At 50.7% G+C, this 141,561-nt stretch overlaps 1 protein-coding gene, 2 long non-coding RNA genes and 1 pseudogene across 12 annotated transcripts; 3 read left to right on the top strand and 1 right to left on the bottom strand.

Annotated features, from left to right (window-relative positions):
• The first annotated feature begins 5,632 nt into the window (after positions 1–5,632).
• LOC138846687 (uncharacterized) lies at positions 5,633–23,234 on the top strand. Its single transcript, XR_011384218.1, has 2 exons — positions 5,633–5,850; positions 22,983–23,234. It is a non-coding gene; the product is annotated as an uncharacterized lncRNA (long non-coding RNA).
• A 33,837-nt stretch (positions 23,235–57,071) lies between these two features.
• LOC138846685 (RNA-binding protein PNO1 pseudogene) lies at positions 57,072–58,056 on the top strand (annotated as a pseudogene).
• A 911-nt stretch (positions 58,057–58,967) lies between these two features.
• On the top strand, positions 58,968–141,202 carry SIAH1 (siah E3 ubiquitin protein ligase 1). 8 transcript variants are annotated; one of them, XM_070063166.1, is made up of 4 exons: positions 110,464–110,580; positions 125,613–125,734; positions 129,607–129,707; positions 139,271–141,202. In XM_070063166.1, exons 3-4 carry the CDS (start codon positions 129,611–129,613, stop codon positions 140,119–140,121), a joined length of 948 nt encoding a protein of 315 aa, XP_069919267.1. In that variant the 5' UTR covers positions 110,464–110,580; positions 125,613–125,734; positions 129,607–129,610; the 3' UTR covers positions 140,122–141,202. The 8 variants fall into 8 exon arrangements, with proteins under 8 accessions (XP_008273285.1, XP_051689849.1, XP_069919264.1 ...); XM_070063163.1 differs by lacking the exon at positions 129,607–129,707 and having other exon boundaries at positions 110,458–110,580; XM_008275063.4 differs by lacking the exons at positions 110,464–110,580; positions 125,613–125,734; positions 129,607–129,707 and adding an exon at positions 58,968–59,850.
• On the bottom strand, positions 84,099–96,909 carry LOC108178969 (uncharacterized). Of its 3 annotated transcripts, XR_011384216.1 has the most exons (5): positions 96,751–96,909; positions 90,241–90,596; positions 89,915–90,144; positions 86,588–86,700; positions 84,099–85,741 (listed from the first exon to the last, which is right to left on the bottom strand). It is a non-coding gene; the product is annotated as an uncharacterized lncRNA (long non-coding RNA). The 3 variants fall into 3 exon arrangements; XR_001795774.3 differs by lacking the exon at positions 96,751–96,909 and having other exon boundaries at positions 90,241–90,716; XR_007914681.2 differs by lacking the exons at positions 84,099–85,741; positions 86,588–86,700; positions 96,751–96,909 and adding an exon at positions 86,708–89,135 and having other exon boundaries at positions 90,241–90,714.
• Positions 141,203–141,561: the final 359 nt, after the last annotated feature.

Here is a 141,561-nt window from a genome sequence, read left to right as displayed (position 1 = left end):
GGACCTGCTGGAAGCCAGTCCTACGCGCTTAGCAAGGACTTGCAGATTGGATGGAGAAGGTTCCCCTAGGGTGTACAAAGATCCCAAAGACTTGCGCACACAGAACTAAGGTGTTAGAGCCCAACAATCCCTGACTCTTCCAGACTTTGCGGAGGGAGCCTACCCCCAGCATTCCATTTCAGCACACTGCCTCTCCCTAGTTGGGCAGAGACCGGCCCTCCAGCCCTCTGCACTTGGAGGTGGACCTGCCTGCACATTTTAGGTAAAATAGGCATAGTAGAACTTCCCCCTGCATGAGTGACGCCAGAAGTGAGCGTGTTCATATCTGTGACACAACCCCATTCAGTGGCTGCTACCGTGGCCTTGCCTAGAAGCCCCATGGACACTCAAAACTGCCACCGCCCTGACGTTTCACCCCCATCTCCACCAGCCGAGCATGGACGTGTCATCTTCAGGGTCTGAGTTGCGCCCTCTGGCCCAGCGGCCACCAGGGAGTGTGGACAGGGACGAGGGCCCTTAGGTGAGCATCTTCACCTTTCTCAGCCCACAGCATGAGCATGTGTGTCACGGGGAGTCCAGCAGTGACCTGGGGACAGTGTTGTTCCTTTAACAAGCCCGGCGCCTATGGCATCCCCAGAGCTAGCCAGAGGGCAGTGGCAGAGCTGCTGCCTGTCCCAAGCCACAAGGGATCTGCTCAGCGGCTGGCGCTGAGCCCTCGCCGCGCTGTGCCAGCCGTAGCTTTGTCTTGTTTCCTGTGCACAGCAATGCTTCCAGGTGGAGCTGTTTTCTCCCCTTGGCAGAGACACTAGGAGTGCGCAGTTCTCACAGCTGACACATCCAGGGTTCAGGATCTGGATTCCAGCAGGCCACCCCTTCCACCTCCCCGAGAGCCAGTGCTTTTAGAGGAGACGCAGCCGCCAGACTGGCGCCTAGGGTGCCCCCCCCCCCATCTCCCGGCCCACACTTGGGCTGGTGAGGGACTGGGTCAAGGCTGGGAGGCTGCAGGGCACGTGGAGCCCTTGGGAGGAAACTGCACCCACCTTCCTGTGGAGGGCGGTACCCAGCCCTGCGCCCCTGGGAGGGCGCCAAGAGCCGAGTCCGCAGAGGCTGCCCAGGCAGTAGCCCTGTCAGCCAGCAGGGAGCCCGCGCCTGGGTCCTGCTTAGAGGTCACAGATTGCTAGAGCGGCCTGTTGTCACCCTGGGTGGTTTGTGAAAATTGAGAGCAGCCTTATGTCAGCTCAGGTGCCAGGGCTGGGGGCGTCTGCTGGGGAAACGGGCTGGGGTTTGCCCAGGAACAGGGCAGAAGTCCCCAGGGTCGCTGCTGGGCCACCAGCCCAGGGGGCTTGGGGCTTTCTGAATCAGCCCTCTGCCACCACCTCCGGCTTCCTGGCTCGAGCACGAAGAGTCACAGGACTCCAAACCACAGCCTACAGACTCGGGGGCTTTCCTTACCTCCCCATCCCCCCTCCTCACCTCCACTCCCCACCTTCTGGGAGCCCTGCGTAGCCCCACTGCCTGAAACCCAGTCTGGGGTCAGGCCTGGCGACTGGGGGAGGAGGCCTCCCCCGAGAAGAATGCGCCTGTCTGCCCGCCTGTCTGGCTCCTGGATCAGTCTAAGATTTCAGCCTCCAGAAAAGGCAGCAGGAAGCAGAGGGCCTCCTGCAGCCGGTCCCCGGGAGCTGTGGACGCTGCTGCTTTGCACACGCGCCTTCCCCAGCTGGAGCGTCTCACCCCTCACCGGCCCCTTGCGCCACCCTGCTGAAAAGCCCTGGGCACCCTCACTTCCTCTGTTGTGTGGCTGGGGAACCCGAGGCTGAGCTGGTGGGGGCGGGGCTGAGCCCTGAACACCCACATCCTCTCTGGATGCTTCTGCCTTCCCAGCCTCTCTTCCAACTGCTCTCCTTAGGCAGCTACCGTGTGCAGGGGACCATGCTGGCCGGTGAGAGCAAACAGCCGTTTTCTGGATGGACCAGGGGCTGGGGGGGGGGGGGCAGGCTGACCGCTGCTCTGCCACCTCTGGCTATGCGGCCTCAGTGCCCCCATGTGCCTTCCGGTCCCAGCCGCACATCTGAATCCTTGTCGATCCCCAGGTGATCCCAGCTGGTGTTGCGGCGGGGATGAAACCCCAGATGGGCCCGTGTCCCGCCGGTAGGAAGCCTCTGTGAGTGTGAAAGGCCCACCACTCCCCTCAGAACGCACGTGAGCCCCAGCAAGGGTCCCACCAAGCCTCGTGTGGCCATGGCTGGTTTTCAGATCCAAGTCTGCAGAAGCTGCAGGCAGAGAGCACTGGGCCTTCCAAGGACCCCCGCCAGCCCCCCTGTTTGCTCATTGCCGGCCTTGGCTGTGCCGCACCCAGCTGTGCATCCACTGAGTGTGCGCCAGTGCCTCTTGCACACAGCCCACAGAGCCCTGTCACTGCTCTGGCACTCACGGGCCTGGGAGCCTAGTGGTGTCAGGACATAGGTGACGAGAAGGGCAGGAGAGGCCTAGCGAGTGGAGAACCCCTACTTCAGCGCACACAGGCCCGGCCAGCTGGGCGTTCCACACCCAGCAGACAAGACGGATCCAGATCTGGTTCTCACTTCTGTTCTTCTCACTGGCACCCCAGGAGATGCGGCCCCTTTTCCCTCTGGTTCTTCCCCATTGTGTGGTACCTCCCTTACCCCTCCTGCCCAGGAACACCGGGGACCCGCCAGAGCTCCCTGCACCTGCAGGGCCACCGTGGGAGTGCCTGCTGCTGCAGTCCCCCTGGGCTGTCTGGACCCGGTCCTGGGATCCAGCCTATTTGCCATCAGCGGGTTTGTTAAAATGTAGATCCCAGCCTAAAAGCACCCCTTGGGGCTGGGCATTCTCACATCACAGTCACGTGGGCTGGGCCCGGGGCGTGACCAAGCCTCTCCACAGTCGTGTTCCACGCGGAAGATCCAGGCCCCATCCGTGTGCTCTCCGTGTTCCTCGCAGGGCCCTGCAGGCCCAGCCCCAGCTGCCCACCATCTTCTCGCCTGACTCTGTCCCAGCAGCAGCTGTGCAGGGCAGGCAGGAACGGGTGTGGCTCCTTACAGAAGAGGAAGCCGACGCAGAGCCATTCTGTGATCCACGGAGACCACGCCTGAGTTCAGGTCTCTGCTTCCGGGAGCAGCGCCCTCCCCGTCCTGGGTAGCTCAGAGAAATGTTGGCTGCCGGCCACTCACTCGCGGGTGTCAGCAAAGCTCCATGGTAGGGGACATGGGCCACGTGAGAAAAGCAGGACCTGGCCAGGCAGGGAGCTCAGGGGGTCTCAGGGCAGGCCAGGTGGGCTGCCTATGGCCACAGCGTTCCTGTCCCCCGTCCCCACTGGTACTCTCCCTCCCCACTAGCAAGAAAATGTACCTGTTCCCCCTTGAGCAGAAAGGCGAGTTAGGGTTTTTCTAGGGGCAAAGACTGGTTCCTAACCAGTCCTCGGAGTGTAACCTCTACCCAAAACAGCCCCTCACTGCCGAACCTCATGTCCCCACCTGCGCACTTGGCCACCCCTGCCTTTGTCGTTTTCGGTCGGTGCCTGGTGAGCCCAGTCGCAGGTGGGCAGCCTTGGGCTGGTTCTTGTCTCCTTCTGCCAGCTTCCCTGAAGACCGGGAGAAGAGCACCCAGCTTGAAAGTATGGCACTGGCTGAGGGTCCCCAGCATCCGGACACACGGCAGGACATTGTCCGCCCCAGAGCCCGCCTCGTGCCCTTCAGGCCCCACTCCCAGCCAGGCAACCACAGCCCTGACTTCCAACGGGATCTGCAAAGAGGAAGAGAGAGCTCAAAAAGGCAGGGTGCCGGGTTCTGCGCTGTTCAGGGCCGCGCTCCCGAGGGCTGGAGTTGGGCACTGCCCCCAGGGAGTGAGTCCCAGCGAGTGCAGCTACAGAACCCCCACCCCCTCCCCCCGGGCACAGCTTGCCCAGCACAAGAGCACTTGTTCTCTTTAAGAACTGGACGGGACGTTCAGGGCCCTGTGCCCAGAAGATGGACCAGGGAAATGGCGCACAAATAAGGCCATTCATTGATTTTAAGTGAGGACAGGGGGAAGGCATGCGGGGCAGCTGGCCCCTTGGCAGTGCCCTCGGCGCCGCCCTGTGCCCCGACCCATCCTCTGCGCTCCTCCAGCCACACGGGAAACTGACGCCCAGGCCCCCAGGCTGCAGCTTTCTGCAGCCTCCTAGTCAGTCTCCTCTCAGGTCAAGCACACCTCTGTTCTGCTGTGGACACCCCTGCGCTCATCGCCTCCCTTCCCCAGGTGCTGGTGTCCCAGTGGGATACATGCCGGAGCCCCCACACTGCTCCTGCCCTGGATGGCATGAGGCCGACGGAAGTGGAAGCACTGTGGTTTGGGAAAGAGAGTTCTCCAATCATGGGCTCCACGCCTCCCCTTCCAGGAAGTCTCCCAGGAAAGCACCCCTGTGAGAGTACCTCCGCCTCCAGCACCTTGACCTGTCCCTTTGTCCACTCAGCAGCCATTTCTTGAGCTGCTTGTCTGTACAGGCAACAGGGAGACACAGTCCTGATGAGCCCGAGGCGGCTTCTGAGTCCTCGTGGATCTATGTTCACGGTCAGGGACCCTCAGGCGTCTCCCGTCACCCTGCTGGGGCCAGTGTGTATCAGGTCACAGGCAGAGGCTGTCCCACGCACCATGAAAACACTGGGGGTTGCAAACACAGAGACCCTTCTGGCCTGGGTGAAGCCAGAAGCAAGGAGCTGGGACTGAACCCAGTACTCCGATGTGGGGCACGGGGGTCTAACTGCCAGGCTCAATGCCAGCCACCATATCTTGTTTGGAGCAGGGGTTACCCGTTGGTGCAGCTGTCAAAACTGAATGGCTGAGATCTGTGTGTGGATGACGCTCTCTTTTTTTTAAGACACCACTGGGAAACTCGCATCCCATATCAGAGCGCCCAGGTTTGAGTCTCAGCTCCATGTCTTGTCTTTTCTTTCTTTTTTAAGACTTATATATTTATTTGAAAGTCAGAGTTACACCGAGAGAGAGGAGAGGCAGAGAGAGAGAGAGAGAGGTCTTCCATCCACTGGTTCACTCCCCAATTGGCCACAATGGCCAGAGCTGTGCTGATCTGAAGCCAGGAGCCTCCTCCGGGTCTCCCATGTGGGTGCAGGGGCCTAAGGACTTGGGCCATCTTCTACTGCTTTCCCAGGCCACAGCAGAGAGCTGGATGGGAAGTGGAGCAGCTGGGACTAGAACCAGCACCCATATGGGATGCCAGCACTGCAGGTGGCGGCTTTATCGGATGCTTTCATTTTAAAAACTAATAACAAAGGACAGGAAAGCAGCCAGGGCCCTGAGGGCTCCCAGGGAAGCTGAGTCCTGGTTTCTAGCCAGGGCCTTTCCCAGGCTCCTAGGCCCTTGTTTGCCTCAGTGGATGTCAGCATCTTCCAGGCCAGAGAGGTGAGGGTCCTATTTGTCCCTTTGTCAAGGCTACCAGAGGGTGTGGGTGGCGAGGGGAGGACAGGAGGAGGTGCTGGCAGGTCCACCGGCTGCCGCCTGGGAGAGGGGCCCGTTCGTTCTTTGCACCTCTACTGAGCACCAGACACTGCAGTAGGCACAAAAGACAGCCTGGAGCTCGGAGGAGACAGGGACATTGAACAGCTGATCACACCAGCAGGTCTCCTCCTCCGGAGAAGCACAGAGCGCCCCAACAACACAAGCCGGGAGTCCTCACGGCACTTCCAGGAAAGCCGCCCGGAGACCCTGAACAAGAAGGCGACAGCCAAGTCAGGAGTGGGAGTGAGAGCATCCGGCCTGGAAGTCTGTGGAGCAAGAATCTGACCCGGGAACCCAAACCCTGTGCCTGAGAGGGCTGGGCACGCCGAGCCACAGGTGAGGAGGCTGCGTGCAGGGCGCCAGCCTCATGGAGGGGGAGGCTCAGGTGCGCTGAGCGCCTGGTGCACCTGGGGTGTTGCCTGTGGCTCTGCAGGGATGCAGGCCCACTTGTCAAAGGAAACCTACAGGGGCCGGTGCTGTGGTTAAGCCGCTGCTATGGTGCCAGTGTTCCATATGGGCACCAGTTTGAGTCCCAGCTGCTCCTCTTCCGATCCAGCTCTCTGCTACGGCCTGGGAAAGCAGTAGAAGATGGCCCAAGTTCTTGGGCCCCTGTACCCATGTGGGAGACCTGGAAGAAGCTCCCGGCTCCTGGCTCCTGGCTTCAGATGGGCCTAGCTCTGGCTGTTGCAGCCATCTGGGGAGTGAATCAGCGATGGAAGACCTCTCTCTCTCTCTCACCCCCCACCTCCCACCCTCCACCTCTCCTTCTCTGTAACTCTGACTTTCAAATAAATAAGTAAAAATAAATAAATCTTTCAAAAAAGGAAACTTAGAAATCTAGGATTTAAAAAACATATATGCAAACCAGTTTTTTTTTTTTTTTTGACAGGCAGAGGGGACAGTGAGAGAGAGAGACAGAAAGAAAGGTCTTCCTTTTGCCATTGGTTCACCCTCCAATGGCCGCCGCGGCCGGCACACTGCAGCCGGCGCACCGCGCTGATCCGATGGCAGGAGCTGGGTAGTTATCCTGGTCTCCCATGGGATGCAGGGCCCAAGCACTTGGGCCATCCTCCACTGCCTTCCCGGGCCACAGCAGAGAGCTGGCCTGGAAGGGGAGCAACCGGGACAGAATCCGGTGCCCCGACCGGAACTAGAACCCGGTGTGCCGGCGCTGCCAGGCGGAGGATTAGCCTAGTGAGCCGCGGCGCCGGCCCAGTTTTTCAATATTGACTCACTTCTGTAGATTCAAAACAATTCCAGCAGATTTTCTGTGAAAAGTTGCAAAACCATTTCTAAAATGCACAGCAAAGGACCAAGAGTGGCCCAGAACAATCCTGCAAAAGAACCCCCAAGCCGGAGGACGCACACCACCCAGCTCCCAGCCGTAGCGCTGGGGGGAGCTGTGCTGAGCCACACACTGCTGGTGGCAGACGGATGGACAGGGACTACTGAACAGAGTAAACCCGCAGATGGGAGTCCTCTGTCCCTGGAGGCCGCCTGCAGGAGGAGCACTTGGGAGAGGGCGTGAAAGGCTGCAAAGTCCCAGGCCGCAGGCCAGTGCGTGGGGACAGAGCTCCAGCCTCCAGCCCGTGTGCTAGAATTGCGTCCCAGTGAGTGGGAAGAGACCCAAGGCTCATGGCCCAGGAGGACCACCCTGCTCTGAGGGCTGCCACTGCTCCCTCCCCCACCGCCCTGGGGCACCAGCTCACTCACCGTCACCTGCTGGGGGATGGGGGCACCGGCCCCAGCAGAGCTAGTGCGGCATTTCTGCTTTGAGCTCACTGAGCTCCTGCCCCAGCCTAGCCTCACCCGTCATTCACTCATGAGTTTATGGCTCATGTTTTGGACACGGGATGGCGGTGTGCTCTGTGCTGGGGACAACGCACTGGGCGCAGCTTCTGTCCAAGGCGGGGAGCGAGGCGTTACTCAGATAAAACAAAGGGACACACATGATGACAATGAATGAATGCAGAGGAGCCGGGGCGGGGTGGGGGGGGCCCAGAGAGCAGGTGACAAGGGGAGGCTGGGGGCAGGTCCAGTGTAACTGCAGCCGCCTGGCGAGTGAGCCCCAAAAGCTGGGGCTTGAACACCGATAATCACTTATGAGAGGACTTCAAGAAGTTCATGGAAAACCTATATTGTGCAAAAACTATGCATGGGTTTCACAAAATTTTTGCACCAAAATAAACATCTCCATATGTGTGTGTGTGTGTATTAGTTGAGCATTTAAAAATTTTTTACATATTTATTTTCATCTACTTGAAAGGCAGAGAAAGAGAGATTGATCTTCCTTCCACTGGTTCACTCCCCAAATGCCCAAAAAAGCCAGAGCTGGACCAAGCCAAAGCCAGGAGCCAGGAATTCCATCAAGATCTCCCACAGGGGTGACAGGGGCCCAAGCTCTTGAGCCAGTAACTGCTGCCTCTCAGTGGGCACCAGCAGGGAGCTGGAAAGAAAGCTGAGCAGCTGGGACTTGAACCAGCACCGTAACCCACCATACCACAGAACCACCCCCTCTTCTTTTCTTTTAATTCCATTTGTCCATGAGCTGTTTTCATAACCCTTGCATTCTCTCTTACGGCTTCTCTGGGCTCCCTGATTGTGGACTTGGCTGGGTGCTGAGAGCATGTGAACACTCATTCATGCCCATGTGGGTCGTGCTGGGGATACTGGGAGCTGGAGGAGGCTAGGTTGTGGGAAGGAGTCCCCCCCTCCCCTGCCCCGCAGAGGGAACGGTGCATGGGACAGCCCTGAGGCTGGAAGGAGTCGGGCACAGGTGTGCACAGGGCAGCCCTGTGCTCCTGGGTTGAGGGTGTGCTTTGTAAGCTGCGGGTCCCGTTTTGAGCCTCGGGCCACGGTGAAGCCACAAAGTGACTTGATCCACAGCTGTTCTGAGAAGCCGTGCGAGGGATGGGTCGAATGTGACAAGAGCGGCCCACTGAGGATGGAGGCATCTGTCCTACTTGGGTCTGAGGCCCCACGTCCCTGGGAGCAGAAGAGAGAGGACTGACTCAACCGTGGGCAGGAGGAAGGCGGTGGGAGAAGGCTGGGTGGGACTGGCACGGAGGCGCCAGGCAGGGGGAGAGGACCCTCCGGAAGGGGGCGCTGTCTGGGCGAGCCAAGGCCTGGCCCTGAGAACCCGTTTGGCCTGCTGAGGGACCCTGCTAGCAATAGGCACCAGTTCTCAGGGAGAAGGGGACGCTATGCTTCTTGGCACTGCTAAATCACCTTGCTTGCTCTTTCTAAATCCAGTTAAATCTGCTTGGACACTCCATTTACCAAGGAGGCAGAGACCCATCAGGCCGTGCGTCCTGGCCTTTCCACCTGCCGGGGACTGTGTGGAGGTTCCAGAATTTTGCTACCTGGGCCCTAACAAGCCAAGGCCCCTATTAGCAGATGGCCCCCTGCTGGGGCCCCACGTCCAGGGGGAGAGACCTCTTTGAAGACAGCAGTCTCGGGGCCCAGTCAGCCACCTGTGTGACGTGGAGGCTGCCAAAGACAGAACATTCCCACATCAAGGCACCTGCAGGCGCGAGGCTGAGGGTTCCCAGGGCTGCCACTTAAGGAAAAATGTCCTGGGGTCGGGCCCACGCCAAGCCCCACCCCGAGGCCAGCTGCTCTCCAGTGGATCACGCCCCTCCTCTGCCTGAAGCCCTTCAAAGCCAGGCAGAACCAGGAGCCAGGGACTCAGCCTGGGTCTCCCACGGGGGTGACAGAGACCATCGTATTGAGCCATCCCCTGCTGCCTCCCAGGGCATGCATTAGCGGGAAGCTGGGTCTACGGGAGAAACCCGGGCTTGAACCGGGCTCTCTGATACGGGAAGTGGGTGTCCCCAAGATGACGTAACTGCTGCTCCAGACCCCTAATCTTCACTTTTGAAAGACAATGTCACAGCATACAGAGTTCTCTGTTGGCGAGGTTTTTTTCCCACTCAATTTCCTTGTAAGTTTCCTCGGAAGAATTCAAATGCAGTTCTTACCTTTGCTTGTCTAGAGCTAAAGTGCTTTATCCTCTGGCTTCTTTCAAGGTTTTTTTTTTTTTTCTGCATATTTAAATCTCTGAAGTTTGCATACGATATGATTAGGGGGCTTAGGCCAGGAGCTTTTGAGGCGGGTGACAAAGACAGACACACACACACACCCACACACACCCCACACACACGGGGTGGGCGTGGGGGGTTGGGGGAGAGCCATCCATCTGCTATTCCACTTCGCAGAGGCCCATGATAGTCAGGGCTGGGCCAGGTCACAGCTGTCTCCCGGCGTGAGCATTGGCAGGAAGCTGGAATCTAGAGTAAAGCCGACTCGAACCCAGCTACTCCAGCCTGGGACACCTGGGCCGCTTAACCACTAGGCCAAATACCTTCCCCAGGGAGTTATGTTTCTCATAGCCCTGCACTTGGCACAAGGTAGCACATAGTAGGTGCTCAATAAATATTTAATGAGCAAGCGGATGAGTGATGAGAGGTGAGTGGCGTCTGTCGCCCAGCACAGGGGATTTAAAGTGTTGAGGAGCCCCTTCCACGTACGTGGTGGTGGCAACAGGAAGGCTCTGTCTTAGGAGGATGAACCCACAGGGGTTCCAAGGGACGGAGTTAGTGACACAGTTTTGCAGCTGGAGACCTCACTGCCCGACGGATTACACACAGGCATACAGACACGTTCCCCAGGCTGCAGTTCACGTCAAAGGCAGGCAGGGAGCCGGCGCCGCAGCTCACTAGGCTAATCCTCTGCCTGCAGCGCCGGCACCCCGGGTTCTAGTCCCGGTCGGGGCGCCGGATTCTGTCCCGGTTGCCCCTCTTCCAGTCCAGCTCTCTGCTGTGGCCTGGGAAGGCAGTGGAGGATGGCCCAAGTGCTTGGGCCCTGCACCTGCATGGGAGACCAGGAGGAAGCACCTTGCTGCTGGCTTCGGATCGGCGCAGCGCGTCGGCTGCAACGCACCAGCAGTAGCAGCACCTTGGTGGGTGAACCAACGGAACAAGGAAGACCTTTCTGTCTCTCTCTCACTGTCTAACTCTGCCTGTCGAAAGAAAGAAAAAGAAAGAAAAAGAAAGAAAGGAAGGAAGGAAGGAAGGAAGGAAGCAAGCAAGCAAGCAGGGAGGCAGCGGGCAGGTCCGGGATGGAAGGAGAAGGAGAGCTTGCTGGGACCAAACACCCGGAGAGCAGCCAGCATTCCCAGTAGCTCCTGACTCAGGCATAGCCTCTGGGCAGCGACAGCCAGGCCACCCCACCTGCCCCCACCGCCAGCAGGCGCAGCTGAGACAGCCCCCAACCCCAGCGCTGTCAGGAGCTCAGGATCCTGGGCAGCGGCCGGCAGGAGCACGTGGGGCCCTGAGGGTGGGGGCGCAGAGAGAATGCAGGTGCTAGCGGGGCAGGCTGACATCAGGGGCAGTCGGAGCCCTCAGCGAGAACGCAGGCCAGGCCCTGGGTGCAGCCTCGCGTGGGAACTAGAAGGGGCTGCTGGCTCTTGGAAGCCTCGGCCCCTTGTGCTTGCTGTGAGAACCCAGAAGTTCAGCGTGGAAGGGACTCACGGGCTCCGAGTACAGCTGGGAAGATGACCCTGGATTAGGGTGGTGGGGGAGGGGACGGCCATGTCTAGTGGGCACTAGGAATTTAGCAGCTGATCTGCACCGGGGGCCAACCTCCAAGGGCTGCAGGCATCCACTGACTGCCTTCAGCAAGTCGCTGTAACCACTCCAAGCCTCGCTGTGCTCATCTATAAAATGGGAATAATAACACTGAGCTCAGGGGGCTGCTGCGAGGGGTCACTAAACGCTTCTTGAGGGCTGCAGCAGCCACTGTGGCAGGTACTCTCTGCTTCTTGCAAGCAGACCCCTGAGTTTTAGCTGGGACCACAGCCCCTGGAAGAGGTGATAGTCCCCACTCCCTGAGTGCATAGCGCTGGGATCTGGCAGTGTAAGCGAGTTTGCAGTATGCAAACTCCTTCCTTAAGAAGGGAACTGCCGTCTTCATTTCCTCCTCCTCCTCCTCCTCCTCCTCCTCCTCCTCCTCCTCCTCGCTGGCTGGAATGCGGAAGCAATGGCTTGAGCAGCCCTCACAGACCGCTGAGGCTGGGGCTGGCAGAGCGGTGAGCCTGGGTCCCCAGCCATCAGCTGCAGCATCACCACCTGAGGATCATAGGGTCAGAGCTGGACTCCTGACCTCTCGACTTTGTTTATAGGAGACAAAAATGATTGTGCACTTCTTTTTTTATAAAGAATTTTTCATTTATTTATTTGAAAGGCAGAGAGAGACAGACATCTTCCCTCCCCTGGTCTGTTCTCTACATGCCCACAACAGGCAGGCGGGAGCCAGAGACCAGGAACTGCATCCAGGTCCCCCTTGTGGGCGACAGGGACCCAACCGTCACCTTGAGCCATGACCTGCTGCCTCCCAGGGTGCCCAGCAGCAGGAAGCTGGAATTGGAAGCAGAGCTACGAGTTGCAGCCAGACAGTCCGATAGGGGGTGCAGGTGTCCCAAGCGGGGACTTCCCTGCTCTGCTAAATGCCCACCCCCTCTTTTATTTCTTCAAGTTCTTTGATGTTTCTGTCCGTCACTGCTACTCCAAATCCTAGCTGAAAAATGCAGAGAAAACTTTAAAAAGTATTTATTTTGAAAGCCACAGTTACAGAGATAATGAGGCACGGAGTGATCTTCCATCTGCTGGTTCACTTCCCAGATGGCCGCCAACAGCCAGGACTGGGTCAGGCTGAAACCAGGAGTCGAGAGCTTCATGATTTGGGTGCAGGGACCCAAGCACTTGGACCATCTTCTGCTGATCGGAGCAGCGGGGACATGAACCAGAGTCCAGGTGTCCGGTAGCTGCACCACGGCACCGGCCCAAGAGAAAACTTTTGAATGGAGCCCCTTTCCTCACAAAGCTTCCGGTCTAGAGGAGGTGAGTGACGGTCACGGTCTGCAGAACGGGCAGACCAGGCAGGGACTTCACCTTGTCAGCTGGTCTGACAGGTTCCCAGGAAGCCACCCTTGACCTAGAGCCGGAAGAGTGAGAGGATTTGTCCGGGGGAGGGGAGGAAGGAGTTCCCCATGGCAAAAGGGAGGACAACACAGAGGAACATCGGAAGGAAGCCAGGGAGGCTGTGGGCAGAGATGGCGCAGCCTGCAGTGAGGCCAGGAGAGGCCTTGCTCCTCCAAGCAACATTGACAGTAACGCTCCTGAAGCCCCAAGCACGACAGGCACTCTTTCTGTGGTTGCAGGACACCAGCGTGTCCCCAACAGCCCGGCTTCGCTGAAAGTTGCAGGAAGTAGGCAGCGTTGGAGAGAACTTGGAGCACGTGGGTCTCCGCCGTGCACCAGGAAAGAGGTGCGGCACCTACGACCCAGGCCATGCGCACCCTAGGGGCCCATGCGGCCGGCCCGGGGTGAGAGCATGACCACTCCCAGCCAGTGCCACCGGGAGCAGTGAGACGGCACGCGGGCGTCCTGACGGTGCGGCTAGGTCCCGGCACCGGCTCCGTGCGTGTGTTGGGGTTGTATAAACTCACTGTGCTGTGCACACTCGATGCATGCCTCAACCCGGCTGTTGGCCTTGGAGAAAAATGGTTACCTAGACTGCAGGGGCAGGGGCGGGGGTGGCGCTCGGGAGGCAGGAGGACTTGGGGACAGAGCAGAGGGAGGAGCCGGTGAGAAGCAGCAGACCCCTCCTCCTGCGCATGCCCCCGCGGCCTGGCTCCTCACCACTGGGTGAGAAGGAGGCTGCAGGCCAGGGCTCCTCCAAGGCCCCCCACTGCAGGGCAGAGGCTGCCGCAGAGGAGGAGGCAGAGCCTAGCCCAAAGCCCAAAAATGTGGGGAAAACTCTGCTCTTCCCTAGAGCAGGCCAAGGGTTCAAGACTGGTTTGCCAGGCCCCGGCACTGTGGCATAGCAGGTAAAGCTGCCGCCTGCAGTGCTGGCATCCCATATGGGCCCCGGTTCAAGTCCTGGCTGCTCCACTTCCATCCAGCTCTCTGCTATGGCCTGGGAAAGCAAGTCCTTGGGCCCCTGCACCCACATGGGAGACGCAGAAGAAACTCCTGGCTCCTGGCTTCAGATCAGCTCAGCTCCAGCCTTTGCGGCCATCTGGGGAGTGAACCAGTGGATGGAAGACCTCTCTCTCTCTCTACCTCTCTCTGTAACTCTTCAAATAAATAAAATAAATATTTTAAAAATATGTAGTTTATTTTTAAAGCCTGTTTAATCATTCTTATTTATTTGCAAGGCAGTGACAGAGCAAGAGATCTCCCATCCGTTGATGGTTCACTCTCTAAATGCCTGCAATGGCCGGGACTGAGCCTGGCCAAATCCAGGAGCCAAGAACTCCAACTGGTCTCCCATGGGAGCCGGACCAGAAGTAGAGCTGGGACTCGAACCCAGGCATTCGGATATGGGACATGGGCTGCCCACGCAGCAGCTTAACCCCTGCACCATGAGGCCCCGTAAACCATTTTTAGAATAGATTTAGAGTTGCAGAAAGTTGCAAGGATGGTGCAGAGGATCCCCATGTACCTCCTGCTCACAAGAAGCTCCCTGGCGTGACCCTGCCAGCTGCTGTGGCCCACATGCCACACTAAGAAGCCAGAATCGCTGTGTTGTTGCCAACTGAAGCCCACGCTGGGCTCAGACACCCTCGCTGTTCCCGAACGCCCCTTTTCTGTTCCAGGCTCCATCCGGGACACCGCAGGACCTTTGGTGGTCACGGGGCCTCGGGCCCCTCTGGGCTGTGGCAGTTTCTCGGTTTCTCTGGTCACAAGCTTGCTGGTTTCGAGATGCGGTCAGGCACAGTGTGCATTGTCCCTCCGCGGAGTCTGCCCCTGTGTTTCTGAGCTGGGCTCTCAGGGGCTTCCCCTACAGAGGGGGTTTTGTGGGGCTCCCCCACCGGGCCTCCAGGCCTCCTGGCTGGGCGCCCAGGCCAGCAGAGATGCAGCCAGACTGGGAGTCCAAGGGCAGCGTTCCCCTCAGACTTTTCTCCTAGATGACTCAAGGTCATGGCCTTCAGCTGATTAATGATGATGACTTGCATGTGTGCAGACCTCATAAGGGACCAGTATTAAATAGCAAAACTAACCACTGCTCCAATGCCGAGCATCGAGGAAAGCACTGTTGCTCATAGCCCTGAGCTATGAGGGACCTATATCGTGCCCATTTCACAGACGAGAAACAGGCTCACTGAGTCCAGGCGACTTGCTCAGTCATACAGCCAAGCAGTGAGAAAACAGAGACTTCAACCCAAACCTGTTCTGACTCAGTTCTGTGCTTCCTCTCATACACACCCACCCACTGGCCTCATTCATACGGGTGAAAAAGTGGGCTGTCCAAGGAGAGGGGCCTCGGCTCTCAGTGTATGATCCAATAGACCCTGAAGCAAGGCCCAGGGTCGGCCTAGGACCCAGGGCCACGTGTGGGGCCCTCTGTGCCACCAGCAGAGCTGGGAGGCATTCCGTGGGGAGGCCCGAGGGGGCTCCCCCAGGGCTGCTTCTATGCACCCAGCAGGAGGACAGGGACCCTGGATGGCCTTGGCACTCTGGGCCGCCACTGTGTCCTCTGTGTAGCCCCAGGTGGGCACAGAGCGGGCGCTCACGGGCACTGGGGAAGGAGTGAAGCGCCACGCCCTTGCGTTGCTCTTGGAGACGGGGACGCCCACTTCCCTCTCCCAGAGCCTTCTCCTCTGCTTTGGGACAGCCCTGCCTCCTAACACACAGGTTCCCCTCACATGGAGTTCAGCCCCCGACACACACGAAACAGGTGCACTTTCAAAAACATTTCTGTCTGTTTCTTAAAAGATGCATGGATGTATTTATTAATTTGAAGGGCAGAGTAGCAGAGAGAGGGAGAAACACACACACACAGAGGTCTTTTATCTGCTGGTTCACTCCCCCAAATGGCTGCAACAGCCAAAGGCTGGGCCAGGCTGAAGTCAAGAGCCAGGAGCTTCATCTGGATCTCTCACATGGGTGCAGGGACCCAAGCACTTGGCTCATCTTCCGCTGCTTTCCCAGGCCATAGCAGGGAGCTGGATTGGAAGTGGAGCAGACGGGACTCTCAAACAGGTGCTCCAACATGAGATGCCAGCATTGCAACCCACTACACCACCATACCGGCCCCTAGAAACTTCTCTTGTAAAGCTCAACTGGATGCCCGCACACACGCCAAGCAGTCTCAGCTTCCTCTCCAGCCTCAGGGGTAGAGTCAAGGCCAGGGTCAGCCCCCCTGCCTGACCATAGACCGATTCCTACCCTCACTGCTGTCCTCCAGCCCCTACTCCCAAATTCCTAGGTTGAGGTCCTAAGCCCCAGCACCCAGAATGTGGTCCTGTCAGGACTCAAGGTCACTGCAGGTGTCACTAGGTCAGTATCACCAGTTTCCCTACCACAGGGGACCATCTGGACCCAGAGACAGATGCTCATAGAGGGAGGAGGCTGCTAAGACCCAGGGAGAAGACGGCCGGCCACCAGGAAGCCGGGAAGCCCAGGACACAGGCCTGGAGCGAGTCCATCCCTCCCAGCCCCCTGCTGGGAGACCACCCTGCTGGTGCTTGGAGCTCAGCCTCCCAGCCTCCCACTGTGGGACTAGAACTTCTTGTGGTTTAGCCCGCCCAGCCCTGGGCCCTGGTTATGGCTGCTCTGGCCATGTGTACTCTGTCCCTCATTCACTCGAGTACTGGCTGAGCCCCTTACTGTGCTGGGGACAACCTGGTGAAGATAGAAGGGGTGGAGTCCTTGCCTCCACAGGGCTGTCAAGCGGAGATGAGTATGGCGTAACCTATCTCTCTGGGTGATCAAAGCTCGGCTCAGAGGCAGGCATTCACCATAGAGGTTAAGATGCCGCTTGGGACATCTCTAGAGTTTAAGTCCCAGCTCTGCTTCTGAGTCCAGCTTCCTGCCACTGTGCACCATGGAGGCTCTAGGGCTTGGGTCCCTGCTACCACATTGGATTCCAGTCTCCAGATTAAGCTCCTGGTTCCAGGTTTTGGTTTGGCCCAGTCCTGGCTGTTGCAAGTATTTGGGGAGTGAATTTGGGGAGTGAAGCAGCAGGTGGAAGATCACTGTTTGTCTGTCAGTCCCCAATAAGTAAATAAATAGATAAGTTTGACCCAAACATAGTTCTTCCACACATCGTGAACTGCAACCTAGTTTGATGTGTAACCAAGCAACTGAGTCTCAGCCAATCACAGCAATGCAACTTGCAGCCAATCAGAGGCTGAAAGCTGCCAAAACATGGCCATATAAGGCAAATGCCAATGGTAGCCAATCAGGTGGTTTCTGAAGGTCACTTTCTTTTTCTGGCGAGAAATAGGACTCACTCAGGGGCATGGCGGGGCATTTGGAACCTTCTGTGGTCTGAAACGGTGCCCGGTTCTGGAATCTTTTCTTGCTCAAGCAAACTTTGGGAAATGGAACTGCGGGTTTCTTTTACCAGGGCTTGCGTTTTAGCGAGGAAGAAAGGCAGGCGGGTAACTGCACCTGCAGTCTGCTCTGTGAAGGAAATCAAACAAGGGCTCCCTGGCTCCCGCTCAGTCCTTTCTCCCCGCCAGCCTTTTCCATCGTCAGGCCCCTCCTATCCTGAGAGTGCCTCTATTCACCTCTGCTGCGGTGCCAGCCTGGTCCCCGTGGAGGGAAATCTTTCAAAGACAATGCCTGGCCCCTGTCTGCCCCCCGCCCCTGGCCTCTGTGCTCTGTAACCTCTGAGATGGGTCACTTTGTCACCCTCCTGGATGCACCCTCTCCTCTCTGCACTCCACCACAGTGCCTTCTTCCTCTGCTACTCTCCTCGGCCGACTTCTCTTCGTGCTCCTTTGTATATATGCTTTTTTTTTTCCTTTGGCCTTTGAAAAAATTCCAGGTTGCAGAAAAGTTGTCAGAATAGTACAATAGAGACCTGTGCTGTGGCATAGTAGGTTAAGCATCTGCTTGTGCTGCAGGCATCGCTATGAGCCCAGGTTCGCATCCTGGCTGCTCCACTTGCAATCCCGCTCTCTGCTATGGCCTGAGAAAGCAGTGGAAGATAGCCCAAGTCCTTGGGTCCCTGCACCCACTGGAAGAAGCTTCTGGCTTCTGGCTTCGTATCAGCTCAGCTCTGGTTGTTGCGGCCATCTGGGGAGTGAACCAGCAGAGTGGAAGACCTCTCTCTCTCTCTCTCTCTCTCTCTCTCTCTCCATATCTCTATCTCTATCTCTATCTCTCTGCTTCTCCTCTCTCTGTGTAACTCTGACTTTCAAATAAATAAAATAACAAAAACATAGTACAATGAATACTCTCTACACTGTCTAAATTCTCTACTTGTTGACTTGATGTATACACACTAATTATTTGCAGAACCATCAGAGAGAAAGGGCCATTATCACCCTAAAATACTTTGATTGTCTTCCCTGAGAACAGGATATTCTCTTATATAACTACAGATTATTTTTCAAAAGATTTATTTATTTGAAAGGCAGACTGACAGAGAGAGGATCTTCCATCCACTGGTTTACTCCCCAAATGCTTACAACAGCCCAAGCCGGGACCAGGCTGAAGCCAAGAACCCAAAACTCCATCCAGATCTGCCACACGGAAGGCAGGGGCCCAAGAACTTGAATCATCATCTGCTGCTTCCTGCGAGTTGTTAACAGGAAGTGGGATCGGAAGCAGAGCAGCCAGGACTCAAACCAGCAGTGTGATATGGGTGCAGGAGTCCCAAGCAGTGCCTTAACCTGCTGCGCCACGCTGCCTGCCCCATAACTGCAATCGAAGTAGCAGTTAAGAAAGCTTCATATTGACACACTACTATCTCAAATACGGTCCATATTCAACTTTCATCCACTGCCCTAATTACGCCTTTTGCATCACTCTTGCTTTCTGATCTGAGAGGCAGTCTGGGACCATGCACTGTATGGAGCCGTAAGGTCTGCTCCACCCACAGCCACAGCCCCGATGTCTGTCCGCCTGCAGCCAGAACATCTCCCAGGCTTCAGTCATCACCTCTGTGCAGCTGCGACTCCCCCTCCCCTCGGCTCCTGCGGCTGTCATTCCCGGTGCTGCTTTGGCCCAACTCTCGCTCCGTCTCATGTTGCAATGGCTAGCCACCCCACCCGACCCAGCCAGCTCCCCCACGGCCGAGCTCCTGGCTCATCTGTTTCCCTATGCCAGGCCTGGTGCTTGGGGAGTACACCTTGGAAGAGTGAAGGAAGCACACGCTTGTCCAGGGACAGCAGCACCCAGGGGCTCTGTAGGGGCTGCTCTGCGTAACACAGTCTACCTTGCAGGGCTACTGTCAGGCTCTCCCAGGTGCTGTCTTGTATATGTCATGCATTTATTTTCATTTACTTGAAAAGAAAGAGAGAGAGAGAGAGATCTTCCAACTGCTGATTCACTCCCCAAATGCCAGCAACAGGAACTCAATCCAGGTCTCCCACATGGGTGGCAGGGACCTGAGGACCTCAGCCATCACCTGCTACCTCCCAGGAGGTGCATTAGCAAGGAGCTGGAATCAGAAGCAGAGGCAGGACTCAAACCAGGTCACTCTGACTTGGGGTGCTCTTGTCCTTTTTTGCTGCACCCCACGCCTGCCCCTAGCTATTGTCTTTGGAAGGAAGGTTGCCCAAAGCCAGGAGACAATGGACCATCCATCCATCTTCACTCCTGCGCTGCCCTGGCCCCCCAGCCCCATGCAGCCCGACCCTCCCGAGTCTGATGGAGAGAGAGCACCTCGGGGGAAGGACCACGGGCATCCCAGCTGTCTGGAGCCAGCTCTGGGGATGGAGGCTGGGATTCAAGTCCCTGTGAAGGAGACCCAGCCCATCATCTCGTCCAGGCATTTCCCGAACCTGAGAAGCTGTCCGTAACTTAGGCCAGCTAGGGGATACCCGCTTCGCTGTCTACAGGAGAGACCACCTGGGACGTCCCCAGCCTCGGGCCCCTCCAAAGCCTCTGCCCAGGCTCGGAGGTCTGAGGCTTCCCATGCCCCTGCAGTGGAAGGCCCGGCTGCCGGAGGAACAGGCCTGTCAATATCAGATTCCTCAGCAACATCTGGATCCGATTTAGCCGTGAACACTGAAAGCCGGGCTGGCCACCATCCAGCACCCGGCAGGGGGGCCTCAGCCTGCCACCCCCCTTTTCCACGGTGATAGGGTTGCAAGGGCTCAGCCCGGCCCACCAAGCCCCCTTCTTCCCTCCAAGCATGCTGGGGAAGACCAGGTGACCAGCACCCCTTGGCAACCCAGCCTCCATCTCCTGCAGACCTGTCTCCGTGCCTGCCTCTCGGGTTTTGCAAAAATACTCATGCGGTTGCCACCCTGAACATGGCGGGGGGGAGGAGGGGGGAGGGCTGGAGGGTGGAGGCTCCTTGCCTGCATAGGTTTTGGGTTTCAGGGGTAATCTCTCTCTCCACCTAGGGCAGAGAGACACTCAGCAATGGCCCCATGCCCCCCGTACACAGGTGTGCACGTGCACCATGCCACTCTCTGCAGCGGACTTCCCGGCGTGCTTTGCACTGGGAAATTCCAAGCTCTCATAGCAGCCAGAGCATCCCCTGAGCCTTTTGTGGTCCAGGGAGGGGGCAGGGATTTGGCAAAGCTCAAACAGAAGGCCGTTGTCCAACCCCAGTGCACTTCACAGAGAATAAATAGTATGTGTTAATGGTCGTAGTGACATCACATTTATTGGGTGCTTGCTTTACTTATTTATTTTTAAAATTCCATTTCGTTCTTTTTCATTTATTTGTTTTATGTGAGAGGCAGAAAGAGAGAGAGAGAGAGAGAGAGAGAGAGAGAGAGAGAGAGAGAGAGAGAGAAGGGATTTGCTGGTTCACTCTCCAAATGCCCACAATGGCGAGGGCTGGATGGATCTACAGCCAAAGCTTGGAGCTGGAACTCAGTCCAATTCTCCCACATGGGTGGCAGGAGCCCAGTTACCTGAGCCGTCACCACTGCACCCCATTAGCAGGAAGCTGGAGGCAGGAATCAAACCCAGGCACCCAATGTGGGACACGAGCATCTTGACCACCAGGCTAAACGCCTGCCCTGGGTGCCTACTTTACACCAGATTCCCAGATGGATATTTGCAGTATAATCGCTCTCTCAAGTTTATCCTCCAAGCAGCTAGTGGCTGGCTTAAGTGCTTCGCCCAAAGCCACACTCTTAGGAAGTGGGGAAGCTGGGGCCAGGCCCAGGCGGCTACTGGGAGTCACAGGCGGTCCCCAACGTGCAGGGCTGACTCCTGCCACACTGCCCTGGAGCAGTGTCAACAGTGCAGGGAAGCTCTAGCTTAAAAGCCATGCTCAGCCACCACAGGGGAACCGCAGGAGGGGAGGACCCCAGCCAGGGGCGCTGGGCCTATAAGGAGGAAGGGGAGTCGGGGAGGCACATTTTCCAGCCTCAGAGGTTCTGGCTGGAGGCCGGGGCCTCATGGGAGAGATCTCTGAGCATCCTTTGCTGTTCTCTGGCTGTGCCACACTGGGGCAGGAGTGTGACAACCAGAGCAGCTCCCGACAGCAAGGGGGGGGGGGTGCACATTGATGGTTTCTTTCTGGGAACCATTTGGTCATTCATATCAAGAATGTTTCAAGTGTGGGGCCGGCACTGTGGCATAGCAGGTTAAGCCTCCACCTGCAATGCTGGTATCCTATATGGATGCCGGTTCAAGCCCTGGCTGCTGCACTTCCAAACCAGCTCCCTGCTAATGCGCCTGGGAAAGCAGAGGAAGATGACCCAAGTGCTTGGGCTCATGCACGCATGTAGGTGACCCGCAGGAAGCTCCTGGCTCATGGCCTGGCCCAGCCAGCTCCAGCCATTGCAGCCATTTGGGAAGTGAACTAGCAGGTGGAAGACCTTTCTGTCTTCTCTCTCTCTCTCTCTCTCTCTCTCTCTCTCTTCCTCTATTTGTTTCTCCTCCTCCTCCTCCTCTCACTCTCAAATAAATAAGAAATAAGTCTTTAAAAAAAAAGCTTTTCAAATGTGTTTACTTTATGATCCAGGTATATTGTGCAACTGCTGGCTGAGCTGAGAGCACTGTATACACTAAGTACTTAATACATGCACAAAAACATCAAGTTACAAAATGGCATGCAGAAATGGATCCTGAAGACACATTTGCTGAGGGACTGAGACGCTTGCATGCTGTGCTGCTCATCCTCGTTTACTCTTCTTGCTTTTGGTTTTGTTTTATAAGGACACAAGTCCATTGCTTGCACCTGGCTACATTCCTGATCTCCCGCCCCAACATCAGTCCACGTGTTTCAGGCAGAGTGGGCTTCGACTTGGGCATGGCCTATCATGAGCCTCCCACGTGGCCGCAGTGATTGGTACACTGATGAGCACATGATTCAGACCAGCCAATAGGATTCAGTTCTGAGACTTTGGCTTGGAATTATCGGGAAAGAGCGATTCCCTTTCACAGAGAGTATGGAGCTAGCAGGAGCCGAGCCCGGTGCTGCCGGCAGCCATCCTGCCACTCCAGTCCCAGATGCCACGTGCTCCCTTCCTCGCTGCAGAGGTCAGGGCTGAAATACTGCTGACTGGCAGCCACGGCCCATCATTGCTCCGTGGTGTCACGTGGGCCTGCCAGCCGCCATGTGGCCATGCTGTTGGGAAGCCCTGTCTGGAGTCACAGTGAGAGCCAATCGGAAGCTTCCCACCCTGCCTTGCTTGCTGTGTGGTTTGATAAAAATAACAACCAGGCCGGAACTAAGAATCCAAAAAGAATTGGCAGGGTGGGGTGGCAGGGAGGAAGGCTTAGCTGAAGCCAGGAGCCTGAAACGCAGTCCAAGTATCCCACAAACTCCCACCCCGTCCAGGCTCACTCTCGGCCATCAAAGATCCATCCCAGGGCCGCGCTCGTAGAACATGCAAAGACAGTGTGTCCCTGTCTTCCCTGAGCTGTCGTATGTTGTAGGAGCTGAGATTGTGGGCTCAGTAAGCATCCGTTAGCTAACAGTCTGGGGTCAAAGGCCTTTCCTAGTCATTTGCAGGGGGAAGGTGCCTCCCCCAGGAAAACAAACTACCCAGTGGGGAGCGTCGGCTTCCACCCTGAGAACCGCAGAGCGCTGTGTGCGCTCGTCCCGCTGCTCTGGAACTCAGCTCTGGACTGCTGTGGCCGGCCACAGCTGCTCACCAGGCTCCTGTCTGCGTCCTGCTGGAAGGCTCTTACGGGGACCGAGAGGTTGCTGGTGAGCTATGACGGGCCTCCCTTGTTCAAGGTTAGGAGAAACACTGTGCGCGTCCTGGGTCCGAAGAATCAGGAAGGTGTCATTGTAGCTAAGAGTGTGCTTCTCCTTTTCCCCAGTTACTGCGGAGCTGCTTTTTAGTCTCTGACACGGCTTTGGCAGACACTGGCAGGAAAAGTCGGGGATTTAAATAGGCAACCTGCCTGGAAACAGGGAGGAAAGGGCCTTCCCTTCCAGAGCTGCTGGCTTATCCGAGGCTGCAAAGACTTATTTTCTCCTTTATTTGTTTTGAAAGATAACATAAACTTTTTTTTTTTTTTTTTTTTTTTTAGAAAATCAAGGGATACAAAACATCGAATGTTGAAAAGCAATTATTTCCTGCCCTGCCCACATCTTGCTCCTGCAATGCAGGAAGAAGCAGTGACTTTCAGTTTCGTCTTTGGGTGGATCCTGCCATCTCTAAGTGCAGCTGCTGTTGTTATTGTTACTGAGATGTAATTCACATGCCATGAAGTTCATCCTTTCCAAGAATGTGATTCAATGGGTTCTGGGTATATGCATAAAGTAGCACAATCACCACCACCATCTAAGTCCAGGACAATTTTTTAAAAGATTTATTTATTTATTTGAGAGACAGAGACAGAGCGAAGCCTTCCATCTGCTGGTTTATCTCCCAATTGGCTGCAACAGCCAGAGCTAGGCCAATCCGAAGCCACGAGCTTGGAGCTTCTTCCAGGTCTCCCGTGTAGGTGCAGGGGTCCAAGGACTTGGGCCATCTTCTATTGCTTTTCCAGGCCATAGCAGAGAGCTGGATCTGAAGTGGAGCAGCTGGGACTCGAACCAGTGCCCATATGGGATGCCGGCACTGCAGGCAGTGGCTTTACCTGCTATGCAAGAGTGCCGGCCCCTCCAGAATCTTCATTTGGGTCTCCCATGTGGGCACAGGGGCCCAAGCACTTGGAACATCTTCCGCTGCTTTCCCAGGTGTGTTAGCAAGGGAGCTGGGTCGAACTGGAGCAGCAGGGACTCCAACCAGCACTCGTATGGGATGCACCCATAATGCACACCAGTGTCTCAGGCAGTGACTTAACCCGCTATGCCACAATGCTGGCCCCTCCAGGACACTTTTCTGACCCCAGAGGGAAAGCCCATGTCATGAGCTGCCACGCCACATCATCCTCCCCCTACCCCTGGCAACTGCTAATCAACATTACATTCCTATGGCTCTGCCTGTTATGGGCGTTCCACATCAACAGAATTGCAGTAGAATGTGACCTGTGGCTGACTTCCTCCACCTGGTGTAAGGATGTCAAGGTTTATCCAATCTGTAATACACATCGGAGAGTGAGTCCTTTTTGCGGTTGAACAATGCTTCCTGTACAGATGTGGCCGTACCAAAGTTGGCTTATCCGCTCTCCAGCGGATGGCCGCTGGGGGTGCTCTTGCCATCGGCTGCTGGCATCATTCGTACCGGTGCCGGTGTGCACATGTGCTTTCAGTTCTCTGGGGCATGTAGAACTGCTTTTGCTTTGTGTCCTCAGACCTCCTGTTATGAGAAGATTGTTTAACTTCTTTAGCTCTCTCCTCCTCTGACACCAACACAGTAGCTATCTTTATTTTCACTCTTTATTACATTTGTAGTAGTTGCAATTGCTTTGCATCCAGATAGTAGAAATCTGCTAAACACATGAGAAGAGTTTTTCACTTCCTAAGTCCAGTTTGTTGTTAGTATGAGAGGCTAGAAACTGCCAACAGGGAGCCAATCTTGCTTTTTTTTTTTAAGATTTATTTTATTTATTTGAAAAACAAAGTTACAGAGAGAGGCAGAGCCAGAGAGAGTGAGAGAGGTCTTCCATCCGCTGGTTCACTCCCCAAATGACTGCAACGGCCAGAGCTGAGCTGATCTGAAGCCAGGAACCAGGAGCTTCTTCTAGGTCTCCCACATGAGTGCAGGGGCTCAAGGACATGCGCCATCTTCTACTGCTTTCCCAGGCCATAGCAGAGAGCTAGATCAGAAGTGGAGTAGCTGGGACTTGAACCGGCGCCCATACGGGATGCTGGCACTACAGACCAGGGGTTTAACCTGCTGTGCCACAGAACCAGTCCCAGGAGCCAGCCTCTCTATCTTTGCAAAGTAGCTTTTATATTTCTGTTTGACTTCTTTTAATCAATTATAAGATGGCTGTTGCAGCTCCAGGCATCACATCTGTAAGCCAGAGAAAAAGAAGACACGAAAGAAGCAGGAGCTATGTCTCTTGCCTTGCATAAAGAAATTATAAGCTTTTCTCTCAGACCTCCTACCATTAACCCCGCACCCCAGCAAACTTTTACTTATATCACATTGGCCACAGCTAACTCAACACAGCCACACATAGTTGCAAGGGAAGCTGGTGGAACATATGAGGAACAGGGCTGACATAATTGGCTTAGATCAGTGGTTCTCAATCCTGTCTATATACTAGAATCTACAATTGTAGGGATATTTTTAAATACACTGATCTGTACATTGGTATTATCCTAAGTTAGTGATTCTCAAACATGAGCAATTTGACAGTTTCTGGGTACATTTTTGTGTGTTGTTTTAAAATTGTATTTATTATTTATTTATTTTTTGACAGGCAGAGTTAGACAGTGAGAGAGAGAGAGACAGAGAGAAAGGTCTTCCTTCCGTTGGTTCACCCCCCAAGTGGCTGCTACAGCCAGCGTGCTGCGCCGATCCGAAGCCAGGAGCCAGGTGCTTCTCCTGGTCTCCCATGTGGGCAGGGCCCAAGCACTTGGGCCATCCTCCACTGCCCTCCCGGGCCAAGCAGAGAGCTGGACTGGAAGAGGAGCAACCGGCGCCCCAACCGGGACTAGAACCCGGTGTGCCAGCGCCGCAGGGGGAGGATTAGCCTAGTGAGCCGCGGCGCCGACCTAAAATTGTATTTATTTGAAAGGCAGAGGGAAACAGACAGAGAAAGACCTGTCATCGGCTGATTCACTCTCCCAGTGCCTGCAGTGACCAGGCTGAAGCTCAGTCCAGGTCTCCTACATGGGGGGTGGGGAGCCAACTGCTTGAGCCATCACTTGCTGCCTCCAAGGGTCTGTGTCAGCACGAAGCTGGGATCCAAAGTGGAACCAGGACTCACACCCAAGCACCCTGATATGCAATGCAAGCATCCCAAGTGGTGGTTTTTTTTTTTTAAAGATTTATTTATTTATTTGAAAGTCAGAGTTACACACAGAACGAGGCAGTGAGAGGAGAGAGGAGAGAGAGGAGAGAGAGAGAGAGAGAGGTCTTCCATCCTCTGGTTCACTCCTCAATTGGCCTCAACAGCTGGAGCTACACCAATCCGAAGCCAGGAGCCAGGAGTTTCCTCTGAGTCTCCCACGCGGGTGCAGGGGCCAGAGGACTTGAGCCATCTTCTACTTCTTTCCCAGGGCATAGCAGAGAGCTGGATCGGAAGTGGAGCAGCTGGGACTTGAACTGGCGGCCATCTGGGATGCCAGCACTGCAGGCGGAGGCCCCATCCAGTACACCACAGTGCCGCCCCCACCCCCAGTAGTGTTTTAACTGCTGTGTCCAACTCCCATCTCCGGGCATGTTTTTGATCATCATAGTTGGAGAACGGGTTGCTGTGGATAGAGGACAAGATGCAGCTAAAAATCCTACAATACAGAATGCCCCTCCCCCCAACAAAGAGTTATCATGCCTAAAATGTCAGTGGCGTCAAGCCTGTAAGATCTTTCCCAGGGCCAATTAACTTAGAGGCTCCTCAAGGCAGTTTCAGCTGCAGGGATTGATAATCGTGAACGATCCATTGTGTGTGGCTGGGCACAGGGACGCCCTGAGCTAACCTGGGATTCTGTAACAAGAAGCAGAAGGTGAACAGATGCTGGTTAGGCAATGTGTCTGCTCCAGTCATGTTTAGTCAGACACTGATTCTTTGACTTCGAATTCCATTAACCGTGCAGCATGCTTTTGTTCTTCCTTATGAGATGAGAAGTTTGGCTTCCTCACTCACTTTGTGCCCTTCTCTTCCCTCTCCTTTTCAACTTCTACAGTTTGAACTTTCCCTTTCCAATTCATTTAGTTCATAGCGTTTAATTTCTGAGCTGTAATCAAAATTATATCTGTATCTTATCTAACTAGATTCTGAAAGCTGAAATTTAATAAATAGGATTTCAATTATGACTATAAAATATTGATCACTGCAGAGCTGTGTTTTTAAATTACATTTCTTGCTTTATTAGCCCTTTGTCTTTCCTGGAGTTTGTAGTTTCATTTTTTTTTCCCCTTGCAGTATTAGACTTAGACCATTTTAAAGGATGATTTGTAGGCCGGCGCCGCGGCTCACTAGGCTAATCCTCCGCCTAGCGGTGCCGGCACACCGGGTTCTAGTTCCGGTCGGGGCGCCGGATTCTGTCCCGGTTGCCCCTCTTCCAGGCCAGCCCTCTGCTGTGGCCAGGGAGTGCAGTGGAGGATGGCCCAGGTGCTTGGGCCCTGCACCCCATGGGAGACCAGGAAAAGCACCTGGCTCCTGGCTCCTGCCATCGGATCAGCGCGGTGCGCCGGCCGCAGCGCGCCAGCCGCGGCGGCCATTGGAGGGTGAACCAACGGCAAAGGAAGACCTTTCTCACCTGTCTCTCTCTCTCACTGTCCACTCTGCCTGTCAAAAAAATAAAATAAAATAAAAAAAAAGGATGATTTGTGTGATTCCATTTCTATCTGTATAAAAAGTCAGCAAGGAAGAGATAAGAATTATAACTAGACCAAATTAATTAGGAACTTTAAGCTTTCGCAGTCACTTTCTAATTCCAATTAAAGAAAAATAATAACTAGATATTCTAATTAATATGAAATGGGGGACATAAAATAGCTAATACTGTAATTCTATGTACATTGTGTTCAATAAATAAATATTTAGCAAATGCTGGTAAATGTTTGTATCTGTTTGGGAATAGTCTTATTGGATGCTTCTAATTTTTTTAAAGATTTAATTATTTGTTTGAAAAGCACAGTTACAGAGAGGCTGAGGTAGAAAGAGAAAGAGATGTCTTCCATCCTCTGGTTCACTCCCCAAAAGGCCACAATGGCTGGAGCTGGACCGATCCAAAGTCAGGAGCCAGGAGCTTCCTCCAGGTCTGCCACGTGGGTGCAGGGACCCAAGGACCTGGGCCATCTTCTACTGCTTTTCCAGGCTATAGCAGAGAGCTGAATCAGAAGCAGAGCAGCCGGGACTCGAACTGGCACCCACATGGGATGCTGGCAGGGAAGGCGGTGGCTCTACCTGCTACTCCACAGCACTGGCCCCCATGGATGCTTCTAATTTAAATAGGGGAAGAATCTTTCATTGACTCACTGGTCAGATACAAGGTGATTTCATGTACCGAGCAGTGGCAAGGTAAGCATGTAAGGATGGATTAACTTGCTGTGTGATAACTGTAGCTTCTTAGTTGCAGTGGATGCTTGTCATGATTGACCAGTCTGTAGCCAAAAGAGTTAACATGAAATTGTGTTTGGACTTCCTGTGAGTGGGAGCGAGTTCCCACCATTGTGGACATCTGGATGCAGCTGTAAGAGAGCACGCTGTGGCCTCCCGGCTGCTGAGCGTCTACCCTGATTGCAATTCCACCTGTGCCTCCCTTCTAGAATTCAGTGGTAATTGAGGTGGCTTCATGATGTGATTCTTAGGGCTCCACAGAGTGCTGTAGATGAACACTTGGATTCCCAGAAGTTGTGTAATTCAACCAATGCTAGAGGTAATATAATATCACATTTCCAAGGATCGTTTTTTATATGTAGTGCAGTTATATTTTCTGCATCTCTTGACAGGCTAATTTTTATTCAGGTAAAATTTCCATTTAGTGTCCAGATCTTAAGTACAATTCAAGGAATGTTGGCAAATAAATATATGAATGTAACCAACATCTTAATTAATTAGTGTTCTCCCTGGGGAATTTAGAGTGAATATTAATTTGAGATAATACCAAAATATGCCTGAAAATTTTTTTTCTTTCCAGGAAATTTTATTTTAAAATTTTAAAATGTATTTCTTTTTATTTATTTGAAATCTAGAGTGATGGAGAGGGAGATCTTCCATCCACTGGTTTACTTCTCAAATGGCTTCAATGGCCAGGGCTGGGCCGATCTGAAGCTAGGAGCCTGGAGCTTCATCCAGGTCTCCTTGTGTGGGTGGCAGGGACCCAAGCACTCAGACCATCTTCCACTGCTTTCCCAGGCTCACTAGCAGGTAGCTGGGTCAGAAGTGGATCAACCAGGACTAACCAGCATTTATGTAGGATGCTGGCACTGCAGGCAGCAGCTTAACCCACTGTGCCACAGCACTGACCCTGAAAGTTTATTTTTGATGATGCTAAAATATACACAAAATTAAATGACCTTACGTGACATTGAATACATTCACTGTGTAGTTCAACAGTCACTGCCCTTTAGTTCTAGAACATTTTCCTCATCCCACAGGAAACCCTACAGACTTTAGGCAATCACTTCCCCAACCTCTGGAGGCCATTAATCTGTATTCTGTCCCACGGATTTCCTTGTTGTGGACATGTGTCTGGCCTTTTATCTTTTCATTTAGCATAATATTTTCAAAGTTCACGCACTGTGTAGCATGTATCATTATTTCACATCTTGTATGGCTGAATAATACTCCATTGAATGCACACACCACAATTTATTCCTCCGTTGATTGGACTTTTAAGTTATTGCCACCTTCTGGCTGTTATGAATAGCGCTGCTGGGGCCGGGACCATGGCATAGCAGGTAAAGCCACTGCCTGCAGGGCCGGCACCCATATGGGCGCCGGTTCAAGTCCCGGCTGCTCCACTTCCAATCCAGCTCTCTGCTATGCCTGGGAAAGCAGTAGAAGATGACTCAAGTCCTTGGGCCCCTGCACCCATGTGGGAGACCTGGAAGAAGCTCCTGGCTCCTGGCTTCAGATCAGTGCAACTCTGGCTGTTGTGGCCAATTGTAGAGTGAACCAGCAGAAGGAAGATCTCTTTCCCCCCCAACCTCTGTCGCTCCTTCTCTCTCTGTGTAACTCTGACTTTCAAATAAATAAATAAATAAATAGATGATAGATAGATAAAAGCACTGCTATGAGCATCTATATACAAATTTTGTTTGACCATTTATTTTCAATTCCAAAAATGACAATTTGCTTGTCACCCAAGGAACTCAGATACGAAAAGTATCTTCTTTGAGATAAGAGTTGCGCTGGGACTTGATATTTTTTACTTCTCTAGTATTGTTCAAAAGAAGAAAAGAACAAAACAAGAGTGAATCAGAGGTGAAACTGCCAAGAAAAGCGAGGTAAACATGCTATTTAACATATGCAAAATCTATTTCATTCAAGAGACAGACAGAAAGGCCTTGGCTCTCCAAATGCCTGAGAACCAGGAACTCCACTGAGGCCTCCCACAAGGGTGACAGGGACCTGGCTGCTGGAGCCATCACCACTGCCCCCCCCCACCCCCACCCCGTGGCCATTAGCAGGAGGGAAGCCAGGACTAGAATCCAATCTCTCTGATGGGGGCTGCAGCATCCCAAGAGACAACTTAAGCTCTGCATCCCACACCTGCCCCTGGTGTGTGTTTTGATAATGCCCTTAGCCAGTGCTCAGGAACATGAAGCTTACAGAAGTGAACGATATGTCCAGATTCCCGAATGTCAGGACCACAGCCAAGAGCAGCCAGCCTCTGCACCCTAGCTGCCGTCTGTACCCCCAAGGCCTGTCTTGAAAAGTCACTGGGGTTCACCCTGGCTAGGAGGGTTCCAGCTCTTTGAATGCCTTGCGATTGTTAACCATTCTGCAGGTAAGTTTCAGATACATAACAAGTTCTCTTAAGTAATTATTCATTATTTATTGATCAGATATCATTTTTCTGGAGTCAGCACTGTGGTGTAGGAAGTTCAGCTTCCGCCTACAGCATCGCCATCCTATATGGGCACCGGTTTGAGACCCAGCTGCTCCACTTCTGATCCAGCTCCTCTACTTCCGCACCAGCATCTTGCCAAGGTACAATCCTGGAAGGCAGTAAGTGATGGCTCAAGAATGGGCATCTCTGCCACCCAGGTGGGAGACCTGAATGGAGTTCCTGGGTCCTGGGTTTCAGGCCTGACCCAGTCCTGGCTGTTGCAGGCATCTGGGGAGTGAGCCAGCAGACGGAAGATGTCTTTCTACCTGTCTACCAAGAAGTTTGCTGTGAAGCTTTAGAGGAGATACTCTCGTGGGGCATTCAGCCGGTGCAAACAGAGTGATCCCTGTGTAAGTGCCTGCTGTTAGTATTTGGGGACAACTGCAGAAGATTGGGAATTTTTTGAGTGCATGTTAAATTCAAAATGTCAACACGTAAGTATAGATGATTCTTTGATCAGGAGGTAAGACATACCGATCTGGAAGTCTGGTGACAGGTCTGAGTGGAGGGGAACTGGCATATAGTTGGCATTTACAGTCATGACACTGGGGCCATCATTGTGGCACAGTGGGTGGGATCACTGCCTGGGATGCCAGCATCCTGTATGGGTGCTGGTTCGAGTCCCGGCTGTTCCAATTCTGATTGAACTCCCTGCTAATGCATCTGGGAAAGCAGTGGAAGATGGCCCAAGTGCTTGGGCCCCTGCACCTATGTGGGAAACTCAGAAGAAGTTCCTGGGTCCTCACTTCAGCTTGGCCCAACCCTAGCCATGGGGTCATCTGGGAAGTGAACCAGCAGACAGAAGATCTCTCTCTCCCTCTCTCTCTTTTTCCTTCTTTCTCTGTAACTCTGCCTTCCAAATAAATAAATAAATCTTAAAAAAAAACCTCTAAAAGCGGTTACACTGAGATCACCAAGAGTGTGAACATGGAGGGTCACCCCAAGACCTGAGCCCTGGGGCTCCCCAATGTTTGGAAGTTGGAGCTCTAAGACTGAGAAGGAGCAGCCAGAGAGATAGGAGAAAGCCTAGAGAGTGAAGGGTCCTGCGAGCTGAGAGAGAGCAGCCAACTGTCAAATGCTCCCCTGGCCAGTGGGACCAGCACTGAGGTTGATGGTGGTGGGCGTGGCTGGCGGAAGGTCCCTGGTAGCCACAAGGCAGCTCTGAGCTCTGCTGAAGTGTGATTCGCGGAGAACAGGAGGGCACACGCTCAAGGTCATGGAGTAGACAGCTCTTGGGAAGGTATTTCTGCACAGGAGAAGGAAGCAGGGAAAGGGAAAGGGAATATGAGGTCCAGGGAGCTTTCTGGTTTGTTTTTATTTCTATAAATTGGGCTTTTGCTCATCATATGTGCAGCCATATGAACACATACATGCTTCATGTATTGAGAAGTTAACCTGGGCCCTGAGAATACAGGCAATCATGTTTAAAGATCTATCTGTTTATTTGAAAGGTAGAGTGACAGAGAGAGGCTGATTTTTCCATTCATCGGTTCATTCCACAAATGTCCCCAACAACTGGGGCTGGGCCGGGTTGATGCCAGGAGCCAGGGGCTCCATCCAGGTCTCCCATGCGGGCGGCAGGAACTCAAGTACTTGAGCCATCATCCACTGCTTCACAGGTGCATTAGTAAGAAGCGGGATTGGAAGCGAAGCCAAGACTTGAACTCAGTCACTCGATATGAGATGCAGGTATCCCAAGTGGATCCTGCACTACTGTGTCACGATTCCCACCCCTTATTTTTAATTTATTTTTTATTTGAGAGGCAAAAGGAGAGAGAGAGAGAGAGAGAGAGAAACTGACAGAGCAAGCGCTCATCCACTAGTTCACTCCCCAAATGCCTACCATGTCTAGGGCTGGGCCAGGCAGAAGTCGGGAGCTGGGAACCCATCTAGGTCTTCAGCATGAGTGGCAGAGATCCAGCCATTTGAGCCATTACCTGCTGCAGCAGCAGGAAGTTGGAGCCAGGAGCCAGAGCTGAGACTTGCTCCCAGGCATCCCAATATGTGATCCAGGCACCCAGCTAACATCTCAATCCGTACACCAGTGCCCAGTCCAGCAGTCTCGCTTGCAGACTACAGAAACATTGAACAAATATTTTAACTAAAAATGAAGGGCAGCGACATGTGCCCCCTGGTCCACTGTGTCTCTTATTTGAAACTTTATTTTTAACCACTCACTCCCCATGCCTGCTTCTGGTCCCAAGTTGCAACAGCCAAGGTCTTGTCCTGGATTCTTCCTCCTTCTGGATTCCCATGAAAATTGACCTTGCATCCAATCTGTGCTCGCTGCAATTAGAAGAATGAACTCTCACAGCTGGACTGAGCAGTAAGGAGCTGTGGGTATTTCCAAAGGAAGTAGGAAACCCAAGTAGAGAAGTACGGAAGCCACGAGGGCCAAAGACCTGAGCTGCCCGGGACCCATCATCCTCAGAGCCCTGGCCTCTGCTATCCTGTGGGGCTCACTGGGAGAACCCGACTATGATATCATGTAAAATACACACCAGGGTTTTTTTCCCTCATTCCCCGCACATAGTTCCTAAAACCCTTGCAATCTCTGGAGGGAGACAGCTCATGAGATACCTGGTACCTGGGGGCTCTTGGGAGTTTCAGGGTGGCATGGAGTTGACTTTGACTTTCAGTCCCGCTCCCCAGGGTCCAGGGAGAGGGGGAGAGAGAGGCTGAAGATTGGGGTGATCACCCATAGCCAATAATTGAACCAATTGTGCTTATGCAATGAAGCCTGCACTGCCCCCCCCCCCCCGCCCCGGAACAGCGTTCTGAGAGCCTCATACACCGAGGTGCTGGGAGGACAGAAATGGAGCCCCACACCCCTCTCTCCCCGCTCCTTGCCCCATGCATCTCTTGCGTTCAGGGGTTCCTAAGCTGCACCCTTTATAAGGAACTGGTAGATGTAAGGACAGCACTTCCCTGAGCTCTGTGAATCATTCTAGGGAATTATTAACTCAGAGAAGCGAGATGTGGGGAAGCCCCTGTTTACAGCCTGCCATCAGCAATCCAGGCCTTGCAAGAGGCTTCTGAAATGGGGGTGGCCTGGCGGGACCAAAACCCCAGCCTGGGGGACCTGACACCAACTCCGGGTAGATAACATGAACATGGAACATTCTGACCCCCAACTAGCGTCAGAGCTGGAACAGGGGTGTTGGAGACAGCATCATGCATTTGGTGTTAGACACGGGAGTAAAATCAACTCGCCAGCCACCGGTGACGAGCAGGGGAGGAGCGGAGGAGCCCTCGCTGGAGTCCTATTGGGGCCAGCGTCGCATTCAAGTTCCACAAGCACTCTTTGGGTTTAAAAGTAATAAATCTCATTTAATGGGGCAGGTATAAATGGTTACTTATTTTTGCTTTCTGTACATTCTTAATAGGAAAAGCAAAGCCATGCAGTCTACTCGGGGGGAGGGGAGGGAATGGCAACCAGGCAGAGAGGTGAAGGCTTGGATGCCGTCACCGAGCAGTCAGGCCGAGGCCCGGGGCAAAGCACTGGGCACCTCCCAGACGCTGGGGCAGGTGCACAAGATCGGTCAGTGTTCGCAGCGCGAGGCAGAGCTGTCCGCGGTCCTCGCGGGCTGGGGGAGGGGCGGGCTCCGGCTTCTGGCAACATCCACTTCTCATCTTGCAGCCTGAACACTTGCTCACTTGGGCGACATCCTAGAATCCCACGTGAGAATAAGATGCTGCCGGAGAACCAGGAAATCATAAAACTCCAACCCACTCCTTGGAGATGCAAACGCGTTTCATTTATTCACGGTCACTGATGTCTTTATTGGGGCTGGCGCATCGAACACCTCCGAGCGACACGTGATTAGTCCCCATAATAGAAATGAGACAAGCTCCCGCTGAACTAATCAGCTCATCACGTTGCAGACCGTGTTCAGTGCTTTTCCATAACGAACGTCGGCTTCGGTTGGTCCCCTGACGCCTGGTGTTAATGCGCACGCGGGGCGTCATCTGTCCCCACACCTGCTGATTCCGGATGCGTCAGCATCTTCAATCACCCGAGCCTGACACCCTCCAGGTACTGGGCTGAGCTCCAGGCCCTCGGGGGAGCAGACCTGATTCCAAACTCTGAGAGATCACAGTGAGACAGGAGTGCTGGCTGCCTTGTTTATTTGATTAAAAAGAAAAGAAAAAAAATAAATAAAGGACGGAAAACCTCCACTGTTACAGAACAAAGAGTGAAAAGCAACCCCCCAGAGCCTGGACTTGTCTCTGGCCTCATCAATGTTTTAAATACAGACATATTTTTAAATGCTCAGTCAATATGGAAAGCTGCACCATTGCTTAGCAACCAAAGTCATAGGGAAAATTGGATCGGAAAGACTCAAGGCAGCAAACTCGGATCTGAAGGGAGGAGAGTAAACGGAGCGTCTGGAAGAATGGACCCAGGGCTGCTTCTCATGTGCACCTACACTCAGTCCTAAGAGTCATCGTAGTGAACACAAACGGAGCACCTGTGCCAGCAGCACTGTGCAACATGTTACGCATTTGCTATGCCATATAATCCGCACAGCAACTGCAGAGGCGAATGAAAGAATGACCAAAGGCCGGCGCCGCGGCTCACTAGGCTAATCCTCCGCCTAGCGGCGCCGGCACACCGGGTTCTAGTCCCGGTCGGGGCGCCGGATTCTGTCCCGGTTGCCCCTCTTCCAGGCCAGCCCTCTGCTGTGGCCAGGGAGTGCAGTGGAGGATGGCCCAGGTGCTTGGGCCCTGCACCCCATGGGAGACCAGGAAAAGCACCTGGCTCCTGGCTCCTGCCATCGGATCAGCGCGGTGCGCCGGCAGCAGCGCGCCGGCCGCGGCGGCCATTGGAGGGTGAACCAACGGCAAAGGAAGACCTTTCTCTCTGTCTCTCTCTCTCTCACTGTCCACTCTGCCTGTCAAAAAAAAAAAAAAAAAAAAAAAAAAAAAAAAAGAATGACCAAAAAAAAAAAAAAAAAAAGGCTCAGTCAAGGTCCCTCATCCAGGAGTAAGTTCTGGATATGTACTTCTTTGAACTCAGACCCCAGGTTTTTTCGTATCATGCATATTATAGCTTCTTGTGCCCAAAATATCCCAACGATGCAGCTCCCAGGGAGAGATGTGATCTGGGGGTAATAATCCAGAAGGCAAACTCATTTTTCCCCCCTAGACGGAGAGAAGCAGTCACTCAGGTCACCAGAGCGGAAGGGTGACAGCATCGTCTCCCCCCACCTGCCGACATGCACCTGTGGCCTGAGGGTGACTTTGAGTTGAAGACAGCTGAGAAGAAGCAGATGGAAGAATAGCTCCCTGCCTTCCCCTGTTTGCCCAAAAGCAGGGTACACATTTATAAGGTCCCCCTCCCCTCTCTACCAGGGAGGACAGATGTCGACCTCAGGAGACAACTCTTACTGCCAGAGACAGCATCCGCCAGATGGCCACAATGGCCAGAGCTGGAATGATCCAAAGCCAGGATCCAGGAGCTTCTTCCAGGTCTCCTATGCAGGTGCAGGGGCCCAAGGACTTGGGCCATCTTCCACCACTTTCCCAGGCCACAGCAGAGAGCTGGATTGGAAGAGGAGCAGCCAGGACTCGAACCGGTGCCCATATGGGAGGCCAGCACTGGAGTTGGAGGCTTAGGCTACTATGCCACAGTGCCGGCCTCTCTTGTTCTTATTTTAAGATGCTATACAAGCCCAGGTCTTGATCACAGGGCACTGTCACTCCTGTGAATCTTCCCTTGGTTGATCGGAGGTACGGGGCCCCACCTGGAGGATCCAAGCTGAGTAGGGGGAAAAGATTTTATGTCTCCCCCACCACGCGAAGGCGAAGACTCCTGATGGGTTCTGCTGTTCTTATAAAATGGACAAAACATTATTGTTTTACTGCTTGTTAGAAAAATGCTTTTTATAGACTATGCAAATGATACAGGACTGTGGAGAGGGAGCCCCTCAGGTATGTCGACACCTGTGTCCCTTAGCAACAAGGATACGTTCCAAGGAAGGCATTGTGAGGAGATTCCACCATTGTGTGTGTGAGAGAGAGCTTCCATCTGCTGATTCACTCTCCAGATGGTTGCAACAGCCAGCGCTGGGCCAGGCTGGAGCCAGGAGCTTCCTCTGACTCTCCTATGTGGGTATGAGGGCCCAAACACTTGGATCATCTTCTGCTGCTTCAAGGAGCTGGATTGGAGGTGGAGCAGCCGGGATGTGAACCAGCACCCATAAGGAATGCCAGCATTGCAAGTGGTGGCTTTACACACTATCCTATCACGCTGGCCCCTAAACATATATATTTCTTAAAAAATAAATGCAGCAGACTTCTGTGTGCAGCCAGAACAAACTAGCTGGAATTAGAACAATGACTGCACTGAACAACTAGAAACACTCATTTAACTGAAGCAAAAGCTGGGGTGGGTTTTGGCCTCATGGTTAAGATATCCGCATCTCACATGGGAGGGCCGGGCTTTGAGTCTCGGCCCTGCTTCTGATTCTAGCTTCCTGCAAATGTGCAGCTGGCTCAAGTAGCTGAGTCTCTGCCACTCAAGTAGGTAAGCCCCTGCCTCCTGGGGGAGCAGCCCTGGCTGTTGCAGGCATTTGCAGAATGAACCAGCAGATCGGAGATCTCTCTCTCTCTGTATCTCTGCCTGACTCTGTCTCTGTGCCTTTCGAATTCAAAGAAAAAAGAAATGGGTGACTGTTTATCAAATAGCAAGATGATCGTTAAAAATCAAATAGGGAAAAGCAAAAGTATTTGAGGGGCAAGTCTTCCATTCAGAGGAATTCCGAATCAGTTCAGGAGAAATCTCTCTCCAGGGGAGCCGTGGAGAGCCACTTCCAAGGACTACAGACAGAAAGGGGAAAACAGCAACCTCAGGGGGAAACTGATGGGTACTGCCTGAAGGGGCCGAGGGCAGCATCGCTGATAGTCAGTTTTACATCACACCCTCCGCGGTGCGATGCCGTGAGAAGGGAACTTTGCGTCTGTGACATTCTTTCCAAAAACCCACAATTCCAACGAATCATGAGAAAACATCAGAAAAACTCAACTTGAGGGGCCCGGGGCAAGCAGGGCTGGATGAGACGCTCAGGAGACACGGCGAATAAGCAGAAGGCGGTCCCCTGGAGTAGTCACTAGACAGAGACGGACACCACGGGAAACCCAGAGAAACCTCAGGGAAGTCTGCCATTCTCCTAGCAGCATTGAACCAATGTTAGCTCAGTTCCAACAAATGAAACAAGGCTCCATTAGATCATCCAGTTAGAGGAAGTTGGACGAAGGGTATATGAAAACCATATCCTACTTTACAGCTTTCAATAATTAAAACAAATTATGAAAATCATCTATAAGCTTATTCTGGGTGGCTTAATGGGTTAAGCTGCCACCTGCAATGTCGGTATCCCATATGGGCACTGGTTCGAGTCCCAGCTGCTCCACTTCCCATCTAGCTCCCTGTTAATGCGCCTGGGAGAGCAGTGGAAGATGGCTCAAGTATTCTGGCCCCTGCACCCACGTGGGAGACCTGGGTGCAGTTCTTGGCTCCTGACTTTGGCCAGACCCAGCCCTGGCCGTTGAGGCTATTTGAGGAGTGAACCAGTAGATGGAAGATCTCTCTCCCTCTCTCCCTGTAATTCTGTCTTTCAAATGAATAAAATGAAATAATAAATCATTTTTAAAATTACTCTGTAAAAATTATTGTATAAAATAAACATAAAATTGTAAAATAGATGTAAATATAACTTACATGTATAATTTGTCCTATAAATTACGTGGAATAATAAAAGAGTATATAAAAATTTTAAAATTCTAACAAATTCTCCGAAAGTGCAAATCCATGGCTACTTACTATGTATTTAAGGATGGCGAAGACTAAAAGGGCCAAGGTCCCTGGGACCAGGGAAAGGCGTGAGCCCCCCTCGCTCCCCTGCGAAGCGTCAGCCAGCACCTCTGTGGCCCAGGGCTGAGGCCCAGAGCACGCCTGGGGGCCTGGCTTCACGGGAGGTGGTGCTGGGCCTGCGGGCTCTGAGCGGGCAGGGGTCCAGGTGCTCTCACACTCGTGGGCGGCCAAAGGTGGAGGCTGGGGTTCGCCTGGATGCTGGAAATGCCCTGGGGTCCCAGAAGATGGTTCCCCGGGAATGAAGGTGGGGCTGCGGAGGCTCGGGTCCTCCCGGGGGCTGGAGCCTTGGTCTCACACAGCTCGGGCTCAGGCTGCAAGCAGGTCACCTGCAGGTGTCTGAACCGCCTGCCGGAAGTGAGCAAAACCCCTCGCTGGAGGAAAGTCACACTGTGAGAATGTCAGATGCCCTCTGCCTTTTTATACGCAATGCATAGCATCCAGGAAAAGATGGCCGCGGCACCTGGGAGACAGTGAGAAGGTCAGACGTACGCGGGTATTACAAGAACTTCACTGACAAATGGGATGAAGGGCAAGCGTGAGGGTGCAAAACCATGTTTAAATCCACGCGTGATTTTTGTCCATGATGCACATGCTGCATTTGGGAGGTCTGTTCGAATGTTGCACATCCCCCAAAGTCCTGTGTGCTCAGGTTTGAACCCCGAAGACTGACACAGGTGCACAGCTAACCCAGTGATGATATCGGAAGAGGCGCCTTCAAGAGGTGTTCAGATTGGATTGGGTCGTGAGGGTGGAAGCCCTGTGATTGAATCCTGGTGACTTCACGGGAGGCCGTGGGGACGAAGACAGAAGCCCACAGCTCCCTCTTGCCACGTGCTGCACTGCCTTGGGACTCTGCCAGTGAGGACTCCATCACCAGATGCCCAGGCAGGAGGCTTGCCAATCGAGATTGTGAACCTCCAGACTTCTCTTCCCTTCATCAACAACTTGTCTCAGGTGTTTAGTTATAGTGATGGAAAACAGATGAGAGGCAGAGTTACAGAGAGAGAAAGGGATAGACAGAGAGACAGAGAGATCTTCCATCCACTGGTTTACTTCCCTTCCCAACTGGCCTAAATGGCCAGAGCTGGGCTGATCTGAAGCCAGGAGCAAGGAGCTTCTTCCGGGTCTCCCACGTGGGTGCAGAGGCGCAAGCACTTGGACCATCTTCTTTCTGCTGCTGTCCCAGGTGCCTTAGCAAGGAGCCGTATCGGAAGTGTAGCAGCCAGGACATGAACATGCACCCATATGGGATGCCGGCACTGCTGGCAGAGGTTAACCTACTGTGCCATGGTGCCGGCCCCACAACAGATTTTTAATAGACTATTGAAAATTCCCTGTGTGAGTGCGATTCGCTTTTCAGAAGGAGAGAGGGAGGATGGGAAAAGAGCAATATTTGAAAAGCATCAACTGAATGGCAAAGACATCAAGTCATAGAGCCCAGAAGTTCAAGATTGCCTGGGTAGGAGAATAAATATAATGAAGAATGCCACACCGCAGGTGGCAGGTGGCACAGCAGTTAAGATTCTGTCTGGGCCGCTTGCATCCTGTATCAGAGTGCCCGGGTTCACATCTCAGCTCTGCTCCCAATTCCAGCTTCCTGGGGAACAACAGGTTACAGCTCAGATGCTTGGGTCTCTGTCACACCCAAGAGACCCACACTGAGTTGTAGGCTCCTGACCCTGGCCCGGCCTAGCCGTGGCTGTTGAGGACATCTGGAAAGAACCATTGGATGGAAGATCCGTCTTTTTCTCTATCTTTGTCTCTTTGCCTTCCAAATAAATAACAATAAAATTTTAAAGAGAAGAATGCCATACTAAAATAGAATGCTGGAGCTGGTCCCAGCATGGTTTAGTAAGCTAAGCCTCCACCTACAGCATCCTATATGGGCACTGATTTGTATCCCGGCTGCCCCTCTTCTGCTCCAGCTCTCTGCTATGGCCTGGGAAAGCAGTGGAAGATGGCCCAAGTCCTTGGGCCCCTGTACCCACGTGGGAGACCCGGAGGAAACTCCCGGCTCCTGCCTTCAAATAGGCACAGTTCCAGCCATTGGGGCCATATGGGGAGTGAACCAGCAGGTGGAAGACCTCTCTGTCTATCTCTTCCTCTCTTTGTCTGTCTCTTTCTCTCTCTGTCTGTAACTCTACCTTTCAAATAAATGAAATTGCTTAAAAAAAAGTATGTCATATTAGTCATCCTGTGGAAAATTAAAGAAAAACGAACTCCTAAAAGTGACCCTATGGGGTGGGTGTTTAGGGCAACAGTTACACTCCTGTTTGGGATGCCTGCAACCCACATTGGAGGGCCTGGGTTTGAGTCCGGGCTCTGCTCTCCATTCCAGCTTCCTGCTAACGCACACCCTGGGAGGCAGCAGTGATGGCTCAAGCAGTTGGGTCCCTGCCGCCCAGACTGAGTTCCGGGTTTCGGAGTATTTAGGTAGTGAGTCAGCAGGTGGACGATCTCTGTCTGTCTGTCTTTCCCTCTCTGTCTTTGTCTGTCTGTGTCTGTGCCTTTCAAAAGAAAGAAGAAGGGAAGGAAGGATAAAGAGAAAGGAAGGAAGAAAGAAAAAGAGAGAGAGAGAAAGTAAGCATTCAGGGAAAAAAAAGTACATTGTTTTCAAGGGAACCATAACAAGGCTGACAGATTTTCGGCAGCTATTATAGAAGCCTGGAGGGTGCTCCCATGGAAACTTCCTGGAGCTCAAACAAAATAATGGCCAAGCCAGAACTCTCTTCTCCGTGAAAGCGTCTTCAAAAACGAAGGCAAAATGAACAGCTTCTCAGCCAAACAAAAACAGACAGCTTCCATTTCTGGGAGGCAGCAATGCCACAGGTGCTGCGGGAAGTTCCTGAAGATGGAGACGCGGGGACCTGAGAAGACGAGAGGCAGCAGAAAGGCAAGTGGGCGGTAAGTCCTGGTGAGAACCGACTTAGCAAATAATGCTAACTGTGTCTCCTGGTGTTTTTCTAATGGTTACTTATTTCTTTTCATCTACTTACCTCTAAGTGTCTTAGCGTATGTGTGGAGAGCAGGAGGGTGGAGTGACAGCCTGGGCTGCCTGCATCTCATACTTGCAATACAGTGTCTCATACTGGCCGCTCTGCTGAAGATCCGGTTTCCCCCTAATGCACTTGCAAAGACAGCTGATGATGGTCCCTGCCATCAGGAGGGAAACCAGGCTGGAGTTCCTGGCTCCCAGCTTTGGCTTGGCCCAGCCCTGCTACTTGCAGCCATTTGGGGAATGAATCAGTGGATGGAAGATTGTGTGTGTCCCTCTCTCTCTCTGTAACTCTGACTTTCAAAATAAATAAATATATCTTTAAATAAGAGAAAAAGAACAAGAAAAAGATATTCCCTCCAACTGTTGCTTTTTTGCATCCTACTGGATTACATCACACTAGAATAAGACAAGAAAAAGAAGTAAAAAGTATAAAGGAAGAAATAGCTCTGTCTTTGCAGATGACATGATCTTCTATGTAGAAAATGCAAAAGAATTGTCAAAAACTCCTAGAACTAATAAGAAATTATGTTAACTTTACTGCATACAAAGTTAGTATGCAAATGCCAATTGCTCTTTGCTTTAAGTCAGCAATGAACAGCAGCATTTGAAATTAACGACAAAATATGATCTATACTTGAAAGATAATTGACACCTCCAAAAATGAAACAGGTATAAATCGAACTGAACAAAATCCACATGGCGGCCTCAGAAAGTTCACAGAGGGGCTGGAGTTGTAGAGCAGCAGGTTAAGCTTCCACTTATGAGGCCAGCATCCCACATGGGCTCCAGGTTGAGTCTTGGCTGCTCCACTTTCAATCCAGCTCCCTGCTAATGTGCCTGGGACGGCAGAGCAGATGATGTCCCAGGAACTCAGGTCCTTGCCACCCATGTGGGAGACCCAGATGGAGTTCCAGACTCCTGGGTTCAGCCTGGCCCAGCCCTGGGCTGTTGTGGTACCTGGTAAGTGAACCAATGGAAGAAAGATTGCACTCTCTCTCTCTCTCTCTCTCTCTCTGGCTTTCAAATAAATACATAAATCTTTTTGAAAAGTTCATGGAAGGGGCCAGCGCTGTGGCGCAGTGGGTTAACACCCTGGCCTGAAGCGCCAGGATCCCATATGGGCGCCAATTAAGACCCGGCTGCTCCACTTCCGATCCAGCTCTCTGCTGTGGCCTGGGAAAGTAGTAGAAGATGGCCCAAGTCCTTGGGCCCCTGCACCAACATGGGAGACCTGGAAGAGGCTCCTGGCTTCTGGTCAGCGCAGCTCCAGCCATTGTGACCAACCGGGGAGTGGACCATCAGATGGAAGACCTCTCTCTCTCTCTCTCTCTGCCTCTCCTCTCTGTGTAGCTCTGACTTTCAAATAAAATAAATAATTTTTTTAAAAAAGAAAAGTTCATGGAAAATGAGATTGAAAGATAAGGTTATTTTAGTGCAAAAAATTGATAACCACGTGTAGTTTTTTCAAATAACATTTTTATTAGCTTTTTGAAGATACTTTAGTGCATGATTTTCAAGACTTTCTGCATCAAAATAAACTTAATTTTTTAATTCAATTTTCTATAAGTTTTTTGAAGTACCCTCATATATGGGGAAAACTACAAAATTCTGGTTAAAGAAGTAAAAGAACTGAGTAAATGAAGGACTATTCTGTGTATGTATAGGAAGACTTGCTATCACCCAGATGTCTGCTTCGCCCAATGTGATTCAATGCAATCACATCAAAATCCTAACACAGCACTTTGTGGCTAGCAACAGACCAACACTGAGATTTGCAGGGAGTGAAAAAAGATGCAGAATGATCGACACAACATGATGGAGAACAAAGTCAGAATTTATTCTGAAGCCACAGCACTCCCAACAGTGCGGCACTGGCAAACTGCTAACAAACGAGCCCGTGAACTGGAGCAGATGACTCAGAAAGAGATTCACAGAAACACAGTCGACTGATCTTTGACGAAGGAGCAAGGGCAATTCAGGAGAAAGGACAGTCCTGTCAGCAAATAGTGCTGGAACAAGTAGGACAACCTTCACAAGAACACTCAAAATGACTCACCAACTAAAAGGTAGAAAACACGAAACTACGAGACTCCTGGAAGAAAGCAGGAAACAATTGGGTTTGATACTGATTTTTAGATATAACACCAATCGCATGACCCATGAAAGAAAGAATTGATAAGCTGTACTTCATTAAAATTTCTTTTAAAACTTTATACAGATTGGGGCTGGTGCTGTGGCATAGTGGGTAAAACCGCCGCCTGCAATGCCAGCATCCCATATGGACACCGGTTTGAGTCCCAGCTGCTACACTTCTGATCCAGCTCTGTGCTATGGCCTGAGAAAGCAGTAGAAGATGGCCCAGGACCTTGGGCCCCTGCACCTGCATGGGAGGCCCTGAGGAAGCTCCTGGCTCCTGGCTCCTGGCTTTGGATTGGCGAAGCTCTAGCCATTGCAGCCATCTGGGGAGTGAATCAGCAGATGAAAAACCTCTCTCTCTCTCTCTTCCTCTGCCTCTCTGTAACTCTGCCATTTATTTATTTATTTATTTATTTTGACAGGCAGAGTTAGACAGTGAGAGAGAAAGGTCTTCCTTTTTCCGTTGGTTCATCCCCCAAGTGGCCGCTATGGCTGGCACGTTGCGGCGGGCGCTTCTCCGATCCGAAGCCAGGAGCCAGGTGCTTCCTCCTGGTCTCCCATGCTGGTGCAGGGCTCAAGGTCCTGGACCATCCTCCACTGCACTCCCGGGCCACAGCAGAGAGCTGGACTGGAAGAGGAGCAACCGGGACAGAATCCGGCGTCCTGACCGGGACCAGAACCTGGTGTGCCAGCGCCGCAGGCTGAGGATTAGCCTACTGAGCCATGGCGCCAGCCATTCTGCCTTTCAAATCGATAAATAAATCTTAAAACAAAAAATAAGGTACATGCATAAGTAAGCTCATGAAAACAACATGAGACTGTTAAGTTCTAGATGAATGCATGGCCCGTTGAAAGCTGAGTCAGGTTGGCTCCAGGAGATCAGTAAATGTAGAGTCACTAAGGCTATGTTAGCCCCAGTCCAAGATGTTCCTTTTCTTTATATTCTTTCCTTCTTTTAGAAAAACACCTTAGGCCGGCGCTGCGGCTCAATAGGCTAATCCTCCACCCAGCGGCGCCGGCACCCTGGGTTCTAGTCCCGGTCGGGGCACCGAATTCTGTCCTGGTTGCCCCTCTTCCAGGCCAGCTCTCTGCTGTGGCCCAGGAGTGCAGTGGAGGATGGCCCAAGTGCTTGGGCCCTGCATCCCATGGGAGACCAGGAGAAGCACCTGGCTCCTGCCTTCGGATCAGGGTGGTGCACAGGCCACAGCGCGCCAGCTGTGGCGGCCATTGGAGGGTGAACCAATGGAAAAAGGAAGACCTTTCTCTCTGTCTCTCTCTCTCACTGTCCACTCTGCCTGTCAAAAAAAAAAAAAAAATAAAGAAAGAAAGAAAGAAAGAAAAGAAAAACACCTTATTTATTTTCATTTTATTTGAAAGACAGAGAGACAGAGAGAGATCATCCATTCACTGGTTTTACTCTACAAATGCCTGCAACAGCCAGTGCTGGGCCAGGCTGAAGCTAGGAGCCAGGAGCCCAGCCCAGATCTTCATGTGTGGCAGGAACCCAGTATTTCCAGTGCCACTCTTCCCAAGGTCTGCGTTACCAGGAAGCTGGAGTCAGGAGCCAGAGGAGAGTGTGGGAGGAGGGCAACCCTACTGGTGACTGCACTGGGAAGTCAAATGCCCACCCCCTAAAATTTAAAACTCCGCTCTGCAAAACACACTGTGGAGACAATGAAAAGGCAAGCCACCAAGTGGGAGAGAGTATTTGCAAAAGGCAATCTGGTGAAGGACTATTATCCAAAATATACAAAGAACTCTTAAAAGTCAGCAACAGAAAAGCAACCCTATTTCAAAATGAGCCAAGAGTCTTAACAGAAACCTCACACACACACACAAAAAAGTAAGCACAGAAAAAAATGTTTCACATCACATGTCATCAGGGACATGAAAATTAAAGCGAGATCACACGATGCACCTATCAGAGTGGCCAAAATCCAGAACTCTGACAATGCCACAGCTGACACATATGTGAGGCAACAGGGATTCTCATGCATTACTGCTGGGAAGCCAGCACTGAGGGAGACAGTTTGGCAATTTCTTACACTACTAAAGCCATCTCACCATATGGCCCAGCAATTGCACTCCTTGGTATTTACCCAAAGGAGCTGAAAACTTATGAGCACACAGAGCCCTGCACATGGGTGTTTATGGAGGGTTTATTCATATAGAATAAGGTTTATTCATAACCCCCTTAGAAACTTGGAAGGAACCAAGATGTCCTTCAGTGGGTGACTAGATAAACAAACTGTGGTGCATCCAGAAAATAGAAGAGTATTCCCTAAATTCACTGAAAAGAAACGAGCTATCAAGCCACAGAAAACACATACCGGCAACATGGACGCGTGTTGCTGAGTGAACGAAGATAACCAGAAGAGACTGCATACTGTATGATCCCAACTCCGTGGCAGTCTGGAAAAGGCAAAACTCTGCAAACAGCAGTGGTTGCCAGGGCTTGGGGAGGAGGCAGGGGTGAGCAGGTGGAGCACAGAGGACTTTGAGGTGAATGAAATTGTTCTGTGTTACATCTACCAGCGGATGCAGGGCCCTACCCATGCTCAAAACCCGTAGAGTGAACAAAACCAAGAGTGAACTCTTCATGTGAACTCTGGGCTTCTGGTATGATGTGTCAAAGCAGACTCATCACTTCGAACAAATGTAACATCTTGGTGGGGAATATGGCTAATCACAGAGGCTGCGTATGTGGTGGATGGGGGGGTATTTGTTTAATTAATTAATTAATTAATTGTTTATTTTCATTCAATAGAGTGGGGGCAGAGAGATCTTCCATTTACTGCCTTACTTCCCAAGTGCCCACGATGTCCTGGCTGGGCCAAGACAGAGCCAGGAGCCCAGATATGTGTGGCAGAGACCCAAATACTGGAGCTGTGGCTGTTTCTTCCCAGGGTACGTTTTAATAGGAAGCTGGAATCAGAAGCGGATGTAGGATTTGAACCCAGGCAGTCTAGCATGAGGTGCAGGCCTCCCAAGCAGAGACTTTTTTTTAAAAAAGATTTATTTATTTTTATTTGAAAGTCAGAGTTACACAGAAAGAGGATAGGCAGAGAGAGAGAGAGAGAGAAGTTTTCCATCCAATGGTACACTCCCCAATTGGCTGCAACGGCCGGAGCTGTGCTGATCTGAAGCCAGGAGCCAGGAGCTTCCTCCGGGTCTCCCATGCGGGTGCAGGGGTGTGGTGGAATGAGGTGAAAAGGTCATATCAAGATGGCCACTGAGGTGAAAAGGTCATGCCAAGATGGCCACTGACAACAGAAACTGCCTGGCAACAGGCTGTGATTGACTGGGGCATAGACCACCCCTTGATCAGATTGGCTGGTTTTGACTATATAAGCTGTTGTACTAACTGAAATAAACGAGTCTGCGCTTTCACTCGACTCCCGGGGTCTGTGTGGTGACTCGTGCCTCTTGCCCCCACCATGCTCCTCCTCTCAGAAACAAATCCACTGCAACATTGTTGAGAAATCAACCAAGGACTTGGGCCATCTTCTACTGCTTTCCCAGGCAGACGCAGAGAACAGGATAGGAAGTGGAGAAGCTGGGACTCGAACCGGTGCCCATATGTGATACTGGCACTGCAGGCGGTGGTTTTACCCACTATGCCACAGCTATGCCACAGTGCCCGTCCCAACAAATGTCCAGTTTTCAACACAAAAGTACAAACTTTGCAAGGAGAAAGGACAGAAAGGCTCAGACACAGAGGCAAAAGCAGTCAACAGAAACTGTCATTGGGAAGTCTGGGTGTTGCATTTACTACAAAAACAGTCTTTCAATAATCTGTTCTAAATTCAAAGAACTACAGGAAATCAAGTGTGAAACATTATCCAACTCCATGTTGCCTACAATCCCCTAAACTCAAAGATGCAATCAGTTAAAAGCTAAAGTTAGGCCGGTGCCGCGGCTCACTAGGCTAATCCTCCGCCTTGTGGCGCCAGCACACCGGGTTCTAGTCCTGGTCGGGGCGCCGGATTCTGTCCCGGTTGCCCCTCTTCCAGGCCAGCTCTCTGCTGTGGCCAGGGAGTGCAGTGGAGGATGGCCCAAGTACTTGGGCCCTGCACCCCATGGGAGACCAGGAGAAGCTCCTGGCTCCTGGCTTCGGATCAGCGCGGTGCGCCAGCCGCGGTGGCCATTGGAGGGTGAACCAACGGCAAAGGAAGACCTTTCTCTCTGTCTCTCTCTCTCACTGTCCACTCTGCCTGTCAAAAAAAAAAAAAAAAAAAAAAAAAGCTAAAGTTGGGACTGGCATTGTGGCGCAGCGGGCTAAATCCCCACAGTGGGTTAAATCCCTTATGGCGTGGGTTCAAGACCCAGCTGCTCCACTTCCCATCCAGCTCTCTGCTATGGCCTGGGAAAGCAGTGGAAGATGGCCCAAGTCCTTGGGCCCCTGCACCCAAATGGGAGACCTGGAAGAAGCTCCTGGCTCCTGGTTCCTGGCTTTGGGTGGGAACAGCTCAGCCATTGCAGCCATCTGGGGAGTGAATCAGCAGGTGGAAGACCTCTCTCTCTCTCTCTCTCTGCCTCTGCCTCTGCCTCTGCCTCTCTGTAACTCTGCCTTTCAAATAAATAAATAAATCTTTTTAAAAAGAAGAAGAAGAAGAAGAAATGCCACCAATTATAAACTCTTCTAGAAAAATAAATGAAGGAACGATTCCCATTGTCTGTAGTAAGGTCATGTAACATGGTTCCCCAAAGCAGACCAAGGACATTTACCCACTGACTGTTCTCAAAACATAGATGGGCGAAAAATCATAAAGGAAGAAAGTAGAGAATCAGATTCAGTACTATTTGAAAGGATAACATATCAAGAACAAGTTGGATTAAATCCAGGAATGAAAGGTCGGGCTTGCAGTTAAGTTCAGTGTATTACGGGATAAAGGTGAATTCGTGTAATGACATCAGTAGGTGCAGAGAAAGCATTGGATCAATTGCAATTCAGTTCACAATAAACGCATAGCAAACTACAAATAGAAGGGAAGCATATTTTTTTTTTTACTTTAAAAGGAAGTTATTTTAGACTTTCAGAAAAATTTGCAAAAATAGTACAGGGTTCCCGTATGAGCCTCACCCAACTTCCCTGATCTTGTCATGCTAGGCAACTATAGTACAATATCGAAACCAGGAAATTAACGTTGATGCAACATGATTAACTCACTTACAGACTTTATTACAATTTTTCTAGAGTTCCCATTAATGTGCTTTTTTGACCGAGGATCCAATCTAAGGCATTTAATTTTCTTTTTTCTTTTAAATATTTATTTATTTATTTGAAAGTCAGAGTTACACAGAGAGAGAAGGAGAAGCGAGGGGGCGGGGGGAGTCTTCCTTCCACTGGTTCACTCCCCAAATAGCCACAACAGCCAGAGCTGCGCTGATCCAAAGCCAGGAGCCAGGAACTTCTTCCAGGTCTCCCATGCGGGAGCAGGGGCTCAAGGGCTTGGGCCATCTTCCACTGCTTTCCTAGGCCATAACAGAGAGCTGGATGGGAAGTGGAGCAGCTGGGACTCGAACCTGCACCCTTATGGGATGCCAGCACTGCAGGCGGCAGCTTTACCCGCTATACCACAGTGCCAGCCAGCCCCTAAGACATTTACTTTTCACATGTATTTACTTTCCTCCAGTGTGGGCCAGATTAGTCTTGGTTTGTCTTCATGATCAAAACACCTTTTGAAGAACACTCCATACCCCAGAGAGTGGCTATAACCAAAAAATGGAAAACAGCCAGCCTTCACAAGGATGTGGAGAAAGTAGAGCCCTTGTACACTGGTGAGAAAGTAGATTGTTCAGTTGTTGTGGGAAATGGTTTGGCAGTTTCTCGAAAAGTTAAACATAGAGTCCCCCTATGATTCATGGTTCCGCCCGTAGATAGACACCCAAAGAACTGAAAACAGGAGCGCAGCTTTTCTGAAACACGAGTGCTCATGGCAGTACTACTCACAACGGCCAAGGGTGGCAGCAACGCAGACATCCATCCACCGGCGAGTGGGTAACAAGCTGCAGTAGGTCCACCGGGCGGGGTCTTGTTTCACTACACAAAGGGCTCGAGTACTGATCAGTGCTACAGTGTAAATGAATCTTGAAACCAAAATGCTAGTGAGGGAAGTCAGACACAGCAAGTCACGTGTTGTATGCCCCCGTTTCCATGAAATATCCACAGCAGGCGAGTCTCCTGTAACACAAGTGAGAGGTCTGGAGGACTGAGAGGTAACTGCTCGCTAGGCACAGGGTTTTTATTTTACGCTGATGGAAATGGGTTGCACTGGTCGGTGCTGCGGCTCAATACGCTAATCCTCCGCCTGCGGCGCCGGCACACAGGGTTCTAGTCCCAGTCGGCGCGCTGGATTCTGTCCCAGTTGCCCCTCTTCCAGGCCAGCTCTCTGCTGTGGCCCGGGAGGGCAATGGAGGATGGCCCAGGTCCTTGGGCCCTGCACCCGCATGGGAGACCAGGAGAAGAATCTGGCTCCTGGCTTCGGATCAGCGTGGTGCACCGGCCGCAGAGGCCAATGGGGGGTGAACCAACGGAAAAGAAAGACCTTTCTGTCTCTCTCTTTCTCTCTCTCTCTCACTGTCCACTCTGCCTATCAAAAAAAAAAAAAAAAAAAAAAAAAAAAAGGAAATGGGTTGCACTACACAGAGGTGGTGATTGCACCGTGTTGTGGATTATTAAACGCCGTTGACTTACTCACTCCAAGATAGTTAATTCTGTGGGGGAGGGAATGTGAGGAGTCAATCGGGTTAATAGGCAGTCAGGTTGGTCCCAGTGGAGATTTAGGGTGCAAAATGCTTGCTTTCTCCCAAAAGTTACCTTTAACAAGGTCAAAAGTGCCTGCCCAGGACCAGTGCTGTGGCACAGTGGGTTAATCCTCTGCCTGTAGTGCCGGCATCCCATATGGGCGTCAGTCTAGTCCCAGCTGCTCTTCTTCTGATCCAGCTCTCTGCTATGGCCTGGGAAAGCAGTAGAAGATGGGCCAAGTCCTTCGGCCCCTGCACCTGTGTGGGAGACCCAGAAGAAGCTCCTGGCTCCTGGCTTCGGATCGACTCACCCCCAGCTGTTGAGGCCATTTGGGGAGTAAACCAGCGGGAGGAAGACCTTTCTCTCTTTCTCTCCCACTCACTATCTATAACTTTACCTCTCAAATAAATAAATAAATAAATAAAACCTTTAACACAAAAAAAGTGCCTGCCCCATTTCTTAGGGATTTCTGATTTTACCATAAGAATAGCCAGGGAGTGGCGATTCCTTCTGGGCTGCCAGTTTACTGTAAAACAAGTTAGGTATCCCACCCTTCACCCTTCCGAGGGCTTTTTGGTTTGCTCCTGAGCAAGCCAGACAGGGTAACAAGATTACAAATCAGGTCTTTTGATGGGCTTGTCCCCGCCTTGTATTGATTGACAGTTTCTTCCCCCAAATTGTGCTTAAAAATCCCACTACCACCAGCCTCTTCAGGTTTTGCCTCTTTTGGAGCCCCCACCCCAGGCCACTGAGGCTGCAGATCTGAGACTTAAATAAATCTTGCTTTTAAATTAGAAAAAAAAAAAAGTAAGTTAATTCTGAGTTAGGTGATTTTCACCTCAAACTTTATTTATTTATTTATTTTTGTTAAAAGATTTATTTATTTTACTTGAAAGTCAGATTTACACAGAGGGAGAGAGGTCTTCCATCTGATGGTTCACTCCCCAGTTGGCCACAATGGCTGGAACTGTGCCAATCAGAAGCCAGGAGCTTCTTCCAGGTCTCCCACGTGGGTGCAGGGGCCTAAGCACTTGGGCCATCTTCCACTGCCATCCCAGGCCACAGCAGAGAGCTGGATGGCAAGTGGAGCAGCCAGGTCTTGAACCGATGCCCATATGGGATGCCGGTGCTTCAGGCCAGGGCATTAACCCGCTGCGCCACAGCGCCGGCCCCTAAGCCTCTCTCCTGACTCTATTTTCCCCTGAGCTCTTGGGAGTACCCTCGCACTGTTACGCAAAGGGCAGGCAGTGAAACCCAGGAACTCAGTGCCCCCACCACCCCACCACCCCCGGCAGGCTGGGATTCCCTTGGCCCCACCTCACACTCTGCTCTGGCAGATCAATCCCCCAGCATGCAGCAACCACGCCTCCCGCCTCTAGCCTCCAGCCCACCTGTCAGTCACCTCCAAGCCTCAGAGTTTCGTGATCTCAGCTAGCTCTCCAGGTAAAGAAAAATATTTGGTGGCCAAATACAAAGGGTTTAATTCCTCATTCGTGTATCTCCTGAACTCCAGTTACATGCGATTTACCTGGCCAGGTAAGTGCTGTCCCTTATGGAGACCTACTGTGCGCTGGTCACTAGGAAATGTCATCTCGTGTGATGCAAACATGGCTGCAGCCCCACGTGGAGCAGAGTGAAGCGCCTTGTCCCAAATCCCTAAGGCTGGCAAGTGGCAGGGCCAGCCTTGACCTCCCGCCACCCCCAAGGGACTCGGTGACCTGTTGCCTTGTCTGCCGAGGGTCTGCAGAATCAGAAGTCAGTCACTTCTGGGGGGCCGGCACTGTGGTGCATGGGGTTTACTGCCTGTGACGCTGGCATTCCCCCGTGGCAGCAAGTCCAGTTATTCGGCTTCCAATCCAGCTCGCTGCTAATGTGTAATGACCAGGGAAAGCAGTGGGAGATGGCCCACGTGGGAGACCCAGAAGGAGTTGCTGGTCCTGCCTTTGGCCAATTTGGGAGTGAGCGAGTGGATGGAAGGTCTCTTTCTTTGTCTCTTCCTCTCTCTATCACTTTGCCTCTTAAATAAATAAATATATTTTAAAGTCAATCATTAGGAGGACTTTACAGGAAACAGATGGATCTCCCCTGGCTCCTGCAGGTCCCCAAACATACACACACCCCTACTGCTGCTTCCTGGCCTCCTCTACAAACATTATTAGAAAAAGACTGGAAGGGCTGGTTAAGCCACTGTCTGGTGCTAGCATCCCATATGGGCACTGCTCCAGTGCCGGCTACTTCACTTCCGATCCAGCTCCCTGCTAATGTGCCTGGAAAGGCAGTAGTCGATGGACCAAGCCCTTGGGCCCCTGCACCCACGTGGGAGACCTGGAAGAAGCTCCTGGCTTCTGGCTTTGGATTGGCCTAGCTCCAGCCATTGCCATCATTTGGGAAGTGAACCAGCAGATGGAAGACCGCTCTTTCTCTGTCTCTCTGTCTCTCTCTCTCTCTCTCTCTCTCTAAGTCTAGCTTTCAAAAAGAAAAAGAAAGAGAGGGACTGGGGCACTGAAGCCAGCCTGGTGGGGCGGACACAGGGCCGTCAGCCAGCTTCCCCCAGCCCCAGGCTGGCGTCCACCCATGCCTGTGGTGAAGGCAGAAGCTTCTGGGCTGCCCTCCCCAGGGCCCCACTGTGCTGTCTCCTGAGCTGAGCCGGGGTGCCTGGGACAGGTCCCCCATGCCACCAAGCTGGGGGCGTGTGCACTGCAGCTTCCTCCAAGGTGCTGTCTTCACACACCTGCTGTCACAAGGGACTGCTCCCAGCCCTGGCCTCTGCCTGCACCTCTGGCCTCTGGGAGCTGAGAAAACTGAGAAGGGTCCTCACAGCTCCCGACACCGCCCCTTCCTCCCACACATCCTCCTCCAGGAAGCCCTCTGGAACTCCACCTCCCAGCCTTGGGACTCCCCAGGTCTACATCCTGGACCTGAACTTTTTCTGCTTCACCGGCAAGCTCTCCTTGTAACCCAGAAGTCTCCAGCTCCAGCCGAGAGCTGGGTCCGCAGGAAGCGCCTGGTAAACACCGGCATGGAGTGAACAGGACACACATCCCTCCGAGAAGGAGTGGGATTGGCAGCCCAAGTGCTGCTGCTTTGGGTTATGAGGGCAAAGTGGAAGCTGCGTCTGAGGTCTGGCTCCGCCCTGAGCAGGTTGGGGCCCAGGCCCTGGGTGACTCACCCGGACCTTGCTGAACCTGGGCCATGGAGGAGTTCCACACTCTCCAGGGGGAGGGAGAGGGGGAGGCCATGGCCGGGCACTCGGCCTGGAGGGTCTTTGTTGCCAGTGACACCTGGCTGCACCTCCCGCCCCTGCCTGCCCCAGCCCTGCCCAGCAGTGCCTCTTGGCCTCTGTGGGCCCAGGAGAATGGCTGCCTGCAGAGTTCACAGAGCCACTCGGGAAACTGAGTTGAAGTCCTGAGGTCTCAGCCTCGCCTAGAAGTCTGTCTTCTTTCCCAGAAGCCTCTGTTTCTTCTGGAAGCACCGAAGCAGGGGGAGGGTGAGAGACTGTCCAGCTTGGGTGACAAGCCCGTGGTGGGACCTTTAAGTCTGGTGCTGGCCAGCCAGCCGCATCCAAAGCCCTGAGGTCATTGCCCCCTGATACCCAAGACTTGGCACCTGCTGGAACCCTCTGGGATTAGATTGCCAGGAGCGCCCAGATCCGATACCTCCCGCCCTGGCGCCTGGAGACCAGGCCTGGCAGAAGCAAGGGCCCTCAGCATGCCCAGGGCTCTGACCCTGCTACAGGGCAGGGGAGTGGGGAAGGCACTGAACAGCCCAGCTCCCGCCTGGACCCTGCAAGGCTGACCTTGGGCTCAAGGGCAGTGCACTGGCAAGGAAAAGAGCAACCCTCTGCTGAAGACCTCAGGACTCTGAAACAGGATCCAACCCCGCTCGCACAGCCCCTTTATTGTGGATGCCACCAACAGTTGCTAAGAGACGAAGCAGACTCTGCAGGCCCTGGCAGCAGGGGATCCCCAGGGCGCCGGGCAGGGCCCCGGGCCCCTGGCAGCTGCCTGGGCCTCTGCCCACATCCTCAGCCCTCCACAGGGGCCAGAGGGCTCTGCCAGCAGCCGGCGGCTTCTCCGGGAAATCATTTGCTTGGCGTCTGCCGGCTGCCCGCCGCCTGCCATTCTCAGAGGAGGCGAGGGCAGGAGGGGACGGCACAGGGGCCAGCTGGCAAGGTCACATGACCTCTGCGCCCTTGAGCTTCCTTCTCCATAAAACAGGGATAATTAGACCTCTTCCTTAGACTGACCTCCCAGGGAGATGGTTAGGAGGCAGAGACGATGGCCTGTGGAGGGCTCAGAGCTGCCAGGCGGCGTTTGTGCCTGCCGTTGTCAGGAGTGGAGGGACAGGTCCCTCTGCTGCTTGGTACCCAGGTGTGCACAGCGGGGGTTCTTCTCCCGTTCTGTGACAAACCTGTACATGAATGCATCACCACAGTGCAGTACAAAAAAAAATTGAAAAATTGAATATTTTCAGTGATACACATTCTACGAGGTAGCTTCTCTATCAACAAGTAAAGAAACCATATGAACAAATATTATTTCCTATGTACCCTGGAAGGTTTTCCACAATCTGCTATTTGCTTCATCATGAGGAGATTAGGGGTGGTTTGTATCATTTTTTTTAAAAGATTTTATTTATTTATTTGAGAGGTAGAGTTACAGACAGTGAGAGAGAGAGACAGAGAGAAAGATCTCCCATCCGTTGGTTTACTCCCCAAATGGCTGCAATGGTCAGAGCTGCACCGATCCTAAGCCAGGAACCAGGTGCCCCTCTCCAGTCTCCCACGTGGGTGCAGGGTCCCAAGGACTTGGGCCATCTTCTACGGCTTTTCCAGGCCATAGCAGAGAGCTGGATTGGAAAAGGAGCAGCCGGGACTAGAACCAGCGCCCATATGGGATGCTGGTGCCACAGGTGGAGGATTAACCTACTGCGCCACGGAGCTGGCCCCTGTTTTGTTTTTTGTTTTTTATTTTTTAGATTTATTTGTTTATATATTTGAAAGGCAGAGTTATAGAGAGGCAGAGAGAGAGAAAGATCTTCCATCCGCTGGTTCAATTCTCAAATGGCTGCAACAGCTGGAGCTGGACCCATCTGGAGCCAAGAGCCAGGAGCTTCTTCCAGGTCTCCCAAGTGCGTGCAGAGGCCCATGCACTTGGGCCATCTTCCTTTGCTTTCCCAGGCACATTGGCAGGAAGGTGGATTGGAAGAGGAGCAGCTGGAACTCAAACTGGCACCCATATGGGAATGCCAGCACAGCAGGTGGCAGCTTTACCTGCTGTACCACAGTGCCAGCCCCTATTTTTTTTTTTTTTTTTTTTTTGCTTATCTGCATTTTCTATCCCTTCTGCAATGAGGTTGTTGTTGTTGAATACACAGAGCAGTTCTGGTCTGCAGCTCCCGTCCTGTCAAAAGTCCTCTGACCCAAGGATCCAGGCCCAGCTGGCCCCTGGGACTGTTTTTTGGCAGTAAAACTCCTTTTCCCAAAGAGCTCCCCCACAGAAGCCCACTGTGCAGTGCAAACAGGCAGAGAGGTCTCTGCCTGTGGCTCAGAGACACCCGGCCCTAGGCGTGTGGCCTCAGTCCTCACTCCTTGATCCATAAAATGGGATTGCAACTCTTGCCCCATGGGATGGTTGTGGCAGTTCCTGGCATGCAGCAAATGCCCCCAATTACTGGCAATTATTACTCACCGTTGTGACAAAGTAAATAAAAGCAGAACTGCTCTGGTTAAAAAAGTGCCGTTTCCCTGACCCTCTGCGGAGGAAGCCTTGGGACCCCTGAGCTCCAAAGAACAGCACGTGAAACACGCTGCAGCCGGTAGGAGCCCTGGGCCAGGGTCTGGAGGTCGCGTCGCATGAGATAATATACATACTTTTGTCAATTATAAAAAGAAACTCACGTTACAGACAACACATACATGGATGATGATTTCACCCAGAAATGAGATCGTCTGCTTCACAAAGTTTACTGGTGTGGTGAGGCCAGGGCTTCACATATTTGAAAGGATACGATCTCAGGTTACGTGATGACGAGCAGGCATTGTGGCACAGTGGGTTGACCCATTGCCCAAGACGCCAGCATCCTACATGAGCACCAGTTTGAGTCCCGGCTGCTCCACTCCCGATCTAGCTCCCTGCTGATGACAGCCGTGGAAGATGGCCCAAGTGGGAGACCCAGCTGGAGTTCCAGGCTCCTGGCTTCAACCTGCCCAGCTCCAGCCCTTATGGCCACTTTGGGGATGGAACCAGCAGATGAAGGTCTTTCTCTTTCTCCTTTTTCTGCCTCTCCCTGTCTCTCTGTTATTCTGCCTTTCAAATAAACTTTTTTTTTTTTTGACAGGCAGAGTTAGACAGTGAGAGAGAGAGAGACAGAAAGAAAGGTCTTCCTTCCATTGGTTCACCCCCTAAATGGCCGCTGCACTGATCCAAAGCCAGGAGCCAGGTGCTTCTCCTGCTTTCCCATACAGGTGCAGGGCCCAAGCACGTGGGCCATCCTCCACTGCCTTCCTGGGCCACAGCAGAGAGCTGGACTGGAAGAGGGGCAACCGGGACAGAATTCGGCGCCCCAACCAGGATTAGAACCCAGGGTGCGGCGCCACAGGTGGAGGATTAGCCAAGTGAGCCGCGGCGCCAGCCATTTTTTTAAAAAAAGTTACGTGGTTGGCCTGTGCAATGTGGTCGTGCACCTGTTCGAGCTGGGAGCGCTGACCTGGGTTGGAAGTTCCTGGGGGAATGGAAGCCGGGATGGAGACGCAGGGTGCTGGGCCCAAGGACGGCTTCATTCAAGTCACTCGCAAGGGTGGCCTGTGGGTGAAAAAAACGACAGCGCGGGAGGCCGGGGACGCAGGCTGCATGGACATCGAGGGGCAGAGACCCGTCTCCCTGCCCCTGTCCGGGGACCGACTCCTGAGTGGGAAAGAAGAGACGGGGGAAATTCCGGGCCCAGCTAAGAGATACACACCATCTGGATGAAGAGATTTACGCCTAGCATGGAACATTTGGGACTTCAACTTGACATCACGGAATGTAAGAAACCAAGGACGTCCGTGCTCTGCCCTAAACTGCTGATTTTGTGACCCCTTTCTTCTCGGCTTTCAGGTGGAGGACGCACTGGCCATCATCAGACTGCGTGACCTCTTTCTCAAGTCTCCTGAAGTCACTGATGTTAAGTCCTGAACGGGAGACCACCTGTCCAGGGCAATAGGAACATGAATTTATAAAAATAAACATTTCTTCTGTATAAATTGTAATTAAAGGAATCATTTCAGGAAAACAAAAGTTATGTGGTAGGGCTGGCGCTGTGGTGTCGCAGGTGAAGTCGCCACCTGCAGTGCCGGCATCCCATATGGGCGCCAGTTCGAGTCCCAGAGGCTTCACTTCCACTCCAGCTCTCTGCGATGGCCTGGGAAAGCAGTAGAAGAGGGAGGGCAGTGGAGGATGGCCCAAGTGCTTGGGCCCTTGCACCCGCGTGGGAGACCCGGAAGAAGCTCCTGGCTCCTGGCTTCAGATTGGCACAGCTCCGGCCATTGCGGCCAACTGGGGAGTGAACTAGAGAATGGAAGATCTCTCTCTCTCTCTGCCTCTATTTCTCTCTGTGTGTAACTCAACTTTCAAATAAATAAGCAATTTTTTTTAAAAAAAAGTTATGTGGTTATAAATTGCCTTTCTCCTATATATGTAATGCATGTGGGTCAGATACGTATTCATTTTATTTCAGAATTTCAAAATATTTGTGACAATAGGGGACATTGACGATTCCATCAAATGGTGCACAGAGGCTAAAAATAGAGCAGGTGGTTTGGGGACATGGGGTGAGACCCCACGCACACAGTCACACGTGGGGCGGGCATCCCTCATCAGGAAGTCTGAAATCCAAGTGTTCCAAAATGTGACACTTTCCGAGTGATAACATGACTCCACAAGTGGAAAATGCCACCTCAAGAAGCTTTATTCCATGCACAAAATTATTTAAAAATCCCAAATCTAAAAATAAAAAAATAAGTCCAAAATCCCAAAATCTGCCTTTTAAATAAGTAAATACAGACTTAGAAAATCCCACACATATTTAGTACAGACATAGAAGAGTCCCAGATCTGAACACACTCTCGTCCCTCCGTGTTCCGGATTGGAGACTTGACCTGTCCTGGACTGTGGGTATTAACACTCGCCTGGCTGTTGAACACTTTCCCTGGCTGTTGAACCGAGTTCCGGAGCCTCCTCCAAACCCTGTGTTGGGATGGGAAGGTCTGCTAGGCCCCACCCCAGCGCTTCTCCAGTCCGAGGCTCCAAAAGCAAATGGGATTTTTGTTTTGTTTTATTTGTGCGAATGAGATTTAGCATCTGCAAAGTCCCATGGTGCACTTTAATCAGCTGCCTTTGCTGGGAGTCTCCTGATGGTGTTATTAGCCTTGATGGCCTCCCTTAGGGCTCAGCAACCTACATTGAGGCCCGAGGGGCGGGGCCTCCGACAGCTTCCCAAGGGCATCCCTGGGTTTCTGGTTGCCAGGGAAACCTCAGCTGCTGGAGTGTGATGTCACAAGCCACCAGGCACCCCGCCCCCCGAGCTGGTCCCCACTTTGTGGGCTGAGGGCAAGTGAGAGTGTGAGGGCAGCATGTGTGTGTGTGTATGAGTGTGTGTGTATGAGTGTATGTGTGTGTGTGTGTGTGTGTAGAAGCCGAGATACCTTTTTTCAAAGGACCATCCTTCATTCTCTTATCGTGACCTTCCTATTATTTTCTTCATATTTTTAAAATTTTTCGGTTTTCGTTTTATTTTGAGAGACAGAGACCTTCCACGTGCTAGTTCATTCCCCAAATGCCTGCAACCACCAGGCCTGGGCCAGGCTGCTGCCGGGAGCCTGGAACTCCATTTGGGTCTCCCACGTGGATGGCAGGGGCTCAGACACTCAGCCGTCACCTGCTGCCTCCCAGGGGCACAAGCAGGAAGCCAGATGGGAAGTGGAGCAGCCAAGACTTAAACCAGGGTCTCCAACATGGGAGCAGGCATCCCAAGCAGACACTTACGCCCCTGCACCCAACTCCAGCTTCTTCTTTTTAAAATTTTCATCATTTTTCATTTTAATATGACCTTGGCAGAGGAGCGGGGATAATTTCCCAGCGGGGATAATTTCTGTGGACAATAGTTAGCAATCCTCTTTGCTGCTCCTCTCCTGTCTCTCTGCCCCCATCCTGCCCCTTGCCTGATCTCACTCTGAGTCTGGTGATGGGACGAAAAGATACTGAGGAGGTGCAGGAGCCATGGTAACCATGGGCTCCTGGCATAGTGAGGTCACAGACAAAGGATGTGGTTAGCTTTACCTGGCAAAACTTCACAGAGGAGGCAATGCCTGGTGGTCTGCCAGGTGGCTAGGTGGATGGTGAGGGGTGGGAGGGGGAGGAATGGGGGCAGAGACGTGAGGGAAGGACATGCCAGCCCAGCCATGCTTGGGATGTCTCCATCAGAGAGCCTCGTGCAAGAGGAGCCAAGTCAGACCATGAAGACACAGCAGCCCATGGAGGCCAGGTACCGGCAAGCCTTGGGCGGGAGAGGGGGGCCCTGGAGACCCCGTGAACTCCAGACTTGAGGTTGAAGGCCTCTGCTCAACACACTTGTGATCTGGAATTTTAAATTCCTGCCTGAACACAGGGAGGTGGGTGGGTCAGGAGGGGATGGGCAGGTCGGGCATGCACGGTCCCAGACAAGAAGGGGGCGTCTCCATGGGGAGCTGGCCTTCCCCGACCACAGCGCCAATTCTGCGTGGAGACACCTGGCGCTGGGGAGACCCCTCCCCAGAAATGCGTGCTTTGATGGTATCTGCGCACTCCGCCAGGGTGACCCTGTGCCCCGCCCCAAACACAACGCTGCGAGCAAGGCTCTGGGACTGCAAGTGGTGGGGCTTGAGGGGACTCCTGTTGGTGGAAATATAAGTCGGTTTATTTGTGTTCTGAGTCCCTGTTTCGCCAGGTGGCAGGAATGCCACTGTGGGCAATTTGGAGTGCTCTGCCCAGAACTTCTGTGGCACTAACCAAGGGCCGGGGGTCCTCGGTGTGCTCCCAGCTTGCTGTTGGGACACTCTCTCCTCCCTCTAGGTTCAGGACCTCCCCACTCTTAGCTGCTGTCCAGGCTCCGGCTTTCCTGCAGCTCTGGGGTCTTGCACCTCCCCAGAGCCCTTCCCAGGAAGTGGCACTGGGGCTCTGGGTGTTGACTCCACAGTCTGGCTGGGGGTATTGCCTGCAACCCGAGGCTTAGACAAAGCACAAGCGTCCCCTTTCAGGACCCTCACCAAAGTCTGTATTCTCCCTGTCTACTCTCCCTGGGGAAGGGGTGCTGGGCTGATTCAGTGCTGGTCGCACCCAGTACCCACCCCTCCGTGTCTCTGTGGTTGAATTCATCCGATCTTTTTTGAAACTCAAAAGGCAGGGAAAAGAATATTTTCTTCTGCACTTTCATCACATCTTTCTCTCCAAGGCATCAAGAGACTGCTGCCTGAATGGGGTGGGGGTGGGGGAAGGAAACAGTTCGGAGGTCTTGGTATTTCCTAATGGTTTAAACAAAACAAAATAAGCAAGCCAAGCCCCTCTCACTCTCTGCTGGCCGCTGGCCGGAGGTGGAGCTGCTCTCTGCAGGTGGCCCTGCTGCTCCTCGCCGCCCTGCGGTGGGTGGAACCAGGAAACAGCTGTGAGTCACCCCTGGCCCCCCTGGCTGTCGCGCTGCTGTTTCCTTGGCTGCTGTCCGACTTCCGTCCCCCTGGGGATGATGGAAGGTTGCCAACGGGAAAAGCCGTCGTGCTTTGTGATTGGAGCTAAAAAGGAAGCCGTGTCTCTGGTTCGTCTTTGACATGAGCAAAACATTCCCCTAATCACTAACAAGCATCTTACCCTCTGATTACTGAGCTGTCTCCTGCAAACTAGCAGATGTACTTTCCATCCAACTGCCCGAAACGAGAGCTGGCTTTCTCGAGGATTTAAGTGTTTGTGGTCCCTTGTGCCCTGACAACTTTGAAGATGGGTTTTTGTATGCTGTGTCTCAGTTTTGTCATCTGTGAAGAGGGATGATAGTGATGCCTGCTTCTAAGGATCCCTGGGAGCAGTGGACGAGTGCATTTTGGGAAAGTGCCTACACCAGGGCCTGACCCTGAGGCTTAAATTTTTTTTTTTTGGTAAAGATTTTAGTTATTTATTTGACAGGTGGAGTTACAGACAGTGAGAGAGAGAGGCAGAGAGGAAGATCTTCCTTCTTTTGGTTTACTCCCCAAATGGCCACAACGGCCAGAGCTGTGCCGATCCAAAGCCAGAAGCCAGGTGCTTCTTCCTGGTCTCCCATGTGGGTGCAGGGCCCCAAGCACTTGGGCCATCCTCCACTGCCCTCCCGGGCCACAGCAGAGAGCTGGACTGGAAGAGGAGCAACCGGGACTAGAACCAGCGCCCATATGGGATGCCGGTGCCGCAGGCAGAGGATTAATCCAGTGCACCACAGCACCGGCCCTGGCTTGAATTTTTTTAAAGATTCACTTATTTTGTTTGAAATGCAGAGCAACACAGAGAGAAGGAGAAACAGAGAAAGATCTTCCATCCACTGATTCAATCCTCAAATGGCTACAACAGCCGGGGTTGGGCCAGGAACCCTGAACTCCATCCAGGTCTCCCATACAGGTGCAGGGGCGCTCACACCTGAGCCATCTTCTGCTGCCTTCCCAGGCCCACTGCAGGCGTCTCAAGGGTTGGCCTAACCGACTTTGCCACAACACCTGCCCTGGCTTGAGTTCTTACGTGGCTGAATTGTTGCTGTCTCATATCCCTTTGGGAATTTGAGAAAACTGGTAGCCAATGAGTCAAGTTTTTGTTGTTGTTGTTGTTGTTGTTTTAAACTAAAGGAAAACTACTTGCAGGGAGGAAGTGAGAAATTCGAGAAGGAAAAAGCTGGGAATTACAGATCACAAGAACAAAGCAAGATGATGACCTTTCATCTATAAATAGCAGGGCTGGCAGTCCCTCCGCCATCCCGCTGTTCAGTGAGCCCCTCCTTCCGGTCCCTGGGAGGATAAAGCTCCCACCCCCTCTGTCTCCCGTCACACACAGAGAAGTGACTTGAGAACCATGTGCGTCCACCGAGGGGGAGCTAGGAATGCCGGAGGTGGGGGTGAACCGCGGCTCTGGCCCATCAGTGTTAGCCATGGCCCTACAGCCTTCATCAACCCCAAGCCTGCGAGGCCCTGCTCTGACCACACCACGGCAGGTGCCTCACCATCTCATGCTGTGGACCTCCAGGAAGGAGTGTTCGACCCCCGCCAGCTACTCTGCCAATGGAGGAGCAGAGAAACCTCTCTGTAGGTTTCAGAGACAAACTTTAGGATTCTAGAACTAGAAGCATCCCCAGGAGCCCTGTGCCTCCTGCCTCTGCATTTTAATGAGGCCCAATTTTTTTAATGGTCGTCCTCATCATCACCTCCCGTGTTTCTTTTGAGCATTTATTGCCACACCTGGAGCTTGGCTACATGCTACGGCTCCCCAAGCCAGCCCAACCCACGCCACTCAGATTTCCCCCAAACCCAGACTCAAAGGCCCCTCTTCCAGGAAGGCCCTGTTGCTTGGTGAGGCTGGCCAAGGTCAGCCCTTAGATATTTGTTGGAATCTACAGTGTGTTCTTAAGAAGACATACTGTTGCTGCCATGAAACACCAACTGCTCACGTGAGAAGACTGGGCACCCGGGAAGCAGAGGCAGCCCCAGGGGGGTGACCCCGGACACACAGCCTCCTCCAGCAGCCCCAGGGCCAGAGCCCAGGCCAGTCGCAGCACACCTCCTTGCACTGTTTTCTGGGCCATGGTTCCCCTCGCTCTCTGCTGGGTGGATGGTTGAGTGACTTCATGATGACGGAGCTGAGATGCGGTGCCTCCAGCCCCTTGAATGCAGGGGCAGACCTCACACCACCCCAGGGGTGGACACTGGGGAGTAGATATGAAGGAATTGATGCAGGGAGAAATGATAGAATCGATGAGCCCTACGTTGCCTGATATCAGGCAAAATTGTAGGGGACATAGAGGCGTTTCCCATCCTTCCCTGCCAAAGCCTCGCTCAGTGCTGGGCGCATGAGAGTGACTCGGTAATATTTGCCAAACGAATAAATGGATGTCTTCGTGGTTTAGTGTCACCCTGGTACCTGTCGTGGTGCAGGCAGTGAAAAATACAGGATGTGTTCTGCTAGTGTTGGGCAAACAAATGCGCGAAATTATTAACATTAAGCATCCCACTTAGAAAATGATCCCCAATTTTTTTCTTACCGTCTTCCATTAATATTTACTGGTGATAGATGTTTCTACAACCACACAGCTGTTTACTTCCTTTTTTTTTATTTCTTAGCAAGTTAAAACAAGAACAGCCCACTAGGGAAAAGGCGCTCTGTGTCTAAATCTAGAAACCCCTCCATGTGGGCATCTGGATAGACCACTGAGTCTGCCAGTTCGCCTTTCTGCTGGGGCCAGGGTTACTTGGAGGCGGAGCAGGGGGCCCCGGGAGGCCCAGGCTGCCGGGCAGAGTCCAGCCGTCTCAGCTCTGTGCTCTCAGGGTGCTCACTCTTTCTCTACTTCCAGCATCGTTATCCCATGTCTATATGATTCTACAAGACGCAGAGCAAACACTAGCACAGGTGCTCCTGTGCAGAAAGAGGCCAGGGAACCTGATGAAATACGGTCCCTGGCGATGGCGGACACTTGGACAAGCGGCTTCCTATGAAGTCAGTGTGGGTGGGATTCTCGGGCAGGTTCCTTTGCGGCCTTTATTTTAGCATCCCACCTCTGCTCAGCCTGATCCTCCGCCAAAGAGAGCCGGAAACAGAAACAGGGCCCTAAACCTAGAGGGTGAGAGACCGAGGTTGAGAGAAGAGACTCCTGGCCGAGTGGCCCCTGGGGCTTTCCCGTGGTCCAGGTGCTCCTCCGGGGTGGCCATGCCTGGTTCACCTCCACGTCCGAACACTCTTTCTGTTCCCCACCTCCCGGCAAAGGGTCGGCAGCATCAGCTCTCTTTGGCCAGCTCCCTCGGTAACCTCCTCCTTGCTCTTTCCACCTCTCCTGCCGGGGATGTTGGTTTTATTTGTAAAAAGCTTCGAAGATCTGGAAAGGTGCTGAAATGCAGGGTTTGGGAGTCCTTGCTCTCTACTGCTCCTGTCCACAGGGAAAGGGGCTCCTGTCCACCCCTGCTGTCACCCACCTCTCCCCCAGTGTCAGGCCTGAAGCCACGTGTAAGGGAACATGACTCTGCCCCCAGCAACGCCACCCACCACCTCCACCCTTACCCAGGAAGAGCCCCAGGCTGGGCCAACTCCTAGGGTTCCTCCGGATGAAGACCTGGAGGACCCCGATTTCTGGAACTCTGGAATTCAGCCATGCTTCTCCCTCCTTCAGCTCCTCTCCTACCAGCAACACAATTTCCCTCGGACCCATGTGCAATCTGTACCATTGCTTACAATTAGCTTTCTTCTTTTTTTAAGATTTATTTCACTTATATTTGAAAGACAGTTACAGAGAGAGAGAGAGAGAGAGAGAGAGAGAATCACAGTGGGACTTAATTTAGAGCCACTTAAATGGGTGGGTTGATGAGACTGAATTCCCTCTGTGGTTTCTGAGTGTGCCTCTGAGACTTGGAAGGTTCCCACACAGCTCCTACTTTCCAGTGCAGGTGGGAATTGCTCTACAGGTGGGAGAGGCAGGGAGGGAGGTGATTCAGGCTGAAGACGTTGTCTTCCCCTACCCTTTGAAGAAGGGACGTGATACAGGAATGGCCAGACAGGAGCCCTGGGTAGGTGTGTCAAGGGGCATGCAGGCCTCACATGGGAGTAGCCACAAAAGCTGGGGCACCCTTCCCCTTTGTAGGGGGGGTCTCCTAAGACTTTCCCTCGGTCTCTCTTGCTGGGTGGGACTGATCCCAGCCCAGCCAGCACACACAGGGCCTTCGCTGAAAGCATTTGTGACATACTTAGAAAAGAAAAAAAATAAATAAAAAGCTTGGCAGATCTGTTATTGTATGGAGATTATACCCACAGTCTGGGCGGGGACAGCTCTTGACCACTGTGGGCTCAGAATCCTGCTGGCACCCCTCACCCATGCTGGGTCCTAGTCTTCTGTAGGGTGTGGCTGGTAAGAGATGGGTGATCTTCGGGCATCTCCTGGCTCTAAGCGGGATTTAACAAACAGAGATAAGGGCAAACAGGCTCTCTTGCAAACAGGCTCTCAGGCAGCATAAAAACAGATGGCTAAGTGGGTTTATTCCTTTTCTTTCCATCTGTGTGAGCCCCTGTTGGGTGGTGACTGAGCGCCAGGCACTGGGCCCGTGGGCACTTTCCATACCTCACTCAGCTGATCAACACAGCGGCCCCAGGAGCAGGCGCTCCTGTCTGTATTTATTTGAGAGGTGCAGGGTCAGAGACACAGAGAGCTCCCATCTGCCCGTTCATTCCTCAAATGCCTGCAACAGCTGAGATTGAGCCGGGCGGAAGCCAGGAGCTGGGACTACAATCCACGTCTTTGACATGGGTGGCAGGAACCCACCTGCTTGAGCCATCACTGCTGACTCCCAGGGTTCATCTGAGCAGGCAGCTGGAGCTGGGAGTTGAACCCAGGCACTCTGATGTGAGAAGCCCAGCCCCTTAGCCACCAAGCCAAGCACCCACCCCAGGGGCTGTTTGTTTGTTTGTTTTTGACAGGCAGAGTGGACAGTGAGAGAGAGACAGACAGAGAGAAAGGTCTTCCTTTTCCGTTGGTTCCCCCCCAATGGCTGCTGCAGCTGGTGCGCTGCGCTGATCCGAAGCCAGGAGCCAGGTGCTCTTCCTGGTCTCCCATGCGGGTGCAGGGCCCAAGCACTTGAACCATCCTTCACTGCACTCCCAGGCCACAGTAGAGAGCTGGACTGGAAGAGGAGCAACCAGGACAGAATCCGGTACCCCGACTGGGACTAGAACCCGGGGTGCCAGCGCCACAGGTGGAGGATTAGCCTATTGAGCCACGGTGCCAGCCTGTTTGTTTTTTAAAGATTTATTTATTTGAAAATCAGAGTAACATAAAGAGACGCAATAAGAAAGAGAGAGAGAGAGATCTTCCATCTGCTGTTCATTCCCCAAATGGCTGTAACAACTGGAGCTGGACCAGGCCAAAGCCAGGAGCCCGGAACTCCACTCGGGTCTCCCACAAGGGTGGCAGGGGCCCCCATACTTGGGTCATCCTCTGCTGCCTTCCCATGCACCTGATGTCAACCTTGCACATCCAGAAACCAAAAATCATAGCATTCTTACCCTATGCTCTCCCTCCCCCCACACTCAGCATTAGTGAGAAGTGTTTCCTCCTGGGCCCCTTTGTTCTCATGAGGATGGCCTATTCTGCCCACAAGGTCCTTGCCGCTACATTAAACTACCACTTCCCCCAAGAGACGCTGCTCTGCGAAGCAAGGTGGTGGCGACAGAGCACAGGATCAGGACGCAGGAGACCCGGTTCTAGGCTGGACTCTGCCGCCAACCACGTGTCCCTGGGCAAGTCACCTCCTCCCTGCAGGTCTTGATGTCCTGCTCTGTACAGGCAGGGACAGAAGCAAAGGTCTATAGTGTGCGAAGAGTGAATGGGGCGCAGGTGCATGGAGTGGGGAGCAGAAGGGCGTGCATTCATCTCGAGGGGGTTTTGAAGTGTCTGCAGAGCACTCTGCCTTAAACCAAGGCAGGGGGTGCAGGAATGAAGAGACCCCTGACAGCCAGAGAAGGAGAAGAGCAAGTAAGCCGACAGAGGCGGAAGTGTTGGGAGCACCTGGAAATCGCAGGCGGGAGGGGGTCCAGGAGGACCTCACGGAACCAATGCTAAGAAGGAGCGATGGCCAGGGGGAGCTGGGGGTAGGGGGATGGGCAGCGAGGGCCACAGGCAGGAGGGCAGAGCAGGGAGGTGGCAGCACTGGCACTTACACAAGTGCAAGGGGAGGTGGGCTGGAAGGGTCCTCCGGGGCTCAGAGCAGGGGAGAGGGTCTGTCCCCAAGGGTCCGCCAGGTTTGTGGGTGATCAGTGACTGGTGAGGACTGGTTAGAGCTGCCCCAGCTAGACTCCTGGGGAGGTCGCCCTCCCCGCTCCCCATCCTGGAAGTGGCTCACCAGACACTGCTTCCTACTTGGGAGCTCGAGGGTGAAAACTGGGCTCTGGCGGCTGTCGCAGAGGGCCTTGGCTGCTATGGGGTTAAGGAAACTGGGACGCTGGCTCCCTGCCAGATGTGGTTCTCCAAACTGTAGCCTGAGTGCTCAAAGTATTCCGGCCCCAGTGGCTGGGCCAAAGACAGGGAAAGACCAGGCAGCCTGGGCTCAGGATGCAGGGCCCTCTCTCCCAGGTCACATCCCTTCGAGGCCAGGGGCAAGCATCCAATAAAGGCTGAAACTTTCTAACCTATGAGACTGACAGCTTTGTGAGGGCAAAGACGGCTCTCCTGCCATCTTTGTAGTTCTCCTAACCTTTGGCTCCAGCTTTGAAGTGACGGGTTCAAGCCCCAGCTGGGCTGCCTCCTGCTCTAAGACCTGGCCAAGCCACTCATCAGAGTCTCTGCCTGGGGAGAACAGAGTGTGACCGGGTGAGTGGGCCCCCCTACCCCGCCACCAGCCTTGGGAATGGAGCTCTTGCCCCTGGGATCTGTGGATGGATGAGGAAGTGGACGTGGAGGGGCAGAGTTCCCTTTTCTGGACTCCTGCTTTCTGATCTGTCAACAAAGGGGCCTGCTTACTTCTCTTTGCTGCTTCTACCTGGAGTGGCTCTGTGACCAGTGCTTCCTGTAGGAGGAGTCTCCTGGTCCCTGGGTTTCCAGGAAACTCCTTTTCCCTGGGAGCCACAAAGGAGGTGGGAAGCTGGCAACTCTTGGAGAGACATACAGCAAAGGATCGTGGATTCTTCCACGGCTGGGCCTCCAGGGTGGCCCAGGAGCCTCCCAAACTGGGGGCACAATGTTGTCTGTCTGTTTCCTGGGGAGAAGTCTGTATTCATGGCCATTTTAATTCATAGCATCACTTATCCTAAAGGGGCCTTGAGGGTGTGTGCTGGGTATCTGGTTCTCAACACAGTAAAGATATTTGCGGAGTGAAAGACATGAACATTTGTGAGTTGACGTCATCCCCAGGGCGTGTTGCGTCCAAAGTATGAAATGGATCGGAATTTAAGGTGACCAAGTTCAGTTCTGTGGCAGACCCCAATGACTGGGGTTACAACACCCTGCTGTTTGTAAAACTATGCGAGTGCCAGTACTTCTCCATATTCGTCGTGTCACTTAGTTCCTCCAAGAGCCGAGGCCATACACCGTTCTGTAAACCACAAGATGGATTGGAATGAATTGTATTTGTGGCATCTCTGAGGCTCTCCTAATGATTCCCCCAAGGAACTGGAAACTGGGGTTTGGAGACACATCCCCCACTGGTGGAACAAAGATCCGGGGGGATGCCTTCTATAGCAGGAGGCCCAGGAACTCCTCAAAGCCAGAGGGTCCTTTGGCCCTGTAGGCCCCTGGGTGCCACCGTCTGGGAGACTACAAATGTCTGCCCTGGAAAGGCCAGCACGCCCTTCTCAGTCCACGTGGGCCCTTAGGACTCTGGCGTACGATGGCGCTCTGAATTACTGTCACGTGTTGTCTAAGGTTTTTGCTACTAAAGCCACAGGGCCACATGCAATAAATCACATCGCTCCAACATTCACAGCAGTAGTCTTCCACCCACTCCTGCCACCTTGGAAGCAGTCTCTTGTCCCACCGGGGACTTCAGTTCTTTGGGTGTTTCGTTCTACCTTAGTGGGTGTCTGTGGCCTCCCATTGTGAAACACGGGGCTCCAACTTGCTCGCTTTGCCTCCCCGCCGCGAGTCCCCTCGATATTCTGCAGTTGTAGCATTGCCTTTACTTGTCTATTGGTTACCACTGTCAACAGAAATACTTAAAACTGTATTTCTTGTCCATGAACCTGACATCCATACTCTTAATTCTTCACTTAGTAAGGCAAAACCTTTAAAGGATTTTTATTTGTTTATTTTAAAGTCAGAGTTACAGAGAGAGAGAGGATCTTCCATCCACGGGTTCACCCTCAGATGACTGCAACAGCCAGGACGGGCCAGGCCAAAGCCAGGAGCCAGGAGCTTCTTCCAGGTCTCACACATGGGTAGTAGGAGCCCAAGCACTTGGAGCCACCCTCTGCTCTTTTTCCCAGGCCATCAGCAGGCAGCTGAATTGGAAGTGGAGCAGCCAGGACACAAGTTGGCTCCCCTATGAGATGCTGGCATCTTAAATGGTGGGTTGTTTTTTTTTTGTTTGTTTGTTTGTTTTCTTTTTTTTTTTTTTTAAGATTTATTTATTTATGGGGCTGGTGCTGTGGCGCAGTGGGTTAAAGCCTTGGCCTGAAGCACCAGCATCCCATATGGACACCGGTTTGTGTCCCAGTTGCTCTACTTCCAATCCAGCTCTCTGCTATGGCCTGAAAAAGCAGTACAAGGTGGCCCAGGTTCTTGGGCCCCTGCACCCATATGGGAGACCCGGAAGAAGATCCTGGCTCCTGGCTTCAGATCAGCACAGCTCCAGCTGTTGTGGCCATCTGGGGAGTGTACCAATGGAAGGAAGACCTTTCTCTCTGTCTCTCCCTCTCACTGTCTGTAACTCTACCTCTCAAATAAATAAATACAATCTTAAAAACAAACAAACAAACAAAAAACCAAAACCAAAACCTGTTCTCCTGTGTCTTTTACTGGCTGTCTTTAGTGTGATGCTGAATGTTGGAAAAAAAAAATATTTATTTGAAAGTCAGAATTACATAGAGAGAGAAGGAGAGAGGCAGAGAGAGAGAGAGAGAGAGGTCTTCCATCTGTTGGTTCACTGCCCAGTTTGCCGCAACGGCTGGAGCTGCACCAATCTGAAGCCAGGAGCCAGGAGCTTCTTCTGGGTCTGCCACGTGTGTGCAGGGGCCCAAAGACTTGGGCCATCTACTGCTTTCCCAGGCCACAGCAGAGAGCTGGATTGGAAGTGGAGCAGCCGGGACTCAAACCGACGCCCATACGGGATGCCAGCATTGCAGGTGGCAGCTTTACCAGTGCTTCTCTGCTGTCTTTCGCATTTTGCGTCCTCACAATGCCTGTGAGCTGGGGCCTTGGCTCATGCATTATGTCCGCATGCAGGGCAGGAAGCTGGGAAGGGCTGGCCCTGGCCAGGTCTGGCCAATGGCCTCGGGACGCTGAGCTTGCAGAAGCTCTCTGGAGAGTTTGTCTTTTCCCAGAACTGGGTCACGAGCCACAGCTATAAGGAAGGGGACCTCGGAAACAGAGACTCTGGCACCAGAGAAGGAATCCATCCTGTGTCACCACTTAGGATGGGCACACAGGCAGCCCCCTAAACAAAATTGGGCTTGTAGGAGGAAGGATGAAGCCGGGGAAGATCTTAGGGGTCGGGAACTAACTGTGTCTGCCCACTGTGGAACAGGTGCACCTGTGTGAGCAGAGCTAAGAAGCCCCCCTCTCTGCCCCCAGAGTCCCTGACGAGGCCTTGATGTGAGCATGAGTTACCTGGTTTGCAAGCTGCTCAACGTCTCTCTCCTCTCAGGACCCAACTCCATAAAGGAGGGATCACATTGGTCATCTGGGAATCTCCAGGGCCTGGCAAAGAAACCGATGTAGACAGGGCCTTTGATGCCTATGGATGAGGCAAGGGAAGGAGGGAGGGAGGAGAGAGAGCAGGGAGCAAGTGCACTGCTTCTCTGGGCTGGTCCTCCCGGCTCCTGAGGATGATGTCTGTGTGGATAGGGAGTCTGCGGGGTCTGTACAGCACAGCGTAAACTGGACCTCATGGAACACTCAGACGCACAAGGGAAACGTGGCTTCTCTGGTGTTCTGGCGTCTGGTGATCCCGCAGTCTGTAGAGAGGTGACAAAGGAAAGAAGGTGAGGAAGAACTGCATCTGTGAAGAGAAAACAGGGGCCCTGGCCCTAATTCCTGATTCCACAGCCCCTCTGAGCCGTACCGCTTCTCCTCCCCAAGACGGAGCGTGGCACTGGGGGCCACTGCATCCTGGAGGTGACACAGCAGGTGCTCTGATCCACGCAGTGAGGTTGAGCATGTCCTTGGCTCTGCCTTGGCACTGGCAACTGCCAGAGTGTGACAGGAGGTGGGGGAGAGCCACGGTGGCCTCCGTCTGCACCCAGCCCAGGCTTCTGCCACTCAGCAGGCTCTGTGCAGCTCCCTGTGTCCCCTCGCTGGGGCACGGGGTAGCCTCTCAGTCCCTGATGCCATTCCTTGAAGAGCCAAGGCATTCTGCCTCAGACAAGCTTCTGTGGCTGCCCTTGACACCACGTCTCCCCACGTCTCCTAAGTCCAGCTGAAAACAGCGCCAGAGCAGAGGGTAAGGTTCTCGCAGGGGCTGGCAGCCTGCCCTAGGCCCAGAGTCGCTGTGTCCCTAGGCCCCGCCACACCCAGCAGGGTGGGGCAGAGTCCCCAAGGGCGGGGAACAAGAGGGGCCCAGGCTCCTCAGCCCGCGCCAAGGTCTCTTCTTCAGTCCTTTGAGAAGCCCAGAACAGGCTTTTCACTGCAAAATGGTGTGCCCGCCCAACACCAGCCCAAACGTGAATGACACAGGGACCTCACGTGGACGGAACAGCAGGGGGTGAGGCAGTAGTGGCAGGAGGCGGCCAGGCCCCAGCAGTGGGACTTCACGTCCCCTTCAGTGGTCTCAGTGGCAAATGCAGAGTCTCAGAGGAGAAACAGGCTGCCTAGCGGGGGTCCAGACCACGGTGAGGGCAGCTCAAGGCACCAAGACGGCTTCCAGCGGCCACTCACGTGGGAGAGGATGCTGTGGGGGCAGGGTTTTTATTATTATTATTATTTTATTATTTTATTTATTTTAAAATTCATTTGCATTTTGTTTGCAAGGCAGAGAAGTGGATGGCAGACAGACAGACACAGAGAGATCGTCCCTCCTCTGATTCACTCCCCAAATGCCCACAGCATTGCTAGACCTGAGTCTGGGGCAGTCTACAGAAGGAACAATGACTTCCAGGCCAGGAAGCCACCTTTCAAACTGTCCGCTCTAATGGAGACCCAAATAATGGATGGGATAGGAGCTACCTCATTATACACAGGTATGAGAACTGTGTAGTACAAAAAATATTGTGGGGGCTGGTGCTGTGGCATAGCAGGTAAAGTTGCCACCTGCAGCGCCGGCATCCCATGTGGGTGCTGGTTCAAGTCCCAGCTGTTCCCTTCCAATCTAGCTCTCTGCTATGGCCTGGGAAAGCAGTAGAAGATGGCCCAAGTGCTTGGGCCCCTGCACCCATGTGGGAGACTGGGAGGAAGCTCCAGGCTCCTGGCTTCAGATTGGCACAGCTCTGGCCATTGCAGCCATTTAGGAAGTGAATCAGCAGATGGAAGACCTCTCTCTCTTTCTCTTTCCCTATCTCTCTCTCTCTCTCTTTCTCTGCCTTTCTGTAATTCTGCCTTTCAAATCAAATCAATCAATCAATAAATATTTTTTTAAAAAATCAATAAAGGATGCAGGGCTTTTGTTCTCAGTACTGGAAAAGCTTGGGAAACAGATCAGATGATGGCTGGAGAAGTGGTGATCTGGGTGGCTGAGTCCCCCGGCTGTTAGGAAATTCACCACTAATGATTGGAGCTAATAGGCTCTGAGATCTTGGTTCTGTTGGATGTCAGAATGAATGTCATTTCTGTGATCTTATGACATGATGATGTTTCCTCCAGCCACCCCAATCCTAGTTACATACGCTAGAGAAGTGAAAATGTCACCCATACAAAAAAAGCGGACACATTCACCGCAGCTGTGTTCATTATAACCGAAAGCTGGGAATGACCGAATGACGATGAGTGTGCCAGTATCACATGGTTACAGACATGCAGTGAAATGTTACCCACGAATGAAATAATGAAGGGCCTGATACATGCTACCACGTGGAGGGACTTTGACAATATTACGCGAAGTGAAAGAAGCCAGGCCCAAAAGATGGCATGCTGTGTGACTTCACCTCTTCGAGATGTCCAGAATAGGCAAATGACACAGGCGGCAAGCAGGTGCATGGTTGCCTAGGACTGGGCAATAGGAAAATGAGGCTAGTGTATATGGAGTTGTTTGGGTATGACAAATTTATTTAAAAAAAAATAGATTGTGATGACCATGGCACAATTCTGTGAATTTACTAAAACCTCTGGAAGCATAACCTTTAAACGGGTGGATTGTAGGTTGTGTAAATGATACCTCAATAAAACTATTACTACAAAACACAGCAGGCTGAGGAGGCCTCCATGGCTGACTAGATGTAGGGAAAGTCAGGTTCAAGGGTATTTCTGAATCCGTTCTTCTATGTGTATAATTCCCCAAGCATTACAGTGCTCTAGTTTTTTTTAATGGTTATTGAAATAGCATTCCAAAGATGAAAACATATGCATTGAATTAAATGAAACAAAATGCAAAAATCTGAGTTACAAAAATCTGCATGTGTTTTATAACCAATGCTGAGCAGCTGAAATTGCATTTGACAGAGAATTTATTCAGAGAGATGCAGAGAGCAAATGACCCTTCTTGAGTTACATTAATGTAATCTTTTTAAACAGCTTTATTGAGCTGTAATTCACATGTTAGGCATTGCATCCAGTTAGAGAGTACAAGTCAATAGGTTTTAGCATCTTCACTGTGGTGCAACCATCACCACAACCAATTTTAGGACATTTTATTCACTCTCCCAAGGAAACCCAGACCCTCTAGTAGTCACCCCTGGTCTCCCACTCATCCACCCAGCCCTAGGAGACCACCAGATTCCAGATTTTCCTGCTCTGGACCTCTCATGTAAACACATTCATACCACAAGTGATCTTTTGCAACTGGCTTTTTTCCCTAACATAATGTTTTCAGGGTTTAGCCGCATGGTAGGATGTATCAGAACTTTGTTACCTTTGGTTGACGCCCAATATTCCATTGTATGGATAGACCCCAATCCATGCGTCATTTGGATCACACCCTCTTTTTGGTTACTATGAATAGCATGTGTATGAACAGTCAAGCACAAATGTTTATGTGGCTAGATGTTGTCAATTTCCTTAGCAGACACAAGAATAGCTCAACAAGAAGCTCAAGCAAAATGCCATTTTAAAAAAAAAAAAACTTAGGTTGGTGCAAAAAAAAATGAAATCCATTTACAGTTTTTTCATAATGCACATTTTCCCATGAGCTCTTTGAAAACCCCTTGCATGCATGGACTTCAAACTTCTTGCACACCAAAATACACTTTTGCTTCCAGTTTTCATGAACTTATTGATGTTGCCTCTTCCTTAGGAGTGGAATGGCTGGGTCAGATGGCAGCTGCCAAGCTGCTTTCCAGAGTGTCTGCAGTGTTTCACACTCCCGCCGGTCATGTATGGGGTGCGAAGTCCTCGCTTCTTGTCAACACTTGTTATTATCTGTCGTTTCGTTTATGGCCGGCTCAGTGAGTACGACATGGTGTCTCATGGCGGTTTTGCTGGACATTTCCCTGATGGCTGTTGATGCCAGCATCTTTGTGTCCTGTTGGCTTTTGGATTCTCTCTCCGCTCTACCTCTCTCTCTGGCTCCTGACAGGTTTACATACCTCCTAACGGATCTTTCCACCTGTCATTCCACCTGCTAACATGCAATTGCAGACCACACCACTTTCTGCCTAAAACCTGGCTGCCCCCAGGACAGAGCCTGCACTTCTGAGTGCGACATTCCAGACCCCTCACAGGCTATCTCCAACCTATCTTTTAAAAAAATTTATTTTTTGAAAGGTAGAGAGAGATGGCACCCATCCCCACTGGTTTACTCTCTAAATTCTGCAATGCCCAGGGCTGGGCTGAGGCCAGGCACTGAATTCAGATCACCGATGTGGATGGCAGGGAGCTGAAGTCAAGAGCTGGAGGCAGGCATCAAACTCAGGCACTCCAACACGAGACAAGGGGGTCTTCATTGCTAGGCCGAATGCCTGCTCCCCAGGGTTTCAGTGGCTTCGCTCTCTGGCCCCTTTAGGGCAGCTGTCCTGTGTGCTCCCTCTGTTTGCAATCCCTTCTGTGAAGTACCCACCTGGTCGGTACCTACTTACCCTTTCCTTTTTTCTTTTCCATTTTATTTATTTATTTGAAAGGCAGAGTTACAGAGGGGCAGAGGCAGAGAGAGAGAGAGAGAGAGAGGAGAGAGAGAGGTCTTTCATCAGCTGGTTTACTCCCCAGATGGCTACAATGGCTGGAGTTGGGCTGATCTGAAGCCAGGAGCCAGGAGCTTCCTCTGGGTCTCCCAAACCGGTGCAGGGGCCCAAGCACTTGGGCCATCTTCCACTGCTTTCCCAGGCCATAGCAGAGAGCTGGATCGGAAGAGGAGTGGCCAGGATTAGAACCGGGGCCCATATGGGATGCGAGCACTGCAGGTGGCAGCTCTACCCACTACACCACAGCACCAGCCCCTACTTATCCTTTCAAACCTAGCTCAGGGCCAGTGTTTGTTGCAGCAGGTAAGAAGCCACTTGGGGTACCAGCATCCCATGTTAGGGCCGTTCCTGGCTCTTTTCCCGACTCCAGCTTCCTGCTGACATACACTGAAGTAGGCAGCAGTGATAGCTCAATAACTGGGTTCCTGACACCCATGTGAGGGTCCAGGTCAAGTTCCAGGCTCCTGCCTTCCACCTGCCCCAGCCCCGGCTGTCCAGGGCATTTGGGGAATGAACTAGCAAACAGGAGTTCTTGGTCTATCCCTTTCCCTATTTCTCTGTCTCACACTGCCTCTCAAATAAATGATTTAAAAATTGTTTTAAAGATTGATTGATTGATTTGAGAGGCAGAGTTACAGACAGACAGAGGGAGGGAGAGACAGAGAGAGAGGTCTTCCATCTGCTGGTTCACCCCCTAAATGGCCACGACGGCCAGAGCTGAGCCCATCCAAAGCCAGGAGTCGGGAGCTTCCTCCAGGTCTCCCATGTGGGTGCAGGGGCCAAGCAGTTGGGCCATCTTCCCCTGGTTCCCCAGGCCATAGCAGAGAGCTGGACTGGAAGAGGAGCAGCTGGGACATGAATTGTAACCCATATGGGATGCTGATGCCGCAGGCAGAGGCTTAACCTACTATGCCACAGCTCTGGCCCCTCCCTTTATTTATTTATTTATTTTTAAAACCCTAGCTCAAATAGAATCTTCCAAGTGAGGTGTGCCTCTTCCCACCTCGAGACCAGGGTCCAGGCCCCACACCTCCAGGGGGAATCACTCTCCCAGTATCTATGTCAGGGCAAAAACACATAGGCACCCAGGTTTCCATGTTACATGAGCTGAGTGACTTTTACATTTTTGAGTGGTTGGAGGTTAATTAAAAGCAGTATATTTCACTGCATATACTTTTTTTTTTTTTTTTGACAGGCAGAGTGGACAGTGAGAGAGAGAGACAGAGAGAAAGGTCTTCCTTTGCCGTTGGTTCACCCTCCAATGGCCGCTGCGGCGGGCGCGCTGCGGCCGGCGCACCGCGCTGATCCGATGGCAGGAGCCAGGAGCCAGGAGCCAGGTGCTTTTCCTGGTCTCCCATGGGGTGCAGGGCCCAAGCACCTGGGCCATCCTCCACTGCACTCCCTGGCCACAGCAGAGAGCTGGCCTGGAAGAGGGGCAACCGGGACAGAATCCGGCGCCCCAACCAGGACTAGAACCCGGTGGTGTGCCGGCTCCACAAGGCGGAGGATTAGCCTAGTGAGCCGCGGCGCCGGCCCACTGCATATACTTTCAGCATGCATAAATAAAACCGCATTGGCATGAACATGCTTATTTGTTTATATATTTTATCTCGCTGTTTTTGTACCATGGGGAGCAGAGTTGAGTGACTGCAACAGAGATAGAACAGCCCACGGAGCATAAAGTATTTACCTTCTGGCCCTGAGAAAGTTTGCCAGACTCGGCCTATGTGAACAGTGTCCTGGAGTTGGAAAGAGGTTGTACACTCCAGCAGCCCTGCCTGCAGCCTTCCCGGGAACTCTCTTAAGCCTTTATCCTATGGGGTGATAATCTGTCTTGTTCCCACACAGACCTTGGGCACCAAACCCTGGGACCGTTCGCCTTTGCATCCTTAGGAGGTAACCCGGGGTCTAGCAGAGAGAAGGATCTCTTGTGAAAGGCAAAAAGACAGCAAGATCTACTGCCCACCGGTTTACTCCCCCAAATGCCTACAACAGCCAGGACTGGGCCAGGCCACAGCCAGGAGACCCTAACTCTGTGGGGGTCTCCCACATGGCAGTCAGGGACCCAAGTACTTGAGTCATGACCTGCTGCCTCCCAGGGTGCACATTAGCAGGAAGCTGGATTCGAAGTGGAGAAGCCGGGACTTTGGGCACTCTGATAGTGGGGTACAGGCACCCCGAGTGGCAGCTTCACTGCTGCACCAGAAGTCTGCTCCCCTCATAAGTATCAGTGTCACTGCATTGAATTAACTATCTCCCGGCCACCAGAGATGAACTAAGTAAACACTGTAAATGGTTCAGGATTAAGATAACAGAAGTAAAAATGATGGTAGGGGCTGGCACTGTGGCATAGTGGGTTAAAGCTCTGGCCTGCTGTGCTGGCATCCCATATGGGCACCGGTTCAAATTCTGGCCGCTCCACTTCTGATCCAGCTCCCTGCTAATGCACTTGGGAAAGCAGTTGAATATGACCCAAGTCCTTGGGCCCCTGCACCCACTTGAGGGACCCGGAGGAAGCTTCTGGCTCCTAGCTTCGGATTGGCTCAGCTCTGGCTGTTGTGGCTACTTGAGAAGTGAGCCAGTGGATGGATAACCTCTCTCTATCTCTACCTCTCTCTCTCTTTTTTTTTTTTCATTCATTCATTTAGCAAACATTTATTGAGCACAAACTATGGGCCAGGCACTCTTCTGGGTGTTGAGAATATAGCAGTAAGCAAAACAGACAAGATCCCATGTCCTGATGGGACCACATTCCAGAGGGGGAGACAGACAATAAACAAAATAAATAAGCATATTACTGTTAGGTAGTGCTGCTAAGTGGTATAACAGGAAGGTGTCGGTGTTGTGGCATAATGGGTAAAGCCACCGCCTGCAGTTGCTTCATCCCATGTAGGAGCGGTTCAAGTTCCTGTCACTCCACCTGCAATCCAGCTCCCTGATAAAGCACCTGGGAAGGCAGAGGCAGGCGGCCCAAGTCCTTGGGACCCTGCACCCATGTGGGAGATACAGATGGGGCTCCTGGCTCCTGGCTTCTGCCTGGCCCAACCCTTGCCATTATGGCCATTCGGGGAGAGAACCAGTGGATGGAAGCTATCTCTCTCTCCCCCCTACTCCCCTACCCCCCCCCCTCTGTAACTCTGCCTTTCAAATGATCTTTAAATCTTAAAAAAAAAATAAAAATAAAAAAAATAAAGAGGGCCGGCACCGTGGCTCACTAGGTTAATCCTCTGCCTGCGGCACTGACATCCCATATGGGCACCGGGTTCTAGTCCTGGTTGCTCCTCTCCCAGTCCAGCTCTCTGCTGTGGCCCGGGAAGGCAGTGGAGGATGGCCCAAGTGCTTGGGCCCTGCACCTGCATGGGAGACTGGGGGGAAGCACCTGGCTCCTGGCTTCGGATTGGCGTAGCTCCGGCTGTGGCGACCATTTGGAGGGTGAACCAACAGAAGGAAGACCTTTCTTTCTGTCTCTCTCTCTCTCTCACTGTCTAACTCTATCTGTCAAATAAATAAATAAATAAAAAGGAGGCGGAGGAGGAGCAAGGGACTTAGGGATGAGGTGAGAGCTATGATTTTAGAAGAGGCCACGGGGAGACCCTGAGAAGATGAACAGACCTCGAGGGAGTGAGGAAGCCACTCCTACAAGCACCTGGAGGGCGCAGCGTTCTGGGCAAGGCTCAGAGGCCAGTGCGGTCCCAGTGTGCTTAGGGAGCCCAGGGTGGCCAGACCCAGGGAGTGAGGGGCAGAAAGGAAAAGACTGAGAAGTAAAGTTGTTGGACAGAAAAGTGGTATTATCAGGTGGGCATTAGGTGCAGCGGTTAAGACCCTACTTGGGGAGGGAGACCCCAAAAGGAATTCCAGACCCCTGGCTTCCAGTCCTGGTGGTTGCAATCATTTGGGGAGTGAACCAGTGGATGGAAGATTCTCTCCCTGTTTTAGGCAGAATGAGAGAGGGAGAGAGAGAGAAAGGGAAAGAGTCTACCTCTCTTTGTAACTCTTTCAAATAAATAAATCTTAAAAAAAAAAAAATGATGCTGCCAGCCAACTTCTAGAGCTGTAGTTTCTGACTTTATTAAAAGCTGCCACCTTCCAACATCATTCACGTGAGTTGAGCGTCTCTTCTCCCAAAGGAGTGCTAGTTGGCACCTTTCACTGAGTCAGACGAAGCCCTCGGCAGTTGGTGTAGGACCCTGGAGATGTCGGAGCGGCCCTCAAGTGACAACCCCAGGAGTGCAGAGCTGGAGTGGAGAGCCAAGGCTCTGGAACCCGGCTTCAGCTAGGACAGGTTGGCGTCGTGAGCTTCACCTGGCTTCGTCGCTGAGTTCTCGGTGAGGACGAAGCCTGGGCTCACTCAGAAGAAAGCCGGTAGTGAAGAACTCTGAGGCTGTTACATTCTAGAAATACTGCTGGGTTGCAGCAACTGGCACCAGCCAATACTGGGCTCTTGCTCTGCGCTGGGTGCCATGAAGACAGGACATCTGCTTCTCTCACCCCATTTAGTCCTTGACAAAGCTTGCTTCACGTGGGAGCACAGGCCCAGAGAGGTGACGTCACTTGTCCTCACGTGCCCTGGTGGGACCTGTCCTCAAGTCTGGGCCCCATGGACCCCCACCTGGACCTCTCCACTCACCGAGGGCTGGGCGTTTGGCTGAGCGGTTAAGATGCTGCCTGGGGGCCAGCACCATGGCTCACTAGGCTAATCCTCCACCTAGTGGCGCCGGCACACCGGGTTTTAGTCCCAGTTGGGGTGCCGGATTCTGTCCTGGTTGCCCCTCTTCCAGGCCAGCTCTCTGCTGTGGCCCGGGAGTGCAGTGGAGGATGGCCCAAGTGCTTGGGCCCTGCACCCCATGGCAGACCGGGAGAAGCACCTGGCTCCTGCCATCGGATCAGCGTGGTGCACCGGCCACAGCACGCCGGCCGCGGCGGCCATTGGAGGGTGAACCAACGGCAAAAGGAAGACCTTTCTCTCTGTCTCTCTCTCACTGTCCACTCGCCTGTTAAAAAAAAAAAAAAAAAAAAAAAAGATGCTGCCTGGGTCGAGCCCATCCTAAATCGGAATGCCTGGGCTGGAGCCTCGGCTTCCTGCTAATATACACCCGGGAAGCTTTGCTGACCTGGTGATGTGCTGAGGCTGGGGCTCTGCTGTGCACTGGCAAGGGAGACCTGGATGGAGTTCTGGGTTCCTGGCCTTGGCCTGGCCCAGCCCTGGCACACAGACAGGGAGTTCCCCTGTGTGCCAGGCACCGTTCCAAGTAGTATCACCTGTATGGTCTCCAGCAGGAATAGGGATCAGTCCCAGTTTGTTGATGAGGAAGCTGAACACAGAGAGGTTAAGTAATCTGCCTGAGGTCCCACAGCCAGTACATGGCAGAGTTAGAATTTGAAGCCCGGCATCTGAGTTGAGAAAGTGTAAAGAGTTTGACTAATCTGTTCTTCACCTCTGCTGAACACCTCTCGTTTTTTCATCTCTGCACTTGTTCCCTCTTCCTAACATGCTCTCACCTTTGCCTGAGTAGCTCTACTCTTTCTTCAGCTCTCAGTGAAAAATCGCCTCCTCTGGGAAACCTTCTGGGATTCCCTGCTCAGCTATCTGTCAGTCCACAGTGCCCCGTTCTTCCCCTCCACGTCACTTACCACTCTGGATTGGAGCCGTCTGCTGGCCTGCCTCCCTCCCTGGACGAGGCTTTGTGGAGCCAGGGAATGAGCTTGTCAGCTTGTGTGAACTGTGTGCTCACTCTCACGCTCCACCCAAACCAGGTACTTCATGCAAATGTATGGAATGAGCAGGTTCGGTAATGAACTTCTCTGCCAAACCTCTCCTATGGATCAGCCCATAGAACAAAACGCAAATCAGGCTTTTATGCGACTTGTGAGATCTGTGTGCACGAGGGAGGGGGACAAAGAGAGCGGCAGAGGGAGCAGGAGTCCTCGCATTGTCGGTGGCACTCACACACCTGCTCTCTCCCCACTCCCACCCATTGCCACTGAACACTGTAGCCCTGGCCTGTGTCACTGTCCCCCAAGCTGGCACCCACTGCACCCAGGCGTGCTTAGTCAAAGGTGCTTTGCTGAGAGCCAGGAAGCAGCGCAGGCGCTTGCCCCTCGGTGTTAGGACCACTGTGCAGTGACCGGCTGTGGCAGGATAGCCTGGCCGAAACAGAACAGAATGGGTGCAGTGGCTGTCAACAGCTTGTGCTTCTAGAAGGATCAGGACATCCGGGAGCCGGGGGTGTCCCTGGCAGGCTGAAGGACTGGATGGGAGGGAGAATCCCTTGGTTGCGCAGATTTTGAATACACTGGGATTTTGTTTATCTATTTTGCTATGGGCAGGTAGTATCTTTTGAAACATAATTGAAATGTTAGGCGTTTTTTCTTTTTTTTTTTTAAGTGAAAGTAAGTCATCAGATAGTTGCAGACTTCCTCATTGGCTTGGGGCTTCCTGGCTGATGGCCCGGGGCACAGTTCAGCGAGTCGGCAAATTGGACGGAGCAGGCTGTCAGCCCTGTGCCTCCTGACACTGCAGATTCTACCGCCTTTGGGATTTCAGGCCGTCTCAACTTTCCCCCAGTGACTCACGGAAGCGAGTCTCCCGGGGCAACCCGCAGGCATTACTAGGGCACAAAGTGGCACCTTCAAGCCCCAGGTCTGGCCGATTGTGCCACCTAGAATGATGGAGCAAGAACCTGGGTGGGGACATGGCATGGGGGGAGGGGCGGGGGAGCCTCTCATCTTCTTTTTTTTTTTTTTTTTTTTTTTTTTTTTTTAAGATTTTATTGGCTGGTGCTGTGGCTCACTAGGCTAATCCTCCACCTGCGGTGCCGGCACCCCAGGTTCTAGTCCCGGTTGGGGTGCCGGATTCTGTCCCGGTTGCTCCTCTTCCAGTCCAGCTCTCTGCTGTAGCCCGGGAAGGCAGTGGAGGATGGTCCAAGTGCTTGGGCCCTGCACCTGCATGGGAGACCAGGAGGAAGCACCTGGCTCCTGGCTTCGGATTGGCTCAGCGCCTGCCGTAGCAGCCATTTGGGGGGTGAACCAACGGAAGGAAGACCTTTTAAAAAAAAGAAAGATTTTATTTATTTATTTGAGAGTTAGAGTTACAGACAGAAAGAGGGAGAGACAGAGAGAAAGGTCTTCTATCCACTGGTTCACTCCCCAAATGCCTGCAACAGCCAGAGCTGAGCCAATCTGAAGCCAGGAGCTTCTTCTGGGTCTCTGACGTGGGTGCAGGGGCCCAAGGACTTAGGCCATCTTCTACTGCTTTCCCAGGCCATAGTAGAGAGCTGGATCGGAAGAGGAGCAACCAGAACTAGAACTGCCCATATGGGATGCTGGTGCTGTAGGTGGAGGCTTAGTCAACTATGCCACAGTGTCGGCCCCCTCACTTTCTGTTTTGAGGGGGAGATTGACAATTTTATATGTTTTGAAATTTTTCTTAAGATTTTTTGTTTATCTAAGCAGTAGAGTGACACAGAGAAAGGAGGCACAGAGAGAAAGAGAGATCTTCCAACTACTGGTTTATTCCCCAAATAGCCGTAACTGCCAGTGCTGGGCCAGGTCAAAGCCAGGAGCCTGCAACTCCATCCTGGTCTCCCACGTGGGTGGCAGGGACCAAGCACTTGGGCCTACCTTCTGCTGCCTTCCAGGTGCGCTAGCAGGGAGCTGGATTGGGAACAGAGCAGCTAGGACTCGAACTCAAAATCAAATACTGGATGCTGGTGTCGCAGGTGGCAGCTTGACCCCCTGCGCCACAACACTGGCCCCACGGTTTGGGTTTTCATACTTTGCGTTTGCAAAGAGAACCATGTGGAGGTATAAAGAGCGTCTGAAAAGCTCCCCGAGGTAGCAAGCCTGCAAGGGCCCATTCTGTGTCCTGCAGAAGAGGCTGTACCGCGTTAGAGAGGGAGGCGACAGTGCGCCTCCAGGGGGCTCCTGGGATTCAGGGGGCGCAGCCCATCACAAGCCAGTGCTGTGCACGAGAGGGGCCCCCTACAATCTTGTGGCTGGAGATGCGGTGTCTGGCCTGGGTGGGCGCTTCTGTTTCTGAGCGGTTCTGGGGCTTGACTCTAGCAGTATTGTGTCCTATAAACACCCCAAACTTCAATTTGCATTTTTCCTCACTCCGTTCTGAGCACACACCTCTCCTCCCTCTATCTGCCTGGTTTTGTTGTTGTTGTTTTGTTTTGTTTTGTTTTTCCCTTCTGTTGGTTCTGGGTGCGAGACAAAGCGGCTTACAGGCAACAGCATTGCGCTGCTCAGTGCTGGAGACTGGGAGTCCCAGCTCCCTCCCTGCATCCTCCTACATCCGAAACAGGACAGCAGCGGACTGTTTCACAAGTGCTCCAGTTCCATCCATGAGGGTTGCAGGCTCAGAACCTTATCACCGCACCAAAGCCCCACCCCCAATCGGATCACACTGGGGATCCAAGATGTAAATGTGGGGGAGAAAACATGGGCACCAAGTTCATGGTTCAGTTTCAATAAAAGGCATCCACCAGGTGCTCGAGCAAGACACAGTGTTTGGTTCTCCCTTTGCTCTCACCTCCCACATCCAATCCTTAGAGAGCCACATAGACTTCATCTCCAGAGTGCATCTTTTTTTTTTTTTTTTTAGATTTATTTAATTGTTTGAAAGGCAAAGTTACAGAGAGACAGAGGCAGAGAGAGAGAGAAAGGTCTTCCATCCGCTGCTTCACTCCCCAAATGGCTGCAAAGGCCGAAGCTGTGCCGATCTGAAGTCAGGAGCCAGGAGCTTCTTCTGGGTCTCCCACATGGGTGCAGGGGCCCAAGGACTTGGGCCATTTATTGCTTTCCCAGGCCATAGCACAGAGCTGGATTGGAAGTGGAGCATCCGAAACTTGAACAAGAGCCCATATGGGATGCCGGCACTGCAGGCTGCAGCTTTACCCGCTACACCACAGTGCCAGCCCCCAGAGTATATATTTTATGTGCCCTCTTCTTTCCTTTTTTTTTTTTTTAAGATTTATTTATTTATTTGAAAGAGTTAAAGAGAGAGGGAGAGAGAGATCTTCCATCCACTGGTTCACTCCCCAAGTGGCCACACCACAGCTGGAACAAGCTGAAGCCAGGAGACAGCTGCTTCATTCAGGTCTCCCACTTGGGTAGCAGGGGCCCAAGCACTTGGACCATCCTCCTCCACCTTCCCAGGCACATAAGCAGGGAGCTGGATCAGAAGTGGAACAGCCGGGAATCCAACCACTGTCCATATGGGATGCTGGCGCTGCAGGCAGTGACTTAACGCACTATGCCACAGGGCCGGCCCTGGGTTTTCAATTCGCACACCCAAATAAACATATCTTTTCATTCTATTTCCCCAGAAACTTTCTGAAGTGCCCTCGTATTTCCTGAGCTACCTACTCTTTCTGGCCAAAGGCCCGGCTGACTGCGCATCACTGGGAAACCAGTAATGCTAGTTAACTAACTCTCAGAGCACCACATCCCCCAGACTAATCTCTCCAACTAGAGAAGTGGTTAGCCCTACACATAGTTTTGAGCTGTTTATTCCCTAGTCCAAAGCTTGCACAAACCATTGTCAACAAGTCAGTGGGTTGCTCCATTCTAACCAGCCCATGTTGGAAGAATGATGAACAAGTCCCATGATGACAGGCTGTTTGAGTGCCCTGTGTCGGGGTGGGTAATTTTATGAGCTGGGCCCATTGGCTTTGGTGGCAAAGTGTCTCATTTTTTTTTTTCTTTCTTCTTCTTTTTGGTGGGAATTGTGGCAGAGGCAAGGATTGTGCAACTGTGTCCTCGCCCTGACCACCTCAAGGTATTTCCATCCGCGGAGGCGGTCATGTGTGTAGACCCACATCTGTAATTAGCATTTAGGCGGTGCGGAGAGATGTCACGAAATTCTTGTGTGAGTGCCAAGGAAGGGGCGGGGCCAGAGACAGGAGACTCCCGGGTCTTCTCGGTGAGCTCCGGGGTTAGAGGACGCACTTCCTGGATGTCGGCCCTCCTGGACGTCCTCTGAGAGTCCCCAGGAAAAACACCTCCGCAGGGACCACTGAGGGCGTGGAGAACAGGAATGCTGAGGCGCTCTTTGCAGCCTCTCTCCGAGTATTGCGCAAGCGCACGCACATGACCCTTGGCCTACTTCTGATTTGTAGTTGCACGTTAGGTAATGAGTGTGTGGAGCAGCCTGGTTGACTCAGAGTGGCTGAGCAGCCCTCTCTCTTTACAGTAAGCGCAGATCTCCGGATCGGCGTCCCCTTCGGGAAAAAGCGTGTGTGTGAGGTCAACTGAGAACGTTCCAGGGGATCTCAAAAGTCACTCTGGACAAGGTTTTATCACACAGGCCTGCCTATGGGTATTAATTAGAAGAGAAATAGAAAGGAAGCCCAGGGAGCGGGAGGGAGTTCTTGTTTTTCCCCTTCTAGGATTGTAAGGATTGTTTCCCAATCTTAAAGACCTGGAAAAAATTCCCATTTTCTGAGTTTGCTCAGAACTCAGGCTTTGTGGAGGGATTCCTGCCCCCAACACGGGAAAGCCCTCGGGGTCTGGAATTGTAAGATTCCCTGAATCCCGGGGCTGTGTCAGTCAGGCGGGTGCAGCTTTGGCGGAGTCGCAGGCAGGCGGCGGCCATCTCAGTTGCTCTGTCCTCTGTCGGCCTGTGTGTCTCCCAGGTACCGCTCCACCACGAGGGCAGAGAGGAGAAGGCTGATGAGCCGGGGTCTTGGCGCACGCAGCCCCCTGGCTCCCCTCTGCCCTCTGCCCTTGCCTCCTCCAGAGCTGCCTGTCCCTTCCGTGTGACTTTTAGCCCTGCAAGGTGTTTAGTCAGTACCTTGACCCCACATACCCACAGACCCACGTGGGTAGGCAGCAAAGTCCTTGTGCCTCAAGTACTCAGCCCCCAACCTCACTCCAACTCACACGACCAGAGGGAGCTTACCTCTCCCCAGGCATGCACCTGTTACCCAGCACCCTCTGTGCCCTGCTGGCATGCAGGCCCCACCCCCAGGGACTGCTCTCCACCCCCCACCTCCTGTGTCAAGGTTAAGCAGCTCCATCCCCGCCCCCCCCAGGTGTGCTCCCCCCTCTAGGGCCACGTACTTTACCTTCCCTTCAGTTCGGATGACCCATGCTCCAGTCACCTCCCTAATGAGACAGTAAATTCCTCAAGGGTGGGGCAAATGCCATTCCATGTTTCTGTTCTCCACTGAACTCAGTACTGGTAGGAAATCAATACATATTTTTGATGCGTGAATTAATTTTTAAAGGATTTCTCTATTCTTTTTCCTAATGATTGATTCCTTCCATCCCAAAATAAAGAAACTGATTTATAAAACAGGGAGGAGGAGAACGAACTCATAGCTGAAATTTTTCTCAGGCTTTGAAATGTTCTTTTTTGACACTGGAACATATTTTTGCCATTATAGGGAATTATATTTTATTTTTGGTACTCAAGAACTTTTTTTAAAGATTTACTTGAAAGGCAGAGAGAAAGGAAGACACATGGAGAGAAAGAGTTTTTTCATCTACTGGTTCATTTTCCCAAGTGGCCCTAAAGGCCAGAACTGGGCCAGGCTGAAGCCAGGAGCCTGGAACTCCATCTGACTGTGCCAGGTGGGTGGTAGGGGCCACCTTGAGCCATCTTCTGATACTTTCCCAGGCACATTAGCAGGGAGCTGGATCTGAAGCAGAGCAGCAGGGATTTGAATTGGCATTCTGATATGGGACACTGATGTCACAAGTGAAGGCTTAGCCCCCTAGGCCACAATGCCAGCCCTAAAGAATCCTTTTATTAGAAAGTCATGCAGCTAATTTTTAAAAATATCAATATGCAAGTATGGGGTGGGAGAGCAGAAACCCCTCTGGGCCCAGGTTGGTCTGTAAGGATTATGGAAGGGAAGCCCCCAGGTGCCACCCAGCACTGCAGAGCGTGGTCCTCCAGTAGACCAATGCAGATGCGCCAAAAAAGATAGTGCAAAGGCCTTGAGAAACTGCACCCGTCTTCTGTTTTTAGGTAGAAGATGCAAAATTGGCCACATCTTTGTACTGCAAAGCTTATAAACATTGCAACGCTAATGAGGCTCTCTTTCGTGCTTTATATGGTGTTGTGACAGCTTCTCAATAAAGTCCTTGGTAATTTTATGCCCCAGAAATAGCATAGACTTCAAGGTTGCTGTACCTGCTGTCACCAGATGCTGGGTGCATGAGTGAAGTGGAGCTGCCTCACCTGCAGTAACCTTGGTGGCTGTTATCAAGGACTCGGGAAGGTTTGGGATTTTACCTTCCCTGCAAGCAAGTTAGTTATTCTACCAGTGTCACAGATGCTGGCAGAAGACATGAGATCCCTGGGTCAGAGGGAAAGGATTGCATTATTTCCAGCGATAGTGGTAGCAGAGTATCGGCATTTTCTGGTGTTGGCTCCTCAGCTGAAGAGGACCAGAGGGCAGATGCACTCACGGTAGCTTACATTGCAGGAGAGGAGCTCTGGGCCCCGGGACCCAAATCTTTTACAGTGGGCAGTGACATGCCTTTCCTTTTCTGTGCAGCAAGACTGCCCTCCGCTCTGGGGGGAGGCACTCTCTCTGTTTTCAAAAGCTGTTCCCTGGGGCGGGCATTCAGAACAGTGGTTAAAAAAGCTACTCGGGATGCCTGCATCCCATATCAGAGTGCCTGGGTTGAGTCCTGACCCTATTTCTAATTCCAACTTCCTGTTAATGTACATCTTGGCAGGGGCAGAGGCAGGGGAGAAGGTGATGACCCAAGTTCTTGGGACCCTGCCACCCATGTGAGAGACCCAGATTGAGTTTCTGGCTCCTGGTTTTGGCCTGGCCCAGCCGCGGCTGTTGTGGGCATTTGGGAAATGAACCAAGAGATGGAAGATATCTCTGCCTCTCTCTGCAACTGCCTTTCAAACAAATATATATATATACACACACACATAATGAATTTATTTATTTATTTTTAAGATTTATTTATTTATTTGAAAGGCAGAGTTAGAGAGAGAGAGAGAGAGAGAGAGAGAGAGAGGTCTTCCATCTGCTGGTTTACTCCCCAGAAGGCTGCAATGGCCAGAACTGGGCTGATCCAAAGCCAGGAGCCAGGAGCTTCTTCCCGGTCTCCCACACGGGTGCAGGGGCCCAAGGACTTGGGCCATCTTCTACTAGTTTTCCAGGCCACAGCAGAGAGCTGGATAGGGAATGGAGCAGCTGGGACTTGAACCGGCGCCCATATGGGATGCTAGCACTGCAGGTGGTAGCTTTACCCACTACACCACAGCGCAGGCCCCGATATATATATATATATATGTGTGTGTGCATATATAAAAATATACATATACATATACATATATATGTATATGTATGTATATATAAGAAAAAGTTAAACAGAGAAAAGAAGAGACAGAGAGAGAAAGATATCTTCTATTCACTGGTTCACTCTCCAAACGACTATAACAGCCAGGGCTGGGCCAGGCTGAAGCCAGGAGGCAGGAGCTTCTTCTGGGTCTCCGACATGGGTGCAGGAGCCCAAGGACTTGGGCCATCCTCTGTTGCTTTCCCAGGCACATTAGCAGGGAGCTGGATCAGAAGTGGAGCAGCCAGGTCTTGAACTGGAGCCCATACGAGATGCTGGCATTGCAGGCCTCAGCATTACCTGCTACACCACAATGCCAGCCCCATGTAATTACTTTTTAAAAATACATTTATTTTGGTGCAAAAATATTTCAAAATCCATGCATATGAGGAGTCTTCAAAAAGTTCATGGAAAATGCACACCATGCAAAGAAGTATGCATGGATTTCATTTTTTGCATCAACATGAACAAATCTTTTAATTCCATTTTTCTATAGACTTTCTAAAGTACCCTCATACATATGTGAAAGCATCACATAGCACCCCATAAATATGTACAGTTTTTATGTGTCAGTTAAAAATACAAATTAAATGTTTTAAGAAGTCTGAAACAAAGGCAGTGAGTGCCTCTGCTCTATTTAGGAGACCCGTAGAGATCTGTCTCACAAAACAAGTTTCTAGTTTAAAGAAAAAGACCTATATTTGAATGGCCAAGTGACAGAGAGAGGAGAGAGAGAGGAGGGGAGGGAGAGAGAGATCTTCCATCCACTGGTTTGCTCCCCAAATGCCCACGACAGCCAGGGGGGCTCCATCCAGATCTCCCACGTAGGTGGCAGGAACTCAACTCCTTGCACCATCATCCACCGCTTCCCAGGTGCATAGCAGAGAGCTGGGTTGGAAGCACAGTGGCCAGGACTTCCACCTGCACTCTGACAATGGATACAGGTGTTCCAAGCGGCAGCTCAACCCACTGTGTCCCAAGGAACGCCCTTCCAGGATCCTGCTTCTGCTGATGCCTTGGGGTTCATCAGTGAGAACTGGGGTCACGAAATGGCAGCGAATTCAAATGAATCAAGTACTTACTGTGAGCTTCCTGGTTGAGAAAGGTGGGGTAGTCAGAGCATAAATCAGTGAGCAAACTAAAACTAAAAGTGCTCCTGGAAGGGGTGACAGATGGAGGCCAGAATCGTGCAGTCAGGTGAGCAACAGAGATGAGAGGGAGGCTAGGCCTGAGTCACCTGGGGCAGAAGTCTGGGTTTTGCTCTCGTGTGGTAAGACTCCATTGTCAAGGCTGAGAGCAGGGGCCTGGTGACCTGGTAACAGTGGAGAGACAGCTGCTGTAATGTCCAAGACTTGGATCATCTGCGTAAGCAATGAGAACATTCAGCCCAAACCAGCTCAACGCTTACCTTGTGGGGAGACGGCCAGAAAACCAGCGTCTGTCTGGAAGCAGATGTCACAGAACGGGCATGCAGAAAATGCCTATGACGGAGAACGAGCCAAACTGGCTTCAAATTCTCAACCTCTGGGGTGTGGGCGGCGCCACAGCTGATGCTGTCAGAGTGGTGGAGCTTGCCCGGTTCCCAAGTGATGGTCCTTTGTTTCACCAATGGGCAGCTGTTTCGTCTCATCAAAGGGACAGTCTGGGTTCCTGCCCCAGCTACAGCTTCTGCTGAGTCGCTTTATCTCTCCAGGTGCCCATGGATGGTGGAAGCTTGTCATGAGGGCCACAGGGGACAGAGGAAGAGCTTGGCACAGGGCTAGGCTGGAAGGAAAATTCCACCCATGTTTGCAGTGAAGACACGGGGTAGCCCCGGGAGCAGGGTTGCGGGAGAGGCCAAGACTGGGCGACCAAACACAAAACAGACTGGGGTGGAGTTGGGGTTGGGGTGGGGCATGGTTTCCGCGGGCATTTCTAGCAGGTGTGTCAGGGTCAGGCGCCTGTCACAGAAGGTAGTAAAGACATGAAAGACCATAGGGAGGCAGATTGGTGGAAAGAAATGGACTTTGGACCCAGACAGACCTCAGCGGAAGGCACCTGGGCGCAGGGAACAGATTCCCTGAGCCTTGTTACCTCGTGTGTAAAGTGGGAAAGGCGACAGACCTGGGCATGTAAGGCGAGTTACACAAAGCAGCAGGTGCAGATGGGTGTTCAGTAAATACGAATAGACTTCGAGAGCTTTGATGTGTGGTTTTTTGATCAAGTTGCCTACACACATGTAGTCAGAGCTGGAGACGGGCTTCTGGCCAATGCCCTCACTTTCACAGTTGGGACACGCCAGCAAGAAGGCCCTTGGCCCGCTGGATGCTCTTGCCCAGCTCCCAGCCCCATGCACTGCTTGGCCCGGTTGCCGTGGGGCCATTGGGACCTAGCTCCCCTGAGCCGGAAGGGAGGCCACCTGAGATCCTCTCTAGGGAATGAGCGGGAGAAACCTAACCCAGCTGGGAGTTTGTCAGCTCCCCAGCAAGGACTGCATCAATTAATTTAATGGACCCTTGTGTGCGGCCCCAGCCAGGGAGCAGAAGGGGACAGCATTTGTCTGCTTTCTCCTTTCACTACCTGGGTTTCTCAGGTGCACATCCTTGTATTGACTCCGGGGCACTCAGTGTCAGGAAATCTACACCTGCCCATCCTTGTTGCCATAATAACAAGGCCCCCAGAGGCTGCTGGGGATATTATGGCCTGCCTTCTTCCTTCGTGCCCATGCAGCTCTTATTATCTTTACAAGAAAAAAAAAGTTAACAAAGTTTTTTAAAATTGCATAAAATGTTGCTCTAAAGTTTCAGAACTACAGACTCGCTAATATAACGCCCACTGGACTTGGGCTTTGTGCTTGAGCCTTGAACACTGCCATGGCCTTCAGATCTTGAAAAGGATTTCTAGAACTCCAGCAGACCTGCCTGGACAGTGCCCTCCCCACAGTGCCAAGTGTCCAGGTTTAGTGACAAGGATTCAGTTCTTCTCTATATGAATACAGCATTTCTTGAGCCCAAAATTTAGCATCTCACAGGGAATTTGTACATCCTGAACCTGAAAAGCATGCTTTTCCTTCCACCAAATTTTATTTTATTCACACGATTCATCATTGGAGAAGGAAATACTTAAACTGAGCAGGGAGTTCCAGTGTATTTTTCTTGTGTTTACAAAATTATTTTTTTTTAAGATTTATTTATTTATTTAAAAGTCAGAGTTACAGAGAGAGAGGTCTTCCAACCACTGGTTCACTCCCCAGTTGATTACAATGGCTGGAGCTGTGCCAATCTGAAGCCAGGAGCCAGGAGCTTCTTCCAGGTCTCCCACACGGGTGCAGGGGCCCAAGGACTTGGGCCATCTTCTGCTTTCCCAGGCCATAGCAGAGAGCTGGATTGGAAATGGAGCAGCTGGGACTCGAACCGATGCCCATCTGTGATGCTGGCGCTGCAGATGGCAGCTTTACCCACTATTGCACAGCGCCGGCCCCTAGAAAATTATTTTGGTAGGCATATTCTGCCAGCAAGTAAGGAGGGGCTCAGGAAGTTATCTACAAATTGGGGTCTTTCAGGGGTGGCATTTGGCCCAGCAGTTAAGATGCCACTTGGAACACCTGTGTCCCATATAGGAATGCCTTGGTTTGAGTCCCAACTCCACTCCTGAATCCAGTTTCGTGCTGATGCATACCCGGGGAGCAGCAGGCGACAGCTCAAGTAGTTAGGTCCCTGCCACCTATGTGGGAGACTTGGATGGAGTTCCTGCCTCCTGGCTTCAGCCTGACCCAGCCTCAGCTGTTGTGCACATTTTGGAAATGAACCAACAGAGTCGAGCTCTCTCTCTTTCTCTTTCTCCATTTCTCAAAATTAAAAATTAAAAAAGAAATAAATGAAAAAATTTAAATTAAGGGCTTCAAAACTTCTAGAATCTCTTAAAAGATACCCCTAAGACCAGACCATGGTCGTGGGTTTCTGTTCCTAATCTGTTTTCATCCTGTAACTTCCCTTCAAAGACTCTAGAAAATGTGCACTCAAAGTGACAAGACATGAACATGATTTCTCAGGGAGTTGCCCAGGACAAAATAAAGATAAAGGAACTTGTCTCTGAAGGTATGTGGGAAGTACCAGAAGGTTGCGGTCCCAAGACTGACCTGATCACATAAATGACCCCCTAATGACGCTGCTTTGATCCCAGTCACATCACAAACACAACAGACACTTTGCCACTGAAGAAGTCCCACCCCTTCCACCTGTTCCATGCCTCTCTCCCGTCCTTTCCCACCAAAACCTTTCTGTCACCTCCATCATCGCTAAGAGGAAACCAAACATGCAGGCATCATAGTCTGTATGCCGTGTGGTCACAGAGACAAGACATGTAGACATTGAGCAGAGATCAAAACTGAGGAGATCCTGGCCAAATTGTACCCCCTGTACCTGTCTGGAAAGCGAAAGGGAGCAGGGGAGATTTTCTGGAAGGGTCTACCTTGAATTGGCCGTTGAAGGAAGCGAGGAGGCAGGAAGCTGGCCCTCCTGGCAGGGAAGGGAATAAGTGACAGAGGAAAGATAAGGGACTGAGAGTTAGGAGAACGTGGGTGCATCCAAGCTTCTTGGTTTGGGGTCTGCATTTGGGAGAGGGGCAGGTACAGGGCCTCCCAGTGCACTTCCCTGATGCTAACAGTCTACGGTTAGGCTGCGATTCTACAATGGGGCAGGAAGAGACGTGTCAGGCCGTTGTTCCGGAAGTGTGCTATGCCTCTCTGCGCTCTGGTGGGACTGTCCAGTCGAACTGGCTCTTTGCATCTGCCTTTCCCTTTGCCTGGAACTCATTTCCTCCATAGAACTTTCTGGAATGATAGCAATGTTCTATTAACCTGAACTTGTCATTGTGTGAGCATCACAGATCACAGCTACACCAACCACAATGGTGTCAGCTGGACACATAGACTCTTAGGGGAAACATCTTTTTTTTTTTTTTTTTTGGCCATCCATCATTGATGAAGATGTCATTATATGGTGCATGACTGTGTATCAAATTATCCCCAAACTTAGCTTATATCAAGCATTTATTATTATCTCACAGTTTCTGGGGGGTGGGAATTCGGAAATTGCTCTGCCGGGCAGTTCTTAGGCTGAGTCTCCTGTAAGGTCACAGTCAGATTGTCGACCAAGGCTGTGGTCCTCTAGAGGCTTGACTAGGGCGGGAGGTCCCCCTTCCAGGGCAGGTCACTCAGGTGACCTTGTGCAGGCAGGTGGCCTCAGCGCCTCACTGGCTGTTGGCAGCAGGTCATAGTGGCTCCCACGCGGAAACTTTAGAGGACAAGAAAGCCACTAAGTCCGAGCCACACTCAAGGGCCAGAGTATTAGACTCCACTCTTGGAAGAGAGGCATTTTCAGTACTCTGCGGCCATGTTTTCCACCTATACTGCCATTGGATGCAGGTCAGCCTCGCCAAGGTGAAGTATCCTCTCTCCTTTCCCTAGCAACCCTGTTCTCCTGGGTCTCAGCATCTCCCACCACTCTCGCTCCACCTCACCTCTCCTATCTTCTTGGCCATGGACACACACAGATCCCAGCATTACTGAAAGTTCCTTTCCCTTCCTTGTCATCCATCTGGCTCTGGCACCTGGCTGCCCTCCAGTGTCCCTCTTTCCATAAGCAATCTCTCTCTGGCCCCTTGCTGGGATCGTCTTCCTCCTTCCAGTCTCTGAACATAGCCGTTTCCTACTGCCCTTTCTTTTTCTAAGCACGCTTCCTGCCCTTGCAAATCTCGCTGGTGCTTATGATTTCCACCATCCCTTCAGGCATACAATATCCAAGAGCACATTATGGCTTCAACTTCCATTCCCAAATTGCGTTTCTCCATCTGGATGCCCAGAGAGCCCTCAGCGGGCCACGTCTGGACCTCATCCTCTCCCCAGGCTGCTCACCAGTCCCTAATCACTCAGATCCAGCCACAAGTGCTCTGAGCCTTCCCTCTCCTTCAGCTCACGCGTCCATGTTGCCAATGGCCCTTTGGACTTCACCTGCTCGTGGGCTTCACCCATCTGCACAGGAGCCTCCTGAGCCTTCTCTTTGCCCCCCGGGGGTGCCTAGTCCAGTCCTTTCGGTTCTGCATGCTCAGATTGGTATGCATACATCAGGGCTCTGGGGATTACTGTCCCAGCTTCAGGACAGTCAATGGCTTCTCCATAGGATAGATTTTACAGTGGGCTTTGGGACTTGGTGCCGAGCTCACAGTATGTGCAACTGTGGTGGTTTAATGTTCAGCCTGCAGTAGACTTGCAGGACCTGAGAGGAGATCTGGGATGTGGTGCTTTCTCCTGCAGTGACCCTGGGCAGTATGGCCAGTCAAGTGTCGGGAGAGTGAAATGAGGTCATTGACGGATGTACCCTCGTCCGCATGAAGCATGAACCACCTTGTACCTGCTATCATTATGACGCCATGCGAAGGTGTTGGCCAGAGCACCTGCCACTAAGTCACTTGATAGATGAGCGCTTTCCTGAGACCTCACTCAGGTGTGCGCCTCTGGTGTGACTTGTACTGTAGCATTATTGTTCCATCTACTTTGAGGACATGGCAGGATTTCCAAGTGCACATATTAACGCATCTCCTCTACATCAGATGTGGGCATGCTTTTCCAGGAAAGGGCCAGCTGGGAAATGTTTCAGCTGAGGCACAGACTTCATGGTCTGCCATGCAACTATTTGGCTCTGCTGCTGTAGGACAAAAGCAGTGACAGCCAATATGCAAATGAGTGTGTGTGGCTGTGTCCCCATAAACCTTTACCCCTAGACACTAAAATTTGAAGCACTCATCATTTTCATGTGTCGTGAAATATGATTATTCTTCTTTCCAGCTTTTGAAAAGTAGAGAAACCGATAGTAACTAGACTTGGCCCGTAGGGGCTTTTTACTGACCCCTGCTAAGGAGGAGCGTTCTTTTGTATTTTTTTTCTTTTCTTGTATTTTTTAAAAAATATTGATTTATTAATTTGATGGGCAGAGTGACAGAGAGAGGGAGACAAAGAGAAAAAGAGAGAGAGAGAGACCTTCCAAAGAGAGAGACCTTCCAATTTCCACTCCCCAAGTGGCTTCAATGCCTGCAGCTGATCCAGTAATGGCAAGAGTTCACAATGTGGGCCGTCATCCTGTTTCCCAGGCGCATTAGCAGGAAGCTGGACTGGAAGTGGGGCAGCGGGACTTTACCCTGCACTCTGATATGAGATGCTGACCACCGCAGGCAGCAACTTAACCTGCTGTGCCACAATGCTGGCTCCACGAATGTCATTTTGAATTAAACATAAAACAGTGAGGTGATTTAAGAACAATAGAAAATAGAGTATAGGGTCGTCTAACAGCGGTTACAGGAGAACCAAAGTTGGGGCCACCTAGCAGGAAATGTTTAGTGTCCTTAAAACTCCACAGGCCGCTCCAGCCCGGCTGTCTCTCCTCGGGCCCAACCACAGGGGGCTTCTGTTTCCCCAGACACAGGCCTGCAGGTGCCCTGTCTCTCAGTCTAGAATACTCATATCCTCCCCCCCCCCCCAGTCTTGCTCATTCAAGGCACACTGTTAGGGACTGTATCAAATGCCACCCATAAGCGGTGTCTTCCCTACCCGCTCCCTGTCCTGGTGCCCTGTTCTCTCAGTATCACCAGCAGGTGCGCCACGATTCTGCTTGTATCATAGTTTTTCGGGTGCTTATCTTGCTGACAGCCAAGCTCCTTGGGGGTCTTATCTGACACAGGATCCCACACAGAGCACAGAGCCAGCACGAGGAAAGCATTTCTTGAGTTTTGCTTCTGATACTAACTGACATGAGGGAGCGGGCAGAGCTCCACGGCTGGTGGCAGTAGTGGTACCTGCAGGGCGGCTGTGAGGGGAGGGGCCCTCACAGCCCCAGGACAGTGCAGTTTGGTTTTGCCAGGGACAAAACCTGTATCTCAGCTGTACCTGCGGCAGGAAGCAGATGTGAATGGAGAGAAAAGTAGGGCTTCCCACGCCCCGGCCAGGCTGAGCACAGAGCACAGGGAGATTCAGCCGCTGGTTCTGGGTGGGCCCCAGGAGAGCGGGGTTCCGAGAAAGGGCCTCCCGATACGCATCATGCCCTAGTTCCACGCACTGAATCAGGCTCTGATGCAACTGGCAGTTGGCCTTGATCACGAGCCGAATCTCGCACGTTCGGTACAAACGAGCTTTGTCATTGCTCCGAGGGAGTCACTGCCCGTGTCCCTTCCAGGCTCCAAGCGGCTCCTGCTGCCCCATCTGAGCCTGACAAGCCGGCAACTTAAGCCGCCCCCGGCGGGGCGGCCGGGTTTCATTAGGTAAGGCGGACCGATGAGGCAACAGGGCCCAGGCAGCCCTGCCAAATTAAAGGATGTCACCACGAGATACTGTGAATATCAGCTTCCTTCTCTCTGCCAGTGGGGAGGATTAATTACGGGCTTGTGAAGTGCTTTGGAAAGTTAAGCTGTTAAGAATCATTGTTCTGTGTAATAGAGGAAAAAATAGAACTCTTGGCTCATTACAGCCGTCATGTCGGAAAACCCAGGGTATCTTTGAGAGCTACATTTTTGCGAAGCGAAAGCAAGCAAGCATAAGCGCACACACGCGCACGCGCGCGCACATATACACACGCTGGGGAGTCGCCCAGGTTGGGCCGCGTTTCTGATAATGGCGAAATGGACCCAGAGAAGCTGCGTTTTAGTTTCTACCTGAGACAGCCCCCCCACCCCCCCACCCCCCCACCGAGCAGCAGGTGCTGGCGCATATGGGGACAGTTTCCGGGACATGCGAGTCCACCAGTGTTTGCTTTCTTTCTGTGAGCTCAGGGATGCAAAGCCCGGGCGCTAGACATGCGCCCGTCTGTCTGCAGGAGACACAGCTTCCTGCCTCTACGGTGGCCACGGCAACGCTCTGCTTTGCGTCCGGAAGTCCTGTCACAGTTGAAAGCGCAGCCTGCCCGGGGCACTCTCACTTCTCTTTCACTCGTGGCTGGCTGAACACACTCACTTTTCTTTTGCATCTGCCTGCGCTAGTTTCCTATGGCTGCCCTGTCGTGCCCCTAGGGGCTCAACACAAATGTGCTGACAGTTCTGAAGGTCAGAAGTTTGTGGGCTAAGTCAAGGTGGCTGCGAGGCTGGCTTTTTCTGTATGCTCCAGGGCACCCGTTTCTTTCCTTCCAGCTTTCTGGGGGCCACCGTGTTCCTTGGTGCATGGCCCCCACCTGGCTTTCTCTAACCACTGCTCTCCACCCCTCCTCCTCTGTCGGCCTCCCTCTTTCCCTGGTAATGACCCATGACGACACTGGGCCCACGAGGATAGTCCAGGATAGCCTCCCATTCTAAGATCCTGAACTTGATCACATCTGCAAAGGCCCCCCCTCCCCTTTTTTCTAGGTGTAAGGAAACAGATTCACAGGCTCTGGGATGAGGCTGTGGAACTTGGTGGGAGGAGGCGTTATTTTACCAACTGTAGTCTCCAATTTGCAACTTACATCTGTGTTTTTCCTGTGTACTCAAGCTGAACCCTGTGCTAAGTGTTTCTTTAAATATATTATTTCATTTAATCTGAATTCTAAAAAAAAAAGCAGAGTCTGTTATAGATGAGCAAACTGAGGCAAAAAGGTTACATTACTTGCCTGGGGTCACTAACATAATATTCAAGCCTAGGCAACACGGCTTCAGAGCCTGTATTCTTTATTACTATTATTATTAAAGAGGAAGAGAGAGAGAGAAGCACAAGACCCCATCCACTGGTTTAACAGCTAGGGCTGGGCCAGCCCAAAGCCAGGAACCAGACTCAATGCAAGTGTCCGATGTGAGTGGCAGGAACCCAATCAATTGGGCCATCACCGCTGCCTCCCAGGGTCTGCATTAGTAGAAGCTGGAGTCAGGAGCAATAGCAGCCACTCTGCGGAAACGGGACACAGTTCTCTTACCCACTAGGGCAAATGCCTGTCCATGAGCCTGTATTCTTTCCTGTTTTTGTTTTTGTTTTGTTTTTGTTTTTGGCAGACAGAGTGAGAGAGAGAGAGAGACAGAGAGAAAGGTCTTCCACTTGATGGTTCACTCCCCAGTTGACCGCAATGGCCGGAGCTTCGCCGATCTGAAACCAGGAGCCAGGAGCTTTTTCCTAGTCTCCCACACGGGCTCAGGGGCCCAAGCATTTGGGCTATCCTTCACTGCTTTCCCAGGCCATAAGCAGAGAGCTGGATTGGAAGAGGGGCAGCCGGGACTCGAACCAGCACCCATACGGGATGCCGGCACTGCAAGCAGAGGATTAACTTATTGTACCATGGCGCCACTCCCCCTTCTTTTTTTTTTTTTTTTCTTTTAAGATTTACTTATCCTCGTGAGAGGCAGAAAGAGGGAGGGAGGGAGGGAGGGAGGGAGGGAGGGAGGGAGGGAGAGACAGAGAGGGAGATATTTCTAGGTACTGGGAGCTTCCACATCCACATGTTTGTGACTAATCTAGACCGGGCAGAAGTCAGGAATCAAGAATTCCATCTGGCTCTCCAAAGGAGTGCCAAGAACTCAAGCATTTAGGCCGTGGTCTGCTGCCTCTCAGGCACACCAGCAGGAAGCTGGATTAGAGGTGGAGACTTGAATCCGATACTCTGATGTGGGCTGAGGTGTCCCCAGCACCAGCTTAACCTGCTGTGCCACATTCTTACCCCCATGAGCCTGAATTCTTAATCAAAGATCACAGACCTTATCTTCAAAGACTTCTTTTTGTCATTAATGTTGTTTTCCCCAGAATTTATTTATTCGAAAGGCAGAGCAACAGAGAGAGGGGGCAGGCGAGACAGAGAGATCACCCTGATCATCAGCTGATTCACCCCCATATGGCTGTAATAGCTGGGGCTGGGCCCTGTGGAAGCCAGGAGTGCAGAATTCCATCCAGGTCTCCCACATGTGTGGGACTTGGGCCAACTTCTGCTGCTTTCCCACGTGCATTAGCAAGGAACTGGATCCAAAACAGAACAGCCGAGGCTCAAACCTAAGCACTCTGATATGGGATGCCAGCATTGCAAGCAGTAGCCTTAACCTGCTGTGCCACAAAACCAGCCCCATCCTTATTTTTAATTATTAAAGTAATACAATGTGGGGCCAGAGCTGTGGCGCAGTAGGTTCATTTTCTGCCTGTGTCGGTGCCATCCCACATGGGCACTGGTTCTAGTCCAGCTCTCTGCTATGGCCTGGGAGAGCAGTGGAAGATGTCCCAAGTGCTTGGGCCCCTGCACCCACGTGAGAGACCTGGAAGAAGCTCCTGGTTCCTGGCTTCAGATTGGCGCAGCTCCAGCTGTTGCAGCATCTGGGGAGTGAACCAGCAGATGAAAGCTTTTCTCTCTGTCTCTCCCTTTCACTGTCTGTAAATCTACCTCTAAAATATAATATAATAAAATTAAATTAAAAAAATAAAATGTATGTGGTTAAAAATAATTCCCATGAAAATCAGTCTCCTTCTTCTCCACCCAATCTCTACCTAGATCTCCCTTCCTAGTACCATTTGCCAGAAATGATCCTTCTAACCCTTGCAGCTCCAATACTTGCAGGGTTCACCACTGTGTCTCTTAAATTCTGCAACTTCATTTTTTATGGACATAGAACACTGTAGGTAGCTGCCCAAATAATGGAAAATACATTTTTATCCATTTTTCTAAAAGTATTAAAATAACAACCCTGAATTTAAAAATTCTCAAAAAGGGCTTGAAGGTCCAAGAAATTCATGGATCAATGCATTTATCTAAAATACGCAGGCACTGGTGCAAGTACATGGTGTAGTGGTTAAGATGCCATTTGGGGGGCTGGCTCTGTGGTAAAGCTTCCACCTGCTTTACCCACTTGGGCACCAATTCAAGTCCCAGCTGCTCCACTTCCAATTCAGCTCTCTGCTATGGTCTGGGAAAGCAGCAGAAGATGGCCCAAGTGCTTGGGCCCCTGCACCTACGTGGGAGACCCGGAAGAAGCACCTGGCTTTGGATTGGTGCAGCTCCAGCCACTGTGGAGTGAACCAGTGGATGGAAGACCTCTCTCTCTCTCTCTCTCTCTCTCTCTCTCTCTCTGCCTCTGCCTCTGCCTCTCAGTAACTCTGCCTTTCAAATAAATAAATAAATAAATCTTTAAAAAAAGAAAAAGATGCTATTTGGATATGTGAGTGCTGACCATGTTTCTGACCCAGTTGCCTGCTAATAATGTGCACCTTGGGAGGCAGCCGATGATGGCTCAGGTACTCCGATCCCTGCTACCCCATGTGGGAGACCCACATGGAGTTCCAGGCTCCCGGCTTCAGCCTGGCCAGCCTTGGCTATATTAGCATTTGAGGAGTGAGCCAGTGGATGGAGGATCTTTGTCCTCCTGCCTTCTATATTTCCCTCTGTGTCTCTTCTTTTAAAATAAAATGACAATAAGTAAATAAGATACAGGCATTGAGCAGAGAGCAAAGGCCTTGGGAGCCAGCAGGCTGTCACTTGGGAAGCACCTTCGGAAGAGGGACTTATCATTTCGGAGCCTCAGTTTCCTCATCTGTGAAATGGTGAGAGCAATGCCCACTTCAGTTTGTTAATTTTAGAACTAAGTCAGTCCCACATTGAACATATGTTGGGAGTTCAATACATGCCAATTCCTCTGGGATACTTTGGAAAGAGGGGCAGATATCTGCTAACAACCACTGAAAGCACGTGAAAGAGGAGCTGCAAATGGATTCCACAGTGAAATGTTTCACTTCACGGTCATTGGCTAAGGTTTCTTCATTTGCTCACCCGACATGTTGGGGATACTGCGCTAGACTTGGAAAGAAACACAGTGACAAATGTTACCTGGCCCCTGCCTTAAGGGCTTAGTGTACTCCTTGGCATGTAACAAGAATTCAGTAACTATTTCTTTGTAAAAAGCTAAACTGTGACAACCATGAAGCAAAGATTTGGATGCCTGGACTGGAGTCTGTGGGTACTGAGGAGGGGCAGGCACGGGGTGCCACTGACTGCATTCCAATTGAGTCAAGGCTGCCATTTGGAAAGTAATTGTCAGTATCACCCACCTCCACAGGCCCCTAGGGACGTGAAAACCCAAATGGCTTTCTAACTTCTTGCAAATGCGGTGCTTAGCATGTAATACTTGTCCTGGAGCAGCACAGCGGCATTAAAAGAAAACCGCAGTTAGAAGCCAGTGGATTTCCTGAGCATTTGGGCTTTGGGGAACTTTCTGCAGCTAGTTCCAGTTTGATTTCTGAAAATTCTCCACCAGGTTCGGGAAGTTCTGTTTTGGGTGCTGTTTAACACAATTATCAGCCCCACCCCCCTGGTGACTGACTGGCAGCAGGTGTGTCTGATAAAGAAAATCACTTCTGCTCTACTTGAGGCACCTCTGATGCTAGAAACCTGCTTTTCTCTGTGAAGCTGATAGGAATCTATGGGGGAGCAAGAAGCACCTCCCAGGCCCAGGCCAAGAAAGGCTGTTTGGCTAGTGGCTGGGAAGGGGATGCTAACAACACAGGTCTGGAGCTCTCCATGGGAGCTGAATGATACATGGGTATCAGTGGTCTAATGTAAGAGGAGATGGAGTAGCTTCCTGGGCAAGAGACATCTGTGATCGCCTGGAGAGGAGCCCAGCCCATGGGGGATCCAATAGATGGGTTTGGTCTTGTGAACTCGTCTGTTGTAAAATAACTGTGTTGACATTAAGATGCCTGGAAGTCATTTGATCTGCATAGTTGTACCTGGTTTAGCCAACTTTGTGTTATCTGTGATTGCTCTTTCATTTCTTTTTTTGTAAGGGTTTAGTGATTATTTATTTGAAAGGCTGAGCATCTCACACACACACACACACACACACACACACAGATCTTCCATCTGCTGGTTCACTCCCCACATGGCTGCAGTGGCCAGGGCTGGGCCAGGCTGAAGCCAGGAGCCTGAGTGTATCATGTGCGTGGCAGGGGCCCAAACACTTGGGCCATCTTCTGCGGCCCTTCTAGGCATGTTTGCAGGGAGCTGGATTGGAAGCAGAGCAGCCAGGACTCACCAGCACTTAGATACAGGATGCTGATGTCCCAAGAGGTGGTTTAACCTGCTGTGCCACAGCACCGGCCCCCGGGGTTACATTTCAATCTTTGCAAAGGACAATTTGCTTTTTTGTTTCCAGAGAGGATAGCCAGCGTGCTTTGAATGGACACTAACACATTCATCCAGTGGCTAGTAGAGGCTGGGTGGAGAAGACATTTGCAAACAGGCTTTCAAGAAATTCAAGGATTACAGAGACCCATACAGAAACTTACTTATAGAGCAGCAGCAAGAGGAAAAGCAACAAAGGCAAGATTTCTGCTTTGGGAAAAGGGCGCTGGTCACTGGGAGAAGGCAAAGGTCATCCTAAGTGGAATGAAGGCTTGAGCTTTAGAGTGCATTTGGAAAATTACTGTAGAATTTGATGTATTTGGGACTCGTACTGTACCACAGCAGGCAAAGCTCCTACTACAGTGCTGGCATCCCCTATGGGCACCAGTTCAAGTCTCTGCTGCTCTACTTCTGATCCAGCTCCCTGCTATTTTGCCTGAGAAAGCAGTGGAAGATGGCCCGAGTGCTTGGGCTCCTGCACCCACGTGGGAGACCCGGATTAGGGTCCTGGCTTTGGCCTAACCCAGGCCTGGCCTTTCTGGCCATTGGGGAAAGAACCAGCAAATGGAAGATCTCTCTCTCTCTCTCTCTCTCTGCTTCTGCCTCTGCCTCTATGTAACTCTGCCTTTCTTTCTTTGTTTCTTTTTTTTTTTTTTCTTTTAAAGATTTGAAAGGCAGAAATACAAAGAGAGAAGGAGACAGAAAGAGAGATCTTCCATTCACTGGTTTACTCCCCAAATGGCTGCAATGGCCAGGCCAAAGCCAGGAGCCAGGTACTTCTTCTAGATCTCCCACGTGGGTACAGGGGCCCAAGCACGTGGGCCATCTTCCGCTGCTTTCTCAGGTACAGCAGGGAGCTGGATCGGAAGTAGAGCAGCCAGCACTCACATGGGCACCCATATGGGATGCTGGCACTGCAGGCAGAGGCTTAATCTTCTACGCACAGTGCTGACCCCAACTCTGCCTTTCACATAAATAAATAAAAATCTTTTTGTAAAAAAAGGAATTTTATATATTTGAGGTGTGGAAAGATATGTAAAATGTGAATTCGTGTTTCCCAAATTATGTACTCTAGTTACCCACAAGCCTGGCTAGTAGATAGTGGTGTCTCAGTGTTCTTAATATATGGAACATGTGAGAACGTGGAGGGAGGGGAAGGGGTGTGGTACATGTGTGTATTTTCAGAGCACCCCCATGTGAAAGACCCAGCGATGTCTCATTGCGAAAGCATGATTCTGTTAACAGTCATAGACCTGTGCAAAACACTTTCCGCTTGTTCTTAGTTCATCTCTTAATACAGTCTCACCAGCATCGGGCAAGGAATAGGTATTTTTGAGAAGATGCCAAAGTATCTGACCTGTATTAAATAACCAGTTACTATGAATCCATATAAAACCCTAAAATAGAGATGCCGTCATTCGTGCCTGCTTCATGCATGAGATAAAGTCATTTGCTATCACTGGAACTTTCGGGCATGTCGGGCGGGGGCAGCAGGGCTGGCACTGTATGTCCTGGGGGAGTCAGTGATGTTGCCGTTTGATGTGACTTGAAGGGACTAGGAAGGCTTCCCTGCCCCATGTGGCCTAAAAATATTTATCGTTCATCCTGAAATCCCATCAGTTACAGTTTGACTTGGGCTGATGTTTTCTAGCATGAGCCATGCTTTTCTATAGACCAACTGTCATGGAGACAGAGTTGCCACCCTCTTCAGAAGAGAGGGCTTTGTCACCCCACTGTGGTATCTCCCTCCAGATGGGAGATACAGTGAAATTTGCATCCCACCCATTCCCAGAAGCCAGGATTAACCACGTCAGTTTGAGCCTCTCCTAAATCTAGTTAAGATTTGCTGAGATTAAATTAATCTGATGAGACCAGTTTTGTATGAAAAGGAAGCAGAAGGCAGGAAAAGGAATTTTGATTCTTCTAGAGGACAGCCTACATGGGGCTGAGAAAGCTTCGAGAGAATTCCAGAGGCCACAGCTGCTGCTGCGTGGCTGATGTACGATCTCTAACCCTTCGAGACCGGCATGTGGCAGCTCTGGAGAGCATCCTGTCCTGGGTACCCCTGCAGCTTAACAGTGAGTGGTAAGGTAACTCCTGACTGCCTATCAGCATTGGGCTGGAGAAACTGCCATTTTTCCAAGGGACAAAAATGCTATTGGGTAGAAGCAGAGCTAGAGGTAAGAGGAGGGCAAAATCTCTCTCTGGCAAAGTAGACTGTTTGGAACTCTAACTGCCACATTGTCAAATTCTCTGTAGACTGTGTTACATGTTTGCAGGGAGGACAAGAGGTTGGGGGTGGGGGAGGGGCAACAGCACATCTCACCCGGAACTGTTTCTCCCCCAGGGCCGGTATCCTTTAGGCTCAGGGTCAAGGGCGCCCAGTTATTTCCTGTTCACCGCCTGTGAACAAGGAAAATTTATCTCCAAACTGAAACTGTTGACTTTCCCATACACAGAAGAGTTACAACTTCCCCTAAGGAAAGGTGTGCGTGCAATCATTGTTTAAGGAGTATAATTAGGACTACTGTAAAATTGCGTTTTGCATATATATAGTTTAGCACATGCTGGGCATTCATACATATAAGAGGGTTTTCAAAAAAGTTTGTGGAAAATGCATATTATGAAAAAAATACAAAAGTAGTTTTTATTTATTTTTACTTGAAAGTCAGAGTTACACAGAGGAGAGAGAAGGAGAGGCAGAGAGAAAGAGGTCTTCCATCTGCTGATTCACTCCCCAATTGGCCGCAACAGCTGGAGCTGTGCCAATCCAAAGCCAGGTGCCAGGAACCTCTTCCGGGTCTCCCACAAGGTGCAGGGGCCCAAGGACTTGGGCCATCCTCCGCTGCTTTCCCAGGCCATAGCAGAGAGCTGGATTGGAAGAGGAGCGGCTGGGACTTGAACCAGCATACATTTGGGATACCAGCACTGCAGGCAGCGGCTTTACCCATTACGCCACAGCGCTGGCCCCCATTTATTTTTAATTTAATTTCTCCATGAACTTTTTGAAGTACCATCGTACATGTTTAGTACAGGACTGTGTAAACAAATGGGCAATTGAGTTTGGCCGGCGCCGAGGCTCAATAGGCTAATCCTCCACCTGTAGCGCTGGTACCCCGGGTTCTAGTCCCGGTTAGGGTGCTGGATTCTGTCCCAGTTGCTCCTCTTCCAGTCCAACTCTCTGCTTGGGCCCTGCACTCGCATGGGAGACCAGGAGAAGCACCTGGCTCCCGGCTTTGGATCAGCGTGGTGCGCCCGGCCGCAGTGCGCTGGCCGCAGCAACCATTGGGGAGTGAACCAACAGAAAAGGAAGATCTTTCTCTCTGTCTCTCTCTCTCACTGTCCACTCTGCCTGTAAAAAAAAAAAAAGCAACTGAAGGGATTTTTGAGGGTAATTTTGATTATACTTTTTTTTTCCTGTATGGGCAGAATCCAACCGGTAAGATGTGACATCACTAAGTGTTAAGTTTTTCTACATTTGTAGATGTCCTATATTTTGGGGTTTTTTTCCCCCAAAGAAACCTTTTATTTAAGGAACACAAACTTCATGAATTTTATAAGTACAACTTTAGGAGATGTCCTATATTTTGTTCAGTCAAACTTTTTTATTTAGTCTAACTGTATGTTGAGATCAGAATCTTTTTTTGAAAGATTTTATTTATTTATTTGAAAGGCAGAGTTACAGAGAGAGAGAGAGAGATCTTCCATCCGTTGGTTCACTTCCCAAATGGCCTACATAGCTGGAGTTGCCATGATCCGAAGCTAGGAGCCAGGAGCTTCTTCTGGGTCTCCCACGTGGGTGCAGGGGCCCAAGCCATCCTCTGATGCTTTCCCAGGCACATTAGCAAGGAGCTGAATCTGAAATGGAGCATCCAGGACACGAACCAGTGCCCATATGGGATGCTGGCACCGCAGGCAGAGGCTTAGCCCACTATGCCACCCTGCTGGCCCCCTCCTTCCCATTTTTTTTTTTAATTCGTTCATTCCATCTTGGCAGTCTAGTTGTGCACTAAATGGAAGTGACAAACCATGGGCAGACATGTGGTGCAGTGGGTTAAGCTGCCACTGTGATACTGATACCACATATCCGTGCAGGTTCAAATCCTGACTGCTCCATCTCCAGTTTCCTGCTAATGCACCTAGGAAGGCAGAGGAAGATGGTCCAAGTACTCGGACTCCTGTCACCCATGTGGGAGACCCAGATGGAGTCCCTGGCTCCCGGCTTTGGCCTGGCCCAGCCCCGACCATGAAGGCCATTTGGAGGATGAACCAGCAGATGGTTCATGAATAGATCTTAAAAAAGAAATCAACAAGCTTCAATATGCGTGTTCTAGAATATTTTTGGTTTTCCTCAAGGCATTGATTAGTGTTAGTTCACCTATTACACACTTATGCCCCCAGGGATGGTGACCTGTGACCACTTCCTAAGTTTTGGATCTCTAGTGCCAGCTGCTTCCCGTAGGAGCCCCTGGCACTTCCCCCTTCATGCTGCCAGGACAGGAATTCACCTTGCCCCCCCCCCAACCACGGTACTGCCTGTCCCTCACCGTTTGCCAAGCTAGGCGTCTCAGAACAGGCCTCAGAGCAGAGCAATGACCCTGGGCTTGGGTTTGAATTCTGGCCATGCCCCTTAGTGCCTGGGGAGGTTGCAGCCCTCCATTGCTTCCTGAATGAATGGCAACAATGGTAATTACTTTCCTGAAGTTTTTATGAGGACTGATGAGGCCTGGCCCCAAGGCAGCTGACAGGATTTAATTTTTTTTTTTTTTTTTACAGGCAGAGTGGACAGTGAGAGAGAGAGAGAGAGAAAGGTCCTCCTTTTCCATTGGTTCACCCCCCATTGGCCGCCGCGGCTGGCGCACTGCGCCGATCTGAAGCCAGGAGCCAGGTGCTTCTCCTGGTCTCCCATGCGGGTGCAGGGCCCAAGGACTTGGGCCATCCTCCACTGCACTCCCGGGCCACAGCAGAGAGCTGGCCTGGAAGAGGGGCAACCGGGACAGAATCCGGCAACCCGACCGGGACTAGAACCCGGTGTGCTGGCGCCGCAGGCGGAGGATTAGCTGACAGGATTTCTATTACGTCTTTGTCGTTATCATCAGCCTTGGCTCATCACTTTTCCTCAGGCCAATCAGGCCCTCCTAAAATCCAACTGATGCACCCGGATCCATCCAAGACCCCCTTCTCCATCTCTTGCTTCAGGCTTTCACCTGTGCCCGGTGAGCAGCGTTCTCCCAGGCCTTCTCCTGCCCCAACTCCGCTCACCCCATCCCATCTTGGACACACCACTCCCTTTGGTGGTTGTCTTCTCTGTTTTCCATCTTCATCTGGGACACCCGCACCCCTGGGCCTCAACACGTCGCTTCCTCGGCTTCACCCGTCTGGGAGGCACTGTCCCTTAGGAAACTTGGGTTATCTGGCCCACAGAGTCCCGCCATCTCTCAGTCCCACCGGCTTCCTCAGTCCCATGATCCGCACTTCGTACCACTGCCTTGTGTCTTCTCGCTGCCTGCCCCCAAGAACCACCACCACCATGGACCCCCCCCCCTCCCAGTTTCTAGAACTGGGCAGGCGTCTCACCACACAAGATCTTTTTCTCCAACGCTTTCCCCTCCTTGCAGGGTCTCCACTCTGCACTACCACAAACCGGGCTAATTCCGGGCTAATTCTGGAGTTCTTTACCTGCCCTATTGTGTACCAAGCCTATGACACACCTTCTTTTTTTTTTTTTTTTTAAGATTTATTTATTTATTTGAAAGGCAGAGTAAGAGAGGCAGAGAGAGAGAGAGAGAGAGAGAGAGAGAGAGAGAGAGAGAGAAGTCTTCCATCCTCTGAGAGAGAGAGAGAGAGAGGTCTTCCATCCTCTGGTTCATTTTCCAAATGGCCTCAACAGCCGGAGCTGGGCCGATCTGAAGTCAGGAGTCAGGAGCCTCCTCTGGGTCTCCCACGTGTGTGCAGGGGCCCAAGGACTTGGGCCATCTTCCACTGCTTTTCCAGGCCATAGCAGAGAGCTGGATTGGAAGTGGAGCAGCCGGGACTAGAACTGGCGGCCATATGGGATGCCAGCACTGCAGGCAGCAGCTTTACCCGCTAGGCCACAGTGTGGGTTCCCACACACCTTCTTAGTACCAAGCACCTCTTTGGCTTCTTTTGCAATGCCTTTTTTCCTAGCTGAAGTGAGACATTTATGAGATTTATCGATGTTGGTGCCTCCCCAGATTGTATATAGCCCATGAATGGGGGAGGGGCCGCTGTGTTCTCAGAACCTAGCATGGTGCCTGGTATTTGGTAGAATGAATGAATGAGAGCAAAACAGGCCACCCCACTTGGTGACAGAACATCTCCGAGCAGATGAAAGCAGCGACCAGTAACTGCTTGGAGGGACCGGACTCACCCACCTGGACCCCTGACTTGCCGGCTTTGGGGACCAGCTCCCTCAAGAAACGCTGTGTGGGTGTTATGTGCTCCTGGTCCCAGAGGGAGCGAGCAGCCAGTCAGCGCAATACTGGGCGGGGAACACGAGCAGAACTCAGCACAGGTGCAGGCCACACGTTGGTGCAGGGCACTGGAGTTCGCGTGCCTTTGGCTGGGCAGCGCTGGCACGGAAACCCGCCCCCGAGAGAGGCTTGCCCCGACGATGGCGACCGTGGGCCAGTCCCTGGCGCCTCAAACCCCGCACGAAAAGTCCCGTTTCCTACAGACTTCGCACGGAGAGCCAATCGGGATTTGTACACGTTTCAGACTTATTGCACCCACCAGAGCCTTGCAAATGACGCTTTCCTTACTGCTTTATGTGAGGAGGAGGAGGAATGCAGAGGCCCCCACAGGGGACTTCGCCGCTGCGTGAGAACGCCTCCGCTGAGACACGGAAGGGCGGCCCACACCCAGGGCCAAGGCGTGGACCTCGTCCCCTGGAGGGTGGGGTCCCGGCGGGTGGCCGTATGCTTTCCCCGTGGAGGCGCTGCGCGAAACCCGCACACAAAACAGAAGGAGCCATAAATAGCAGCAGGCAGCCCTGCCAGGGGCGGCAGCCAGCCCCGGGCTAGCATTCCGGCGGGGCGCGGGACGACCCCTCGGGCCCTGGAACAAAGCCCCGCGGGGGTGGGCGCGGAACGGGTGCCCCGCACCAGCCGCCCGTGAGCCCGTCTTTCGCCCGGCCGGTGGCGGCGGAGAGCGTGACGCGACGGGGCGTGTGTCGGGCGTTCAGCGCGCAGCTCAGCGCTGGTAACGGAGGAGCCGCGGCGCCGGCTGCCACCCCGCGAGCCCTGCACGCCGAGGCCCGCGCGCGCAGCTGCCGGTCGCGCCGGCGCCTCTGCGCCTGCGCGCCCGCGGAAGCCCCGCCCCCTCCGGGCTCCCAGCGCGCGGGGCCGCGCCTCCTCATGGCGGCCGCCGCAGTGTGTGGTATTTAGCGGGGGCGCGCGGCGCGCTCGAGGACGCGCGAAACGGCGGCGGCGGCGGCGGCCAGGGGGGGAGCCGGGGCGGCCGTTGCGGGGCGCGCTCTCGAGCGGTGGCGGCGGTGGCGGCGGCGGCGGCGGCGGCGGCGGCGGCGGCCCAGGGTGTCCGGTGTGTCTCGGCGCTGGGAAGAGACGGTGGCGCTGCCCGCGGTGGCGGGGGTTGGCGACGGAGCGCGTTTGAGCCAGGACTGGGGTCCGAGGCGCGCTCTCCGCCCACAGGTAAGTGGGGCCCGGCCTGGAGGGAGGAGCCGGCGGCGAGGGGCTCTCCGGGAGGAGGGTTCCCGGGCCCGATAATGGCGGCGGGCGGCGGGGCCGGGGTGCGGGCGGCCCCCGGCGCCGCGGCGTCTTTGTCTCGGCCGGAGCCGGGCCGCTGGGCCGAGCGCCGCCCCCCGCCCCTCCCCTGCCCGCCGTCGCCGCGGCCGCGGCCGCCGCGCCGAGCCGGCTCCCCCCGCCCCCGGCGCCCGGGCCGTCCCGGTGGGGCCGCGGCGGGGGTCGGTCCGGGGGAGGCGCCCCGGCTGGGCCCCCGCGCGCCGGGGAGGCGGGCCCGGCCGGGGGAGGCGCCCGGCGCGCCCAGCGCCCTCGTGCCGGCCTTTGTTGTGGAGGGTCCCGGGGTGTGCGGCCAACATGGCGGAGGTCAGCTGAGTGCGGGCAGCGGCCAGCCCTGCCCTCCGGCCCCTCCCCGCGGCGCGCCGGGCCGCTCGGCCGTCCTTGGCCTCGGCTCGGTGCGCCCGACCCCGGCGGGAGCCGTCGCCGATGGTTCTGCGCGCTTCCTCTGGCTCTGGCCCGAGGCTTCGTCGTGCAGTGGGAAGAATGCAGCCTCCTCCCTTGTTTACGTCGTTGGAGAGGGGAGCGCCCGGCCAGCCGGCCGGGGCAGCGCCAGCTTTTCAGTGCAGACCTTGTTTTCCCTCGGCTTCACGTGCTGCGTAGTTGCAGGTCCCTCCTTGACTCTGCCGGGCTTATAACTTAGGGAAGCGGGTACCCGGCCACAGCGATGCATAGGTTTTTTCTTTGCCGCCTGCCCGCTCCTGGAAGAATGTGTTTGCGCTGACATTCGGAAAAGTCCAGCTGGCGTGCTGGGAAAATCAGATTGAGTGGTTGATGGTTGTAGTCACAGAAGGCGTGCACATGGATGTAGGACCGTGGTCTGCCTGTTTCCGGCAGTCGAACCTTGACCATTGCGTGATAAGCGGCTGTCAAGAGTACATTCTTAACTCTTCTCCGCAGTTGAGTGTCTGGGATACAGACTTTGTAGTCCGACTCTGCCTGCTTGGGTTCCAGTCGTGCTCCACCGGTTTCTGACCTTGGGCGATATGCCTAATCCCTCAGTGCTACTTTTTTCTTACCTGCAACTGGGAGTCATGACAGCGCTTACCTGGGGCATGTGTTGAGAGTTGTTGGGAGAGGGTACCTGGTGGGGTGATCCTTAGCTGAGCACTTAGTGTGGTGGCAGGTCCATAGCAAGGGCTCTGCACACACTCACCGCTAAGGTTTAATAACAAACAAGGTTATCTTGGCAGCGTGGATGTGTTGGAAGTGCCTTGACCGGAGTTGGGGATTCATGCTATAACTCATCAGCGCTTGGGTTTTTCTTCTGCTGTATTTCGCTGTCAAAAAGGAAAAGAAGAGGTTTAGATGGTAAATTGACAGGCCCTCTGGGACTTGACGTTTTGGGAATTTCTATGCTAAGGCATTTTGAACGACTAGATCTTTTGTGGTCTGCGATTTAACCAAGTGGATCAAAATGTGATTTCCACTGGGCAATTTTCGATTTAAGGATTGATTTACTTTCAAGGGCTTGAGTTAACTGACTTGGCAAACTGGGGCACCGAGTTCCTTTAACTGAGTGTTAGGTGTCTGTGGTGTCACCATCTCTTTTAGAAGTTACTGAGGAGCACAGTGCAATTCGGTGACACATGTAACGGTCCGGTAGCCTCATCAGGGAGATTCTGCTTCCGGGTCCGATGGAGAGGACTGCCGATAGCGCTGAGAGAACTCTGATGGATGCCCAGACTGAGTGCACGCCCAGATTGCTTGTGTTAGGTTTTCATGGAAAATGTAAACAGAGAGACTTTGGTATCGAGAAAGGTTATTTTTTCCTCAAAGTATACTTTGTCAAAATTTTTTTCTTTATGTGTATCATAAGATTACATTAAATGATCCTTTTTGGCACATTTCCAGCACAATTCAGTAACATTTAATAATTCTTTAAACAGAAATAGAGTGTAATTAAAGATAAAAACTATTTTTCTTAAGATTTATTTATTTGAAAGGCAGAGTTTCAGAGAGGAGAGACGGAGAGAGAGGTCTTCCATCCCCAGGTCTGCTCCCCAGATGGCTGCAACAGCTGGGGCAGGACTTAGCCAAAGCCAGGAGTCAGGAGCTTGCTCAAGGTCTTCCATGTGGGTGCAAGGGCCCAAGCACTTGGGCCATCTTCCACTGTTTTCCCAGGCTCATTAGCAGGGAGCTGGATCCGAATTGGAGCAGACAGGACACAAACTAATGCTCATAGGGCTGCTTAACCTTTTATGCCACAATGCTGGCCCTGTATTTTTAAAGCTAAGTGTCTCATGGGGGCTGGCGCTGTGGTACAGCAGGTTAACGCCCTGGCCTGAAGCGCTGGCATCCCATATGGGCGCTGGTTCTAGTCCCAGCTGCTCCTCTTCTGATCCAGCTCTCTGCTATGGCCTGGGAAAGCAGTAGAAGATGGCCCAAGTGCTTGGGCCCCTGCACCCACGTGGGAGACCTGGAAGAAGTTCCTGCCTCCTGGCTTTGGATCAGCTCAGCTCTGGCCGTTGTGGCCAACTGGGGGGTGAACCAGCGGGTGGAAGACCTCTCTCTACCTCTCTCTGTAACTCTTTCAAATAACTAAAATAAATCTTAAAAAAAAAGCTAAGTGTCTCCAAAGTAAAAACAGATCTAATCAATTCTTTTTTTTTTTTTTAATTTTTTTTTTATTTTTGACAGGCAGAGTGGACAGTGAGAGAGAGAGACAGAGAGGGAAAGGTCTTCCTTTGCCGTTGGTTCACCCTCCAATGGCCGCCGCTGCAGCCGGCGCACCGCGCTGATCCGATGGCAGGAGCCAGGACCCAGGTGCTTTTCCTGGTCTCCCATGGGGTGCAGGGCCCAAGCACCTGGGCCATCCTCCACTGCACTCCCTGGCCATAGCAGAGAGCTGGCCTGGAAGAGGGGCAACCGGGACAGAATCCGGCGCCCCGACCGGGACTAGAACCCGGTGTGCCGGCGCCGCAAGGTGGAGGATTAGCCTATTGAGCCACGGCGCCGGCTAGATCTAATCAATTCTTACTGTTCAGTTTACATCTCAATATCTTCTCTCAAAGCTTCCTGAAATTCTTGCAAGATTGCTAGAGAAATATTCTCCAATATCTGTAATTTTTTTTTTTTTTGACAGGCAGAGTGGACAGTGAGAGAGAGAGACAGAGAGAAAGGTCTTCCTTTTGCCGTTGGTTCACCCTCCAATGGCCGCCGCGGCTGGTGCGCTGCGGCCGGCGCACCGCGCTGATCCGATGGCAGGAGCCAGGAGCCAGGTGCTTCTCCTGGTCTCCCATGGGGTGCAGGGCCCAAGCACTTGGGCCATCCTCCACTGCACTCCCTGGCCATAGCAGAGAGCTGGCCTGGAAGAGGGGCAACCGGGACAGAATCCGGCGCCCCGACCGGGACTAGAACCCGGTGTGCCGGCGCCGCAAGGTGGAGGATTAGCCTAGTGAGCTGCGGCGCCGGCCCAATATCTGTAATTTAATAATCATTAAGGGGCTGGCTCTGTGGCATAGTGGGTAAAGCCACCACGTGCAGTGCCGGCATCTCATATAGGCGCCAGTTCAAGTCCCGGCTGCTCCACTTCTGATCCAGCTCTCTGCTATGGCCTGGGAAAGCAGTGGAAGATGGCCCAAGTCCTTGGGCCCCTGCACCCACGTGGGAGACCTGGAGCAAGCTTCTGGCTCCTGGTTTCGGATTGGCGCAGCTCTGGACATTGCAGCCAATTGGGGAGTGAACCAGTGGATGAAAGAATTTCTCACCCCCCCCCTTCTCTGTAATTCTGCCTTTCAAATAAATAAATAAATCTTAAAAAAAAAACCGATTAGTTAATTAAAACGTCTAGCTATCAACAGTAGTATGAAAAACAAGATTTTATTTTCAGTAGATTGGATGTTTTGAAAACATCTTCATGAGGGTAACAGTAGCTTTGTCATGTTTTAGCTAACTGCTTCAGGTTTATCTGGAAGCAGTTGATTTATGTAATTTTTAAAGATTTATGTAATTCTTTTTTTAGCTTGAAGAGATCTGTTACGCCCTTATTTTGTAATTATGGAATTTCCATATGTGCCTTGTAAAATGTTTAAATTCTGATACAGACGTTGAACAAAATCTGTATGAAAACCTCAGAACCTCCTACACCCTGGTCCTCAATAAAAACACAAATAGGAATGACGTTTTCCTCTTCACAATACATACCCTTGATGGTAGTCTTTTAAGATTTTAAAGTTTACATGTTTGAAAGAGAGACAGTTCTCCCATCCATGGTTCACTCCCCAAAGGCCCGCAATAGCCGTGGATGGGCCAGGCCACAACCAGGAGCTGTAACTGTCTGGTCTCCCTGCTGGGTAGAGGGTTGCAGCCACTCAGGCCATCATCTGTGCCCTCTCGGGGTGCACCATAGCAGGATTTCGGAGCAGAGCTGAACTCAGGCCCAGTCACTGTGTGCGTGTCTCAAGTGCTGCGCTGAAACACCTGCTCCAGACCATTGATCCTTTTACTGTCTGTGGTTTTTGCCTTTCCAGAATGTCACATGGCTGGAACCATGCGGTGTGAAGCCCTTTCAGATTGGCTGCTTTCACTTCATAATCTGCATGCGACTTTTTAGCACTGAATGTTCTTTTGTCTAGGTGTACCCTAGTTTGTGATTCACCTACCTACTGAAAGACGTCTTAGTTGCAGTCAAGTTTTGGCAGTTTACGATGAAAGCTGCTGTAAACGTCCATGTTTGTTTGGGACTTTGTGTAGATGTGAGTTTTTGACTCCATTGAGTACCAGGGCGTGTGATAGCTGGATCATGTGGTAAGAATATGTTTAGCTTTGTAACAAACTGCCAAGCTGTCTTCCAAAGTGGCCGTACCTTTTCGCATTCCTGCCGGTAGTGGATGAGAGTCTGTTGCTGCATGTCCTCACTGGCACTTGGGGATAAGTGTTCTGGATTTTGGCTATGCTATTAGGTGTGTGGAGGTATCTTACAGTTTTTAGTTTACATTTACTTGTTGACATGTGGAGCATTTTTTTGTGCTGTTTGCTGTCTGTATCTTTGTTGAGGTATCTTTAAGGTCTCTGGCCCATTTTTAAAGCAGATTGATTGTTTTCTTATTGAGTTCTTTATTTTGCATAATAGTCCTTTATTAGATATGCTTTTTTGCATATGTATATATATTTCCTACTGTCTGGGTATCTCAAATTTGCCATTGCTCCGCTCTCACTCACTCTTACATTCAGCCCTTTTCTTGTAGTCTTGTCTTCTTTGGGTCCCTGCCTTCAGTCGGTTGTTTGTACCGCAATTTAAGTGAACTTTGCAGGGGGTGAGCCCGACTTTGTAAAGTCCAAGTTCCTGGTGTGGTGAGGTAAGTACTGAGCCCCCCTCACCTGGCCCCTCTTGTTACTTCTGAACCATCATGGACTCTGTACTCGCAAGTTCCTCTCTTCCTACTAAGCTTCGGGCTGAGCAGCTCTCCCTGAATTCCCCACACTGAGCTGGGTGCCCTCTGTGTTCTCTTAGCACTCTCTGCTTGGCCCCACTGTAACACGTATTTTCCTGAAGGATAATTTTTCTTTGGTTTTCTGTCTTTCCAAATAGACTAAGTTCTGTGAGGACCTGGTCTTGGTCACCCTTGTTTGTCTAGAGTTTTGCACTATTTTTGGCACATAGTTGGTGCTCAGTAAATATTGACTGAATGACTGACTAATACCTTCACACTGTCCCTAACATGTGTTTCCAGCGGTATCTCCAGCATTTCCTCTTTCCCCTAACTATTCAAGTTAGATTCTTTTGTTCTTTGTATCCTGTACAGCTCACCTTTGTTCATGATTGTATTTAATCTCAAACATCTATCTGTGCTACTTTGTGCAGATTACCTAGCCTCTTTGAACAGATATTAAGTATATCGCTGCTCTCCCCTGCTCCAGTCCCCAGTGTCAAAATGCTACAGTGGCTGTTGAGTGGTTACCAGAACAGGTTTTTTTTTTTTTTTTTTTTTTTTTTTTTTTTTTTTTTTGAAAGGCAGAGTTATAGAAAGGCAGAGAGCGAGAGAGAGGTCTTCTATCTGCTGGTTCACTCCCCAAATGGGTGCAGCGGCTGGAGCTGAGCCAAATCAAAGCCAGGGGCCAGGAGCTTCTTCTAGGTCTCCAACACAGGTGAAGGTGCCCAAGCACTTTGGTCATCTTCCACTGCTTTCCCAGGCCATAGCAGAAAGCTGGATCAAAAGTGGAGCAGCCAGGACTTGAACCGGTGTCCATATGGGATGCTGGCACTGCAGGTAGCGGCTTTACCCACTCTGCCACAGTGCTGACCCCGGAAGGATAGGCTTTTAAGAGTTGACCATGGATGTATATGTATCTCTTATCACTCATTAGTTGTGCTTGTGACTGTAAGATCCCTGCGATCAGGGACATTGTTTACTTGGTGCATCAAAACACATTGCTTAACACATAGAAAGTACTTAAATAGTTTTTAAGAAGTACTTGTTTAATAAGTCCTCAAATGTTACCACTTATACTCTAGTGAGGAAAGAAATAAACAATTACAAACTGTGACACTTACTATAAAAAGAAGTCAAAAGTACTGAAGTGGAGAATGGGTGTGGGAAGGAGACCTGCTGTCTGAAGTGGTGACATTTAAAGGGAGATAAAAGGATAACGATGCCAGCCCTTTGAAGGGGCAGGGAAGCGCCGCAGCTTGAAGGAGCCGCCTGGTACAGAAGGCCCTTGAGACAGGAATGAAGTTGCACTGCTGAGGACCCTATGGGAGAGAGAGGAGTGGGTAGGACTCAGACCCTGTAGAGTCAAAGCCAGGAGTGTGAATTCTTAAGAGTGCTGGGAAACTCAAGGTTTTAATTAAAGGGATGATATAATCCACTAATTTAAGATTGCTTTAGCTGCTGTTTGGAGACTTGATTGGTTAGGAGCTATTTCTTTAATCAGCAGTAGTTGATTATGACTTGGATTAAGGGGGTGGCAGTGAAGATGGAGAAAATGGAGTGGATTTGAAATATGTTTTGGATACAGAACTAATAGGACTTGCTGGTGGATTAGACATGAGAAGCAAGGGAAGAAAAGAATTGTGTTTCTGGCTTGGGCAGCTGTGTGGATCCTGGTGTTAATTACCAAGATGGAAAAGGGCGAGGAGACAGAAGGATAGATAGTGGCAAAATTTTAAAGTTGTGATGTGTTGATTTGAGGTGTCTGTGAGGTATCCAGGATGATGCCGTGAGGGAGAAGGGAAGCCAGGGGGATGTGGTGGCACAGAAGCCAGCAGGGAAATAACCGGTGCGTGTCTGAGTGCTAGAGGCAATGAGAGGAAGTGACCGATGAAAGGCCTGATAGAAGGCCTGAGAAGTCTCCGGAAGTGAGCACAGTGCCCAAGTGTAGGGCTGCTTCTTCCACTCTGAAGTTAGCTTGTAGGCTTGCTGGTGGGTAGATAGGATAGTTTGCATTGGTGGCTTCTATTGTCTTTTCTAAAGAAGAATACGATGGAGTATAAGTACTCTACAACACTGTGGCGGGACAAAGGTGTGTGTGGGAGAAAGAGAGGGGCTGTGGCTGAGCCAGAAGGAAGGAGAGAAGTGCTGTGGCATAAGCTAATGATGACACTGCTTGCTATTCTTGTTTAGGGAGATTGAATACATAAAGCAGTGATGTGGCTTTTTCTCCTCCTAAATTTAAACTTTTTTCGTTAGTATTTAGTACGACACAGAAAAGTACTCGAATCGTTCAGCTTGATAGATTTTCACAAAGGGAACACACTGTTGTAACCAGCTCCTGGATCAAGAAACAGAACATGACTGGAACAAGAAAGCTCCCTCCTGCCTCCTTATAATTAATACCCACACTCTCCCAAGGAAACCACCTCTTGACTATTAACACCATAGGTTGATTTTTGCTTGTTTTTGAAGTTTATGTGAATGGAACAATACAGTATGCACTTTTTCACATCTGATTTTTTTTCACTCAACACGTGTGTGAGATTCAGAAGTGTTTTAATTTGTCTCAGTACATTTCTCCTGATTTTTTTCTTAATTCTTCAAGAACTCTGAGTTGAATGAGAAAGATAATAAGACCAGAGTGATAACGACAGTGACCTTTATTGGGTTTGAATTTGCCCAATCATGTTAGTTTTATTCATAAAATAAAATCAGAGTTTACAGTTTGTTAATTTTTATTTGCTTTCTGTGAACAGGGGGCTTGAAAACATGGAAGGAACTAGAAACAGAAAAACTTGGTGAACTGATTTGTATCAATAATTTGGATCTGTTGAAAAATACTTTCTTTACAAATTTGAAAGAATTTAATGCCAGACTTGAATTTTTATAGGAAGTATAACACTGCATTTGTTATTTATTTTTTATTTATTTGAAAGGTGGAAAGACAGAACCAGATTTTCTATCCACTGGTTTGCTTCCCAAATGCCTATAATAGCCAGCACTTTGCCAGGCTGTACCTAAGAACTTTTATCTGGGGGCTGGCACTGTGGCATAGCAGGCAAAGCTGCCGGTTTCAGTGCCAGCATCCCATATGGACGCTGGTTCAAGTCCCAGCTGCTCCACTTCCGATCCAACTTTCTGCTATGGCCTGGGAAAACAGTAGAAGATGGCTCAAGTCCTTGGGCTCATGTACCCCTGTGGGAGACCCGGAATAAGCTCCTGGCTTCAGATCAGTGCAGCTTCGGCTGTTGTGGCCATCTGGGGCGTGAACCAGTGGATGGAAGACCTCTCTCTCACTCTGCCTCTGCTTCTCTGTAAGTAAGTAAGTAAATAAATAAATCTTTAAAAAAGAAAAAAACTTCTATCTGGGTGTCCCACATAGGTGGTAGAGACCCAAGTACTTGAACCATCACCTGCTGCCTTCCAGGGTGCATTAGCAGGAAGCTATGTGGAAGAAGTGGGACTCCTTCCTTGACAGTCTAACTTAGTGAACCACCACTGCCTTACAGTTGCTTATTACTGTCCTGCTGATGAGCCCAGCTAGTGAGGTCTTGAAATAGTGAATATAGTAGCTTCACTGCCGAGACTGTCTTTGCAAAGTTATTTCAGTAATTGGTTTAACTAAATGAAATCTAATTCTTTTAAAAAAGAACTTCCTGGGGGCCACTGCTGTGGTGAAGTAGGTTAAGACTCTGCCTGTGGCTCCCGCATCCCATATGGGCGTTGATTTGAGTTCCGGCTGCTCCATTTCTGATCCAGCTCTCTGCTGATGGCCTGGGAAAGCAGTAGAAGATGGCCCAAGTGCATGGGCCCCTGCATCCACATGGGAGACCTGGAAGAATGTCTTGGCTTTGGATTGGCTCAGCTCCGGCCATTGGTGGCCATTTGGGGAGTGAACCAGTGGATGGAAGCTCGCTGGCTCTCGCTCTCTCGCTCTCTCTCTGTCGCTCTCTCTCTCCCTCTCTGTAACTCTACCTCTCAAATAAATAAAATCTTAAAAATAAAAAAACTTCATGGTTTCCCTCTTCTACTTTAATTCACCTTTTGCTCCTTCGAATTTGATCACAACTCACTCAGTCTTGGTAGGTGAGGTAGCTTTACTTTTTTTTTTTTTTTTTTTAAGACTTGTTTTTTATTTATTTGAAAGGCAGAGACAGGAGGAGAGACAGGGAGGGAGGGGGAGAGGGAGGAGGAGAGAGAGAATCTTCCATCCACTGGTTCACTTCCCAAATGGCTGCAATGGTCAGATTGTGCCAGGCTGAAGGCAGGAGCCTTGAGCTTCTTCTGGATCTACCACGTGTGTGCAGGAGCCCAAGCACTTGGGACATTTTTCTGCTGCTTTCCCAGGTGCGTTAGCAGGGAGTTGGATGGGAAGTGGAACAGCTGGGCTTGAATCAGCATGATTGGCATCCATATGGGATTGCTGGTGCAAGTGGAGGCTTAACCTGATAGCCATAGCACGGACTCTGGTAGCTTTACTTTCAAGTTTTCTTGGGATCTTGATGTAGCTTTATTAGGGACAGCTTTGGACATCTTGTCAGGGCAGGTCTGAGTTAATTTCTGCAGACTGTATTTGGTTGGGGGGCAATCAGATTAATTTTATTTAGTCTTACTATTTAATTTTTTTATAAAACATAAAACATATAGATCTTTGTGAACAGGCTGGTTTTTAAAAAATGTTTTCAATTTAAGTATATTTAAAGCATTAAAATAATTTAATAAAAAAAGTAGTGGACAAAATCAATTCTTGGTATCTGTGTTTGGTTTTCTGAGGAAGTCACCAGCAACTCCTTAGTAGTGACAGTGGGGATATGAAAAAAATCACTGAAAACTTTTAAAATGTAATCCTTTTTTATTACCTAAATAGTTTGTTTTATGTAACATTTGAGAAATACAGAAACGTGTCCCTCTCTACATGATCATTCATAATCTGATTGTTGTAGATATTTTGGTGTACTCTGTGTGCTTCACATTTGTGTTTTTATTTTTTTTTTCGAGTCAGCCATAGATAGTAAAATCAGATTTTTTTTTTAAGATTTTATTTATTTATTTGAGAAGTAGATTTACAGATAGTGAGAGGGAGAGACAGAAAGGTTTTCCATCCAATGGTTCACGTCCCAAATGGCCACAATGGCTGGAGCTACGCCAATCCGAAGCCAGGAGCCAGGCGCTTCCTCTGGGTCTCTCACGTGGGTGCAGGGGCCCAAGGACTTGGGCCATCTTCCATTGCTTTCCCAGGCCATAGCAGAGAGCTGGATGGGAAAAGAGGTAGCTGGGACTCGAACTGGCGCCCATATGGGATGCCGGCGCTGCAGGCGGAGGATTAACCTGTACCACAGCACCGGCCCCCAATATTTTTTTAAGATTTATCATTTATTTGAAAGGTAGAGACACAGAGATCTTCCATCCCCCTGGTTCACTCTCCAAATGGCCTCAATGGCCAGGGTTGGGCCAGGCCAAAGCCAGGAGCCAGGAATTCCATCTGGGTCTCCCGCATGGATGGGTGGCAGCAGCCCAAGTACTCCCAGACACCCACAGTGCTGATCCCTAAAGTTAATTTCTTTATCTGAATTAAATCCTTGAAGGTATTTCCCATTATATGATTACTACCAGTCAATAACTATGTGTGTTTGAACCTTGCCAAATGATGAAAACTCTGCTTAGTATCTTTGTGTCTCACAGTGCTTGATACTTTATGTCTATAGTTCAGTGATGCCTCCTCCTGTGGTTTCTGAGTCTAAACTTGATCTGTGTCCCTCTCTGATACCTGTTGAGTCTCCTGAAACCAGATTCGTCTGTTTGGATACTCTTGTTGTTTCTGTGTACATGGAACAAATATATAGACAGATGTGTTTTCCATTGAACATAAATGCAACTGTAGTGTATATGTTCTGCGGCTTGTTTTTTCTTCCGCCCATTTTAAGCCATGGATTCTTACTTGTATATAAATGGGTTTGTGTATGGGTCTGTTGTATTAAAAAAAAAAAAAAAAATCTGGGACCTGCATTATGACTAAGCCAGTTAAGCAGCTGCCTGCAAAGCCAGCATCTCATGGGCACCCAATCAAGTCCTGAGTACTCCACTTCCCATCTAGCTCCCTGCTAATGCACCTGGGAAAGCACCAGAAGGTGGTCCAAGTGCTTGGACCACTGCACCCGTGCCAGAGACTTGGATGAAGCTTCTGGCTTTGGCCTGGTCCAGCCCTGGCCGTTATGGCCATTTGGGGAGTGAACCAGCAAATGGAAGGTCTCTATGTCCCTATACCACTCCCCTTGCCTGGCTCCTCCTCTGTAACTCTGGGTTTCAAATACATAATTTTTTTTAAAAAGATTATTTGAGAGGTAGAGTTACGGACAGAGAAGCATAGAGAAATGTCTTCCATCTGCTGGTTCACTCCCTAAATGGCCACAACAGCTGGAGCTGGGCTGATCTGAAGCCAGGCGCTGCTTCTTGGGTGCAAGGGCCCAAGGACCTGGGCCATCTTCTACTTCTTTCCCAGGCCACAGCAGAGAGCTGGATCAGAAGTGGGGCAGCCAGGACTCAAACCAGTGCCCGTATGGGATGCTGGTGCTGCAGGTGGATGCTTAGTCCCAGTATATCACAGTGCCAGCCCCATAAATAAATCTTAAAAAAATAAAAATAAAAAAGCAGCATAGCATTCTAACCACCCTCTTAAGGTAGGACTGTTTTCAGTTTATTCACTCTTAGCAGAGTCGCCATAGGTATTCCAGTACATGCATGTGTGAAATCCGGATTCTTGGAGGAAAACCTACTAGGTCAAAGAGTGTACTCACTTTAAATTTTGATTCACACTGCCAGATCATATCCCAGAAGTGTAGGGAGTCTGTTTTCTCCAGTCTTTGACAATGACTTTGAATCATATTTTTGAAAACAAATTTCTATATGTCATTTCCCTACTAAGGAATGCAATCTGTGACAGTTTTCATTCCAAGTTTTTGAACTTACTTTTTACATGTATATGTAGGTCAGAACCAAATAGTTTTCTTTTCTTTCTTTCTTTCTTTTTTTTTTTTTTTTTTAAGATTTATTTTATTTATTTGAAAGAGTTACAGAGAGGGAGAGACAGAGATCTTCCATCCACTGGTTCACTCCCCAGGTGACCACAACGGCCAGGTCTAGGCCAAACTGAAGCCAGGAGCCAGGAGCCTCCTCCAGGTCTGTCAAGTGGATGCAGGGGCCCAAGCACTTGGACTGTCCTCCATTGCTTTCCCAGGTGCATTAGCGGGGAGCTGGATTGGAAGTGGAGCAACTGGAACGCAAGCCAGCACCAATATGGGATGCCAGCTCTGCAGAAGGTGGCTTAACCCAACTACAGTGCTGGCCACACCAAATAGTTCTTAGAAGGCTTTTGTTTTGTTTTTATTTTTAATTTTAAAGAAAAACTCCTTGTCTCTGCCTCTTATCAGATATCTTTCTCCAGAGGCAACTGCTTTTATATATTTTAGCTGATTGTTTTTGCATTTACCTTCTTTGAAATAGCATGCTTCCATTGTTATATCTGGGTTCCAGTTTTTGGCTTCTCTGTTGGTTTCCTATTATGAATTGAACTTTTCCTGCCCCCTACACATGTGCATATTCCTCTGTCATTTAATCTGCTGCTTCACTCCCCAAATGGCCACAATGGCTGTGGCCCGGGCTGAAGCCAGGACCTGATGCTCCATTCAGGTCTCCTATATAAGTGCAGGGTCCCAAATAGTTGGTCCTCTATTGGCTGCTTTCCCAGGCATATTGCATGGAGTTGAATCAGAAATGGAGCACCTGAGTCTCAAAGCGGTGTTCTGGTATGGGATGGCGGCATTGCAAGAGATGGCTTAAAGGACATCACAACACTATTTTGGAGGGAGGGGCATTTTTGCATTGTTTTTCTCTGTGCTGTTCCACATTCCTTACCAATTGTGTAAATGTTCACATTCTTGTTAAGCTGCCTTCTTCCTCTGATGTAAAAGTTGTCATCTTTAGTCTTTCCTTTCCCTTTCTGTAGGGTTTAGTCTTCTACTTACTGTAAGCACTGTGCTTCTTTCTTGTTTTATCCCCTTGTATTTGAAGAGCTTGTCCACCAGGATCTCCCGAGAACATATTTAGAGGAGATAACACTTTTAAAACATTGCATTGTTATTCTGCCTTCAACATTTCTGGGGTAATTTGGGTATAGAATTTGAGGATGATCACTAATTTTCTTTGAGAATTTTGAAAAGCATTACTCTATTGCTTTCTAACTTTGGATGTTGCTGTTCTCAAAAATCTAAAGCTCTTTTGATTTCAATGAGTATTGAGTCTAGTGTGTACCAGGCACTGTTTCTAAGTGTTTGGGATATATTATTGAAACTGACAAAAATCTTGTCTTCCAGGTGAGGGTGGTGGGACCTACAGCAGTAAACCTAAAACATAAGTAAATTGTGTCTCCAGTAAGAAAGGAATCTCTTCTGCAGGGGGAAAGTAGAGATGGTTGGGACAGAGAAGAAAAGAGCACCTTGAACAACTCTGAATTCCAAGAGTTTGGGGAGAAGAGCAGGGTGAAAGAAGCTGAGGAGTGATTGATGAGATAGGGAAACCAAGAGGAAGCAGTGTATCAGGCAGGAGCCAGCGAGCTGTCAACTCTTTCATGTATTCACAACTTCCAAGTTGTGTACAAACAAAGCTGTGAAATCACTGAAAAATTTCTGAGTTACTAAAGTATTGGGTACTGTCTACTAAATTTGTCTTGAAACATTTAGATTATGGATTATTAGATTATGGAATTGACTATTACCTTGTAGATTGTTTTTTGAGTTAAGCACACTTAAATTGTTGTATATCATTTGATCGTCGGGCAATGCTTTTTTTTTTTCACCAGCATATAAGTGTTTCAGTGAAAATCATGATGTTGTTTGTGCTTTGCTTCTCACACTAATTTATGTATTCAGTTCACTTCAGCATTTCTCTTTAGCCTGCCATGTAGAGTACTATTGTCCCAGCCTGGAGCCAGTGTGACCATAAATGTGAATGGGGCATTCAGTTACATGATTGTCAGGTGGTTCAGGATGTGCTAGTACTCTTTTTTAATTTTTTTTTAAATATTTTATTTATTTATTTTAGAGGTAGAGTTAGATACAGTGAGAGAGTCAGAGAGAAAGGTCTTTCATCTGCTGGTTCACTTCCCAAATGGCTGCAATGGCTGTAGCTGGGCCGATCTGGAGCCAGGAGCTTCTTCCGAGTCTCCCACGTGAGTGCAGGGGCCCAAGTGCTTGGGCCATCTGCTGCTGCTTTCTCAGGCCATAGCAGACAGCTGGATCAGAAGAGGAGCAGCCAGGACTAGAACTGGCACCTGTATGGGATACTGTGCCACAGGCAGAGGATTAACCTACTGCACCAGAGTGCTGGCCCCTTGCTAGTGCTCTTTTTTAAGATTACTAAATGCAGGAGGGTAAAACCTTCAATTCTTAGAGAAATGTGAAGTGATGCTTACATAGACATGAATCGTAACTATTTCAGCTGAATATAATTTGTTTTTAGTGAAGTTCCATTAATTCTTTTTTTTTTTTTTTTTGACAGGCAGAGTGGACAGTGAGAGAGACAGAGAGAGAAAGGTCTTCCCTTGCCGTTGGTTCACCCTCCAATGGCCGCCGCTGCAGCCGGCGCACCGCGCTGATCCGATGGCAGGAGCCAGGATCCAGGTGCTTCTCCTGGTCTCCCATGGGGTGCAGGGCCCAAGCACCTGGGCCATCCTCCACTGCACTCCCTGGCCATAGCAGAGAGCTGGCCTGGAAGAGGGGCAACCGGGACAGAATCCGGCGCCCCGACCGGGACTAGAACCCGGTGTGCCGGCGCCGCAAGGTGGAGGATTAGCCTATTGAGCCACGGCGCCGGCCAAAGTTCCATTAATTCTAATACATTATTTCTTTCTAATAAGTACCATTACTTTGCTTCTGTTATTTACTAACAAAGAGCCATCAGTGGTAAAATATATTAGACCCTTTAATGCAACTACCTTGGTCTTTTGTGTTTAGCTTTGTATGACTTTATAGGTTACTAGTGATTTTGATTATACAATTTTTGTTCTGAGTGGTTGTATGGTGTATGTATAGTTGCTTAACTATACTACTATACTTGTCAGAATATGGAGTTGAAAATGTTGCTGTATGTCTTATAGAATGGAAAATATTTTGAGTGAGATTTTTAAAACTGCGCAATGCCAAGATGCAGTAAAAAGGCAAACATCTTATTAAAATATTTGATTTTGCATTTTTAGAGAATATTAAATCAGGGCAATAAACAGTTGTATTCAAACTTGGACACACCTAACTAAGTGAATAGTTAGTATTTGTATGCTTTTACCTAGACATTAGAACTTACTAGATTGCATTAGTGATTGTGTTACAATCCTGAGTGACATAGTTGAATAATTTAATTTCAGGTGTGTTGCAGAGTTTTAGATTACTATCAAATGTAGTAATGGTTATGAAACAAGTCAGAAAAGCCCAGTGGGCTGGCATCCACCTGTTTTTCTTGCACCTTCCTACTTGATACTTTGATTTTTAATGTTTAATGGTTTAATAAACTCAGATTGGTGGAGAGTTTTGATAATTTTGACAAATTTTTATAAACATTGAAGAAAGGTACTGGATGCTAAATTAAATATTCTGTATTATGTACCAGGATGAGAAGGAGTTTTTGCATACTTTTTAAAGGCTTATTTAAAAGAGATTTAGAGAAATCTGGCTCTGGTCTTAATTTTCTAGTCTTGAATTTACTCATCGGTAAAATGATAAAACATCTGTAAAGTGATGAAACTTCAGAGGATTAAGTAGTTTGTATGAAGCTCTCTGGTACAGTAGGTGCCCAGGTAATACAGTTTCTTTTGTAGCAAACTCTGCCCTCCTTTGGTTTTTTTAAATTGTGAAAATGAACACAGCAGGTTGAAACAGTTTCTAGTATAACCTTATATGATCTTGATCCTTTTATGTAGTGATTCAGTGCAGGGTTTGTAATGAGGCTCTAAACCTCATCAACTCATTTGTTAGCAATATACTGAATTTTCCCATGTAGTTAAAGCCCAGAAATCTGTTGCTGGTGGTAGTTCTGTTGTTTCACAAATGAGAAACACTTTAAAAATAATTAGTGGGGGCCGGTGCTGTGGCACGGCAGGTTCATGCCCTGGCCTGCAGTGCTGATATCCTATCTGGGCACCAGTATTGACTGCTCCACTTCTGATCCAGCTCCCTGTTTATTTTATTTATTTATTTTTTTTGATAGGCAGAGTGGACAGTGAGAGAGACAGACAGAGAAAGGTCTTCCTTTGCCGTTGGTTCACCCTCCAACCCGGTGTGCCGGCACTGCAATGCGGAAGATTAGCCTAGTGAGCCGCGGCGCCGGCCCAGCTCCCTGTTAATGTGCCAGGGTCCCTGTACCCATGTGGGAGACCTAGAAGCTTCTGGCTCCTAGCTTTGGATTGGCTCAGCTCTGGCTGTTGCAACCATTTGGGGGAGTAAACCAGTAACTCTTGTCTTTCAAATAAATATTTAACAGCAACAACAAAAATAATTAGTAAGAACTAAAGTAGGAATTTAGGTTTGAACTCTCAAAGTATGGTTCAGGGATCCTGGAGCTTCTCAAGACCCTTTGAAGATCAAAACAGTGGTCATAGTGAGATGTGAGAGGGTGGAGTTTTCCAGAGACTACATGACATGCAGTATTGTAACAGATTAAAATGTAGAAATAGTTAATGAGAACTCAGCTGTGTTTTCTTAAGTGAGACATTTGAGATTTGCAAAAATGTAAAACAGCATCACTCTTCTTGATATTATTATGGAAAGTAGTTTTATTAACATTTAACATGTAATGGGGTTTTACATGTTATATAATTTTTTTTTTCCTAAAGATTTATTTATTATTTGAAAGGCAAAGTTACAGAGAGGCAGAGAGAGAGAGAGGTAGGTCTTCCATCCACTGGTTCACTTCCCAGATGGCTGCAATGGCTGGAGCTGTGCAGATCCGAAGCCAGGAGTCAGGAGCCTCTTCCAGGTCTCCCACATGGGTGCAGGGGCCCAAGAACTTGGGCCATCTTCTGCTATCCCAGGCCATAGCAGAGAGCTAGATTGGAAGAGCAGCAGCCGGGACTTGAACTGGCACCCATATGGGATGCTGGCACTGTAGGTGGTGGTTTACCCACTACGCCACAGCGCCGGCCCCAATAAAATATAATTTTTTGTCTTTCATTTCCAGTGTGGTAAATATCAGTACATTTGGAGGGACTTAAAGTTCAGAGAAAATGGAATTAAAATACTTTGTTGCAAAAAATTTGAAATCCATAGTTTTTTCACAGTGTGCATTTCCCATTAACTTCTTGAAGCATGTACATATAAACTGCATATAAACTGGTATCTTCAGTTTAAAATTTAAAAAATTAGAATTTTATTTTCATTTTATTTGAAAAGCATTGAGGAGGGAGAGGAGAGAGAGGAGGGGAGGAAAAGTGAGTTCAATCTTTTGATCACTTCCCAAGTGCCTGCAACAGCTAGGGTTGGGCCAGGCCAAAGCCAGGAGCCCAGAGCACAATTTGGGTCTCCAGTGTGCTTGGCAGCCACTCAACTACTAGAGCTAGTACCTGCTGCTTCCCAGGGTGCACATTAGCAGGAGCTGGAATTTGGAAGCAGGGCTGGGTCCCAAACCAAGAACTTGGATGTAGGATGCCAGCTTCCCAAGTGGCGTCTTAACAGCTGTGCAACACACCAATTATTAGGGTCCTGAATTTTTAAAAGTTTCAACCAATAAAGGTAATTTTTTTATTAAATGACCAGATAGGCTTAAAGGGGTTGTGAGTCATAGAGCCAGTCATTCAAACTTCTGTACTTGTAGCTTGAAAGTAGTCAATAAGTAAATGAGTGGACAGAACTGTGTTCCTGTACAACTGTTTACAAAAATAGGCAGCAGGACTGTGGGCTGTAGTTTTGCCAGTCCCTATTACAAAAGGTTCTAGACATTAAAAAGTTTAACTCATTCCATCTGTTTCTCTCTGCCTTTAAACTAAATTTTTTTTTAATTGTTAGTCCCCTGTGGCATCCTCTTCAGCATTTTTTAAAAGATTTTATTTATTTGAAAGGTGGAGTTACAGAGAGGGAAGGGACAGAGATGATCTATCTGCAGGATCACTCCCTGGATGGCTGCTTTGGTCGGGGCTGGGCCACAGGCTGAAGCCAGGAGCCAGGAGCTTTGTTTGGGCCTCCCATGAGGGTGCAGGTTCCCAGATACTTGGGTCATCTTCTGATGCCTTCCCAGGTGCATTAATGGGGAGCTGGGTTGGAAGTGGAGCAGCCGGGACTCAGAACTGGCGCCCATATGAGATGCCAGCATTGCAAGGAGTGGCTTAACCCGCTATATACCACAGTGCTGGCCCCTTCCTCTTCAGCTTTTAAAATGTGGTTTCCACTTCAGCAGTATCTCCAAGTTTGCTTTTGTTGAGGTCACCAGTCACCTCCTTGTTGCCTGGGTTGGGACTGTGCCATTACTTTGGCTACTTCCTTACCATATTTTTGTCTTATTTATATAGTTGTATGATAGAAAGAAACTTGACTCCTAGTACACTCTCAACAGATACGTGGAGGATTGCCCCTGACCCCAGCACCAAGCAGTTCTTCAGCAGACACCAAGGTACCCTGTAATTCAGTTCTACCCCTAACCCCTCCTTCAGATGCCAATGGCAAGGCCCAGGTTTGTAAACTGTACTTCCAACAAAGAAATGTCCTGTGACACGTAGAAATCATCCTTTACACAAAGAAGTGTTCTGGGAAGGAAAAAAGCCTAAATGTTCTGAACAGTTTTATTGAACTCAGAATCCTAATTCTGATGGACTCTAAATTGACGTTGCTGGAGACGGGGGTGAAGACATGAGAGTGAAAGTTCAAACTCTTTTTTTTTTTTTTGACAGGCAGAGTGGACAGTGAGAGAGAGAGACAGAGAGAAAGGTCTTCCTTCCGTTGGTTCACCCCCCAGATGGCTGCCATGGCCGGCGCGCTGTGCTGATCCGAAGCCAGGTGCTTCCTCCTGGTCTCCCATGCGGGTGCAGGGCCCAAGCACTTGTGCCATCCTCCACTGCCTTCCCAGGCCACAGCAGAGAGCTAGACTGGAAGAGGAGCAACTGGGACAGAATCCGGCCCCTGACCAGGACTAGAACCCGGGGTGCTGGCACAGCAGGTGGAGGATTTGCCTATTGAGCCGCGGCGCTGGCCGAAATTTCAAACTCTTTAATGACACAGTTTGTTCTGGCAAGCAGCCCCCATTTTGAGGCTGTCCAGGAGTCCCCAACCCTTAGTCATTTGTTAGAGACAAATTGCAGATTTTACAGAGTTTGAGGAGCTGTGTGCCAGGAGACAGGGATAAAGATTAAATGTCAATTTACTATAAATCCTGATATTGTTCTTGCAGGGTTTATAATATTTGCATTTTACTATGTAATTAATGCCCACAGCTTAATGTTAGTTCTTATTTAAATGTCGTCACAAACATAATCTTTTTGAAACAATATCACCTTTTTTATTTTTATTTTTTGAAGACTTATTTGAAAGGCAGAATTACAGAGAGAGGGAGACAGATCTTCCATCCTCTGGTTCACTCCCCAGATGGCTGCAACAGCCCTGGGTGGGCCAGGCCAAAGCTAGGAGCCTGGAACTCCATCTGGGTCTCTCAACGTGGGTGGTATGTGTCCAAATACGTGGGCAATCTTCTGCTGCCTTCCCAGGCCCATTAGAAGGGAGTTGGATGGAAAGCCGAGCAGCCAGCACTCATATGGGATGTCAGCGTCCCTGGTGGCGGCTTGACCAGCTGCACCACAAAGCCAGCCCCAACATGATCTCCATTTCTAAATGACTTATCTTGCTTGATTCATTAACTGCTCTGATTTCTTCCTCAAGGTTCCTGAGTGTTCTTTGATGGTTAAGCATGTCTGCCTATTGCCTTGTTTCTTTACTTGTTACAGGAATAATGCAAGTTCTTTGGAGAATATAGTAAAAACAAAACATAATTTATGTTAATGCTGCATATGTGAGTTTCATGGCTTTCTACTTAAATCCCTGTCTTTCCTTGACTTCAGAGCTACTCTCCTTTCCTGGTTTCCTTCTAGTGTGTTTTTCTTTTTCAGTTCTGCATTGGGCTTCTGTGTGAACCAGCAACATTGGCCACACCAGAGAGCTTGCTAAAAATGCAGACTATCAGGCCCAGCTTCAGACCTACTAAGTCAGAATCTGTGTGTGTGTGTGTGTGTGTGTGTGTGTTTTTTGTTTTTTTTGTTTTTTTTTTTTTTTTTGGCAGGCAGAGTGGACAGTGAGAGAGAGAGAGACAGAGAGAAAAGTCTTCCTTTGCTGTTGGTTCACCCTCCAATGGCCGCTGCGGCCGGCGCGCTGCGGCCGGCACACTGCACTGATCTGAAGGCAGGAGCCAGGTGCTTCTCCTGGTCTCCCATGGGGTGCAGGGCCCAAGCACCTGGGCCATCCTCCACTGCACTCCTGGCCACAGCAGAGAGCTGGCCTGGAAGAGGGGCAACCGGGACAGAATCCGGCGCCCCGACTGGGACTAGAACCTGGTGTGCCGGCGCCACTAGGTGGAGGATTAGCCTAGTGAGCCGCGGCTCCGGCAGAATCTGCATTTAAAAAAGCTACCTAAATGATTAATAAGTGTTTAAAACATGAGAACCATCGCAGTCTAGGGCTGCTAACTCTTTAGTGACCCTTTAAATCTTTAAATATTGAGATTTATCTTCTATGCAGGCTGCTCTTTATGTTTCCAGAGAGCATCCTACTCTCCAATCCTAATTGTATATCAATGCCTTATTTATTTATTTATTTATTTATTTATTTATTTGACAGGCAGAGTTAGACAGTGAAAGAGACAGAAAGATCTTCCCTCTGTTGGTTCACCCCCCAAATGGCCACTATGGCTGGCGCGCTGCACCAATCCAAAGCCAGGAGCCAGGTGCTTCCTCCTGGTCTCCCATGCGGGTGCAAGGCCCAAGCACGTGGGCCATCCTCCACTGCCTTCCTGGGCCACAGCAGAGAGCTGGACTGGAAGAGGAGCAACTGGGACAGAACCAGTGCCCCAACTGGGATTAGAACCCGGTGTGCAGGCGCTGCAGGTGGAGGATTAGCCTAGTGAGCCTCGGCGCCGATCTCAATGCCTTATTTTTAAAAAATATTTACTTGAAAGGCAGAGTGACAGAGCAAGAGAGAGTGGGCAAACAAGCTTTCATCTGCTTGTTCACTGCCCAGATGGCTACCACAGTCTGGACTGGGTCAGTCTGAAGCCAGGAACTCCATCTGGGTCTCCCATGTGGGTAGCGGGAACTCTTAGGTGTCTGAGCCAGCATCTGCTGTTTGCCAGAAGCATCAGCAGGGTGCTGGGTGGGAAGCCTGGTGTCCGGGATCCAAGCTGGCACTCCACTGTGGGAGGCAGGCATCCCAGCAGCAGCTTAACCAGCTGCACTACAGCACCCACCCTGCAGTGCTCTGCTTTTTTTTTTTCCTTTTGTGATGGCTTATCTTAAATATCTCAGTTTCTGTTTTTCACTGTATTTATTATTCATATTATAGATGTGGCATATTACCTAATAGGTTGTGATTTAGTATATGCTATGTTGTAGCAGGGTGCTAACTTTGGAATTTGTTTTGATTATTTACTTATTTGAAAGGCTGAAAGAGAGATCTTCTATCTGCTGGTTCACTCTCCAAATGGCCACAGTGGCTGTGGCTGGGCCAATCCAAAACCAGGATCCAGAAGCTTCTTCTGGGTCTTCCACATGGGTGCAAGGGCCCAAGGACCTGGGCCATCTTCCACTGCATTCCCAGGTGCATTAGCTGGGAGCTGGATGAAAAGTGGAGCAGCCAGGACTCAAACAGGTGCCTATATGGGATGCTGGCATTGCAGGCGGAGGCTTAACCTGTGCCACAGTACCAGCCTCTGGCTTTGGAATTTAAAAGCTAATATATTTTTCTTTTTATATGTATTAGTTAGGATTTGCATTTTTTCTTATTTACTGTGCCATTGCCTTTATTTAAACTTGTATTTTTATAGCACTCTGTCAGGACCTTTACCTGATAAGTAAAGTTTGGGAGTTGTTGGCAGTCCATGAGCTGCCTGGGTTTTTCCTTACTTCAGATCATCCATTTTACTAGCCTCATAACTTTCTTCCCATAGCTGCAGTTATTGAAATTATCTGCAGGAAAACAGGTGCTTTAGGGCAAAAATTTTTTTTGAAAATTCCTCATTGCTTTGCTACACTTCTGAAAATTAAAAGTTGATTGTTCAATTTGTTCTAGATCTGGTGTGATGCAGTGAGTTAAATCTCTGCTTCTGATGCCCACATCTCATGTGAGAGCACTGGTTCAAGTCCTGGCTGCTCTGCTTCCGATGCAGCTTCTACTGATGTGCCTGGGAAAGCAGCAGAAGATGGCCCACGTGCTTAGGTTCCTCCCATCCCTGTGAGAGACCCGAATGGTTTTCCTGGCTCCTGGATTAGCCTTGCATAGCCCTAGCTGTTATGGCCTTTTGGGGCATAAACCATCAGATGGAGGTCTTTTCTCTTTCTCATTCTCACTCTGCCTTTCAGATAACTAAATCTTTTAAGAAATGTTGTCTTTGCCTTTATTTATTTTAGATTTAATTATTTGAAAGGCAGAGTTACAGAGAGGGAGAGAGAGGGAGATTTAGAGAACTTCCATCTGCCGGTTCACTCCCCAGATAGCACAGCAGCTAGAGCTGGGCCAGTCTGAAGCCAAGAGCCAGGACCTTCCTGTGGGTCTCCCAACTGCCACATGGGTGCAGAGGCCCAAGGAGTTGGACCATCTTCCACTGCCTTCCCAGGCTACAGCACAGAGATGGACTGAAAGTGGAGCAGCTGGGACTCAGACTGGCGCCCATAAGGCCATCTTCCATTGCTTTCCTAGGTGCATTTGCAGGGAGCTGGATCGGAAATGGATCAGCTGGGACTTGAACCGGTGCCTATATGGGGTGCTGGCGTTGAAGGCAGATGCTTAACCTATACTACAGTGCTGGCTCCATCAAAAAAATTTTTTTTAGAAAAAGCAGAGTTAGAGATGGGGAGATGAGTGCACACACATGGAAATCTTTGATCGTGTTTGTTCATTCCTCAAACGGCTATAACAACTAAAACTGGGCTGGGAACCCCATCCGCGTCTCCTGAGTGGGTAGCAGGGGTCCAAGCATCTGATCGGAAGTGGAAAGGCTGGGATTGGAGAACCACTGTGTTCAGTGTTCAGTGCTGGGATTGCAGGAGGTGGCTTAACCCACTGTGCCACTACATTGTCCCCAGGGTCTATTAAAACTGTATACCAAACTAGGCTTGAGATGTAGGTTTTCGGAAGTGTGCGTAGTGATATACTCTTGCTAAGTTACAGATTTTTGATAATTTTGGAGTCTGTGGACTTATCTTAGTGAAATGTAATTTTTGTGATGTATTTAGTTCTTTGTGAAACCAGTGTTAATAATCATTCTACCTAGTCGAGAAATGAGGTTGATTGGGTTAAAAATTAGTTGAATGGTGGTTGGTTGTTGGAGACACAGTTGATGACCTGTATGAGTCTAACTAAGTATATAGAATCTGCCAGTCCTCAGTGTCTAGTTGGTCTCAGGAAGTGAGCTCAGGTGTATACTTGAATATTTGAAATATGTACTACCTTCAGGTTACCAATGTTAACACATTCCGGGCTAGAAGTGTCCATGTTTGAGCGAGTAAGGGAGCCTGGGTTTGAGGATGACTCTGGAACACTGCGCTCCACTGCGTGACTCAGTTATGAACCCTGAGGGTTTGTCTGTAGATGACTGATTTTCAGACTGTGTTGTAAGGCTCTGTATCATCCTTTGAGGGTTTGGCAAACAGTGAAAAATATTCTTTGCTTGTGGATAATCTGTCTTCCTCTTTACTTGCTGTTTATGCATTTGGGTTCTCTCTCAATTCTTTTGGAAGAGCTTCACTGCCGAAATATTTGTGAAGTCTCCTGGCTGTAGAAACTGAAAATCTAGAATGAGTAGGTATTAGAAAGTAAAAATACGGATCCTAGTAATTTACATCTGCTGTGGGCCAGACAGTACCTATTTTCAGTTACACTTGTATTTCTGTTCCTGCTGTTTGTGTAGCCTAATTAAAATGAGGTTGAGGTGATTGAACACAGGACATTAATAGGGTGGGGAAGTGATTAGAGCTAAAACTTGCTGTGGAAAGGAGGATAATCTACAATTCACTGAACTGAGCTTGCTCCTCAGCGCCAGCCCTTGCCGAGCTTAAAGGCTGCCCTGAGCATGATGTAATGACAGGTTAAACCTCTGAAAGTGGTAGCTGATGCAATGCAAATCTGAGGCCCACAGGACTTTATTGGGGCAAGGGTAATGCTTGTTTAAAAACAAAACAAGCCATTCGGAGTTTAATGAGGCTGTTTAAGACGGCTTTCCCAGGGTGGGAGAGAACCGATCTCTTTGGAGGTTGAGAGGAGTTTAATGTGGCTTGCGTGTGTTTGCTGCTCTCCCTGCAGTCTGACAGAGAAGGGAGTATAAAATAGGCTGCCCACAGGGTAGACGCGGAGACGTGAGTTTGAATTGAGGAGATTTGGTAGTTCATGCCTGGCAAATACTGTAGTAGATGTGAGTTCACACGATTCACTTGGAAGGATAATGCGTGCCAGGAGCGCTAGTCTGGACGCAATTTCCCACTCTGTGTAGCTCTTGGATTGAAACCGTATTGCACTGTTCTGACCCCTCAGAAACATGGTTCAGCCTAAAATTAACTGTCGGAAAGGCTGGAGCGCGAGGGCCCGGGCCGCGGCAGAGCTGCCCCGGCCTGCCGCCAGCGGTGGGACGGCCCTGGGCCGGAGCCCCACCCTCGGGCAGCCCGGCCCCGCCCCGCCCCGCCCCGCCGGGAAGGCAGCCGCCGCCCTGGGCGCGGCGAGCCCTGGGCCAGCCCTGGCGCTCTGGGTGGGAGCAGGCTGCCCCGGCCCGGGCCTGGGCCCCTGCCCCCTGACCCAGGAGCGGCTGCAGAAGACTCTCCCGGGTGCAGCCCCGGCCTTCACCCGAGCGTGGCGGGAGCCCAGCTTGTGAATCCGGAGAAGGCAAACTTGGGAGGCCGACGAATGCTTAGGGCTCGGGGGAGGACAGCTCAGCCATGGCTCCCATTTTTGGAGACGCAGGCGAATTTGAGCTCACGGGGAGGTGTGGTCACCTCCTGGGGCGGAAAGGCTTCATTTCTCCACCTCCAGTGTGGTGCTTCTGAGAAGTGAGCGGCTGGGATGTATGGAGCCTGACCTCACACGGATTTGAGTCTCCTGTGCGTTGGATCCTAAGGGGCCTCTGTTACAGATTGTCTTGGCTTCTTGGGGACACGCGATGTGCTGCCTGACTTCTCATGACCGGAAAGCCCACCCTACCTTTTCTGTACTCCTGGAGGGGAGTCTTGCTCACATGTTTCCCAGCGGGTAGGACAAGGAAGAGAAAAGGTATTGGCATGAAGAGACTGGGTTGCTGGAACAAATTTGAAAGCTGTGATTCTGTGGACTGACTGGCTTAGGGAATGGCTGTGCATATCGCAGCTCTTTCTGGGCTTTGCAGTGACGTTTCATTTGAGCTGCTGTACTTTCTCTGTTGAGATCAGACTTGCACGGGGCTGCCCATGGCTGCCGCTGCAGGGCCTGCTCTCTGGCTGGGATTCCTGTGCTTGTTCCAGCTCCACCTGGGTTGTGCCTTGGAGCTTTGGGAGGTTCGCAGTCGCTGCCTTGTAATACCTGCATACACAGTGACCGGCTGCACTCCACTTGTTTTTCATACCAGGAATAGGAATCCAAATGTGATTTCTACATTCTGCAAAATAAAGATATCGTCACGGGAGCCTGAACTCTCGATAATAAAGATGTATTGCTAGGTCAAGAAACAGCAAACAAAAGTGGTTTTCTTGCTCAGTAGCTGTATTATGTTAAATACAAACCACCCTTTGTGGTTAGCTGCTTTGAGAGGCATTGGTAGCTTAAGATGTTTTGCGCTTAAGGAACTGTTTTCCAATTATTTTTTTGACTTTAGTGAGCAGTGTAAACTGGATCCTGAAATAAGCAGAAAGCATACAGAGAGGAGGTGCTTGGGCAGGGCTAAAGCCCATTGTTTCACAGGTGACGTGGAATGGATGGCTCATCCTTTGCACAAAGACTCTACTCAGGGAAACTGCATTCCAGGAGAGCTCCTCTGTCCCCTTTCTCCAGGGACAGAACACCTGGGTTACACAGGCCTTCTGATGGCCTTGCTTCATGTCCCTGTACCTCTCTAGGATGAGCCATGTAGTGCTGGAAGTCTGATATGTTTTTGCTTCTCTTTGAACTTTAGAATGCTCCTTTAGTGACAAAGGAACTAATCCCTTTTGGTTTAGTTTTTCTGTTTCAAAGTTAGTCTGGGTTTAAGTATATCAAATTGGTAAATACCCAAACTGCATTTACTTGGCCACATTAGTAATTGACATCCTTCCCTAAAAGTTAAGTTCTTTGCTACAGAATCCTGATTATAATCGAGAGAAAGCTTTAAATCTGAGGCTTTAACTTTGTAGAACTATGGCTTAGTATAGTGATTGGGAATGCAACCTTAAACATCAACAGAAGGATTCTTTTGTTACTCCTAACACAAATAGTGCCATACCCAGCAAAGGTAGATTCCTGGGAAAAGATGTTTGTTTTGTTTACATTTGGTTCAGCCTGAGTAGTTAGTGCCATTGTTGATCATTTACCTGCTACATAATGTTTATCATCCTGCTCAAGACTGTTTCCTCACCACTGCAAACCTTTACCTGTTGCCCACCTGCCCCGTCCCCAGTGTTCTGTGTGTCAAGTGGGACTTTGATTCCTCTCCTGTACCTTCCTTTCTGCTCCTTCCCTTTGTGCATTATATCTGATCTGTATTGTGGAATGGAAGAACAGAATGACGTACTTTTCTCTGGACTGCAGAATCAAAACTTTTGAGGATGATCTTCCATTTTTTCCCCCTCATTCTTGAGGTGGGCGCTGATAACCTAGTGGATAATGGTTTGGGAGAAGACTTAGTTAATAGGATGGTAGCAGGTGTTTCTCCTTGGCCCCCTTCTTCTGTCCCCAAAATAAACCTCCAGAGCAGATACTATTCACCGTTAGAAAGAGTTAATGTCAGTGCAGATGATCCCATGGCATTTGAACTACACAAGGGTACTTAAAAAATGTTCCTGGAAAATGAAATTAAAAGATAAGTATATATTGGCACACGTTTTTTGAAATCTGTGTAGTTTTTTTCTCAACACATTTCCATGAGCATTTTTTTTTTTTTAAAGATTTATTTATTTGAAAGAGTTGCGCAGAGAGAAACGGAGAGTCAGAGAGAGGTCTACCATCTGCTGGTTCACTCTGCAATTGGCTGCAATGGCCGGAGCTGTGCTGATCTGAAGCCAGGAGACAGGAGCCTCCTCCAGGTCTCTCACGTGGATGCAGGGGCCCAAGGACTTTTGCCATCTTCTACTGCTTTCCCACGCCATAGCAGAGAGCTGGATAGAAGAAGAGCAGCCAGGACTCAAACCAGTGCCCATATGGGATGCTGGCATTGCAGGCGGCGGCTTCACCTGCTAAGCCACAGCACTGCTGGCCCCTCCATGAGCATTTTGAAGATTCATTGTATACAAGGATTTCAACATCTTTTGCACTGAAATAATGTTACCTTTTAATACATTTTCCATGAAATTTTTGTAGTGCCCTGCTGTAACTCTCCCCATATGTAGCTGTTCACAGCTGTCTCGGAATCAGAAAGAAACAGATAGAGGAATATCAGAGAGGGGGTGGAGTGGCAGTCACAACAGCTCTGATTGGATGTAGGCTGCTCACACAGCGTCTCCTGGTTGCTTATGGCTCATTTTCTGTTTCAGCATTTCTTACTCCCATTAAAGACAATTCTTAGCACTGTTTTTTAAAGGGGGGGTGGTGTCTAATTATGTTCTAGAACATTTTGAAAATGGTGTATAACTTACAACTGCTAATAATCAAAATGCACATTTAGTGTCATTTATGTTTTGTTTTTAATTCTATTTTTTATTTTTGCTCACAATAAATTTTGCATGAAGCTTAAAGTATTTCTGGCTTGTAAAAGTTACTGATATAGTAAGTAAAAAGTTGTAATTTTTCTCCTGCCTCCTTTTACTTTTTATTTATTTTTTATTGCAGAAATGAGCCGTCAGACTGCTACTGCATTACCGACTGGTACCTCGAAGTGCCCGCCGTCGCAGAGGGTGCCTGCCCTGACGGGCACGACCGCGTCCAACAATGACTTGGCGAGTCTTTTTGAGTGTCCGGTCTGCTTTGACTATGTGTTGCCACCCATTCTTCAGTGTCAGAGTGGCCATCTCGTTTGTAGCAACTGTCGCCCAAAGCTCACATGTTGTCCAACTTGCCGGGGCCCACTGGGATCCATTCGCAACTTGGCTATGGAGAAGGTGGCCAATTCAGTACTTTTCCCTTGTAAATATGCCTCGTCTGGATGTGAAATAACTCTGCCACACACAGAGAAAGCAGACCACGAAGAGCTGTGTGAGTTTAGGCCGTACTCCTGTCCGTGCCCTGGTGCTTCCTGTAAATGGCAGGGCTCTCTGGACGCTGTAATGCCCCATCTGATGCATCAGCACAAGTCCATTACAACCCTTCAGGGAGAGGATATAGTTTTCCTTGCTACAGACATTAACCTTCCTGGTGCTGTTGACTGGGTGATGATGCAGTCCTGTTTCGGCTTTCACTTCATGTTAGTCTTGGAGAAACAGGAAAAATATGATGGTCACCAGCAGTTCTTTGCAATTGTACAGCTGATAGGAACACGCAAGCAAGCTGAAAATTTTGCTTATCGACTTGAGCTAAATGGGCACAGGCGACGATTGACTTGGGAGGCGACTCCTCGGTCTATTCATGAGGGAATTGCGACAGCCATCATGAACAGTGACTGCCTAGTCTTCGACACCAGCATCGCACAGCTCTTCGCAGAAAATGGCAACTTAGGCATCAATGTAACGATTTCCATGTGTTGAAATGGCAATCAAGAGTTTTCTGGCCAGTGTTTAAAACTGTTGCATTCAGTTTCACAGAGAGCAAGGCACCCGACTGCCTGCCAACCTGAAACTCTTTGGGCAGGTGGAAACTAGACACATGAAGGTAAATAAAAAGAAAGGCTGTTAAATACAGGAAACAGTTGCATGTAGTAACACTAATATATTTAAAAATAAGTCAACAGTAAACCACTGAAAAATATATATATATACACCCAAGATGGGCATCTTTTGTATTAAGAAAGGAAGCATTGTAAAATAATTCTGAATTTTGTGTTTGTTGTAGATTGATTGTATTGTTGAAAAATACTGGTTTTTGTTTTGTTGTTCTGTTTCTTCTGTTATTGCGTGTGTCTGTGTGTGTGTGTGTGTGTGTGTGTGTTTCCCTAACTGACAAGCCATCTGAGTGGTCTTGGACCACTGCTTTTTCCCCTTTGTGAGTCAATACATAGTGCTGCTGTGTTTCCTTGTGTGTGTATATTTGCTAATTTTTATTAATTCTAGTTTTTCATTAAATAAACTTTCTTTTCTGTAATTCAGGTTTTCCTCACTTTTTTGGGTACCTTTTAAAGTCAGTGTCTTCCTGCCCTGATAACTGTTTATGGTGAAGTTTGTGTTCGGGGTACGTTCTCGTTCCCCATTCGTCAGTTTAGCAGACACATTTCATCAGCTGCTTGGTGAAGACAGGCGTTCCCAGAGGAAAGGGAACATTGGGAAACCCGTCAGAAGCCACCCAAGCAGCCACGAGATGGTCTTCTCTCTCCTTTTCGCACTCACTACTTCGTCTCCATTTGAGTCCTATATACAAGTTAGGGAATGCATTCTGATTCATATAAATACTGAAAATCAGGCTTTTTTTTTTCTTTTCCAAATATTGTAGACAAATCACATGATCACATGTTCAAAATTTGTTCTTGTATTTATTGGTTTTGCAAAAAGAAGGCATCGTCACATACAGTGTTTGTAATTAAAGTAAATCATTTGTTTAAAAAAGACAGTTTGCAAAAAATATGTTTTTGGTCTTTTATAATTCTCATTAAAAGAATATCTGGCAAACGGAAAACTCTTAATGTGTCTGCTTTAGCTGTAAGATTGGTAAGGCCCGGGCGCGCTGCCGCCCTGCCCCGCTGCCGTCCTGCCCCGCCCCACCTCAGGCAGGCAGCGTGATGCAGCCGGCGCTCAGCCGCGTGGCCTCCAGACACAGCCATACTTTCTCACCCTCCCCTGCACGCTGCCTGCTTCTTGTGCCTCCGTAAGAACAGCCACCACTTAAAATACTCCCTTTCTCCCCTTTAGGGAACAAAAGTGCGTTTAGTATTTCATAGCTGATTGTTGAGACTTGGCTCGGAGCCAGGCTGCCAGCTACCTGTGTGCCAGTCTTGGCTCTGCCCCACTTAGCAGTGCGTGACTTTGAGCCCCAGA

This window comes from Oryctolagus cuniculus, chromosome 18 (genome assembly GCF_964237555.1).
Source record: "Oryctolagus cuniculus chromosome 18, mOryCun1.1, whole genome shotgun sequence".
NCBI lineage: Eukaryota > Metazoa > Chordata > Mammalia > Lagomorpha > Leporidae > Oryctolagus > Oryctolagus cuniculus.
This window is presented reverse-complemented; position numbering and strand designations above follow the sequence as displayed.

Coding starts and splice junctions, on each gene's coding strand:
- SIAH1 (XM_070063166.1), top strand. CDS start 129,611: ATGATAGAAAGAAACTTGACTCCTAGTACACTCTCAACAGATACGTGG. Junction 129,708..139,270: donor GTTCTTCAGCAGACACCAAG/GTACCCTGTAAT, acceptor TTTTTATTGCAG/AAATGAGCCGTCAGACTGCT.